This window comes from Mustela nigripes, chromosome 6 (assembly GCF_022355385.1).
Source record: "Mustela nigripes isolate SB6536 chromosome 6, MUSNIG.SB6536, whole genome shotgun sequence".
In the NCBI taxonomy this organism is placed as follows: Eukaryota; Metazoa; Chordata; class Mammalia; order Carnivora; family Mustelidae; genus Mustela; species Mustela nigripes.
Window position 1 is genome coordinate 73,976,113 of NC_081562.1, and position 124,008 is coordinate 74,100,120.

General features: G+C 36.8%; 1 protein-coding gene across 1 annotated transcript; it reads right to left on the reverse strand.

Annotated features, from left to right (window-relative positions):
• Nucleotides 1-35,691: 35,691 nt before the first annotated feature.
• On the reverse strand, nucleotides 35,692-98,788 carry SYT10 (synaptotagmin 10). Its single transcript, XM_059404800.1, has 7 exons — nucleotides 98,389-98,788; nucleotides 78,838-79,195; nucleotides 64,556-65,123; nucleotides 44,736-44,856; nucleotides 41,304-41,475; nucleotides 38,503-38,632; nucleotides 35,692-35,763 (listed from the first exon to the last, which is right to left on the reverse strand). The coding sequence occupies exons 1-7, from the start codon at nucleotides 98,537-98,539 to the stop codon at nucleotides 35,692-35,694; spliced, it is 1,572 nt and encodes a 523-aa protein (XP_059260783.1). The 5' UTR covers nucleotides 98,540-98,788.
• Between the last annotated feature and the right edge of the window lie 25,220 nt (nucleotides 98,789-124,008).

The window sequence follows — 124,008 nt, forward strand, 5'->3', positions numbered from 1 at the left end:
AGAGAAGGATTGGGAATAGATCAATAAAATCTGAATTCTGGATTACTTGTGATTTCTGTCAAATAAATAAATAAAATCTTTAAAAAAAAAAATTGACCCTTGATTTGTTTGGCCATTCTATTAAGATAACAGTTTGACATCATTGTAATGATCAAAGTTGGAGAGGATCAGGACTGAAATCTAACCATTCATTGTGTGTCATCCAGTTTCCTAAGGGTCAGGTAAGGCCCAGCATGGAACACTCTCTGCAGCTGATTGGCCTAAAACTAAGAGTAATGGCGAATTTTGGTGTTTGAGCAGGTTAGGGTATCTGCAGTTTTTTGGGAAGCCCTGATAATTACAATTTAAAGGAAGCTCTTTTTAATAGCATGACATAAATTCTATGGGTAGAGCCCAACTCTGTCTTTGAAAGGGAACTTTTCTCCTATTAAAGTTAGACCTCACCCTTTGCTCATAGATGTGGCAAACAGAATTTTACATCCAAACTGAGACACCTGAAGAGTAAAGGGAGCACTGTTCATAAAGACACAGGGATTGCAATCATAAGCCAGTACTGTCTCAGGGAATCTATGGTTCCACACCAAGAGAAATTCTTATCTCTTACTTGGTTCTGTTATCATATGACTTAGATGAGGAGAAGGTGGAGGATGATTGTTGAGAGCAAAACCCCTGCATCCGCCAGGAGGTCGCAACGTGTAAAGAAGAGATAGAGAGATGGATATGATGTAACTCACTTGATCTTTATTGGGACGAGGTCCGCACCACTATCATGGCCCGGTCACGGTCCACTGACGTTGTCACGGAGAAGGAGACGTCACCTCACAATCTAGACAGAGGTCACCGCAGAAGTTGAGACTGAGAACCAGCGAGTGGTCCGCAACAAAACTGTCGGGATGTCGGTAGCACCGGTGATGATGTCCTCCCGACAGGGAACTCGCTTCACCTCAGTCCAACCCGATGCCTCTTTATATACTGTGCGAAGTCTCCTTCATAAACATGTTACATCACTTATTTTTCTTATGCTTACACACCAAAAACATACACACGTCGTAAACATGTTTTGGTCTACGATATTTTGCACGAATTAAAAATATTTACAACTTGTTACTCCGCGCTAATCTTATCACTACACGCATATGGTCTAGGCTTACTTGCTATGTGGTTAGTTTGCAATTTGTTCCTGTTTTTCATTTAGTAGGGGTTTGCACTTACTATATATTATTTATTTATTTATTCATTTATTTATTACACTTTATTTATTAAAGGTTCGTACTCACTACAATGATGATGATGATTTTGCTAGTTTTCTAGTCTGGAGTGTAGACTGGATATCAGATTGGGAGTTTCTCAGGAAAATAAACTATATTTCATTTTGAAGAAATAGCAAAATAGTCTGTTTTATTTATTCCATATACATCTATTGGGACTAATGGAGAAATATAATTGTAAGTCTATTTCCTTTTCACTTCTTCTTCTTCTTTTTTTTTTTTTTTTAAGATTTTGTTTATCTGAAAAAGAGAGTTCACCCTTGTGTGCACGAGGTGGGGTGTGGGGGGCAGGGGGGATGGGCAGAGGGAGAAGGAGAAGCATACTCTCTGCTGAGCAGAGTGCCCATGGAGGGACACAATCCCAGGACCCCAGGATTGTGACCTGAGCCAAAGGCAGAGGGTTAACTGACTGAGCCACTCAGGTGCCCCTCCTTTTCACTCCTCCTCAACCTCCTTCTCCCCTGTGTTCTAGGTTTTTGAGGAGGAAAAATGCCTTGTAGCTGTTGTGCCCAAATATCAAGCCCCCCCCCCCCAAAGACGACCACCAGATCAAAGCCAAACAGCAAGGGTCCGTTTATTACGAGTTCGAACCTGGACCTCCGCGCACTTGTTGCCGGTGACGCTAAGAGGTCCTGAGCTCAGGATCACAGCACTTTTTATACTGTATTTTGGGGAGGCAGGGACTTAGCATACATCATAGTATCTCGTAACAAATCACTACATACCGCGGGAAAATCAAACAGCAACTGTATAATATGACTGGTGCGCTACAGAGCGGGGGAAAAAACTGAGAATAGATTATTGGTTAGATCAAAGGGCTGTCATTCTTTAAACTGCTTAGTTGGCGCTGCTAGGGTACGTGCCCCCTCAGGATTGGCTGGGGTCTCCCTGTCAAGCCGTGGGGAGCCAGATGGTTATTATCTCCCATACCCAAAGCTGGGTGGGGGGGTCCGGGGGCAGTCATTTCGTCATGTCCAATTCTGGGTGGGGGTTTCTCTGGTGCCAGATGACTGTTATCTCTCGGCCCAGAGCTGGGTGGGGGTCTAGGAGCGGCCACTCTGCTAGGTTGGATTCTGGGCGGGGGTTGTGTGGTTACAGAGGGCCTCCAGAAGGTTTACTGGTAATTTTCCATCTCCTCATGGGTTAGCAAGTGATGGTACAGAAGCAGAAATAGCGGTTATAGTTATAATTTAGGCATCTCCTAGCTTGGTCAGCTGTAAGTCTCTGGCATTCTTAACCTAAAACTGCTGGGGGTTAGGAGTAGGTGCTGGAAGAAACTGAGAGGGTCTGATAATCACTGATAATGGAACTGGCAGAAAGAAAGTCAGAGAAGAGCTTGGCCAAACAGGGAAAGAACAAGCAGGAAGAAAGTCAGGGACTTTGTTAGATTTTCAAATAGGAATTGATAAGGGAAGAGAGGGCAAGCTGAGGACAAAAGCTGAAGCTGACACCCCACACCCTTCCCCTCCTTCCCTGCCCCCTTGGGATATATGTGACATTCCTCATGCACTCCTGGCTGCCCTAAAGCTAAGGGAAGGAAAAACAAATAAACTTAGCTCACAATCCTGCAAGACTGGAGTCTCCTTCAGTTTACAAATACCTTAGCCATCTAAGAATAAAGCATTTCTCTCACTAACCTAGCTTCCAGATGGAAATGTAGATACAATTAAATGTCATTATAATCTGCAGTCCATTGACAGATACTTGAAGTAGACAGAGTGTAATGTTCCTCCAGGAAGTTCCCAACTATCTTCATGTTAATACCTTGCCAGAGGGAAAAACACACTTAACCGGACAATGGCAAATCCTGAGGTATCTTGTGAGTCTTCTTTAACATATGAAATCTTTTTGTGAACTCACGGTTTCCTTAACTCCCCCAAGCCTATCATATATAATCAGCCACCCTTCACAACCTCTGCCCACAGGTCCTGTCCTTGTGCTTTAACAAATCACCGTTTTGCACCAAAAAATGTCTCAAGAATTCTTTCTTGGTCGTCAGTCCCGGACTCCACCCTGCTGAACACCACCTATATTCCAAAACCACGTCAGGAGTGACTCAAGGGATGTGAGTGACTGCTATTTAAAGTAAAATTTAGGGGGAGTTTGGGAAGTTTTGCTCTCTAATGTGTCAAGTAATTCCGATACGTTTTCTAGTGAACTGCAACAAAGGCCTGCAGTATCCTCAGTGTTCCGTGGAGCTGGGCTTCTGTATCTCGCCTCGTTTAATGTGTGCTGTAACTGTTAAGCTCATATCAAGTAGCAGGCGCTATTTGGAGAGGTAATGTGAGTAAGGCATGTGTAACAGATGATGCTGTTTAGTGAATGAACAATGAATGCATGAATAAATGACCACATGTGGAAGACAAGAATGTTTTTCTCCTCTGAGCAATTTAAGGGCGAGTTGCATCCACCATGGCCCTTTATTCCACAGTATTTTAAAGTCTATTCTGTTAAAATAGAAAACCACAGTATTTTACTTACACTCTAATTGTGTGTGTTTTTAGAAAGGGTGTGGGGAGATTCAGAATCAGGCTGTTGCTATTGTTTTCCTGAGCACTGTTTGTTAATTATGTCTGTTCTCACACTGATAGGGCCCCTGATGATTACTGCAAAACTGTACACCGAGCACATGGTTGTGAGCTCCCTCCTTACTGCTCCCACGGTCCCATCCTTACGTTCATCATATTCTTTCTTTCAGATGTGCTACTTGCAAGAGAGGACGGTGAAGATAGTTTGCAAAACAGAGAATCGCATCAACAGTAACAATGGTTCCCTTCCAGTCTCAAGTCCTTCCAGCAGACATACAGTCTCATGTAGCTGTTCACATCAAGTGATTACCATTTGTTATGCTCCAATAATGGGTCCGTGATTAAAGGAGCGAGACTGATACAAAGTGAAGGTCAAGCAAAGCTTTCTTTCGCACCAAGCATCAAGAATCTAACTGAATGTTCAGGGACGCACCTCTTACAAGAGAGGGCGACCCTTCTCTGTTTCACAGACTAGCTTTTAAGGGCAAAGGCCATGTGGTTGGGCCTGGCCACGCACAGGTGGCCAATGAGATTGCAACACACACAGGAAACTCCACAGTGATGCTAGGTGACCAATTGAGTTACAATTTACCCTAGTAGACATTTGACCTAGCCTCTTACACCTTGACTGGGATTGGCGCCCAAAAGGCCCCCAAAGGGCAGGGCCCATACTCCTTGGTAACCAGGGAGACAGTATGCATCCCCCCAATGATCCGGATGGCTCTGCCTGGCCTGACCCACCTTTGTATCTGGGCTACCTTTATATCTGGGCTTTGTTACCTAAAGCTGGTGGACTTGTCTCCAAGTAAATCCCCTGGGGGAAGGGGAGCAGGGATAGTTTCTAAATAGGTCCTTATACATTGTGTTCACTTCCTCACACGAGCCACTTCCTCTGCTTTTCAGTTTCAGTATTCTGCTTTTCAGTTTCACAGGTTAAATCATCGAGTCAATGGGAATTGTCTTTTCACTTCCTTCTTCTCCTACATGGGTCATTAGGATCTTGTATGAGTTCTATCCCCCCTACATTTCTCATGAATTAATTTCAATCATATTCTTTATGTTGTGATTATGATGAAGTTCTAGAAGATATGTGATGTTCGGCGGGGTGAGGTCTGGAGAGCCGGTGACCAAGAAAGAATTTGTGAGACATCTTTGGTGCAGAATGGTGTTTTATTAAAGGACAGGGACAGGACCCATGGTTAGAAAGAGCTGCTGCCCCTGGTTGTGAGGGGTGGCAGGTTATGTACTGTGGGGGGTGGAGGAAGTAAGGAAAAGGGAGGTTTCAGTAGAACTTTCATATGCTAAAGAGGACCTACAAGATACTGGATACCAGAGGCCTTACCATTGCCAAGGTCATTTTGCCCTCTAGCAAGGTATTAACATTAAGATGGGTGGGAGATTCCTAAAGAATGTCACATATGTCCCACCCAGGAGTGGGGTTAGGGGGAGGTTGCAAGGTATCAGCTTTTTCTTTGTCCTCAGCCAGCCTTCTGTTCCCTCATCAATTATATTATGTTACATTATGGTTTTATTTATTTTTACTTTCCAGATCTTTTTGCTTACTCCCCTCACTTTTTCATTTCAGTTCTAATTTTGACTCTCTCTCATTCTTTTTAATTTTCTTTTTTTTTTTTTTTAAGATTTTTGTAAGGACCTATTTAACCAGAGGCCTCCATTCCATTGTTTAACCCTTAAACTGTCCCTGCTCCCCTTGCCCCAGGGGATTTACTTAAAAACAAGTCCGGGAAACCAGCTCCAGGTAACAAAGCCCAGACACAAGGGTGGGTCAGGCCAGGTGGAGACATCCGATCAGAAGGAGGTTGCATACTGTTTCCCTAGCTACCAAGGAGTATGGGCCCCGCCCTTTGGGAGCGTTTTGGCGCCAATTCTAACCAAGGTGTGATAGGCTGGTTCAAATGTCTACTAGGGTAAATTGTAATTCGATTGGTCACCTAGCATTACTATGCAGCTTTCTCTGTGTGTTACAGTTTCATTGGCCACCTGTGTGTGGCCAGGCCCAACCGCATGGCCTTTGCCCTTAAAAGCTAGTCTGTGAAACAGAGAAGAGTTGCCCTCTCTGTAAGAGGCATGGCCTTGGCCGGTCAGTTAGATTCTTGATGCTTGGTGTGAAATAAAGCTTTACTTGACCTTTGCTTTATATCAGTCTCACTCCTTTAATCACGGACCCATTTTGGGGGGGCATAACAATTTTATTTATTTATTTGACAGAGATCACAAGTAGGCAGAAAGGCAGGCAGAGAGAGAGGAAGAAGCAGGCTCCATGTGGAGCAGAGAGCCGAATGCGGGGCTCAATCCCAGGACCCTGGGATCAATGACTTGAGCCGAAGGCAGAGGCTTTAACCCACTGAGCCACCCGGGCGCCCCTAATTTTCCTTTTTTATGCTTACTGCAGTCTTCAAGAAAAATGCTTTCTATTAATATTCCTGTGTCCACCAATATGTGGTTTTCTGGATCTTCTGAGAAGTTTGTCTAAATTTTAGTAGACTCTGTTGGTGGTGCAGGAAACAGTAGGAAGTCTGGACAGACTAAAATTGGTGTGAGCTTCCAAAGATAACAAAAGGGAGAAATTGCAGACTCATTACTGACAAATCATATGTAAGTGGCAAGACTGCAATTTCTTTTTTCTTTTTTAAAAAATTTGACCCATAGGGATGCCTGGGTGGCTCAATGGGTTAAAGCCCCTGCCTTTGGCTCAGGTCGTGATCCCAGAGTCCTGGGACCGAGCCCCACATCGGGCTCTCTGCTCGGCAGGGAGCCTGCTTCCACCTCTCTCTCTGCCTGCCTCTCTGCCTACTTGGGATCTCTGTCTGTCAAATAAATAAATAAACAATATCTTTAAAAAAAAAAATTTGGCCCATATAGTGATTAAAGTGCTTTTTAATTAGTTACCAGCATTTTACATAGAAATTTTGGCTTCTCTTTAAAATGAAGGTGATTCTCTTTAAAAGATGGGTTTATAAGGCAACACTCTGCTGTAGCTAAGTAGCTCCTGATCTCGTCAGATGGGGTATATGATTTGGAGTTTACAAAGTGCCCACCACATACATTTCAATCAATAATATTTCCTGCCTGATTTCTGTAGGCATTTGAGTTTGTGGCATCCATCTGAAAGACATGGAAGCAGCCTGTTTCAGGCAATGGGGAATGGAGCCATGTCAAGGGGGATAATTGCCCTCAAAGGACACATAGAACCCAGTGTGGCCCTTTCACTTTGTTCCCTGTTGTGTGGTGAACTTCTGCTAAAAAATGACTGACTGATGGACTGAATTTCTCAAGAATCATTGTGATATCTTATATCACAATGATTTTATAATTTTTAATTTTATAAACCTCTGAAAACTCAGCAGTGCTAGTGTGAAATTTGCAATCCTTTTAGCTGTAGAGACTAATGGTTGTGGCAGAGGAGGCAGTTCTCTCACTTAGACATGGTCCACACAAGAGGCCAGGGCCAAAGGTACACTCTGGACTGAGTATTTACTGAACTGGTAGTGCTTCCATATTCTCACTGCTATTGGGGTGGCCATTTCCAAAGAGTGGGGACACTAGAGTAAAGAAGAAACATAGAGGCCATTGTGACTTATCAAAAATATAGATGGCTTCCTGTCATGATCTTGAATAATACCATTCTTTGAATTTTTATTGCGCTTGAGTAATATCTAAACTCCTTATTAGGTGTTCTCCCTGCTCCCTGCCCTCCTTCACTGTCGCTCCAGTATAATCTTGTATTACTCTATCATGTTCGCTTCACTTAACACACACCAGTGGGGCTCCTTCAGGTTTTGGACATTTGTATGAAAGACTTGGAATATTAGAGGCAGCCCATTTCAGATAATTTCAAGGTAATAGTTTGCCCTGAAAGGACATAGAACCCAGATCATGTTCTTCAGGTTCTCCCTGAATATCAGTCTCTTTTTTGCCCAGGAGATTGGCATTTATTGGCTCTGCTTTGTCTTAGCTCACCTCTTGACTTGTTCTTTTCTCATCTTTTAGGTCTCAGCTTAAATGTGCCATCTTCTACAAGGTCTTCTTTGATTATCTTGTTCAAAGTAGGCTCACTCATGTACTCTTCATTATGTTACCTTATTTACTTTTATGTTAGCCTTTCTTACAATCTAGCAGTGTCTTTTTATTTTGTTTATTTATTTATTTTTGTTGCCCATCTCTCTACCTAGGACATGTATATGAACTCTGTGACCACATCAACCTTGTGTGTCCTTTTACTGATACATTCTTAGGAACAAGCAGTGTCTGGCTCAAAGATAATGAATAAATAAGTGTGTATCTATGTTGACTCTCTTTTTTCACTTTGTTATTTCTGCCTCCAGTGTTTAGGACTAAATTATATTACTGAAGCACACTCTATTATTTTCATTATATATGTATTCTAAATGGAGAGTACCAAAGTGTTGAAGAGTGCAATTTACTCTAATTAAGTTATTTATTTAATTTTAATAATAATAATTTATTTAATTTTAATTTTATTTATTTAATTTTCTTTAAATATAAATTATCAGTGAAATATATGCTTATTTCTAAAGTTGTTCTTCCATGGTTCCTTTTGAAAGTGGTGAGTTTGATAACATGAGGGCAAACTTTGTGGAAAATGTTGCGTCAAGGCAATTTAACTGAAACCTATTTATTTGAGAAGTGTGATTACTGATTTACTGAACAATGTGATTATCAAACAGGTTTAATGGACAACAAATTATTTCTCAAAGGACACTTTGAGATTATAATAGCCAGAGAAGTGTATTCACTGGCATTTTATATTCTTTAATTCTCAAATATCAAATTTGTTTTTTAAAAAAACCTAGCCAGTTTGGCTTGCAGAGACTTTAGAAGCTTTTGGAACTCTCATCTTTACATTTCTCTAAGCACTGAATCTGAGATTATTCATCCTTCTCTGTGAGTATACACATACTCCATATTTAAGTGTAGTCAGAGCCAAAGGAAAGAGAAACTTAGAAATTTTTGTCAGCGCATATCCACTCAGTACTGAGTCAGCTGTTGCTGCTTCTAATATAACTTGAGATCCAAATGCAGTGGTGAGATTTGCTGCCCTAAGGTCAGGGAACCTGACATACACAATCAGGCAGGCCCCTTCTTGTCTGTCTTCTCTTTTTAGACCCTTCATCAGTTGCCTTCTCCATCACTGTTCTGGATCTTCATTTTCACTCCAATTTATATTAATCTTCAACTTATTCTATCCCCATTTGGACATGCAGCCAGGTTATAAGAAAGATTGGGTTTCTCCATTGGTCCACTTTCATTGTGCTTCACATGTGTTGAGTCACGGTATCGCACATTGAACTTCTCTTACAAATAACCCCAAATGGAAAAAATACTTGATGTCATTACATTTGTATAATTCACTTTGAACCTCATTTAGAAATAGAGCACTGAAGTCTTCAATGTCCTTATTTTGATTATGATTCTCTTGGTGATTTATACCATAGACATCTCACCTCCTACTGACTTAGCCCTCCTGGTTCGAATTTTCTTAGGTCTTCAGGAATGTCAGTACTGTCCTTATTTATACTCAGAGCACTGTCCAATACAAGTTCCATAGGGGATCTCATCTAAAATCAGACCAAACACCAGTAGTATCTTATTTCAAACTATCTACTTTCACTTCATTACCAGTTACTTTTGATTTCTAGTTTTAGTAAATCTCTATTCCCTATGATAGTGCTGACTCTCAAGCTGAGAGGATTATTTCTGTGATTAAAATTTCATGGTTTCTTATATTTGAATTTTTGCTAGAGAGAACATTGAATATTCTCTGGAGGAAACAAAAATACAGCATAACATTTTCTGTTGTTGCAGAAATTTACCATTACAAATTCAAGAGAATGCCCTTTCATTAGCTCTCTCCAGGAGAAATAGAGTAATGGTAATAAGCTACATAGCAAGAATCCAGTTTGACAATTTATATTTATAATAATAAAATAATATCTCTGATATATACAGAATAAATTTTTTCATCTTGAAGTTCATTTTCAAGACCAAAGGGGGGAAAAATGCAATAATTCAGACAATTAAACAACAATATACTATATGGTGTACTGATTGTGTTAATACAGTCATGTTTCTCAATTTTTAAAAAAAATTTTTTTAGTAAGCCAGAGATTTTTTGTGTAATTAAGAATTTGGGGGGAGTGGTATTTTTAATTGAAGCATAAACTGACCACATCAAATCAAAGCAAAAAACATTTCCTAAATTCTTATTACGTGCATAGTTCTATGTTAAGTACTGTAAAGGAATACATGGCCTTTGTTGCTGCAAATTTTATAATTTTGATGAGGAAACAAGTAGAAACAAGTGGAATAAATGGATTATCAAGTTCTGGTTTTATAGCATAAAGGATGAAAGAGTAAAAAAAATCTACATGTTGGAATTTTAAGAGGACACTAATCGAGGGGTGTGGAGTTTTGATTGCCCTCAAACAGACTGTAGGAATTGAATTCATGGATGGGTAAGGAGGAAAGATGTCGGTTTCTACAAAAGGATGTGTAATTTTCCTGTAGGGCAGTAAAGTTTTGTCTAACCCCCAATTTCATTAAACCAACTCTCCACAATATGTATGGTAATTTTTTATTTTTATTTTTTAGAACTGTAGGATTTCTAGGTTTCTAGCTGTTCACAGAGATGCACAGGCTTGTTGAGGTGGTTTATACCAAGTGAATTAGAACAAATCCAGTGTTGTTCATTTTTGCCACATATTTTTAGAGATAGCTATCACTCTGGAAGTTATTTAGATTTTATTTTAATAACAAGAGGTTAACTGATAAGGTCACTTTGTGATTCAGAATAGAAAGACAAAATGTTCTGAGCCAGATAATAAAATGCAGTTGGATATGTGACTGAGATTGTTCTTAGTTGTTGGAATCTGAAATGTACTTTTATGTTGGAGAAAAACAACAAAATAATTTGGTGGACTATGTCACGGGCAAGAATTAACATGTGATACTGGTGTTATCTGCATAGAGTAGGCATCAGATTTTAAGTCGCTGCAAAGAGGAGGGGAATTTTAGTACTGAGTGGAAATATGAAAAATTCTGTAACTTCAGGACAATTAGGAAAAGTGGTTTCAAGCTATTCAACTTCGAATTTGTTCTCTTTTTACCAAAATTCAGGAGCTATAGATCCTTTTAAATGTTAGCGTGCAAATGCAAAATAAATGGAAAAACAGAAATGAGGAAGTACAGAGAGAATGCTGCTATAGAGAGAAAGAGAAGCAGAAACAGAAAGAAACTAAGTGAGAAAAGGCCAAGGCACAGAGACTAGAGAAGGAAGAGAAATGGGTTTTCAGCTCCCTCCTTTAACCTTATGTTGAAGCCTTAACTTTCAATATGCCTGGAGATTGAGCCTTTAAGGAGGTAATTAAGGTTAAAGTGAGGTCAAAGCATGGGATCCTAATCCAAGAGGACTGTTGTCCTTATAAGGAAGAGACACCAAAATCTCTCCCCCCCCCCTCTCAGTGCATGCACAAAGGCCACATAGGGATACTCTGAGAAAGTGGCCATCCATTTTTGAGCCAGGAAGAGAGAGCTAACCAGAAATTAATGCTGCTGGCGCCTTAAACTTAGACTCCTAGCCTCCAGAACTATGAGAAAATAAATGTTTGTTGTTGAAACCACCCAGTCCACTATATTTTATTATGGCAACCACAGAAGACTAATATACTCGGTATGCCAGTAGAGAAGCAGTGTGCTTGGCAGAACTGGGAGCAGTGTCCATAATGGGAAACAATACCCATGAGAGGCACAAAGGGGAAGAGAGAATGGGGACATACCCTGGAGATCAGCAGTTGCATCTCCTTTTTTGTTCTCTGTATGATACTCAACAGGCGCACCTCGGAGTTTCAATCTGGGACGCAAAGCACAGAAGCAGCTGCAGGTGCCTCCTCTATTATGTTTGTATACTTTTGCTTACGCCTGCTGGATGAGCATAAAATTTGAATACAAAACATTACCATTTGCCTTTCTTCCCAAAACAAAACCCAAACCAAAAACTCTGCATGAACATGCCCACATAATTTGGAATCCCAGGTTACCCGAGTCTTCCTGGTCTGAGTCATGGGGCTAGAAGACACAGAACAAAGTACTAATCTGAGATATGGATAGTACCAGCATTTAGCTGGGGTGGGGCACTAGCAGCACTGGGGACCAGTAGCCAGACTTGCTAACTTCCAAGTGTTGATATACTTAAAAAGTCTCGTTTGTTTTCCTTAATGTGATACCATCATTACATTAGACAGGTCAATGTGACTAAGTTTAGAAGAATTTTAAAATTAGAAACACATTATACATACAAAGTTACCCCAAGGTATATTAAGTTATTAATATAAGTTGAAGTAGAGGAAAGCTCTGTGTCAGTTTGACTAAGTACTCTCTATGCCGCAGTCTTTTTCTGTTACATCCATGTAATCCAGTTGTCCAATGTAATACTTACAAGTTGCTTTTAGGACTTCTTTATGTGGTTACTGGGCAGCGGCTCATGTAGCATACACCCCATGTGTTCTAACATGGGGACTTTGAGGACCCTGCAAAGTACTCATACTGATGTGTCCAAGGTGGGTCTCTACTGGCAAAATTACACCAAAACAAGTTCTATCTGGAGCAAGAGCCACAGCAGCCACTTCTAATCTTTTTGCAATGTCAAAAAAAAATTCTTAAAGATGAAGACTGGGAAACAGGAGAAAAGTGGAACAGGTAAGGTGAAGGCAAGCAGGACTAAGTGGGACAAACAGCCCTATCTATGCATACCCACATCTCTTTTCCTTCAAAAGACAATGGGCCAGTGGTCAACAGAAGCTCAATTTTGTAGAGCCTTCCACATTCAGGGAGGTCTCCACATAGCACTCATAACTATAGAAATGCGCTGAGTCAATATTGGTGTACACCCTAAGCCAAACTAGACAACAGACAGAAAGTTAAAACAAAAATCCAGTCTTCTTCCTATACCCCTTACCTTCTCATATCCAGCAAACAAAGAAACTCTTGTCCTTGAATAGCCAAACCATTTTCTCTGCTATAAGGCGAAATGAGGTGAGCATATTTGTTTTTATCTGAGTTTGAAGTGACACCACACTTAAGTTGGTTCCAATTTTGCTGGCATAATGGATGTGTAATAGGCCATACATCAACTCGGAAGATCTTGAGATGCAACCCCACCCAAAACAATTATAGCGATTTCCCCTAAATTCAATTCAATAACAAATCTAATCTCCACCCCTTCTCTGTCCTGAGACCTTGCCAAGAGATCCAAGTGAGTCAGTGGTAGCTGGAATAATCAGAAGGTGTCCAAGTAGCATTATAGCACAGGCAGACATCACTTTCTGCTGACTGGCACTTAGTTTAGAGGTGACTGTGCTCCCAGGGATGCTCTCTCACTGTTAGTAAGCTTAACCATGGGGAATGGGTGATGGACAGTACTCCCTCTGGTGGAACTGGGTAAAGTCAGCTTTCCCCCAGCTCCCAGGTCCTTGAATAAAATGCTCCCTCAGATTGATCCTTTGCTTTAAAATTCTTTGTTCTGTTCCTCTGATTCACTCATGTTGGGCCTTCTCATCTCGACTCAACTCCTCACTACCCACTTCCCAGTCCACAGAAGCCTGTTCTGTTCTCGTATGGGTTGAAGTGGAAGGAGGTTCTGCCTCAGTTTGACTAACCCTTCTCTATGCTCATTGCAATGTGCAGAGGCTTTTGAAATCACAGCAGCAAAAAACCCAGGGAAGAACTCTTCCCTCCCAGCCCCCCATCATATTTCTCCCCTGAGAAACTGCTCATGGAAAATCTAGCTTCTTTCACAGTGAAAAGCAGAAGAAAGACATGGAAAAAAACTGAGGAGGAAAAAAGAAAAACAACATTGGTAAATATCTAAAATTACTATCCTGCTGTGCTTGTTATGCCACTAGCTGTATACGTGTATGCATATAAACTGCTATAAGCCCCCCCACTTTCTCCTGCCTTGAGAAGGAATTCAGGGAACCAGTGACCAAGGAAGGAGTTGAGAAATGTCACACTTAAAGCATGGAGAAAGAAGTAATATCATTAGATCAGTAATTATCAATAGGAAAGGCACTACTCCCAGGGAGATATTTCTGGGTGTCACAATTCTGTTTCACTTATTGAGAAAGGACCAGAGATGCTAGATGTCCTGCAATGTTCAGGGCAACCTTCCAAAAGAAAAAATTGTCTAACATCATGCATGACTTTTAATTGATCTACATAGAACATCCAGGTAGATGAGAATCTACTCATAATTATCTGAACCTAGCTTACCTCTGTTTTACAAATGTAAAAGCAAAGTATTTTTTGCATAGTGTTGAAATATACTTAATTTTTCAGGCATAGTGCTATTGAGGGAAGATTATACTTTACTCTGGAAATTTGCTAAGAGTTATTAACTATTTGAAAAAATTGTGCCTCCAATGATAGATGCTGCCAGCTAGCTTTAGACCTAAGTCCAAGCATCTAACTACATTACATATTATAGTCATGCTCAAACAATTTCATAGTTAAATATCTGTTGTTTTATTATAAAAAATTTTCCTTCCATGTATTCTTTTATATTATAGTAAGTGTACGCATAGGGCAGATTGGGAGAGATTAGGCACAAACTGTCAGTTGTCTTCTCCGAGGGGAGTCATATGGACAGTGCTTCACTCTTCCAGCAACAATATGTGACATGTATAAAGTATTGCCATCCAGGGAAGTTCACTTCAACCATGTTGCCCAGGGTTTTAATTAGGGGGGCCATCATGTAATTATGGAGTGCCCACATGGCTGTCCTTACTTACTCAGTCTCTGGTTGGTTCCTCCAAGATCACATTGATCTTGAGGCCAAAACTAGTTGGTAAACAAAGGCTCTCTTTTCATGAAGGATATTTCTAGAGTTGAGAGATTACCTTTTAGAACCTGGTCAAGGAACAAACTTTGGAATGAGCAAGGTTTGGACAGCACAGACCTGTTGAATTACTCCTCCATGGCATGTTATGAATTTTATTTCAGAACATGCAAGGAAGTATTACAAAACTTCTGTTTAAAAAAACATTGGATCTGCTAGGGTTTAGAATCACTGTATTGAACATAGAGATTGAGAGACAATAGAATAAAATCTTACACTGTAGATGGAAAGGTAGCTGACTGCCATTTCCACCCGCCTCCCTTTCAGGCTTCTTAAGGTTGCAGAGTGCAATTTTCAAGGTACAAGTCTTTGAGTTAGATTTCCTGAATAAAAAACTGGCTCTACCATTTACAAAATGTGTGGTTCTGAAGAGGCTATTGAAAGGTTCCATGACTCAGTTTCTCATCTGTCAGTAAACTAGTGTTGTAAATGTACCTACCAATAACATAGACAGTTACTGATAAATGGTTCTGAGTAAGCACTCAACATCTGTTAAAATTACAAATGGTAAAGCTTTGCTAAGAGCAGAAATTGGATTACCAAATCCCTTCCAAAGCAAAGAAAGGTTCATGGTCATTTGAAATTTTAGATGTGCCTTTTCAGGTTGGGATTTTGGTGGGGTCTTGCTCTCAGTCTTTTTCCCAATTAATGAAGGGAATACCTGCTATTTGAGATGAGTTTCAAATTCTAGGGAATGAGAAACAATGATAGAGAAATGTCATTTTTCCTCTGAGGGCCTGCTCATCAATTTTGGCTCAAAAGGAGAGCTTAAAGCAAACCTCTTCTTTATTCCCACATTGTTCCAAACTATTCACTAAGGTATTAATGAGACAGATTCAGGGGAGCAGTTTATGTGATAAACATTTGGTTGAAACTTTCTTTTGGTGCTATTTCCATTTAGAGATTCAGGCGGAGTATGGCACCCTCCACACACATGGCACTTAGTGAACAGCCTGAATTCATAAAACTTTTCTTACCCTGAGTGAACAGATCACATTATGTAAAGAGATTTTGAAGTGCTTTAGTCATTGCTTTCATGATATAGATACAATTTATAAAAATATGTGAATGATTCATTTAGCCAAAATGGGTTGCATAAGTTGGCTTTTGTCCAAAACAACTAAGAATAAGAGAATCAGTTAATTGAAGACTGTGTGATACCTCAGCTGAAGATTCTCCGTTTATGGTAGAAGTACAAACCACTTCATTGAAAGCAAGGTGCCATCAAGCTGCAGAAAATAAGAATACATACTTCACATTTGAGAGCTTGCTTTCTAGATCATCCTACCGGGCATGGAAGTGGCCCTTGGGCATGAAGTGACTCATGCTCCTAACCCTCACTTAAAGCTATTCATCTTTCTTCTTTTTGGGAAAGCTTAGCTTTTTCAGAGAATTGAAGTAAAAGTGAGGTCTTGCATAATGCAATTTAATAGAAGAAATGTTCTCTAGGAGCTATCACCCAAAAAGGTCAAGAGAACTTACCCTCCACCTCCTCACAAGACAAGTGGCACTTTTTCCAGACTTCAGCAACCCTGGGAATCAAAGAGCCCAGCACTCTCTGGGGACTGCTGAAGTGAAATCTGCTGTTTGGTATTCCTGCTGTCTTCAGACATTCTAGTCATCCCACCCACACCCCAGTTCACATTTTTCTAATGCTTCTGGGGCTCTTCTCCACTGATCTGATCTCTCATCCCTTTAGACTCACCTAAACCCTCTTACTGTGCCATTTGCTATTCCTTATCTGTGATCAGCAAACTCTTATAAAGCCTCGGTCTTCTACATGTTTGCTTTAACCGAACTTCCTCCTGTAGCATTTCTCAAGCAGCGGGGTCATACCCCACTAATCTCTGGGTTCGATCATATGAAATACTTAGGCTAATACCTTGGTCACCTGCCTGAAATGATGTCCTCTGAACCGTTTGAGATTCTCATTTCCATGTGTGCATTCTGTACCTTTGGCTACCCCAAACTGCTCCAACTTAAAGTCACCAATTCAGACATCCCACTGTAAGGCCACAACTTCTTATACTCCTTGTCAGTTTTTATAACCTTTTGGCTTAGTTAGTTTTTTCCCTGCTTAATTGAGATATAATTGACATGTAACACTGTGTAAATATAAGATGTGCAATATGATGATTTATGTATATGTATATTGTAAAATGTTTACCACAATAAGATTAGTTAACACATCTTCTACCTCATTTAATTATAATTTTGTTGTTGTTATGGTGAGACCATTAAAGTTCTGCTCTTACTATGAATTTCCAGTATACAGTGCAGTATTGTTAGCTATAGTCACCATGCTGCACATTAGACCCCAGGAACTCATTCATCTCAGTTTGTACATTTTGACCAACATCCTCCATCTTCCCAGCCCTCTGCTCCTGGCAGCCACCAATCTACTATCTGTTCTGTGAGTCCACTGTTTTTAGATTCCACATGTAAGTGAGATCATATGGTATTTGTCTTTCTCTGTCTGACTTATTTCATTTAGCATAATGCCCTCGAGGTATATTGTGGTGTAATTGTTTTATTTTTATGCTTCAGCCCTTCAGCATCAACATTAACATCTGTAGCTTTCTCTTGCTTTTCAATAAATTTTTCAGAATTTTCCTCTCTATCCTTAAAGACCTTGCTTCCTTCTTACTATCAGCAAATCTTTGGGACTACTGGACATAGACAGACATTGCAGTCACCTCGAATTCAGTATGTGGAACAATATTTTTGAATCCTCCTCCTCCATAAGAAATGTCCTGCCTTCAGTGTTCTTTATCTTTGTTTCACTCTTGCACACCTCCAAGTTATTCCCTCAATATTAAAAAAATGTAAACCTGAGACTTTATTGTCTATGGGAAATTATTCTATTATTAGAAAGTCTAAGGGCATCTGGGGTGGCTCAGTGGGTTAAGCATCTGCCTTTGGCTCAGGTCATGATCCCAGGTTTCTTCCCTGCTCCACGGGAAGCCTGTTTCTCCCCCTCCCTCTGCCTGCTGCTTCTCCTGGTTGTGCTCTCTCTCTCCCTGTTGAATAAATAAATCTTCAACAACAACAAAAAAAAAAAAAAAAAAAAAAGAACAAGTGATGAGTAGTCATACTAAGTCATGGACTGGCTCCTACCTAGCTTCACCCTGTACTGCTCCTCACTCTGCCAACCTATCTGTTCTACCCATAATCAGCATCTTTCCTTTCTTCTAAAGGGATCAGCGTCTTGGCATGGGCAGTTTTCTCTGTTTTCCACCACACTCACCTTACAACTTCCCATTTTTCATGTCACAGGTAAAGTATCTCTTCCTCCAGTGAAGTTCCCATCAACTAAGCTCTCTAACAGAGTAGTTTAGGACTTCCTGCTCCGCGGTATAAAAATGTTGCATGTCTCAATTAGAATTGTTGATTAATAGGTCATTCCTGCCCTCAAATTAAGCTCCATAATGATAGGGGATAGGTTCTTTTTCTTCACTCATAGCGAATCTCAGTAACATCTATAGAACAAAATGAATGAAAGACTTTATATCAATCTGTTTACTATATTTTATAAACTGTATTTATTATGAGATACAGTGGTATGATTTTCTTTCCTCAGAGAAGACAAATAACTGTAATCTTTCTATTATCTCACTTCCATGACCCCTTTTCTTGGATCACTATTTCCTATCTTTTCAGCTCATCCCCTCAGTTATTCCTATTCTATCAAAATTTTATGCTTATACTCCTGAAGCTGAGCATAGCTGGAGAAAAATGTGCAACTGCATTGACTGCTCCTACTTCAAGTTCAGGGCCAAGAACCTGAAAGTAGACCCTGAATTCTGCTCTGCGATCATAGAACATTTCCCTGGGCTGCTTTCCCTCCATTCATCTGTAAGATTGTCTCACCTCTTCTTCTCCCCGTCTTTGAATACTTCCCCTGTGGCCTTCCCTTTCAGCTGACACCTTTGCTTCCTTCTCTACTGAGAGCCCTAAAGTGTTCAAAGGAGTGTAAGGACCTATTTTATATTTTTATTTTCGCCAGAGGCTTCCATTGAGGTTAAACCATAACTTTGTTGTTTAACCCTTAAACTGTCCCTGCTCCCCTTCCCTCAGGGGACTTAAACACAAGTCCTAGAAACCAGCTTCAGGTGTGGAGGCCAAGAAAAACAAGGCTGTACCCACCAGAGTCTAGCCCTGACAAAAGTACAGCCATCTTGGCAAAGCAAAAGCCCGCACCTTGCACTGTAAGAGTGGGTTAGCATAAGAATGACCATCCTGAAGGCCCGGAAGCCATTTCACTGAGCGTCTCTAACCAGCCCACAGGGCGCACGTAATTTGAGATAAGAGAAAGTAGCTAAAACCTAAGAAACAACTTAATCATATACCACCAGGGCAGTTAGGCGATGGCACCACAGGGACCGGATGTTAAAGAAAAACAAACAGATAACTTGCAGAGATCACAATCCTGCAAGACAGGAGTCTCCCTTGGTTTGCAAATGTCCTGGTGATTTACAACAAAAAGGGCTATCTCTTCAATGGCCCAATTTCCAGAGACAAGTGGCTCAGTTCCTCAAGGCCTAAGGTCTCCCTCCCCACCATAAAACTGAAGGAGGCTGAGGCAGAAAAAAATGTAAATAAAGTTAAATTTCTTCTAAACCTAAATCTCACTTAACCGCCAGGATGGCGCCAGGGTGACGCCGGGGTGGAAAAAGGTTAAACAAAGTTAAACTGTCAAAGTGGGGCGCAAGAGATGTATGTAGCTATGAAAAAGTGCCTTGAAAATGCTATATCAACCCTTGGCTTTGAGTGCTCGGGGTCCTTGTTGGAACCCACTGTGCCGGGCGGATAACTGGACCCCAGCTAGCTGGAAATAAACCTCGCTGTGTGACTTGCATTATCGAGAGTGTTCTCTGTCTAATTGAGGGGTGATCGACTCCGTACCCTAACAGGAGAACTTCCTCCGATTCCAGCACCATATTGACCAACCTACCAACACCAGTAACTGAAAGCTCTGGCAGCAAATGAACTGCCTGTGGCCCTGACTCAAGCCAGTCCTACTGATGAGGGAGCAGGAGGCTGGCTGAAGACAAAGCAAAAGCTGGCGCCTTGCATCCCCCCTCTCCATCCGCTCCCCCTCAGTCATATGTGTGGCATTCCTCAGGCAGCCCTGACTGCCATGAACAATAAGCAAATAGTTAACTTGCAGGGATCACAATCCTGCAAGACAGAAGTCTCCCTTGGCTTACAAATGTCCTAAATCTCACTAACAAAGACGATTGATAGCAGGATTGTGACATCCCACCAAAAAGTCTCCCAACTATTTTGATGTTCATCAAGCCACAAGGGCAAGGCCTCCAGTAGGCCTCTGACATCCTCGGCACCTTGTAGGCCCTCTTTAGCATATGAAAACTCTGTTGAAACCTTCCTTCCCCTCACCTTCCCCCAACCGCAGGGTACATAACCTGCCATCCCTCACAGCCCTGGGCAGCAGCTCTTCCTGCCCACGGGTCCTGTCCCCATGCTTTAGTAAACCACCATTTTTCAAAACCAAAGATGTCTCAAGAATTCTTTCTTGGTCATCGGCTCTGGACCTCAGCCCACCGAACCTCACTTAGGTTCTAGAACTTCATCACTACCATGGGTGCTTCAGACCTCAGCTCCTCTCATATAAAGACATTGCTCCACAGATTCTGCCTCTCTCTCTTGTATCATTATGTTTTCCTTGTTTATACCATTATTCCCAACAGTACACAAGCATGTTATTGCCCCATCTTAAAAAAAAATTTTTAAACTTTTCTCGACCCTACTGTCTCCACCAAATACAGTCCTATTCTTCTGTTCCTCTTTGCAGTTGTCCTGTTCACTGTCTCAAATTCCTCACTACTAATTTCCTCTTAATCCCTTACTCTCCCCCTCCTAGCCAGACTTTGGCTTCATCCTTCCACTGGAACTGTGTGTATTAAGGTCACAAGTCACGGAATCTGTTGGCCAATTCTCAATCCTCATCTTGCTTCATCTTTTTAAAACATTTGACTCAATGGATTATATCCTTCTTAATACAGATTCCTCCCCTGACTTGTAGAAATCTGCACCCTCCTGATTTTCCTCCCCCACCTCAGCTGTACTTTCTTAGTCTGCTTTGCAGCTCCCTCTACAGGATCCATGCCTCAGTGTGGCAATCAGTGCCCAGGGGCTCATTCCCTCTGTGCTTCTATTCACTCCCTTCATGATACCGTGGCTTTAAATTCCAATTATATACAGTTTACTTTTTAAAAATACTTATTTATTTATTTTGAGAGAGAGAGAGAGAGAGAGAGAGCGAGCAGGGGGACGGGAGAGAGGGAGAGGAAGAGAGAGTCTTCAAGCAGACTCCACACTGAGTGAGGAGCCCAAAAAGGAGTCGATCTCATCACCCTGAGATCATGACCTGAGCCGAAACCGAGCGTTGACCGCTTAATGGACTACACTGCCCAAAAGAAATCGAAAATAATACAACTGATTCTGGCACTTCTATCTCACCTTCTCTGTCCTGTGTATGTCCTGCCATTATGCCTGTTTAAGCATACTTGCTTGTTTATGATAACACTGTACAATGTTATCATGTAAGACACATAAAATATCCTAAATCTCAGCTGTGGTCAGGTGAAATTTATTTCCCAATACCTGTGAGGACTTTAAACAATGTGAAAGCCTGTACTAACATTTTCACAACAATTTCTATGCACTCACCTACTAAAACAAAAATGTAAAGGAAATATTATAAAGAAATGTCCATGGGGTTTCTGGGTAGCTCAGTCAGTTAAGCATTTTCCTTAGGCTCAGGTCATGATCCAGGGATCCTGGAATTAAGCCCTGGGTTGTGTACCCTGCTCAGCTGGGAGTCTGCTTCTCCTCTTACCCTTCTCCCTGCTTGAGCTTTCATTTGCTCCCTCTCTCTCTCTCAGATGAATACATTAAAAATCTTTAAAAAGAAGTTTCACCAAATGGTGCCAATATAATGAGAGTCTATATTAAGGTTTAATATAAAGTTGGATGGAGAAAGAGTATCAACCAAATTATCTTTAAAGCAGGAAACTTTAAATCAAGACTTCAAATTTTAAAATTTCTTGGTTTGGATTTTTCCCATCTTTTTATAGGTAGGAGATAGAATTCCCTTGATTACATCATTTGTTTTAACAATAAAAATTTACCCATAGCACCCAGGTGGTACAGATGGTTGAGTATCCCATTCTTAGATTTGGCTTGGGTCATGATCTCAGGGTCATGAGATTGAGCCCCATGTCTGGTTCCTTGCTTTGCATGGAGTCTGGCTTGAGATGTTCTCTCCCTCTCCCTCTGCCCCTCCTGCTTGTGCTCTCTCTCTTTGTTAAATAAATAAATCTTAAAAAAAAATTTACCCATGAAAAATAGCTATTTATGATACAGAATATTCTAATTTAACAACACAATGATGAAGACAACAAAATTGAACAATGAAAAATTTCAGAAAATACAAAAAAATTAAAATATAAAAATATATAACAAAAATTTTCAGAAAATATTTTAAAAAGTATAAAAAAATCAGGAAATTAATGCAAAGGACTGAATGGCAATTTCATGATAAAACTATTGCTGAGATTTACAATAGTCATAATTAAATTACCTAACTCTCATAATAGGTTAAACAACTAGAATGCACAAATAGCTATTATATTTACTTAAACGATTATGCCTATACTTAAGAAGGCTAATTTAGTTCATTGTGGATATGGTTCATAAAAGCAGAATTATTTTTAGTTCATAAGATAATATTCTTAAAAATTATGCAAATTTTAAATAGAATCATAAGGACTGGAATGCTGTATGACATTGGTAGCTAGATTCTTTTGGACTTATTTAGTTGTTTCTGGCAGAAATATTGATGTAAAAATAAATGACAGCTGTCAGTTCATGTAAGATAGCTGGATTAAATGTCAAAATTTGTTTAATAAGAGATTCTTAAATTTTATTGTTATTGAAGAGACAGATGGAAAAACTAAAAGAAGTTATTACAATGAATTAAATAAATCAAAATTAATTTAAATAATATCAGTGCTAATATTTATAGTATCTACATATATTTGAATTTTGGTGGTGATGTAGAAAATCCACCTTTTGGATTGAACAATGGTAAGGCTTTGTAAGGAATAAGAATTCCAAAAGGCTCTGAATTAAAGAAAAAATTATATGACACTATGCATCTGAAATTCAGGCATTTTGTTTCCCAAAATTGGTGTGAAGAAGGCAAAGGTGTAGCACGTAAGAAATGATATTGTTTGTTGAAAACACATTGAATTGTATATCATCATGGGTTATGTGAAACAATGTTTTAAGAATGTAACTTGTCTAATAATTGTAGTGATTTGCTGAAACTGGCTTTTGGATTCACGTTTTCTTTTCTTTTCTTTTTAATATTATTTATTTATTTGTCAGAGAGAGAGAGAGGGGGAGAGAGAGCGAGCAAGCACAGGCGGACAGAATGGCAGGCAGAGGCAGAGGGAGAAGCAGGCTCCCCGCCGAGCAAGGAGCCCGATGTGGGATCAATCCCATGACACCCGGACCACGACCTGAGCCGAAGGCAGCCGCCCAACCAACTGAGCCACCCGGCATCCCCCCATGTTATCTTTTCCTTGAAACTTCTGCATCATATGTTAAGAGCTAGGGCTTTTGCTCTAAGGGTGCCAAAGTAGGAGTTTAGCTTTTCTGCACTTCCTGTTCAAAAGTGGAGCATTGAAGAGAAACTAAACTATGGAGGAGGGTAAAGAGGAATTACATAAAAGCAAAAATCCCAAAACCAAACAAAAAAAGCAAACATCAAAACTGGTATTTCAAAGTTATAAATAATGAAACAAACATTTTTCAATTACACATTTTGTGAGACTAGTTATAAACCATGTTTTATAATAGAAGAGCACTCTTCCCAATCTCTGCTCCATTGCCAGGTTTATATGGTAGTCCTTTGGCCAACACTGCTACTATCCTTACTCTTTCTTTCATTTCTCCATAGTCTATATAAACACCGAGACTGTGGTGACAAATAAAATGAAACAAACTTATTCAAAAGGGAATACGGGTATGGAGGAAATGGGGACAATGGGGGGAATGAACATGGATGTAATTATTGATTCTTGTGGAAGAGAGATTGAAAGAGATTAGTGCCTATTCATTCTTGTGTTTATTATTTTCAGTTATAAAATTAAATTTTTAACTCTGTTTAACAGATTCAACTAAGCATATTGATCCATTAATTGATCCCAGTTTTCTGAACTGGAGATGGGGTTTATAGGATTTAACAGGATAGATGTTAATTGATTAATTTTTTTTAAAGATTTTATTTATTTATTTGACAGACAGAGATCACAAGCAGGCAGAGAGGCAGGCACAGAGAGAGAGGAGGAAGCAGGCTCCCTGCTGAGCAGAGAGCCTGATGCGGGACTCGATACCAGGACAAACCCACTGAGCCACCCAGGCACCCCAATTGATTAATTTTTAAGTGGACCTTAGTTGCACAGAATTTTGTTAATCGTAGTGCTTGGTTTGTAGACAGATTATCTTCACTGGTCTGAGCAAGGTCCTCTTTTATGTTTGTAGTTACGGTGCATATGTGTGTTATTAATCTAAAGAACATCCATGAACTCACAACTTAATCAAGAACTAGACTAATTCCAGTTATTTATGCCTATACAGTTGTTCATCATTTTTCTATTCCTCAAGCTCCCACTTCCGAATAAACTCTACCCTGGATTTTACATCATTCTCTCTCTTTGTAGCTACAGCTTTACTGGGATACAATTCATATACCAAAAAAATGCATCCACTTAAAGCGTATAATTAATTTTTTTTTAGTGTATTCACATACGGGTACAATCATCACTACAATCAATTTTAGAATATTTTCATCATCCCCAAACTAATCCTTCCTATGCTCCTCACCCATCACAGCCCCAGACATCTACTCACCTACCTTCTGTTTCTATGTATTTGTTTATGCTAGCCATTTCACTTAAATGGAATCATCAGGTTGATACTGTCTTTTGTGACTGGCTTCTATCACTTAGCATAATGTTCCAAGGTTCACCATGTTGTAGCATGTACTAGAGTTTCATTCTTACTTATTGCCAAATAATGTTCCACTTTGTGGTTATATTGCATTTTGCTTTTCTCTTCACCAGCTGATGGGCATTTGTGTTGTTTCCTTTTTTTTTTTTGCTCTTTTAAGTTAGTTTGTGGCAAGATTTCATTCCTTTTAATGACGAATATTCCTTTGCATATATGCTTCCATTTTCTTTATTCTTTGATCTGTTGATGGACACTTAGGTTTTTTACATATCTTAGCTATTGTAAATAATGTTGAAATGAACATGGAGGAGGGTGAGTGCTGATACCTTTGCAGGTTAGTGTTTTTTTTTCTCTTTGCATATATTCCTAGAAGTGGAAATGCTGCATCATAAGGTAGTTATATTTCTTTCTTTCTTTTTTTTTTAAGATTTATTTATCTGAGAGAGAAAGTGTGTGCACCCAAGTGCGGAGGTGAGGTGGGGCAGAGAATCTCAAGCAGACTCCCCCCTGAGCAGGGAGACTGATGCAGGGCTCAATCCCATGACCCATGATCACAACCCAAGCTGAAACCAAGAGTCACTCACTCAATCCACTGAGCCACCCAGGAGCCCCTGGTAGTTCTATTTTTAATATTTGAGGAAACTCCAGACTGTTTTCCATAGTAGCTGTCCCAATTTACATTTCCACAAGTGGTGCTGGAGATTTCCCTTTTCTCCACATCCTTGCCAACACTTGTTATTACTTATCTTTTTATAATAGCTGTTCTTACAGTGTGAGGTGTTATCTCATTGTGGTTTTGATTTGCATTTGCATGATGATGGTGATGTTGAGCATCTTTACATCTGTCTGTTGGTTTTTTTAATGTCTTACTGGGAAAAATGTCTGTTCAGTTCCTCTGTCCAATTTTTAATGAGATTATTTGCTTTATTGCTATTGAGTCAGATGAGTTCTTTATATATTTTGGATATTAACCCCTTATCAGATTTATTGACTTGCAAATATTTTCTCTCAATCAGTAGGCTACTTTTCATTTTGTTGATGGTTTTCTTGGCTGTGCAGAAGTTTTTAGTTAGTGTAGCCCCATTTATTTATTTTTGTTTTTGGTAAATGTAATATGATTTATTGGTCTTTTAAAAAATAAACAAATATGTCAGGCATATTTTGTGCCTTAAGAAGCCATTTTATGTCTTTAAAAAATTTATACTCTACAATAGAATTTTGAAAGTTATTGAAATTTAATGCCATTTGAAGTTGTATTTAGTATGTGGACTCCATTTTTCCCTATGAATAACCATTCTTACAAGTGTAATTATTAAATAAATAGTTCCATTGTCCCCACAATCTAGTATGTCCTCTCTGTCACATACCTCCTTTCCATATCTACTTGACATGTTTTTGCTCCATTTGTTTCGCCGATTTGTCTCACTTTGCACTATTGTGACACTGTTTTAATCACTATAGCTTCAGAATGAGCCATGATATTTTTAGAGTAAGTCTCACCTCTTTCTCCTTCTATTTCAGTAATATGGCTGTTCATAGACCTTTACTTTTCTAAACACATTTACGTCAAGTTCTATTAAAATAAAATAAAAAACCTCATTTGGGTTCTGATTAGAGTGGCTTTGAAACTTTGAGTTGCTTTTCAATTTGGCAGGAATTTAAATCTTTCCATTTTTAAGACATTCTGTAATTGCCTTGGGCTATTTCTAAGAAACTACAAAGTCTTAACCAAGTGTGCTTACCCCAAGGTCACAAAGATATCCTGCTTGGTGCTTCAGAAGGTTTAGAGGCTTAAGATTTACAATTAGGTTTGATATGTCTGAAATTAACTCTTATGTAGGATATAAAGTAGGTTTTCAAATTATTATTTTTAAACTAAATTTCTAGTTGTTCCAATACCATTCTTCTCCCCTTTAAGATTCATTTAGGGTTTTTGTGTAAGGATATGGGATGTACAGAGATGCGTTTTCTAGAGGTAGCACTGGGCAGTAGAGAGTAGAGTAGTAGTACTCTGGGCAGTACTACTACTGGCAGTAGTACTGGCAGTACACGGGGCAGTAGTAGAGATTCTATGAGAATCTGGAGATTTTTAAAACAATTAGCGATATTAATAAAACTCAGAAAAGAGATTTTGTGGCTTGAACTAGAATAGTGACAATGGAAAAATAGTTTTAAAATGATATATGATTAGCAGGATTTTATAGGACCTGAGCTTATGTACCATGCTCCTTCTCTTCCCTTCTTTGCCCTTTTGTGTAATGTCAGGATCAATTTGCTATCTACTCCCTTCTTTTTAGTAACTTTGTCTGCTTGTACACCCAGCTTATGGTTCTTGAAAATATTTATCCCATCCATAGACATTAGGCATTAATGATAAGAATAATGTCAGTGGCAAACACCAGAACCTACTATTTGCATAATGGTTTGCACTTTATAAAAATGAAATACACTTTAATTGATAGATCAGGCAGACAAAATTGATATCAATTTATAGATGAGTAAAGTAGAAGTCAATGAAATTTATATATCTTTCATCTTGGTGATTTACCTACAGAGGCAAAAAAACCCCCATAAGTTCTCCTTTGTTTCATAGCATGTTAGGTGTTTTCTACTGAAAAAGCATCAGCTAATAAATCGTGTATGCAGTTTGAGGGTCAAAGACCTAGATCTGAGGCCCAGTCCCATCACCTACTACATGACCTTGAGCTTTCATCTAACCTCTATCAATCACAAACACCATCTCTGTGAAATGGAAGTGATAAAACTCACATGCTTTGTGGTAAGCACCAAGAAACAGCACGTGCAAAAAAAGAAAAAAAGAAAGAGCATACATGAAAAAAATTCTTAAATTGCATAAATATTAGTTTTTGTATTTCATGACATGTAGAGAATAAAAGCCCAGACTTTGGAATTGTTTAACCATTTATTCAAAACTGTGGTCTACCATTAAGTATTATGCATATCTGCTTAATTGATCTGAACTTCAATTTCCCTTTTTAAAAATGGTCATAATACCACTTCACAGGGATTTTGTATAGATTAGGGATACGGTATGTAATGAGCACAGTGCTTGGTGCATAATACTTGAGCTGTATGTTTTAGTAAGATGCCAGTTTAAAACAAAACAAAACAAAACAAAACAAAACAAAACAAAACAAAACAACTGTCCTTTAATTCTTGACCCTAGCCTTCAGTTAGAGCTTCTGGTTGAGGTAACTCTGTAGCTTTTAATACTGCTGCTCTGTTGTTCACTCATTTAAGTTGGTTAGATTTGTGTCATCCTAGAGGCACCATTTACATAGACTACAATGTGATCAGTACCCTAAGGAACTGTGCAGTGTTATGGCCTATTTGTGTTTTCTATTCTCAGTATGATTCTCACATGTTAGTTCCTTTATGTTCTGATTTGACTTCCCATCTCTGACTCAGATGTAGCTTTCCATTTAAGAGAAAATATTCAGTCTTATTTGTTCTGAAATTAAAAAAAAAATTGCTCACGAAAATGCATACCAGCTAACAATTAAATTCACCAAGTGCATTCATAGTGGGAATTGATTCTGTTCACATAATTTATACTCCTATTTGGAACTTTAGATGATTTTTACCATTTGGAGGAAAAGTGGGTTAAAAACCCAGAAACTATCAAGTATCTTATTTGAGGTTACTATTCAGATTTTTGGTTTTATTCTCTGTAGACATTAATGGATATATATTTCTATTATATTGTTTATAAGAGTGGATAGAACCAAAACTGTTCAAATCTTCCACACAAAGGAATTTTAAATAGCTTGTCCCTGAATTGGATGCTTTCAAATTCTGTTGGACACTTTGGTGGTGACAGCCCAAACTGTCAAGATAACAACTCATGCTTTTTAAGAGATGATAACTTCTGATTGCACTTTGCTTTATATTTGTCACATATATTTTTCAATGTATATGTTTCATCATATATTTTATGTAAGTTGGCTATAAGATCATAACCCAATTATTACACCTCTGGTTAGCAGAATGGAGCTATGGCTAAGATGTGATCTTATGAAGAATTTGTATACATTAAAAAAAATGGGATAACAACCTCTAAAAATAAGTAAGGAATAAATGTTTGTAGAAGAATGGGAAAAGTCTTAAACAATGAAATCCAAAATTAATCAGTACATATGAAAAGTGATCAATACCACTAGAAAAAAAGACATAAAAATCAAAACATTGAAGAGATAGCATCTTTGTCGTGTTCAAATTGGCAAAGATTGGAATAATAATAACACTACCAAGTAATGATTAGGATACTTAGAATATTGTTAGTGGAAGTGTAAATTTTAAATCAGTGTGGTTAAAATTATAAACAATTGTTGAGGAGATACTTGGAATTACTATCAAAAAAACCCTTGAAAAGTAGCCATTTAATTGCTTTTTTCAGAAGCAACTTGGGTTTCATTTAGGCACTGCACATTTTCGGGTGTAGAAACTTCAAAATAAGTCCAGACAGGTCAGACCACTACCTCTTTATCCTGCATTGTATCCAGAGGCATACATTTATTTACTTTCTTCTTCTTAGGAGCTGTTCGTTTGTTTGTTTGTTGAAAGTGATGACTCTAGTATAGAGTATGTGCTTTATCAATGATCATGATTTCCTTTGAGTCACATGCCATGTTGACCACCTAAGACTAGTTGCAACACCAATGTTCCTTATGAAAATCTTTTTGAAAATCTGAGGAAAAACAGAAGCAAATGAATAAAATAACTGGTATACTCCAGCTACAGGATCATTTGCTATTTATAGGGACTTTTTTAGATGAAACAAATGTAGCTAATATGTGTAGGTAGTACTTACCTCTTTAACACTTGATTAATAAATGTTTCATTACTCCTCAATGGAGATAATCCAGGACTTTAAATTAATAGCTTTGTGAAAAAATGTATGTATTAAGTGAGATTTTTAAGATACATTCAGTTGCTCCTGATAGTGAATTATTGATAAATGTATCACACCGCTCTCTAATGAGTGGCAAAAACAATGACTACTAGAGTAAAACTTAGCAATGCAGAGATCTCAAAATTAAATCTTAAAAAGTATTTTCTTCAAAGACAAAAATAATTTATAACTGCTTTATTTATTTTTCAAAATACATATGAAACAGTAAAATTATATTTCAAGTGCTTTTCCATTTTCTTTTACAAAAGTTATCATAAACTGTACACTTCATAACAGCTTTGAGGTTTCATTGTTACGTAATTCATCTGAACCTGACAAATATTCCCACACATTCTAAAGAAGACATTGTAAAAATACTGAAATGTATAACATCTTTTAAATGTGGTTGCAAAACATTTGTTCTAAGTAATACAATTATATGCGGTCAAGTTTCACAAATGGCTGGTTACAATGTACAAAAACCTGAAACACGAATTTCAAAAGATTTTAAAATTTCTCCTCTATAATACGGAAGTTAAAGATACTGATTTGAACAATGGCTACATAGTACATCACAAATCAGTTAAAAAGTCACCTTATGAATAATACTGAAGGATACCAAAAAAGATCAAATACGATGGATCTAAATTATTCAATATCATGTATGAATGAAAAATTTTTGTGTTTTCTGGCTATTTAGCATAATTGGCAAATATCTTGAAGTATTTGTTAGTTGAATCATCACATTTACAATGTGAGGCAGCTCTTTTCTATTTTGACCTCTTGATTCTTCATTTTAAAAGGTGTGTTCTATGACTTATGCATATATTTCTGATGAACCCCATCACTTCTCTCATTTGGAAAGGTCAATAGAAAGTCAACGCAAATGACATGAACTTGGGTTGGATTTTTTTTTATAAAAAAACTATAAATGTAAATGTTTTGTATATTAAAGCTGGTTCACCTGCTTCTTTCTTATACAGTGATAGAATTTATGAAGCTATCCATTCTGGAGATTACTGTCTTTTAAATGGAAAGCTTAAAGGGTCTTTTTAAGTAAAAAAAGTAAAACCCACAAAATGATCTATATAGAGTAGATATAAATATTACAAATAGAGTAAGTCATGCAACTTTTATAGAGACCGATTCTGTGGCTAGCTTGACCATAGCCTTAGAGATTATAGTGTTTTTGTTGTTGTTGCTTTTGGTTCATAAACTTTATTCTACAGCAAAATCATCGCCAAACACTCTCTGTATTGATGTTCAGACTGGGAAACAAAACAAAACAAAACAAAAACAGCTTTGAAATAGATAACAAAAACAAAAATCAAATGCATTAACCGTCCAACATTGAGACTTATTTCTCTTGATTTTTCATTCATTTATATATTATACCTCATTACACATTAAATTATTTTTAAGGGAAGAAAAATATGAAATTGAATAATTGAAATCCACCACCCTGTACAGTAAATAAAGATTCTGTGCACAGCAGATGTAAATCACAACAAAATTTCTGAAGAAAATGACCTATTTTTAACCCTTTCATAAGATCAGGCATAGTTTGCTCTTTGGAAAGGGTTCTTATGACCCAGGTGAGCTCAGAAGATATTACTGGAGATGAAAACATTTCCATATAAATACTATCTGTATCTCTAGATCTGTCAACAGCAAGTCATTTCCAGTGTTTGAGTGTAGATAAAAATAGAATTATTCTGATGAATACCTCCTTGTAGGACTATATTTAAGTCATTTCAAGTATAAGGAAGTCTATCTTTTCTCATAAACACCTACTATTGTTTCAGTCACCATTTCTAGTATTCAAAATATTTGCATTCAATAAATCCCTAAACCTTACCTTAATGCTTAATTTAGCTCTGTCTTTTTAAGTTTCTAGAGCATGATATTTTCATGCCATCAAATTCGACCTTTGGTTACCCACTTCCCTGATGAACAGGGTGAAAACAAAAACACCTTTTTACTTTGATGAGAAAACACTTGAACTGAATATTAATTTACTGCCACTGTTCAAATACACATCTTTTTGGTTAACTGTTAATGGTGAATGATAGGTATTACCAATGCATCTTTTATTAAATTACCATTTACTCTAACATAAAATTGAGTAAATATAGTAAAAGTCTTTTAATGAAATAGAAAATTCTTACCTTAAAGAGCATCACTAAGTAATACATTGGAAACAGAATTTTGATTAATCAGCTGTTTCCTATGTAAGATATAAACTCACTATTTTCTTTTAAAGAATGAGTCTTAGTAGGTTCAGATGAATCATATCCTGAGCCATGTCACTGAGGAACTATTAAAATTCTGTGTCATGAGTTTTTTAAAGCAGTATTAGAGGATTTATTTTCCACTAAAAGTTGAAGGTACAAAGGAGATTTCGATTTTGCCTTCATAATCTTTATTTTCATGTGCTTTAAAGTCTGTGTTTATGTAGATTTTCACTTTAAATTATTTTACTTTTCATGCTTTTGCATCATCTCTTACTAGCAGCAATACTTTTAGCCTAAAAGCTATAGAAGTTTAGATCAATTAAAGTATATCAGGACAGCCAGAGCTACTTCAAGAACAAGTTGTGAAGAAAACAGATCTCCACATTTTCTTTAGATTTAGTAGAGGTTGAAAGACTTTAACTCCTTATCAATAATATTTTATTGTTGTTGTTGTTGTTGTTTTGTTTCAGTTATCAAGTAATTAAATTGCCTGGTAATAATCAAAACTAAGGTGGCAAGAAATAATCAGATGGAACTGCATTCCATGAAAATATATCTACTTAGATAACATCAAGTACTATTTTAAAGAGGTATAGAAATGACTATGTGTTCAAAGTTGAGATTTTGTGTACCTTTATTGTTAATAGCTTTTGGCTCTTTTGAGAATTCATTCTGAACTAAGTTATATTCTGTTTTATGAATAGCAAAAGTTGAGAAGGGAATGAAAGTTTGGCTTTTTCATTTTTAAAGCAATTAGTTTTTAAGTTAAAGTCTTATGAGATTGACAGCTCTTTATTGAGTCTGCAAAATTTTAAAATAATAAACATTATAGGAAAATAAACACAGGTGGAAATGATAAATATCACAATCAAATAGATTCAAATTTATTTGCTTTTATCTAAAACCTGAGTCAGTATTGATCAGTAGTGATCTCCCTGCAGTAACTAGAACACACATACATACTCCTCAAAACTGCATAATAAAGTGGATGCTTGGCTTTGCATTCCCATCTCTAGTTCCCCGGCATAGTCCTAAAGATATTTTTTATTGAACTGTGTCTGTATTAATATCGTGAGATTTTACATGTGAAACAAAGTACCAGAAACAGGGCTAGCCTAACAAAGAAAATTAAAACCGTCAAGAAACTTATTATTAAGAAACCACTGTTAAAAAAAAAAAAAAAGCATCCGTTCAAATTTTTCTGAGAAGATTGTACACTCCTCAAACATTAGTGTACTCTTCATTATTCAATTACCTCATTCCCCTGATTACTTAGCAAATCAGGTAAAATACACAAAAAAATAAAAAGCCCAAAAAGAACATTAGTATTGTTACATAATGAATCAACACTTGCTCCCTTTCCCTAGACTTCAGTTTGACCAGTCCCTGAATAGTCCCTGAAATTAGGTGTTCATTATGTGAAATTAAAAACATTCCATCTTCAGTCACACACAGGAGGATAAAATAAGTTTGCATGGATGTGTCTGTGTAGCATGAGGGTGTGTTGTATTGAAAATGGTAGATTCCATGAAATACATGTATATTTACATGAACTGTCCTCTGAAATGAACACACTTTACGGAGGAAGATACACCTCATGCATCAAATGAGATAGTTGTGGTTGTTCTCCTTAATCTCTCTCACAGGGTTAACAAATATTGGGTATGATAAGTTTATTCTAAGCCCTAGAAAACAGTTTTTGGATTTTAATATTAAAAACACATTTGTATTTTAATCCATAATCCCCACAGTAAAGTCTCCTGTTTGGCTGGTTGGTTGTGTTTTTTCATCACAAACATTGGCTTTTTCTCCATAGGAGGCAAAGAAAAGCAAGAGCTTCTAAGAATGCATACAAAGTCCTTAAAATATGTTTTCAGATGAAAATAATTATTATGCTTGGGAAATATAGTTGCTAATTAATAGCAAACTGCAGCGATATCTACTAATAAAACAACTGTCTGCAAAAATGTCATTTTATTAAGAGTATAATTTGTCTTCCCATTTGACAATTTTTATTTCCTAGTAAAACAACGAATTCCAAAATGGAAGTGTCATTTTCCGTCATTCTGTCTATAGCAAATGGTTCTTTTAGGCTTTATAAGGTAAACAGATGTTTCAAACAGGTTCCTTCTATTATTTTCTATCAGCTAATGCTAGCTGGAAATACTTGTTTTTATTAGGATGATACAGATATTCTTGAAAAATTTTATGGAATAGTGTTTGCTTTTAAAATATTAATGTGTAAAATATTTACATGTTAATTAACAGTAATGCAATCATATGACAGATGCCACAAACAAAATTTCACAGCTCTTAAAATTTTTTTAATATTTAGAAATAAGATATTTTACTAAAATCAAAATTTTATAACTGCTGATAAAATTTTCTCATTCTGATGACTATGTTTTTATAATGTAGGGATAATCTTGAAATATGCACTATTATCTAGGGATAATCTTGAAATATGTACTATCCACAGTATATATCTCAAAAAAAAAAAATGGGGTCATTCAATATGGATATCTTCTGATAGGGCCCAGAAGTGAGACAATAAAAAGCGGACCTGATTTAAATGAAAGTCCTGTCATGTAAAAACACTTGCATAGTTTTTACAACTCCTGGCCTGATCCTTGATCCTTTCATAAAAGGACTATGGGTCTGGGCCTTTAGAAATATTTTTATTTTTATTAAATGTGGAAGTTATGTTATTTATGGTATATTTATATAATTTTCTGAAAAATAAGTCATCCCGTCTTTAGGAAATACCCAATACTAGTGACTAGTTTCTGATTGGGTTTTAAAGTCACCATTACTATTTATAATCTAGTTGACAACGAGCACAGGCATTTATTGTACCTTTGGTGTCTGTTAGTATGTTCTATCAGAAATACAGGATCTACGTGATAGTTTCATGTCACAAAATATATATGTCACAGTACTTGAGAACCTTACAAACACTTAAAAAATGAACAGTTTCTGATTCTATTCATTAGGAATACTAATGCTACATAAGTATCAGTTAAATAGTTCAAAAGATGTTTGAACTAATGTAACATTAAGACAGTATAAAATGGTAGCCCAAATGGTTCAACCTCCATTTTCCAGCTACTAAATATTACTTCTTAAATTTAATTCAAAATTGTTCTTTAAATAATAGCATTGTTTATATGTTTTAAAGAATGAGCTTGAGAGACAGTTTTGTGAGTTTAGCAGAGCCAAACCTCACTAAGGATGTAATTTGCTGAGAATGAAAGAGTATGTTATCAGATATGTAACATGAATTTGATTGTGCAAGGATTTAATTCTGTGTAAGTGAAGTTCAGAACTTCCATTAAAGTTTATACGGAATTATCTACACAACTAGAGATTAACACTGTTGTAACAAAATCCAAAACCATACATAACATGACATGTGCTACTTGATACAATAGCAGCATAAACTATATTTAATTTAAGTATAGATTTCTTTTAAAAGAGTGTATTTCTTTACTTATGCAAAGAATTGCAACTTATGAAAACACTCTTTGTGCTAATAGGCATATGACATGAAGAATAAAATGCCTTATGCAAATAAGGAGTATTTGTATTCAAGTAAAATTTATCAAGATGTCCAAAGTTAATGAACAGCCAAAAAAAGTAAATGTAAAATCATACGTCAAGTTTGTTCATTATCAAGATATATTTTAAGTGAGGAAATCAAACCTTCCACTCTTTTTCTGATCTGATGAGCATAGGGTCCTTGTTCCTTATTATAATGGTCTTTACTCTGGAGGCATTATGGTGTGGAAGGTGGTTTGGGAGATGGACAGGATCCTTGACTCTCAAAACTGGTTGCTCGGCCAGGTAACTGAAAGACAATAATTTCAAAATGCATAATCTAGTGCAAAAAATAATACAGTGGGTAGTTGCTGCTACCTTTTAATAGTGCATATTCACCTATGAGATGCTAGTCTCTGAAGAGAAGATAGACCGAATTCCCCTTGTCCCCTAGAACCTACCTTCTCGGGCAACATGATGGGGCACAGACATCTCATGGAGATGTAGGCAGAGTATGATACACAATGGCATGCAGAGCAACATGGTACACACAACTATTCATGACTACAGACTCATTTCACATTTATGATAGGCTTTTAGTTCTTACTGTCAAATAAGATGGTTTGTGGTAGTGGGGGTGACTGCTAGGTAAGAGCAAGAAGGCTCAAGGCATAAGAGACTGCATTGTACTTGTTCTAAGGGGAGAGATGATTTTTATAGGGGCAACTAATGAGACCAGAGGAACTGATTCTGGGTAATGGGAGCCATGAGTGTTGAAGAATAATTTCTCATGGTCCTTAAATACTACATGTATTTAAAAAGTTCAATTACAATAGGATAAACTTTTGACTAGGTAGAAGTAACCCAATTTTCTAAATAACGCTTTAGTCTCTGCCCCACCAACTTACCCAGTTTTCAAATAATTGTTCCTTTCTCATTTTAATCCCTTCTCTGGCAATAAAACATATAATTATACACTCACCACTTTCCCAAAATGCAAAATCCAGCCAGTTCTTAGATCTCTAGTCCATATGTTCTGTTTGACCAATGAAAGTAGGTGCAGGAGTTGGAAAAAAAGGAGCTACTTGCTGGAGAAAGTACATTTACATAGTCTTTTAGTCCCATTTGTCCTCTGATACTCAGCTGCTAGAAAAATATCTGGGATCTTCTTCTGATGCCCATATTGTAGCGTGTTCTTCCTGTGTATCCTACAATGACTGAAAAGTGTTCACATGTCCTGAGACACAAACACATGCCTATTCCAGAGCTTCCCTTCACCAAATAAATGCATAGCTGCTTATGAAACTGTCATAAGTAATTATAATATACCTTGTACCAGCCCTGTCTTTTCATTAATGAAACATTCTTGCTCACATTGTTTCTTTTCTCCTGACATAATTCCTGTGAAGTCAGTAGGGGCATGCTTTTCTATTTTCATTAAATATGGAGAAAAGCAGTTGTAGACAGAACAAGTGATCTGCTCAGGATTAGACAGCCAGAGGAGTAAGAATTAGATCCCACATCACTTTTCAGTGTGGTTCTCTGCCCAGCAAACTTTACACTCTAGTCTAGAATCTTAGAATTAATATATGCTTTTCCAACTTTAAATGAAAGTAAGTTAAGAAGCAGGAAAAGGATAGTGATTGTATAATGAGAAGTAGCATATACTTTATACTTTAGACAATACACACTGTTGACATGAAACCCCGCTTCCCAAGATTTGCTGAATACACTTGTTTGTACTTCTGATGCACTCTAGGGGAATGTGCTGCGTGAATGTGAATTTATGTTTGTGTTTACATTAAATGAAGTGTGATAAAGATTCGGGACATTAATATCTATGAGCAGATCTCTTATCCATAGAACAGCTTGCCTCTGTTGCCTGAGCATGCAGTGTTCATACAGTGTTCATCAAAATCTCCCTGGGTAACACAGCCAAGGTCACTTTTGCGACTAAGCGGAAGAGAACCTGGGCCCACTGACATTTAGTTAATTACACTGTGCTGCCTCTCCCATTTAAGCCATTGCTTAATGCCAGAACAAGAAGCAGAACATGAACAGATAGTAGTGTATTCTTCACTTCCTATGTGGCTATCATAGCTATGCTTTTAACTGAATTGCAGGAATCTCATCATCTACTGCACATCCTTTCGTCAACCTGCATTACCTCTCAGTCAGGTCACATAAAAGACTTACTTTGTGATGCCTCAAGAGTCTCCAGCAGTCATCTTTGGGAAAGGAAGTCATTCCATCTAGCAACACTTGGTGTATCAAGTAGACTGACAACTAACTTAAAGGTTAAAAATCCTGACAAACTGGTATTGATACTTCTGATTCATACAACTATTAATAGTAGTTGTAATCAGAGGTAAATTATGTCAAACGCTGTGCTAAGCACTTAAAATTTGGTATTTTATTTAGTTTTACTCTTTGAGTTTGCTACTGTTACACACCAACAGCAGAAGTGTAGAGAGGTTAAGGAGCTTGCCCAAAGTTCTCCAATATGTAGTCACACAGCAAGAGCCATGGTTTGAACTCAGGTAATCTGATGTCTCAATATTTTAAAAATCTGTGAACACTTTTACTTACTGCCTTGAGTATTGGGAGATATACCTGTCCCTTTCCATAGAGGAGTCATATTAGAAAATAATACTTCTATTTAGGGATTCTAGGGGAGTTTAGGTGAGGTGGCTGTTTTCACAAACGAGAAGCAACAAAATTCAGTTTCCAGGTGGTAAAAGATTTACTTGATTGCTCTATCAATCACTGATAGAAGTTTCCAGGCTATGTAAAGAAAATGACAGACTTGCAGTTTTTATGAGCTTATTGTCCAAAGGAATATCAAACCGAGAAAATTTAGTAGTTTCTAAAATCCTACAAGGCACACAGAACTTTGAATATTGGATGAAAGATTATATGGGATGGAAGTAAGAGCAAGGTATAAAAAAAATAGGTGAATATATAAAATGACAGATGCATGGTAGCAGATAAATAATGCTTAAGCTGAAGAGATAAAAAAGAGAGTAGATGCCAGGGAACCACAGCATACCTCCAGCAAGGGGTGCCAGTGTGTTATTGGTTTTCGATGATAGGCCAGCATTTCATTCCAGTGGTCTCGCCCAAGACCTTCAGCATCCAGTCCTGTTCTACACACTCCTATGACTTCATTGTGACCTACCCTACGATTTGGAGAATATCACACTTTCATTCCAACATTCAAAAATAAACGGAGTTTTGCATATCTTAGCAGCATTTTAAACACACGATTTAAACACCAGATTTTATGATAGGTTCTAAATGATTCTGCAGATTAAACTACTTTAGGTCAAATCAAAAATCTTAAGTAAAAGCAAGCAACAGCAGCAGCACAATTCTGTGTTTTATAAAGACAACAGTGGCTTCTGTTTCTAAAAACAGCAACAACAACAACAACAACAAAAACAAACAAAACCAAAACCAAAAATCTCAAGGAAACAAAATTTCCTACACAGGATTGGCACTCAAATATGGATTTGTAAAAGGAGCACACACAAACCATTTTGGTTCTCTGTAACTTGAGCACATTTTACAATAAAATAGAATGACAAATACCGGCTGTGTCTTACCTATATTGTTGAATTTCCTTTTTAGAAGCAGTACTATGAACTTGAAGTGCTATAAATCAGATCTTGTTTTTTTCCACAAGGCTTCATGTTTTATAACGATGCTTTGATTTCTTACCAAGAGCTCAGTACCCACATTCTTGCATAAATGATCATATTTAATTGATTCTACATGGTAGGTCAGCATGTGTCACTGCTTGTACGACAATTAAACAGGGCAGGGCTATCTTCTGCACTATGAATTTGATTTACTACTGCAGAGTACCGGAGCATAGTGCACAACATTCCTATTTTCTATTCCTGTTTTCACAGCAACAAGTCAAAATAACAGTGATACTTAATATTTTTGAGAGCTTATTATGAGCTAAACACTTATAAGTAATGTATATGTTCTGAGTCACTTAATTCTGACACTATGATCGTGAGTATCATTATCATCATCTCATTTTATGGAAAAAGAAACTAAATACCCAGAAGTTAAGGGACCCGGTAGTACACAGTAAGAGGTAGAGGCAGGTTCTGAATCCAGACAGTTGACTCAAGTGTGCACATGCTAAGTTGCTTCTCAAGAGTAGAACGTAATTTAAAGATATTCCCATGGGGTTCTTTTTTTAAAATTTTATTTTTATTTTTATTATTTATTTATTTTTAATTTTTTTATAAACATACAATGTATTTTTAGCCCCAGGGGTGCAGGTCTGTGAATCGCCAGGTTTACACACTTCACAGCACTCACCACAGCACACCCCCCCCAACATCCATAATAAAGGGTTCTTTTGACAGACATCTCTAAGGAGACTTTTGAGATGATCTTAGGACATTTTTTTATTTTCTTCCTCTCATTGATGTAGATTTAATTGTTTACTATCATGTTTCTTCCATATGAAGTTTCCCAAACAAGCATATTTTTAGGAATAATTTTTTAATATTTCTCTTCAATATATTGTCACGATCTATTTCCCTAAAATTGTCCGCATGACTAATACTTTGTTTTATCTACCTGCAATCACTGTGAAAAGCAACAGGAATAATTTTTTGGAAAGTAGAACAGAGGTTTCTGATGAAAACACTGCGACAATTTTTGGGTTTTTTGACTAATTGAAGACTTTTCTCTCTCTAAATGGTGACAGCTTTTTTTCCCCCCTAAAGTGTGAAATAAACTAATTGCAAATAGATGGTATAAATCATTTAACTTTTTAGAGCTTCATTTTCTAACTCCGAGCCAGAGGATAGCATATTAATTACTCTAGCTTATAGGGTCCTGTTACTACTATTTTCATGATACTATAAAATGGAGCACTCCTTTTGAGTACATTAGAACAAAATAAACATAGCAGGACACCGTATATATGCTAATTTTATAGGTTAAACATGTAGTATTCCTTTCCAAAAGGTTTATAAATATGAAAAGCAAAACAATACGAAGAAGTATATAGCAAGGGCCAAATAAGAGATATGAACCTTTAGTGGGACATGAGTTCAGAGGAAGAAGAGGTTGGGATGCTGAGAAAGACACAGAAGGGGTGACTTGAGCAGGGTTGTGAAGACTGGGTGGAATGAGATACACAGAGCAGGATAACATTTCAGACAAAGCAAGTGTGTGAGAGCAAAGCTGGAGCTGAAGCGGGAAGAAAGAGCAGAGCTGCACTTGGGAGTTTGTAATTTATTTTGTGAAAGAATTGACTTAAAAACTGAGCTGAAAGAATAACGTACAAAGCACATTTTAAGATTGATGTGAAGGCATCAAGGCTGTGTCCCTATGGCCATTATTCACCTTCCACTCTTAATACTCACTGTTAATGGCTCTGTATTAGGCTAATGTTTTACAAATGGGAAAAGTGAATCCCAGGGAGATTACAAAACTTGCCCTTTCACACAGCCAGTTAATGATAGAGCTAGGATAAGAATTAGGATATGCATATTCCAGCCTAGTTGGGAAAACAGACTCCATTGATTGTAATTTCTGTTGTTACTGTAAAGAGGCGTCGTAATTGTGCTTTCTGTAATGGATTCCGTAGGACTTCCGCACCACTCTTTCCCCAGCCCCAGGTGTCCTGTCCTTCAACTTAAGAATGGCTTCTTATGGAAAAGAAAAAAAGAAATAGTATAACATGGGAAAAATAAATTTTGAATGAATAATTTTTTCCTCTTCCATTTCAAATTGAAACTGTTGGAGCAGTAAATAACCTGGAAAGTTGAATTTGCTCTGCATATGCCTCTTCAGTGAGTGAGAAATACGTGTACGTACCTATCGTAATCCATGACTGCGATGGAGAGGCTGACCTGGTCTACATTCTCTGGAGGGATATCAAAAATAATGGCCTCATTGTACACAGGGTTTAGAGTATTTTTCTTTGTAGTTGTTTTCCTCTTTTTTAGTCTTCGACCCTCACACATCAGAGACACTTTGACATAAGGATCTAAGGATGGTAAGGTAATTTCATTAACACAAAGGTAGTAGTACAAAGTATAAATAAAACTGTAGTTAACTGTTACTAAATAAGAAAAATGACATGTTAAGCCTTTAGTATTATCAGTTTTAAATTGAAATGACTTATTTAGAGGCAATAGACTAACACTTTCTTTTCAGTGTAAGAATTTATCTTGAATGAGCCAAAAAATCATTAACTTTATCTGTTTTTAATACAACAGAGAAAACCTACTAATCTATCAAGAGCCAGTCCAGAACTATAATATGTCTTCTAGCCACAGCTATTTGAGGACACATTTTGTTAAAAGTGATTTCTAGGGCACCTGAGTGGCTCAGTCATTAACCATCTGCATTCGGCTCAGGTCATGATTCCAGGGTTCTGGGATCTAGCCTGGCATGAGCTACCATTCAGTGGGAAGCCTGCTTCTCCCTCCCCGACTCCCCCTGCTTGTGCTCCCTCTCTTTATGTCTCTCTCTGTCAAATAAATAAATAAAGTCTTAAAAAAAGAATAAGTGATTTCTAGGGAATATAATCCTAACAAGTAAGTATAATTGCCTTAATTATAAATTAAAAATTCATAATTATAAAATATAATTTTGTAATTATAAATTATAATATACAATTATAAATTATAATTGTAAAAGTTAATTTCCTTCAAAATGATTTAGGATAAGACTACTAAAATTTGTGAAAGAGTAACATTGTATCTAGTCGTGTGTGTGTGTGTGTGTGTGTGTGTGTGTAAGCACAATGAGTAGAAATTAGAATTTTCCTCAGTTGTGGGAAAGGTACTAAAATAAGTTTCATTTTAGTGTCATAGTGTTGGTATTTGATAAGGGGCTCAGGCAGAAGAAATAAGTGATCACTACAAATACATTAAATACATTGTGTTTAATTGTATACAATAGTATACAATAAAAAAGGTGATATTTAGTTTAAAGATGTTCTCAAGGAAGGTTCTTGAGATGAATTGTCTAAATGATGCCGACTTAAAAGGGAAAAAAATAGTGGGGGTATATGTTTATGGGCCAAAGGGGTCAGATAAATGTTAACAAGTTCTGCCCCTAGTTGACTGATCTCTGTTTTTACTTCTCCCACCTTGAGTAGGAAAACTGTTACAGTATTACAGAAAATTATGCAGTATGATATGAAAGTTAAAAAAAAGTTAAAAGCCTTACTTGTGTACCTTTTTACAAGAAGGAGGCATGGCTTTGAGAAGGGGTGTTGGCATTGGAGTGAGATTGCTAGTTGGTTAATCAGTATCTGCTCTACGTTTCTTTCTTTTCCCCCCTTTATTCTGATGGCCCTCCAACAGTAGCACCACCACACCTTTCTCCCTCTTTTCACCAATGTCATAGTAAATCTCATTCCCTTGGAATAAGCCCAAATCATGACAGTATAAATTTACTTGAATTTATGCCTTTTAGGCACTAGAATAATGTATCTGTATATTTCATAAGCATTTTCATCAAGAAGTAAAAATATATTTTCTGCCTAGAAATAGGATATGTAAAGGAAGACAAAGTAAAATGGGAATGTTCAATGGCTGTTTGCCATTTACTTCTCAATTTTTTAATAATAGGAAATATGTTCCAAGGAAGAAACCCACTTCTGTGATACTCTTTTCTGTACGAGGCCCCAGGCCTAGATCTCTCATTAACAGTGGGAATAAGGCGTGCTTTATCCTCTGCCACCCCCACCATGACACTTCTCCACTAGTGACAAGGATAATTTACTGGTTCCTGAGTTGATTCACAAACCTCTTGTAAACCTCTTGTAAGAATTAATGAGCTGGTGTTCTCAGAGCATGCACTCCTCCGATGAAGACTTCATATAAACAAAAAGTAATCTTGCACTAATTACAGCTTGATGCTGTCTGCATGTCTCAAAATTTGATCTCTTTTGATATATGGTGGAAAGAGTAGGATAAACAATAATTTGCAGGGGACACTGTTTAAATTCTTCAACATTTACTGACCCAAGACTTTTTCACCAAAATAAATGTGGAATTCACTTTCTTCCTACCTTTCACTATCAATGATGTATTGCAAATTTTTAAAAAATGAAAAATTATTCACAGAATAGTTCAAAACTGAAGATAATTGAGAACAACCTATAATGAGAAGACTCCCTCCCCTCTGTTCCCATACCTCTCTCTCCACCCCTTAGTTTTCCTGTGTAACTCTGGTATTTCTTTTTGCAAATACGTTGTTAAATTTTTGCAAATCTATGTTGTTAAACATAAATATATACTGTAACACACCCCATTCTTACACAGAAAGGCACAATACCCATATTTATATTTGCACCTCACTTTTTAAAAATTTACTTAGTATATTGGGAGCTCTTTCTACACTAGAACTTAGAGTTCCCTCAAGCTCTTTGTAATGCAAGTTTAGTTTATTTCTTTGTTCTGAAGAACCACAGTTACAGATTCCTTCCCCATGTCTTCCTTTCCTGTATCTCCATTACCATTTCTTATTTGTTTAATTCGACAAATGCTTACTGACCTCCTTCCTCTATCCTGATCATTTTTTCTTCTACAGAGCTGTGCCAGAGTTCACATATGAAGCTAATACATAACCCTCCAGTTATGGACTGTAGTGATATAAAGGAAAGGGTAAAGCAGCATGATGAGGCTTTACCTTTTTATCAAAATTAGCACAGAAAGAGAAATTTCCTACAAGAACATCTTTAAGAAACTTCAACATTCCTTTACTTTATAATTTCTTTCAGTCCTTACACTTGCCCAAATTTTTATTTTGAAAGATGGTAAGAATGCAAATGCAAATGATGGTCTTGGAAACTTGTTATTTCTCTGCAGATCAGGTAAGGGAGATAAAGTCAGTCTAAATGTGTTTTCATACTTGTAGGGTAATGCAAGCTTGAGGTCAAGAATCTTCTTTTATAAGCAACTGACTAGTTAGAAGTAGGGCAGTGATTGGTAAATTATGAATTTTTGAGAACTAAATCAGTAGAGAAAGAAATAAAAATAAAAAACCAAATTTCATAGTCAATCTATTTGATAACATCTTCTAAAAATTTTTGTAATGATAATGTAAATACAAGAGGTGATTTGGAGTACTTTGTTTGACAATCTCTTTTTCCACTTATACAAGTGGAAAAATCTCTATAATAATCCTCTATAGACAACTGAACTTAATAATTCAATAACCATGCATAATTTTGGATACATGAAATATTTTCATTTGGAATGTACTTGACCCACTAGCCAACTGTGTACATACCTGATGAGCCAGTGATATCCATAGCCTTCAGATTTCTGCACTTGATGACAGTCAATGTCATACGTCCAGCAGTTGGCAAGTAACAAAGGGAGAACATAATTTCACCCAGATCTATACTTTCCTAGAATGGCAATTGGTAATGTTATCAATTTCAAACACCAGATACTGAAAACAAGATACAATTGAAGAGGTTAAGGGAAAAATCACTTCAACAGGATATGTGAATGTCATTCTAAATTGTTTTATTAAGGATGCAGATAATAACTGCAAGAAAGCTGTTCTAAACAGAGTAAGAAAATTGAGTATATTCCACCTGCTCATTTGACATCTCCACTTGTGTTTTTAATAGGAATCTCAAACTTAATATAGTCAAAACCAGACTGCTGATTCCACTCATTCCCATTCATCTTCTGGAACCAATTCTTCTGTCCAATACCCAGCGAAGGATGTCATCATTCACCCAGAGGCTGGAGCCAGAGCCCCGCAGTCGCGTTTACTCTTCTCTTTCCTCACCCCTACACTTCTAACCCACATTTTGTCTACTCTGTCTGCAAAATAGATCCCAAATCAGTGAAGTCCTTTTCAGCTCTATTAATACCATTCAAGCCAGTATCGCTTCCTCTCAGGATTACATTATGAGTCTCTAAAACTGATCTATCTCAGAAGCAGATCGGGTGCTCAGTAAGTACTAGATAAATGAAAAAAAAAAAATTAATTAAGGAAAGCAGTTATTATTTTTTAAGAACTTTAGAAAAAAATGTTTTAAAACAAAGATATATACAACTGGGTTTCTTCTGGGCTGTTGGATTGCTGCAAACCCAAAATAGTGAGCAAGATCCAACAGGAGAGGCTTGAGAAAAAAAACAGAAAGAGTACAACCTCCTACTGAGGATTAATTTTTTTTTTTTTTTTTTTTAACAGCAAGCAATTCCTGAGTATTATTTGCTAGGTGTGCTGGTAGGAGCCACACATACCAAGATAGATGTGGCATGATTCTGTCCTTAAAAATCCCAGTCAAGAAGGAAAAGAGTAGGCTATAAAAGGCTAATTAAATAAGCCTGGATCCTATTTCATCTGATGATTCTCTTCCCTTTTCTCTTTCTGTCTCTTTCCCAGTGTTTCTTTAGGCTGCGTCAGTGGAGTTTTCTCTGAAGTTTTCTATCTGGCAGCCACCACCCCTCCCTTTCTCTCACTATATTTCTCCTTCCAGGAACTATCAATAAAAGTAGGCATACTTTGTCACCAGCTGGTGAAAAAAATAAAGGGATCCCTTTATGAGTGTAGAGAGCAGGTATCAAGTTCTACCAAGAAACGGTGGGGATGGCTATGGAGACACTAGGGAGGAAATAAGGGGCATGACCTCAGAGACGAAATGCTTAGCGTCCAAGAGGGAATGTACCACATACAGACAAAAGTACATAGAGACATGCAAAGGGATTAGTAAGTAAAACACATTTTTATGTGTGTGATTGATATGGTTTTGCTTTTATACATGAAACGATCTGTGGAACTAATTTTTCTACTTCTCCAGATACATCACATGTTTACTGGTTGAAACTAAGAAAGTTTACCATAGTTGGTCCCATCTCTCAAAGGTCCTTTCTATCCAGCTGCAGCATAATTTTGACTATCTGTTGTTAACAAGTATTGGTAAACATAAAGAAGTTAAACTGAGGAGCTGACCAAAGCACTAGCCTAAGTAAATTGAAAGCAAAGAGCATGATTAAAGAACATTCCCAGGCATCTCTGTATGTATGACAGGATAGCTGGCTTTTTGCCTATTCTGGTAGTCAGAATTCTCCTTAAGTATGTGAACTCCATGAGGTCAGGAGCTTTAATGAAACTGGAATGAACTGGGTGGTAAAGATTAATGTGTATTCTGTGTGCATAATAACTGCATATATACTTCATTAGACTTGATTTTTTTCCTTTAGGAGTGTGAATGTGAAAGAACTGAAATTGCATATTCTGAAAAGGGCAGAATGCTCTCTAAGGTAAATACCAGTATCCTATAACTTCTTAAATCTGGAAGCAATCTAAGAGATGATTATGAGACATGAGCTTAATGAAGGTAAATGGCTGTATAACCTTTAAAAAGGTCCTATAACAAATGTAACAGCGGAACTCCAGATTCTGGCTACGGTTCTGTTAGCTAGTGTGTACTAACTCTTGGTAACCCCACTGAGTCTGTCCCTGTGTTGATGGCACTGCACCAAGAAGTGGGTTGAGTTTTAATTGCCACCTCTTATCTGCCCGAGATCACCACTGATACACAGTCCCAACAGTCTGAACCCCTTCCTGCACAGCAAAGAAACAGCAAATAAGTTAAAATGGTTCCGCACAAAGTTATATGATGAAATTCTATTAAATAAGGAAACTACCTCATTTCTTACTCATTTACTATTTACTTATTCATGTACCCATTTTCTATTATTTTAGACAAAACTCTAACAAGAATGTTTACTTGGTGTATCAGTCTCCAGCAGGTCAAAACTCACAAGTGGAATGTAGAAATGGGGAAACTAACCAGTAGTCTGTCTGGCAGCAATAAATGATAGCTGGGAAGACTCTACTCATACAAGAAAAAAGCAAACGTTTGAAAAAGGATAACCATCTGGAATCCTTTTGTATCACGGGGAACTGATACTAATAATATCTCACTGACTTAAAAACATCATTTTACTATAGGCTTCAACAGTAATTAATATTCAAAATTATAGCTTTTGAGTTATTAAGCTTAGAAAAAATATTCTATATGTTCTGCTTAAGAAAGTAGATAAGTATACACTATTTTTTGGAATTATTTTTATCCAAAATCCTTGAAATGCTTGAATTGGTCTTTCTGGGTTTTAGTTTCTTAAAATGAGAAAGGCTTTGTGTTTCTGAAGTTTAATTATGGATGACCTCATTTATTTCAATTCTACATAAACATGAACTTCCCATATTAACCTTGGAAAAAACATTGTATCTTTGGGCAAATAATCACTTGAAACCTGCTTTAAGTCTAGCATATAGTGTTCTATAAAATTTCTTTCAAGTATGAAGACTGTTCTCATACACACTGATCTATTTGGTGGAATATTTGCAGAGACAGGCTTCTGAAAAAGTTAACACTGAGGCCGGGTCAGGGACTGTATATTTGAATTTTTCACCCTGGTTCCACAGACATAGAGCTGTGTAGAGAAAGATCATTTTCTAATACTTGGCAATAGTTAACCTCATAAATCTCGTCAAAGTTATAAAGATTTTTCCATGTACCATCTCTCCAAGATAAAAATAAAAGTCATTGGAAAGATAAGTTGATATATAGGTAGTTGCATTGCACGTTCTATTTCAGGACTGAGCTAGTAGTAAGATTGAATTATAGCAACTGAGTACAGAGCTGGAGAGGAGGCAGACTGAAGGCTTGATAACTATAGCGTGTTCTAACCAAGGGAAGAACTCCTGGAGGGCATTAAACATCACATTAGGATTTGAGAGCCAAAAGACGTGGGACTGGCAGAGAAGAAGAGGAATAATATTGAATGTGAGTACTATGATTAATATTTACAAATACAAGTGGCAGTTTATGTTGAGAAATAAGGAGTTTGGTGACATGTGGGAAGAGTTAAAGCTCTATGTAGTTTATTCGGTGACTCCTATGGGTAATAGGGATCTAAAGGTATTGGTAATATAAAAGAGTGGGAGCTTGGCAGAATGAAAAGGGCATGTAGGTTCCCAGATCAGAAAAGCCAGAGTTAAAATCTTACATCTCCCATGTATTAGTTGGTAATGAAAATGATATTTGGAAACCATTTCTTTGTTCTGAGTAAGCTAGATTAGGATGAAAAAAGGAGGGGCTGGGGTGCCTAGGTGACACATTTGGTTGAGCATTGGACACTTGGTTTCAGCTCAGTTTGTGATCTCAGTGTCCTTAGATCTCAGAGTCAGGTTCTGCACTCAGCATGGAGTCTACTTACGACTCTCTCTTCCTCTACCCTCCCCCAACTCTTTCCCTCTCTCAAATAAATGAATAAATCTCTCTAAAAAAAGGGGGGGGAGGGGCCATTAAACAGGTATGTGAAGGTGTTGGCTGAAGAAATGTTTGAATTCAGAGATATATTAGAAAGTAAGAATCATTAAGACTTAAACCTTTAAACAAGCAATTTGTTACCATGGTGACAGCAGTCATCACATCCACTTAGCACCCTAAATGCTGCCTGCCTTCCACATTTCCTGGTTGGTAAGAAAACGGATAGTTTTCCTCACACTGTTAAACAAATGAGCATCTTCATTAAATTACTAGTCTTTCATTTGCCTGCTCACAAAACGAAGCTACAGTGCAATGCAGACCCAGAGTGGGTCTACTGCATTCACACTACTAGAAAGTATCTATTTCTCTCTGACTCACATCACCCCTCCACCTGAGAAAATCATGTAATTTAACCTTGGACAATCCACTTAACCTCACTTGACCTCAGTTTCTTTGGTATAGCATGAGGGTGTCCAAAGAGATGAACTAATTTATTTTCCAGCTCTAAAATTTTGTAATTTTAAGTACTGGTAAAAATGAGTACTAAATAGTATATATAGTTCAAGCATGTTCAGGAATATATGGATAGGCTCTTTTAACCCTTGCTTGCTATAGACCAAGCAGAGCCTCATTAGAAAGACCAAGGTCCAACCATGACCAGAAGGCAAAGAGAGACCAATGACGTAGGATAATTTAAATGGCAACACACTGCTTTATTCTAAATGACCCCTCCTTGGAGTGCCTGGATGGCTCAGTTGGTTCAGTGTTTCTGCCTTCTACTCAGGTCATGATCTTGGGGTCCTGGGATTGAGCCCCACATCAAGCTCCCTGCTCAATGGGGAGTCTGCTTCTCCCTTTCCCTCTGACCCTCCATCCCGCTCAAGCTCTCTCTTTCTCTCATCTAAAATTTAAAAAAATAATAATAAATGACCCCTCCTCAGGAATACGTAGATCAACCCCGATTTTTATTGCAAACAGGATGAGATCCATTTTCATGGTTATAGCAATTACCTGGAAGGGTTGCATTTAAATTATAAAGGGATGATATACAAAGCTAATATAAGTATGAATCCAGTCGGACACAGTAGATGTTGAACAAAAGTTGTATTTCTTTTCTTGTTTACTACAATTTTTCTAGGGTCAGTGACTGGTATAAGTTTGATGCTCAATAAAAAAAAATGTGCCGAATGAATAAATCATAAAAGCATCAGGCCAGGTCATGACTTCAGTGGCAGCAGGATATCTACTGTTTGAAGGACTGAAGGCTACTCACTAACCAGAGAACAAGGGAGCAAGGACACTGTTTATGGGTGTTGTGGGCTCTGAGTGGAGGCCCTTGGAACTGTGCAAGGGCAAGTCTATGTATGGCAGACCTGGGAGTATAATGGTTGTAATAGTTTTGAGCCACCTAAAGATACACTATAGGTTTGGGGATCTTAAGTAAGAGGATACTTATCTTTTGGTTTTTACTGAACTTTATTTCTTCATAGATCCCAGTATTCTAGTGTGGTCTTGAATTTTTTTTTTGCTGTAATTATATGGTGTATTGAAATTTCAGAATCAGATGTATCCTTAAGGTGTAAAAATTGCATTTTTCCTTGCACATCTTGGCATTTACACCAAACAAGCAGTCTGGTGTCTCTGGGAGGCAAAGAAGGAATACTGGTAGAATACAATTAGGAAATGTAATTAACATTAAAATCTTCTCAAGTTTCTAGCCCACTTTCTTCCTTTTCTTTCAAAGAACCACAATTTTCACACAATACTTCCTTCCTGCCCTTCCTCCTTCTTCTAGTGATTGTGATTAAACCAGATTTCACTATGTTCAATGAGAGTGGGGGAAAGAATGGGCAAAGGAGGCTTCCCCACTCTGGGAACCACACAACACCTATTTCGACTCCTGGACTTTCACATACATTTTCATTATTGATTCTTTCCTACCATCTCCACTTGAAAACAGAGAAGATTGCTCACTAGGTGTCCTTTTTAGCAGGACCTGCTTGTATTTCTGCAGGAAAGAAAGAATACACTTTTCAGTAAGTGTATAATATTAAGCATTGTGCTTGGCCATGGAACAAAGTCCAGGGGAAACTTTGCTGAAGTCAGGCAGAAAGGGGACAGAGAACATAGTAGTGTTGGAGACGGGATGATTACAACCCCCCACTGAGCAGTAAGAGATCAATAGCCACAACCCAGAGCTACCATCGCCAGTGATGCTATTTAATAGTGCCGTGTTTCTGCTCAGTGGGAAAACCATTTTCCATTCCCAATCCCGGTGGGAAATAACTCTGCCTGCCAGATGACTTAGCTTTTATCATATCAACACAGCCTCAGACCCAGCCACTAGGAGGGACAAAATGCTGAAGCCACAGAGAAGAGATGAGGCCTTGGAATAGTCTTTCACGGACTTACCAAATCAAGTTTCCTAACTATTGGTGCAATGAGCAGCCTGAACCAGAGGAGATAGCCCAGTGTAGACACTGGGATAAGAGCAGTCTGGGCATAAGAAGATGATACAAATTTAATAAGAACTCTTTCCTCTGTAATGCCGATTAAGAGACACCTTAAACTTCTTGGTGAGAGGAACTGGAGACTGATTCTCAAATCTTAATCACTGCTTGTAGATAGTGGCATAGAAACTTGCACAGTACACTATGCAGCTCTCCTTGGAGTATTTGAAGCTTTTAAATAACCTTCGTAAAATTCCTCATTAGAAATATCCCTTTCAGTACGGATGTACATAGACACTTGGACTGGATGAGCCTGGCTTCACCATTTTAGAATCTACCTTAAATTATTTTATACAGTTTTATCCCTGCTGTGTACTGACTCGTTATGATTTCCAACCCATGTTCTCAGGCACCTGGGTGGTTCAGTTGGTTAAGTGACTGCCTTCAGCTCAGGTCATGATCCTGGAATCCCAAGACCTAGTCCTGCATCAGACTCCCTGGTGAGCAAGCAGTCGTCTTCTCCCTCTGACCCTACCCCTTTCATGCTCTCTCTCTCACTCATTCTCACTCTCTCTCTAATCAATAAATAAAACCTTAAAAACAAACAAACAAACAAACAAACATGTTTTGAAAGCTTGCTTTGGACAATATATTTTGTGGTTTGGACTTGTTTTTTGAAATTTTTGAAATTTTTTGAAATTTTTGTGCAGTTAGATATTAAAACGTTCTTACCAAATTCTTACACATGAATAGAAAATCATTACATTATTGATATCAGAGTAATGGCAGGGTGTCCATCAAGTGATGAACCTTAAAACTTTAAAAGCCAAAATTTGACCCGTAACTTGAGAGTGTTTGGTTTGGGCAAGTTTACTCTTTGTTGATCTAAATAGCTGTCTGTAGATTTTGAAACACCTACCCCTGCCATGGTCAGGCTACTCTTGGCAGTGCTGTGGAACTGTGCAGCAGTCTCAAGACAAGAAGGGACACGTGCTCCTGCCTTGGCAAATCTATTCACCCCAGGCAGCGAGGCAAGCAGTGTCCCTTGAGTAAATAACCTCATGAGCAGCCCATCTCGTCTGCAGTACTGGTGCGGTCCCCTGCTAGCTACACTCCCAGCTCCTACCAGGCCAGCAGGTGACACCCACATTTCAGTTGGAAAGACCAACTCTACTGAGAACAAAATTGTTAAAAGGAATACCTCAACTAAATGTGGACTTTATTTCATTCATTTCCTCTTGGCCTGAAACAATAGTGTAATTAATCTATTATTGGCTTGGTATCTCTTTATTGGCATACTAAAAGACATTATCCTGTATGCTGTTTGTTTGTGGAATATGATTATACATTATAATTCCTAGAGTGAACCCATGTTAAACAAATTACTGGCAAAGACAATCTAGTCTTTGAGCATGATTTGCCATGAACCAAACAACCTCTGCTCCTCAGTGTCTATCCTCCATATAGTAGTCAGAGATCTTATCGATGCGAAGTGACACCGTGGCTCACTTCTGATCAAAAGCCACCAATGGTCTCACAAGTCACTCAGAGTAAAACTAAAAGCTCTTTCTATGGCACATAGCATTTCATTCATTGGACACACTACATATTCCCTTCAACATTACCTGACTTGCTTTTCTAGAAAGTAGGCCTTATGCACTGGGGACAGATTCTGCTCTAAGACATCCAGAAGAGTGCCTGGTAAACAGGAGAACTAAATGGAGTTAGTTGAATTGATGGGTTTAAGATCCCTATTCTGTAGGCAGAGCAGAGAACTAGCCTCTGTTACAGAATCTTCTTTTTAAAAAAGATTTATTGATTTACTTTGAGAGAGAGAGAGAAAAGGTGTGTGCACGTGTGCAAGTTGGGGTAGGGGCAGAGGGAGAGAATCCTTCAAGCTGACTCCCTGCTGAGTGTGGAGCCCTGTGGGGGCTTGATCTCACAACCCATGAGATCATGACCTGAACCTAAACTAGGAGCTGGACACTCAACTGACTGAGTCACCCAGGTGCCCCTACAAAATGTTCTTTTATCCATTATTTTCTCTGGATCTGGATGGCCAATATATCATACTTGGGACTCTATGCATAATTAGACTGTAGTTAAATGTTTGCAGCCTATATGCTTTGACAAAAACCTGACTGGGCATAATTTTCTGTTTCTGGTTATTGGCTCTCTTGTAGACTGGTATTCAATAAGTACCTGTAGTTGTAAAACATCCCTTTACTTACCATGGGGGGTCAGATTGTACATAGAGCACTTAAAAATTTAAAAGCACTCCAAAGACATGAATAAAATTGATATTCAGTCAGTAATATCTCTGGTTTAGTGAATTAAATTTATAGAAAGACTGAATGAAATATAAGCCATGGCATAGTCTCTTATAACATTGTCATATTTTATTCAAGTTCAAGATTGAAGAAATGAGTAAAGAAAAAGTGTCTCATTCATTTTAAAAAAAAAATACAAAGGTGATTCATTTAGGAAATTTAATTATTAGGGTAAGAAATTTAAAACACGAAAGACACTGGGATATTAGAAATCAAGTAGATAAAAATGGCTGTATGCAAAAGTATAGCATGTTGGTGATAAATAACACTTGGCAACTTTTATAAGAAGTTGATATTTATTATCTCCTTTTATTTTCAAAATATTCCTGTGGGGCTGATATTATTATAAGCTTTTTTTTTTTTTTTTGTGGATGAGGAAACAAGTTCAGAAATGTGAAGCAAGTTACCCAAAGTTTTGGATCCAGAAGGGAGCAGACCCAGGTTTCTAGTGAAACTAGACTCATTTCATTCAGTTCCTGTAGATTTCTACTTCCCTCTGAGACTTTCCCCAGCAGAAACAGTGTTTCAGATTTTACTAGTCAGGACAAGAAACTTTAAATTGTTTTCATGGTCTTAGATTTCAAAGCTAGTAGATGAAGTGCTATGTTTCTTTGAAAAAATTCTTTAGAAACTAGAAAATCAGTGACTTAATTTATAGGAAATTTTAATGCAGTCTATTAGAAAGAAGGAGGAGAATATTTTGAATGTTCACATTTAAAAGTCAACTGCATATTCCCTTAACTATATAAGAGCATGTTAATAATAAACTAACTAAGTGCAAGAAAGGGACAACTTTAACTCATGGTACTTTTAGAACTATACTGAACTCCTAAAATTTGCAACAGATGTTGCTAGCATGTTCTGGAGCTGAAGAGCTTCTCCTTATCTGCTGCAAGTTCCAAATATTAAAATACAGTGGGACACAAATGATAAAATTCAATTATACCCCAAATACAGATTTTTCACTGATTATGTCTGAGAGGAAAAATTGTCTTGAAATTTCCTGAACATTGATTCCAACTGTTCTTTTAAATAAGGCCAAGAGAGTCATTACTTAATTCTCCATGAATTTTGATAGAAGTTGTTAACAAGGTAGATTTGATAGTATTATATACTTTAAAGGCCTTAACTCATATTTTTGTCATAAGTATATTAAAACTTCCTTTAATTCAAATTATGTAAGTATTTTGAGATTTCAATCCTGTAAGCTGAAAATTGAATTTCCATGTTAAAAAAATTCAATTCTTTTTATTTCCTATTAGTATATTTCAAACAGATTAACACTCCAATATAATTCAAGACAAGGAACACTGAACTAAGAGTTAAAGATTTAAAATCTAGTTCTGGATCTTCTGTTAATCAGCTGGGTGAGCATAAGTGATTTTTTTTTTTTAAACATTCCAAGACTTCATTTTCTAAACTATAAAATTAAAGGACAACATTTGAACAGTCTAGCAATTCTAAAACAATATGACCACATGATCTGGACATGAGTGTTCTTGAAACCCTACTCCAAACATACTCTAGAATTTTAAAATTAATATGAAAAGACTTCTGACCTATTACAATTCTCATGCATTTTACTCTGAGAAAAAGATCACAGGCCAATATTTAAATGTATTGATTTTATCTGTATATAATTCTCCCAACTTAGGTATTTTATTAGAAACCTAAAAGCAACAAACTGGAGAGGTAAGGAATTCAAGAAGCATTTATACCTTTAATGGAGATGAAACAGTGTAATAGAAGAGCGATGGACAGAAATAAAAATCTGCTTTTTAAATTTATTATGCTAACTAATGGTCATAAAGATCACCACTCTTACGTAAAGGTTTAATTATTCAGTACATTTTACTTAAAAACCAGGGACATGCATAGTTTTATGAAAGTTTCTATTTTGAATTTTTTTAAAAAAGAAATTGGGCACATAAGCATGTTTGAAACCTATAATATTAACAAAGACTTTTCCAGATGACTCGAAATAAATGATCTAATATTCCTGTCTAAAATCTTGGTTTTTAAGAGGTGGAAATTCCGACTTTTTCAATTGTGATGAAATGTGAAATTCCATTTTAAGGAGTTCCTTTGAAATTCTCTGTGTATAAAGATTAGAGGATTTTAGCCATTTTCTCACTTTGTGTGGCTGAAGGCTTTGTCTTACAATCAAGCTTTTAAAGGACTAAAGGTAGTGAACACACACAATATATCAGACACATGGCAAAGTCCAAGAAGGTTATAGGAAATTCAGTTATTTGCAATCAGGAATTTTTTGTTGTTCTTATTTTCCCCTTCAGGTTGTCGAGATCCAGGAGGAAAGAGATGGCACAAACAAGCTAGACTAATTCCAGAAGGCTTAATGAAGGGACTATCTAGAGATGTGAGCAGAGGTAGGGAAGCCTCAAAAGAGGGTACAGCATTGGACACGGGTACCAGGGGAGGTTGTGATGACCCCTAGGTCTGAAAGGACAAGGGGAGGGGGACAGCTACCTGGACTCAGAAGGAAAAAGTGGTGAAAAGAAAAGGCTGCTTTGAGAGGAACTGTGCCCTCCGGTGAAGGACATTGTGAGCCTGAGACTATCTCTCAGAGAAAGATGAGAGAGAATCCTTATCCAAATGACATTCTCCTCCTGCCCTAACATCCTTTGACAGAATCCGGAGAACAGTGTCTGCGGACATAACTGAGGTACCAGACAGCAAGGAGGGTGGAAGAGAGTGAACCTGAAGGTCCGGACACACGGAGCGTACCTAGCATTTTAGCTCCCGAAGTTTGATCGGATGCACTTAATAAGCACATGGAGAGGTTGGTAAAGGAACAAAGAGGAAGAGTGCCTGGTGTAAAAGGAAGAGTCGGGTTAGGTTACAGATGAGGGGAGTACAGTGTGACATTATGAGTATATACTTCATAAAAAAATTATATACTCACTGAATCACAGTATACAGTAACTAATAAGGTTTAAATAAACTCTTGCACAAAACTTTCCACACTACATAGAAAAACATACCACCTAAAACTATCTCCTACCGTAATAATAGGACATACCATTTTTTTTTTTTTTAACACCGAGGTCTTTATTCCTGTTTAATACGTAAGCCACATCAACAACAACCGAAACCATATCCTTATGATAGCATTCTGTAATACTTCTTGGCAGCTAACATACAGTAAGCATTGATGAATGCCTGGCTCTCCTTAGCATTTATCTTTATTTACTCTATTCAACAAACTATGGGTTTGCCTTCTCATAATCCCTGTTTTACAGACAAGGTAATTAAGGTTCAGAGAGATTTTCTAACTTGCTCAAAGCCATAGAGAGAAGTGACACAGCAGGGAGGCAAAGCTTGTTAGTTTGTCCCAGAGCCTTAAGTTCTCAGTGATTAGGCTGCAGGGCTGCCCAGGGTAGCCAGATGGGGAGAGGGTGAGCAGGGATGAGGGAGGCAAAGGGGAAGCAGGGAGAGGGAGAGACCCCAGGGTGATAGAGAAGTTAGAGGGCAGTATATATATAATCTTTACAAGTCAAGCAAGGTAGGAATTTAAATTGGAAATTATGTGGATGCAATGAATTTAGGAAAAAAAAACGTCCTTTTTGAATAACCCCAAATATTATGACTAAAATATGGTCAGGTATCAATTTTTGACTATTTTTCAGTGACTCAGAAAACCTTACTGTGCTTACCCAACAATTCTCTAAAAAGTGTGGCTTCAGTGTTGAATTAAGACTAAAACAATTTAAGTTTTAGATATGCATTAACTTTTTTTGTTTGTTTTTGTGAAACATAATGCTGTAACCAGTATTACAGGAATCTACTACTTAACCTGATAATAAAGGGCTAATTTAATTGCTGTGGGCTATTTTAAAATGAATTTGCCATCAATCTTTCATGTGAAATACAAAGGCAGTCAAAACACATGGAACACTGAAGCCCTGTTCTCTAAATGTACATAGATGAGATTTGACTTTCAAAATAATATAAAAAACTATGGTGATTTATTAAATACCAAATATTCATGAGACAAAGTTCCTTATTTTTTTCCTTTTCCTCCTTTTGCCCTTCCCTCCACTCCCTTCCCCTCTGGCAACTACTAGTGGTTTAGTTGTTGGTTTAGTTGTTAGTTGTTTGTTTGTTTTGTGGAGACAAAGTCGCTTAACAGTTTGCTTGAGTTGATCAGGAGCTGAAGCCAAGGGAAAAAACCACACTTTGAGAAGCTGCATAATCTTTGGATAGTTTATGACAGTCTCTATTATTTTGAACTTAATTTTAATTTGATTTTATATTGCTACATAGGTACATGCTATAAATTCTTGCAAAATGACTAAAAGACCTTATAGGTAGGTCATAGAATTTATTTGCATCATTTGAGTTAATAGTCAGTTAATGGTGGTCCATTATTAGCAGATGTGGTATCTTTGACACTCCAGAATCAGGTTTAGTGCAGAGATGAAAGAGAAAATTAGGAATACCTAACAAGGAGCAGATATGGGTTCATTGTCCCCCAATCTGCAGGCCTATGACCGTAATATTTCTTGCTGCAACCCAAAGATTGAGCTAGATGGCCGCTGACCAAAAAGTTTACTCTCTACTGCCTTGACTTCCACCACACTTTTTTCTTTAGAATGAAGTTGGAATTTTGCCACCCCTTAAAATGTTATTGGATAACAAATTATTCCAGAGTTAACAAATTTTAAAAGAGAATTGATAGCTAAATGCAAAAGAACAAAACAAAGTAAAAAATAGTATTATTTTGATCCTGGAATAGATCCAGGATGCTCATTGGAAAAATTAAAAATATATCAAGAGAAAAAAGAAAACAAATTAAAAAAAATTTTTTTTAACATTCAAAGCTACTTTGGTACTGTGTATTAAAATACATTACTTCAAATTCATTCTCAGCTAGTACATTCAGGACTCTGATTGGTACAATGAACACAATAGTTTCTTTGTATTTGGCATGTCAAGGTCTACTCTTTCAAACTTGACAGATCCTTAGTTAAAAGATAATAGATTCAAGTACTTTATAGCTGTAAACCAGGTCAGTGTGGTTATGTGCATATACTCTCTTTTCCTGTGAGAATTCCTAAGTGTCTAGAACGTCACTGGTGCTGAAAAAAATGTTCATTGATTAGATGAGTGAATAAATATGTAAAATAGAGGTAGTTTTATTCAAAACCAGAAAAGCTTTTCTTTAACTACCTATACTTTCAGTGGCTTCTTGAGTGTGCATGAGATCACTACATTTAAATATTCAAAATACATCAGTCTTTATAATGAGTGACTTCTTGAAAAAAGTTAATTAAAAATTTGAAAAATATACTTACATAGCTTAAAAATTAATGTATATAAAGCAATATGTTGCAAATTATTCCTTTTCTACATTCATCTAGTTTCTATCATTTTTGCCAATAGTAACTAACTGTTAGTTTCTTGTGTGTCCTTGAATAGGCTTTACTAATATATATAAACATATAAATATATATTTCTTTCTTATTGTCAAAATAGTGGCATAGGGTACATACTGTTCTTCAAAGCGATTTTCCCTATGTTGGGAGTTATTTCTATACTAGTGCAAGCAGTGACTGGCTTGTCACATTTCTGGTATATGGTGGGATGATCCTTAAAGTAAAAATTAATTTTTTGCAAAGAATAAAGACATATCTTTTCATTTCCTTATTCCTTAACCTTCCTTTTTACTCCCAATCTTAAATTTTAAAAACCTTACTAGGGATGCCTGGATGGCTCAGTTGGTTAAGTGGCTGCCTTTGGCTCAGATGATTATCACAGTGGCATGGGATCAAGTCCCACATTGGGTTCCTTGCTCGGCAGGGATCCTGCTTCTCCCTCTGCCTCTGCCTGCCACTCTGCACGTACTCGCTAACGCTCTCTCTCCCTCTCTCTCTCTGACAAATAAATAAGTAAAATCCCTAAAAAACAAAAATAAAAAAAACCTTGCTAATTCCTGATAAAAATATTAATCCTTCTTGTATAGAAATAATTAGTAATGAAATTATAAATACAAAACGTGTGACTTTGTTTTAACCTGATAGGATTTCTGACAATAAAATATTCCTGCTTTATTTTGCATATGAATTTATGCCACACACTGAATAAATTTTTAATTTTTTGTAACAGAAAGTAGTGTTAACAAATAGAGCTAATTTATATATTTGTAAACAACATGGTACAAGATTGCACTGTTTTTTCCCTCTGGTAGTGGTAGATTTATACTTATATACATTCTTACACTTGACCATCCATAAAAATTTGCTACATTAATTTTTTCAACAAGTATTACTGATTAGTTAGTAAGTGCTCATATACACTGTAAAGGATACAAGAGAGACACAAGATGATTTCTGTCTTTCAGCTAAGAGGCAAGGGGATGACAGAAGACATCTACTTGGAAAACGTTTAAATACATGTCACAGATGGCACTTCCATTGCAAATGTTAGATTCTTTCCATTTCCATTGCTACCAGCCTCAGCCAGTCTTTATTTCATCTTACCTAAACTGCCATGTTAGACTCCTTCCTGGCCCCTTATTTTTCAGAAGCTTCTATTCGTACCCAATGTACATATGATGACACAGAAAGTAACAGCTCTAATAGTTTATACTCTTTTTATAAAAACAAAATAAATATAAACCTTAATAGCAATAAAGGGCTTACTGATTATATGTAGTTTAAATAGAACATTCTACTTTTGGTTCCCTTTAGTTCCTTCTTCATCTCATATTCCTGAACTCACAGCCTACTGTTTTCCCCCTGAACATGTTCTAGAACTCGCTTTCTTTTTCCTCATGCGTTTTTTCTTCAAGAAACATCTCCTTTTTTCAGAATTCTGTCATCCTCATATGGTGATCTTTTATAATATATTCATATTAGACATAATCTGTATGAGAGAGAGATTGAGAGCAAATGTGTGTGTGTGTGTGTGTGTGTGTGTGTGTGTGAACAAGACCACATTTGTGGAGATTAAGAGGAAGATATTATATAGTGTTATTTATATATTAGCATATACTTCTTTTTTTTTTTTTTTAAAGATTTTATTTATTTATCAGAGGGAGAGAGGGGGAGAGAGCAAGCACAGGCAGACAGAATGGCAGGCAGAGGGAGAAGCAGGCTCCCTGCGGAGCAAGGAGCCCGATGTGGGACTCGATCCCAGGATGCTGGGATCATGACCTGAGCCGAAGGCAGCTGCTTAACCAACTGAGCCACCCAGGCGTCCCTAGCATATACTTCTTTACTTGTTTCTTCTATCAGGCTAAAGTTCTTGACCAAAACTTGTATTTTACTAGTCTTTATTTCCACTTTAGAAAGTATAAGCTTTGTATGTACAAAGTTCTCAGTAAGTACTTACATAGTCAAATTGAAGTTATTTGAATCCAGTGATGCAGAAAAAAAAAAAATCAATTTCATTTAATGAACTGGCCTAGGAAGATTTTTTTGAATAAGGCCTTGAACACGACTTTGGATACATAGGGGAAAAAAATTGTGACAGAGATTCTATATTAGAAATTTGTTGGAATGAGACAAGATAATTAAAAACAATAATCACAAAAAAGCAGCAACTCTGATTTCCATAGAGTTCTATTTTTAATAATTATATCATTGGCCTGAAGAAGTACAAAGAAGTCCGTGGCATTTATGTCAAAATGATAGTAAAGTAGGACTTAATGATACTAATGAGATTCATTAAACATTAAAGATATATTGACTATTTCAAGTTGATGACCAAATTTTTTGACTAAATTTTAGAATTTTTGAGTTGGAGGTTTGCAGTATATAAAGGTCCTCCTTTAAAAAACTTGCATATGATTACTTCAAATAAGAACTTTATAAGAATGGCTTAAAATCTATGTTTAACTAGTTATTTATGTGTATTTGTCATTAGTGTCTCCTGATATAAAAAGAACTAATACTTTAATTCAAATATGTTTTGTCTGTTACATAAATTCTTTTAAACCTATATTCACATAGCTGGATCACCTTTACAGGTTTCTGTAAAACTTGGATAAGTGAAGGTGTATGGCTTTTTATTTTTTAATTTCTTTTTATTTCTTTCCTTTCTTTCTCCCTCTCTGTAGCAAACTGTATTTCTGTATGAAATTATTTAAAGTTAAAATGTGTAAGTAAAGATAGTTTCTTAGGCAAACTTCAACCTATATTATTTTACTTTATTAATCTGAAATATAAAATTGTTTAATGAGTTTTCAAAAGCTGAAGCGAAGATTTCCTTAAACATAACACTATCCTTAAAGATGATACTAGTGTATATTGTGAGCTTTGGTTTCATAGTCAAAAAATTAAGGTTTCATTATTATCTTCCTAACAGAAAAGTCATAAACAGTATCTAGAACAGTGGCTCAATGTTCCAGTTACAGAGAAATATCATTTGGCTAGAATGATTTAATAATATATTTTATTATCTACCTACTGCTTTTTGCAACCAGAATATTGAAATGAAAATGTCTATGGATGTTGTACTTAGAATAAAGACACCGCAGAGATAAACACATCCTAATTTCTAGAATCTGTGACTATGTTACCTACAAAGCAAAAGGGACTTTGCAGATGTGATTAAGATTACTATGAACTTTGAGATGGGGAAGTTATCCTAAATTTCCAACATAGGCCCAAGAATGTGTTTCAAAACAATTTTTTTGCATCCCTATTACTTAGAACATACCAAACCCATAGTAGGCACTTAGCAAATATTTGTTGGATGAATAAAAGAAGTAATAATACAAGATTGGGGAATTAAGAGAGAAATACCTAACAATAAATAATTATCTGTATTTGTAGAATTCCAGAAGTGTCATCCTTTTTAAAACATAAAAATCACCCCTATTTTTTCCCTGTAGAAAAATAAGTAATAAGGTGAAAAACACCGTGAAATCAAAACAGCTCCAATGTACCTTTGAAATATGATCCAGTTTGAAAATTTCTTCGTTCCCTATAAATGTTGGAAACCATGGAATAAAAACCTAACAATTGAAAATGTTATGATGATGCAGTGCAACAAATTGGAAGTATAAAATTTTAAGTTACCTTATCCGTATAATAATTATAGTGAAAATATAATAATCCCCCAATACTGATTTTAATTAGTAAAACACTGATGGGGGAAAAATTAAAAAGGAATTACTTTGAATTAAAATATAATTTTCTTATTTTTAAAATAATCCCTTATCTCTATTAAAAACTGCTACATTTTGGGCGCTTGGGTGGTTCAGTTGGTTGGGCCACTTCCTTTGGCTCAGGTCAGGATCCTGGAGCCCCTGGATCAAGTCCGGCATCCGGCTCCCAGCTCTTCGGGAAGTCAGCTTCTCCCTCTGATCTTCTCCCCTCTCATGCTCTCTCTCAAATATATAAATAAAATCTTAAAAAAAAAAAAACCTGCTACATTTTAAGATTATACATTTTGCTAAAATTTGGACAAAAGATGGCAAATACATAAAGACAATCTGGTGGTAAAAAATTAAATGATGGGCAGGGTGGACCAGAGGGGGAGATGAACCATGAGAGATTATGGACTCCGGGAATCAAGCTGAGGGTTTTAGAGGGGAGGAGGGTGGGGGGATGGGTATGAAGGAGGGCACATGTTGTAATCAACATTGGGTGTTACGAATCATGGAATACTACATCAAAAGCTAATGAGGTGCTGTATGGTGACTAACATAATAATTTAAAAAATTTAAAAAATTAAATGACTCCATTGAAAAATCGAGAAATCAGGGATGCCTGGGTGGCTCAATTGGCTGTGTCCCCCTCTTGATTTCTGCTCAGGTCATGATCTCAGGGTCATGTGAGCAGGGTCATGAGAGCAAGCCCCGTGTTGGTCTCTGTGCTGAGTATGGAGCCTGTTTAAGTTTCTCTTTCTCCCTCTCCCTTTGCCCCCGACCCCAAGTTCATGACCTGCCTCTCTCTTAAAAACAAAACAAAACAAAAACAAATACAAACAATTCTGCAATCTAACCTAAGCAACCAGTTTTCTAGTTCCAATTCCATAATTCTGTCCTAGACAGATAATCTCAAATAAAGATTTATGGAACAAAGAACACAATAATTTTTAGCATAACGAATTTATGCCTAGGTAAATAGATCATACATTTAAACATCATGCACTAAAATAAATGTAGCATGAAAGAAAACCAGTGTGGGAATATTTTTTTATTTTTTAAAATATTTTATTTATTTATTTGATAGAGATCACAAACAGGCAGAGAGGCAGGCAGAGAGAGAGGGAAGAAGCAGGCTCCCTGCTGAGCAGAGAGCCCAATGCGGGGCTTGATCGCAGGACCGTGGGATCATGACCTGAGCCGAAGGCAGAGGCTTTAACCCACTGAGCCACCTAGATGCTCCCCAGTGTGGGAATTTTTAAACTTAGTTTGATCTCAATAATTTTAAAAATGTATAGAAAAAATTTAGAAAACAATATGCCATAATTATATACATAATGAGTAGCACTATAGAGTATTTTAATTTTGTATGGTTCTTTACTGTTTTCCCCATTTTCATTACTAAAGTTATTATTTTATATTCAGAGAAAGCATTTTATAATGTAAATGAAAAATCCTAATATAAACAGTCACTTATGATCATTCAACATTTCAAATTCTGTAATCATATCTAGTGCATGAAAGCCTCTGTAGGAATGGGCTGTTTTAAATTCAAACAAGGGCTTTTCAAAACAGCATCAAAATATTTTTAGGTTTGATCTGAGGAACAAAATTTTCTTAAATAATGAAAGTCAGTATTAACTATGAGAAGACAAGTTACAAATAAACATTTTTAAAGAAAAAACAACTACTATTTTTGGTAACATAAAGAGCTATATTTTATTTACGTAATTACCAATATTGTGTTAGGTATCTAAATTATTTTATGTATGTAATCAAAGCCTACCTTTGCAGGTTCTTAGAATATAAATTCTACAATTTGTAAACTTACTCCAAGAAGCTGGGTGATAATTAGTTTTATGTACCACTGCAGGTCAAATAAAAACCAATATACTGGGGGAATTATTACTTACCGTAGTAGCGCAATGAATATCTTTCCACACTGTGGCTTCCCTGGAGAGATCAGAGACTTCAAACAAATTATCAAGAATCACTTCCCCAATCATGTCATGTCTAGAAAATCTGTCAAAATCATACACACTGAAATGTAGTTTTCGGTTGCTTAGTTGATCATATGCTACGGGAAACTGAAACGTTTCATCAAATAGAGGATTTAAAGTCTTTCTGTGCACACGGGTCTGAAATTTCTTTTTCCTATCTGGAAGAAGATACATCTTCACATAAGGGTCAGAAGTGCCTGTGAAGTCTTTAGCAGGGAGATCTAAGGCTTTGATAATTTTAACAACTAGAAGTTCGTTTTCATAGTCATACTGGAGGGTAAAGTTAAGTTTCCCACAAGTTTTGATATCTTCTTGCCTGTTGCCCTCAGAGTCAACTGATTTCTGTTTGTAGAGCTCTGGTTTTATCCTCCCAATGCTGGTTGTTGTTTCTCCTCTTTGTAAAACGGGTTCTGTGCCCATGCTAAAATCAACACTGGAAACCTGCATTTGCCTTGGTAGGTGTCTCCTGAAGGAATTGTGGCTGTACATACACATACATACACACACACAAAATAATTCAGGAAGATCATTTTGATGACAACATTATATGGTAGCATGTAAACTTTCTCCCATCCCCAGGATAATGAAAGCAAGGCATTTGTATCAATGGACAGCCAGCCCCCCCACCTGACACACAGACAGAGAGACAGACACGCAGACACACACACACACACACAATCAAAGGGCTACTTTTGAAAAATCAGAAATGCAATATTTAAAGGAAAAGTCTTCTAAAATGATAAACCTGAAACACTCAAATGTACATTTTCTTTGAGCTTTGGGAATTTTGTACTCTTAACCACAAGCATATAATTATATACTATTGTAAAAAAACAGGATTACCAACAAAGTTTAGTAATCCACAAAATACCACGAATCATCAATCATCTGGTTATATCTAAGTGTAAGTCTTATGTAGACAAATCATTCACATGCCTGGTTTCTTTATATCTGCATACTTGTGTCTCATGAATCTCATGTTTACAGACTATCCCACTCCAATAAAAAATATAAGTCCACCTATTCTTATACTGTGTTAATTATTTCTAATAGTTAAGATAACTAAATAAGTATTTACTTGTAAAAAGAATATTTAGTGGTGACAGCCAAAATTACTACATTTTTTTTTTCAACATTGAGTGTGCTTCAGAAATCCTGAGGATTAAAAAATGTAGAATGTTAGAATTCGGGGCCAACATAATAGGGTGTTTTAGAATTCAAACTGACTTTCCTATTATCACTGTTACTATTCATCTAGTCAACATTTCCAGGACACCAGCTAACCAGTATCTTTTTTTTTTTTTTTAAGATTTTATTTATTTATTTGACAGACAGAGATCACAAGCAGGCAGAGAGGCAGGCAGAGAGAGAGAGAGAGGAAGGGAAGCAGGCTCCCTGCTGAGCAGAGACTGATGTGGGGCTTGATCCCAGGGATCATGACCTGAGCAGAAGGCAGAGGCTTTAACCCATTGAGCCACCCAGGCGCCCCTAACCAGGGTCTCTTAAATGTGATTGTACTAAGATTTGCTTCTCTTCTACTACTCTGTGATTTCCGGCAGGAAACTAATCAACTTATGTAACTACTCAATGCTTAGTCCCAGGTCTTTTGTTCTTATTTTCCTTAGTCTCTTTATCAGGCTAATTGTTTCCTGGACTATAACGGTCATCTTAAATCTGAAGGTCTCCTGCCTTTATCTCAGATATAGAAGCTTCTAGTTCCATATTTCTATATCTTTAAAAGAGACTTTCTAAATGCTTATCCTAATTTTGCTCCAAACTCAAGCAAAATCATTATTATCTGCCTTTTACTCCCAAACTGGTACTCCCTTCCACAGTCTTAGAAAATAGCTCTAACATTTTTATCAGTCACTTAGGCTTAGAAGCCTGGTTTATGGTTTGAATCTCCTTTCCTTTATTCATGCAATTTACTCAGTTTTCTAAATCTTGTTGATGTTTGCTTTGAAACATCCCATATACTTGTCCATTCTGTTTCATTTCCATTGCTACTCAGTCCAGAGCCTCATCACCTTATACTTGGCTTTTTATACTAGCCTTTGGCTGATTTTCCTTCTTTAGCTCTCTCTTACACTTAACATCTATCTATCTATTACTTCTAAATCCTGTACCCTCTTCTGTTGTTTATTATATCAGATCTACATTATTTTTTACAGCAAGTGCTAAGTAATATTGAGGACACTGCTTATCTAATACTTGACTCATTGATATACACGACTGATTTAAGAGGGATAAAAAACTAGCGACAACCAGAGTTAAGATACCTAGCCAAGATACCATTTGAGAAGTAGTTCGAGGAGCTGAGGAGGTTGAACCTAGCAAGGATAGGAATCTGGCTTCTAATATCTAAAGGACTGTCATGGAAGAATTAATAAGAATCAGCAGAATTACAGGGAAAGGTAGATTTCAGCTTACTATAGTGGAACATTTAAAATATCTAGAGCTGTCCAAAATGCTGAAGTAATGAGCCTCCACAGACCCCAAGTATAGAAACAAAGGTCAGATGTTGAAGGAAAATGTTTCTGCCTCAAGTGAGATGAGGCTAGACTTCTCAGTGTTTAACACTTAATTTTTATAATTCTCTATCATTCTGTGATTTTTTAATAATTTATTCAAGATATCATTTTATATATTAATAAAATACAATTTTATTATGTAAACTATATATTATGTAAAATCATAATTATAACCTGAGGTGTTCCAAATTCATCCTCTTACATTGAATTAGCTTATATTCTATTAGTGGGACTGAAATACTAAACAACTTTTTTTTTTGTATGTGGCACTTTCCATATTTCCTTTTTATGTTGTTGTTTCAAGTATTTATTTATATTCTAGTTAGCTAACATGCAGAGCAATATTGGTTTCAGAAGAATTTAGTTATTCAACACTTACATATAATCCCTAGTGCTCATCACAAGTGTCCACCTCAATGCCTGTCACCCATTTAGCACATCTGCCCACACACCTCCCCTCCAGCAACCCTCAGTTTGTTCTCTATAGTCTTTCATGCTTTGCCTCCAACTCTTTTTTCCCTTCCTTTCCCTAAGTTTATCTGTTTTGTTTCTTAAATTCCACTTATGAGTGAAATCATATGGTATTTGTCCTTTCTCTGAGTGACTTATTTCTCTCAACATAATACACTGTAGATCTGTCCACATCATTGCAAATGACAGTTCATTCTTTTTCATGGCTGAGTAATATTCCTGTGTGTGTAGGTGTGTGTGTGTGTGTGTGTTTTGTGTGGGTGTACCACATCTTTTTACCCATTCATCAGTTGATCCTTTGGGCTCTTTCCATAATTTGGCTATTGTTGATAATGCTGCTATAAATACCCCTTTGAATCAATATTTTTGTATTCTTTGGATAAATAGTAGTGTAATTGTTGGGTCATAGGAGAGTTCTATTTTTAACTTTTTGAGGAACTTCCACACTGTTTTCCAGAGTGGCTGCACCAGCTTGCATTCCACCGACACTGTAAGAGGGTTCCCCTTTCTCCGCATCCTCGCCAACATCTGTTGTTCATTTTAGCCATTCTGATATCTCACCATAGTTTAGATTCATAGGTCTCTAGTGATGAGTGATGTTGAGCATCTTTTCATGTGTCTGTTAGCCATCTGTATGTCTTCTTTGGAAAAATGACTATTCATATCTTTTGCCCATTTCTGAACTGGATTATTATTATAATTATTATTATTTTGGATGTTGCATTTGATAGACTCTTTATAGATTTTGGATACTAATCCCTTATCAGATATGTCATTTGCAAATATTTCCTCCCACTCTGAAGGCTGGTTTTAATTTTGTTGATTTTTTTTCCTTTGCTGTGCAGAATCTTGATCTCGATGAAGTCTCAGTAGTCCATTTTTGCCTTTGTTTCTCTTGCCTCCAGAGATGTATCTACAAGAATTTGCTATGACTCATGTCAAAGGGGTTGCTGCCTGTGTTTTAATCTAGGATTTTGATGGTTTCTTGTTTCACATTTAGGTCTTTCATCCATTTTGAATTTATTTTTGTGTGTGGTATAAGAGTGGTCTAGTTTCATTCTTTCGCATGTTGCTGTCCCATTTTCCCAGCAACATTTGTGGAAGAGACCATCTTTTTTCAATCAGCTATTTTTTTCTGCTTTGTCAAAGATTAGTTGACCATATAGTTGTGGGTCCATTTCTGGGTTTCTTTTCTGTTACACTCATCTATGTGTCTCTTTTTGTGCCAGTACTGCCTTGATCACTACAGCTTTGTAATATGGCTTGAAGATTGAAATTGTGATGTCTCCAGCTTTGCTTTTCTTTTTCAAGATTGCTTTGGCTGTTTGGAGTCTTTTGTGGTTTCTGTATGAATTTTAGGACTGTTTGTTCTAGCTCTGTGGAAAATGCTGGTGGTATTTTGTTAGGGATTGCATTAGATGTGTAGATTGCTTTGGGTAGTATAGACATTTTAACAATATTTATTAAATATGAGCATGGAATATTTTTCCATTTCTTTGTGTCTTCCTTAATTTCTTCCATAAGTGTTCTGTAGTTTTCAGAGTACAGATCCATTACCTTTTGGTTAGGTTTATTCCTGGGGTCTTATGGTTCTTGGTACAATTGTAAATGGGATTGAATCCTTGATTTTTCTTTCTACTGCTTCATTATTGGTATGCAGAAATGCAACAGATTTTTGTACACTGATTTTGTATCCTGTGACTTTAGAATTCATAAATCAGATTTAGCAATTTTTTGGTGGAGGCTTTTGGGTTTTCTACATAAAGTATCACGTCATCTGCAAATAGTGGAAGTTTGACTTCTTCCCTGCTGATTTGAATGCCTTTTCTTTTTGTTGTCTGATCGCTGAGGCTGGGACACTAAACAACTACTTAAATACTATAGAAATGGTACAGCTAATCCCATTCTAATTCTTGATACTTTTTTAGCCCTAATATGATAATGGAATACCATTTATTTCTTTAAGCCTATATATCTATCTTTGATATACAGGATTAGGGGCTTAAATTAGGGACAGGCAACTATTAGAGAATATTTAGGAAAAGTAAGAAGAATTTTAAAAGGAATACAAGTTCACACCAACCACAGCAAAAATCTCACTCCCTTCACTTGCCAGGTGCTTGACGCTGGGCAGCACCTCTCAGGGCTTCGGTCTGAAAAATGGTTGTAATGCTGTTACCTGCGCCATAATGTGTGGTGCAAATTATGTGAAATGATGCATGCCAAACATTCAGCCCTTTGCCTGGCACGTAGTAAATACTCAACAAATATTAGCCATTAATGACAATAAAAATGTTGATGTAAATTTTAAAAAATAATAAAGGAATACAAGTAGTATATGTTCTGAATTATGAAAGGGGTCTTATATAACTTAGTTCTATATTCAGTGTACTTAAGAGATTAGGAATATTTTGTTAAATAATTTAATATTTCTGCCCAAATCACATTCACTAATATAATGATTTTTTTAAAAAGATTTTATTTATTTATTTGACAGAAAAAGAGTGAGAGTGAGCAAGCACAAGCAGAGGGAGCAGCAGGGAGAGGGAGAGGGAGAAGCAGGCTCCCCGCTGAGCAGGGACCCTGACACGGGACTCCATCCCAGGACCCCGGGTTCATGACAAGAGTCCAAGGCAGACACTTAACCAACGGAGCCACCCAGGTGCCCCTATAATGATTTTTAAAGAAAACTTTTATAAACAAAGCCCCCCAAATGTAAATTCCTTATATTTTATAGATTGATTCCACTCACACTCATTTATACTTTTCAATATCCTAAAATTTTAACCTTCCATTCTCTCCCTAAAAATCAGTAAATTCTTTCTTATGTCTCTGAATATAATTGTACAGCTGTAAAGCCCCTCCAGCAGGAATCAAAGAGTAGTAATGTTTTTGTTCCAGTCAGCTAGTGTCCTAATTATAGAGTAAATAGTGCATATTCTAAGTCATCGTTTAGCTAGTCAGTTAAGAGAAGCTGTAATTATTACAATGCTAAACTAGTGCCATGACAAAACAGACTCTTTCTTCTTGCTCCCCCCCCCCCCCACCCCACCAGCCCCTTTTCTTCTTCTTTTCTGGAATGACATGATAAATGGCTAGTCTCACACAAATATACAACCGAAGTATAGGCCACTTGACTATTACTGATCTCATTCGTACCCTTCAGACCTAGAAGGGCAACACCCAGGCACTTCCCCAGGTAGGGAAGGAAAAACTTTCCCTGCCTTACCTGGAATATCTGACAGTAGCTAGAGTCAAAATTACTTGATGCCATAGGAATAACATGCATTAACATGGTGATTTTCAAATGCTTATTACCAATAGACCCCTTCCTTTAAACAGAATCAGAAGCCAGAAGCTGAATATGTAAAGACAGAGTTGGTCTGGTTGTCGTGTAGGTAGAGTCCTGGGATCTCACTGGAAACCAAGCCAGCTTTTCTCTACTAACCAGAAGAAGCTGCTTAAAGATCACAATGCTGACATGCGTGGGGGAAAATGCTGACCTGGAATCAGACAGTTTGCTTCCAGCTTCCCTAAGTGAGAGCAACTTCGGGCAAGTCACTTAACTTGTTGGAGTTTTACTCTCATTTATAAAACAGTCCTTTCAGTGTGAAGACTGAATGAGATATTAGATATGATGACTTTGAAAACTATAACTTCTCATATTCTGTAACAGCTATTATCACTAGAATTCAGGACACAAGGACCTGAAGTATGAATGCCATAATGAATTCTCTGATTCCGACAATCGCAAGCCTAGGGCTGCTGTTTGGGGCTGCCCAAGTGGCAGAAAGTCATTCCTGAGCGAGCACATCCTGGGTCACAGCCCTGGGTAACACTGGCCCTCCAATTCATTCACTTCTTAGAACCTAGCATTTCTCTTTTCCTGAAATGGGAAACCTTTATCCTATTACACTTAGCTGCAGTGTCTTTTTTTAAAAATGATTTTATTTATTTATTTGACAGAGAGAGGGCATAAGTAGGCAGGGCGGCAAGCAGAGGGAGAGGGAGAAGCAGGCTCCTGGCTGAGCAGAGAGCCCTGACAAGGACCCTGGGATCAAAACTGGAGCCAAAGGCAGATGCTTAACAACTGAGCCACCCAGGCACCCCTTAATTGCAGTGTCTTTACCACTTGTTAAGTTTACCTTAGATATTGCTTGAGAATTCAGAGAGGAAAAGCAAAAATATATTTAGCAGCATTTTACTGATTTATTCAATATGTTTAGAAGGAATTAATCTCTCCTTGTTTTTGTTACTACTGAACTTTTTATCAAAAACTGTCAGCATATATTAAACGTTACAGCTGTATTTCACAGTTAAGAAGGCTTGAACTGTAAGACTAAATCAAGTTTGCAGTAAACTAAGTTTTCATCTTTGTTTCCTGTTTTCTTATATTCAATTTGAAACAAGAACAGGAGTGACTCATTCAACACACAAAAATCTCAGAAACCCCCCCCACACACAAAAAAACAAATATATATATTGCCAAGCCTAACCAAGGCAAGGTACTGCATATATGAAGACAGACTAAGCTATATAATATGTCACAATGAATTTTTAAAAATAAAAACTGGACATCAGCAAAATCTTCCATATCCTTAATCTCTTCTTTGAATATGCTTCTCACCTGATTGTTCAGTAGAAACACAGCTTTTTTCTAAGGACACGGTTCCCTCTTTGCCTCTCTCATGTGGTGGCTGATACGTTCCCCACAGTCCTTGTTCCGCTGGCTGGAGGTCGGGCAGTCATGCATTTGTCTTCTTTCCCATTGTCACTTTGACCCCATTCTCCCTTTATCCACTTCTACCAGCCCTGAAGCTCAAGTCAGCCAGTCGCATCCCCATTATTACTTGTTAGCCATCCATTGATTAATAAATCACTCCCTTTAAAGTCTTCATTATTTTCATTTCTTGGTTCACGAACACTCTGACAAATTTTTGTTCTGATTTCTAGCAATGCACATGTTTCTTTCTACCTTGTGGCCTCTAGGTTCTTTGAACTCCCCTCCTGCTATGATGCCTTTTACTTCCTGAAATTACTACCATGTACATAGATTTTGTCATAATTAGCTACAAACTGTCCACAACCCCAATGTCATGCATCTCTCTCTCTGATCGATGCCTCTTATCTTTCTAGCTCAGACCCCCTTAAGCCCCCCAGACAACCTTTCCAAATTACCAGAACCTCCAATCTTTGACTATACCTCAATTTCATAATCCCTACTTCCCTGATATCATTTCCCTCTCATTATCCAGTTTTAATTCCATGGCTAGTCATTAAAGTCACTCCCAGGGACACATCTCCAATTCCCTGTTGCTCTCTACCTTCTTAGTTGCAGGACAAAAAAATAACTGCAGCTCCGGTTGAATTCACGCTTCCATCATCTCTACACTGGCACATGTGCAAGTGAATGCAAATGGAGAAAAACATAAAACAACTCTCTCTGCTCCGCTTTAAATTCATGACCACATTTCTCATGTAAGCCCTAATGTAACATAGCAATCTCTTCTCCCTCTCAATCTCCTAGATTTGCAAGAAGACTATTTCACGTTCTCACCTTTCTACAAACTTTCATCACCCTTCTTCCTCATGCTAAGTCTCAGTTAAAACCCAGCTTTCCAATTCGCTCAGAAAAATTGAAGCAAAGAACAGAAACCTTCCACAGACAACATCTTATCAACCCTCTTAGCAGTATCTGTAACCCATATATTTTGCCTTAAAGACAATTCCTCCACTTATATACTAACGCCCATTTTCTCTCATGTCACCTTCAAGAATATTCCCTCTGGTTCTTGCATTATTAATCCTCCCTCTCAGTGGGGTCGCTTCTATCTGCATAAAAGACACTGTTGTTTCTCCTATCTTTAAGAAAACCTCATACCACTTCCTCTCTCTGTACTACTATGTTTCTCTGACACATTTGTAGCAAAACTCCTTGAAAGAGTTGAGGTCAGTCTGTTCACTGTTTAATTTGTTTCCTTCTATTCTATTTATACATATTCTAATTAGCTTTTCACATGCTCAACCCCGCCAAAACCAGTCTTGAAAATTTGAACAATGTCTTCCCCACATTGCTAAACTTACTCGGCAATTCATAGTCTTCATCCCAGCCAGATTTACCAGAGTCACTTAACAAACAGTTCATCTCTCCTGGTGGTTGACATACACTCTTCAGTTGGCCTCTGGGTTATACCTTCCTGGCTTTTCTCCTAATCTACTAGTGTCTACTTCTCAGTCTACTATGCTGTTCCTGATGTCTGCAAACAGTATATTGAAATGAGTTGTTTTCAAATTGGTCTTCCATTTCTCAGCCCTTTTCCTAGATGGTGCTCTTTATAATGGCAGAGACTACGTATTATTCATCTTTTCATGAATTTCATACTAACATATACTGGGATTCAGGAAATGTTTGCTGGAATTTGTATTAGAATAATTTACCCTAGGGGTACCTGAGTGGTGCTGTCTATTAAACATCAGACTTTAGGATTTGGTTCAGGTCATGATCTTAGGGTCCTGAGATCAAGCCCCTCATCAGGGCTCAGCACTGAGCATGAAACCTGCTTTAGATTTTCTCTCCCTCTGCCCTTTCCACTCATGCTCTCTCACTTTCTAAAATAAATGAATAAATCTTTTAAAAAAACCATTTACTGGGCACCTTGGTGGCTCAGTCTGTTAAGCGTCTGCCTTTGCCTCAGGCCATGATCTCAGGGCCCTGGGACCCAGCCCCCATGTTAGGCTCCTGCCTTACCCAGGAGCCTGTTTCTCCCTCTCCTGCTGCCCCTCCCCTGTGCGTCTCTCTCTCTTTCAAATAAATAAAATCTTTTAAAAAAATCATTTACCCAAATACTCCTGTGACTAATGAAATCAAACATCCCAAGAATGATTTATATTATAAAGGAGGGCCCAATCAATTTATAATTAGTGTTTGTAAAGAGGAGATGATATTTATCAGTGCCAGAAAACTCCCATGTTTGATTTTATTTTATAAGGATTTTTCTCTGACCTTGGTACAAACAGTCATCCCATTTCAGAAAAAAAGTTGGAGTATTTATTGAATACATGTTTCATGAAAAGGCTTATTTAACCAGCTCAAGCACCTGCACAGTATGTTTCATAAAATTTCAATTCAAAGAGCTAGATCTGAGGTCCTCACAGTTTTCGGTAAGTGTTGCTTCTTGATATCCTAGCTAGGTGCTATCTTTGAAACTCTCCATTTGTGTCACATCTTGCTTTCCATTCCTTATAGTGTCCTGGAATGGATAATTGTAATTTTTGCTATCTTTTCAGAGGAATTTAATTTAAAAAAATCTCTTAGACCTATATAATCCAGTTCTATGTATTTTTACATAATTCTTTCATTTCTCTTATGTGATGATTTTAAAAATTATTCTCCAAGCAATCATAGCTTATTGTAAATCCATGAGCACATATAAGTCAATGATTTCTTCTCATGAATGCTTTCTTGCTTTTGTTCATGTTCAGTTGGCTCTGCCATTAGGTTTCCCAATTACTTTTCACTTAGACACTTAGACTCCTCTCTAGCAGTGGCTAACCTACATAACTCCTCATCCTCAGCAATTTATTTTGCCACTTATTATTCACCTCTGCTGGGCATCATTAATAGAATGCATGGAAAATTGGTCCTCATACTCATCCTAGGAGTATACCATCATTAACCTCTTTCTAAAATGAGCAGTTTATCTCACAACCTGATGCTGTTATTAAAGGAGCAAAGTGAAGTGGAGAGATGACCAATCAATCAAAAGTGTCACTTGATGCTTCTTAGGTACCTACACAGTGATAGAAATTAGGAATGCATGAAAGTAGGCTACACAGCCTTGTTCTCTGAGAAGGTAGCATTGAGTTTGGCAAGTAGCTACAGCTTAATATTAGGACAATCAATAATTGCTAGATTGTAGCAACTCTCCTTTAAGTAATAAAGGATAATAGCTTATAACTGGCCAGAGAAAGTAGACTCTCAGATACATTTTCCTTAAACATCTTATAGTAGATAAAAAACAGGTCACCATTCCAGACATGGGAAGCAATACAAGCAAAAACACAGAGGCAGAGAGGTAAGGTCTACAGGAGGACAGTCAAAAGACCAAGCATTCCTTTCGTGGGCAGTCATAAAATATCCATTTGGATAGATAGATGAGGTTGTCAAATTCATTAATTTATTTTTTTTAAACTAAAAAATGTAGCCTGAGTTCCTTCAGTATTTTATCTAGGTGTCAAGAACAATACCGAAGTGAACTTGGCAGATTTTCTGCCTAAGAAAGCAACACAGAGCTGTATGTGTACGGGAATATGGAATTAAAATGCTTGCATGGTAGCTTGGTATCATCCAATTTTAATAGTTTGAATGGCAGGCCTTGCAGAGGTTTAGGCTATGCTTGTAATGATTTGAAGAGTCACGGTGCTTTTTATAAGGGGTCTTAGATTCTTCCTTTACAACTGCCCTCAGGCTTTTGTCTTTTGGTTGTTTGCTTTTTCCTGATTTTTATCATGCTTTAACTATTACATAAGTTCCTAAATAGATGTCATTTTATTTAGTCTGTCCTTTAAGCTATTGCCAAATTAATTTTTCTAAAACACAGCTCTTTATACAAGGGACTCTTCTGTGCCAAATATTTTTTGACAGGACAGAACTTGAACATTGTGGCCATGATTTCAAGGCCTCTTATACTTTGATTCTAGCTGACTTTCTCTTCTTCCTTTGTTCCTCCACTGAACTCCATTTTCTGATCAAGGTATTTTTACCTGCTGTTTTTATGGTAACGTTTCCTATTCTGTGTCTTTTCACATAAAATGTTTCCATCTGGGATGCACACCTTTTCCCAGTAGCCATTCATGTGAATTCCTGGATTCCTTAATGGCCTTTCTCTCAGCCTCATGCTGGAAATAATCTTCCTGTTCTCAGAATTCCACATTCTTCATCACAGTTTGTACTTGTAATTCCTTATATTGAAGTTGGTCTTTCAAGTCTTGTCTTTGCATTATGTTGTAAATTTTTTTCCAGCTCCCTTGGATTTACAGAGTAGACGGAGTATGCATAATATTTGGTGATACTCATTACTAAATATCTACTGAATAAGACTACAGGATGAATGAACAGTCAGTCAATCAAGATACAGGCTAGAAGAATGTTAGTAATAAAGAAATAACACGGATGCCTCCTGGCTGGTTGCTTGGTCTCTGGCAGGCTGACGGGACCAAATGTACAGGCATTTGAAAAGGAAGATGAGAATCTGGAAAATTTGCCCGTTTCCAGCAATGCTGTTAAGTTCTGGACCAATCACAATGTCATGAAATTATAGAGACAAATAAAGCTTGAAAGGCTAAGAAGTTTGGCATCTACTGTCTGAGCCAAGTCAAAGGGAGTCCCAACAGCAGACTGGGGCTGGCATAGCCTAATAAGGTAATGATATCAAGCATTAAATTAATTGTGTGTATGTGTGTGTGCATGTATGTGGTCTGATTTTGCTACATTTTAGTGAGAAGTTAGGATCTGAGCAGAATAATTTGATCTATGATAATGTACATTTGATCACTGTGTCCAAGTGGGCTGCCTAATGCACTCAGCAATTTCCTCCTCCTTCTATATGAGGTCATTTCTGGTATGATGAAGTAATTAATGTAGCTGAGGGGTTTGGAGAACTACACACAATCAAGTTTTCTGCAAGCAATTCATCTCAATGCCAAAGAGATTAAAATCATGACTCTGATCATTCACAATAACCACTTACAATTTTAGATTTCTGAGAATAATGAGCAGGAAGATACCCTTATTTTTCAATCTCCAAACCATCTGTCCACAGCAGACTTTGTGACCAACATCTTTGAGTTCAGAAAACTATATCCCCTTGGCTTTCACACTTAAACTGTGAAACCATCAATCTGGATAAATTTGAATTCTAACTTTGGCCAGCCGCATGACTTCAGGCAAATTTTTAAATCTCTCTGGGTTTGAGTTAATTCACAAGTAATGGGAATGATTAATAGTACTTACCTCATGCAAGTTGGCCAAGGATTAGCAGGAAGGCTGCCTGGCATAGAGGCTAAATTGCAAGTGCTCAAAATAATTCTTTCCTTCTTCCGTTCTTACCCATTCATATAAACAAGAAAATTCAAAGAGGCAGATGAAATGATATCAAAGTTCTAGTAAAACTTTGAATTTGTCTTCTACTTTTTCTCTTAGAAAATATGAGATATGTATAATTCAATCTTTATGTTTTGTTTTTGTTTTTGTTTTTTTTTTAGGACCAAGAGAGAAAGTGTCCTTGTGTCGGGTGCACTTATCAGTTAAAAGAGCTGAATAATTCTAAATGCTAAGCTCACTGATATTCATAGCTGCTGCTAATATTTAAAAAAAATGTTTTGTAAATTAATTGAACATTTTTACCCTAAATTTTTTGAGTTTCTTTAAAGCTTTATCCTCACACACACAAAATTTTTTTTACATTAGTGTAATTTGAAATACACTATAGCAAATTATTTTCATTCAAGAGATCTTCTGCTGATTCTACCAAGCAGAGTTAAAATGTATCTCCACAAAGAGGCCTCCCTTTTCCCTTATTTTCTGTACGCTCCTCAGTATGCTCACGATATTCACCAAAAGCCTGGCGGAGCGTCTCACACTCTGCCCAGTATGAATTTGGTCTGTGTGGATTCAAATAACATTTTCCTGTGGTTCCATGTTGACAATGTAGTTGCTGAACAACTGTAGACTACACGTTAGTGTCTGTTACTCAATTTTGATTGTGAAGTTCTCAATGATTTCATGACAGACTTTGCAAATGGCTGTTTTCATGGTATTTATTGGTCAATTTAAACTAAATTGAAAGACTGCAAGTAGAATCTATTGAGCCATGATATTTCAAGGGAAAGAGTTCATAAATAATAATCTGTAGTTATATGATTTTACTGAGACTTCAGAATCTACTAAACTTCCTTGGTACTGCTCCCTGTTTGGCTCCTTTGTCTTGAGTTTCTTTGATCCTTACTCTGTCCTTTTCCTCTTTATTCAGTTATCTGTTTCCTGTGTCCTTCTCATTTCTCCTGTTTGTCTTTTCTTTTCTCCTTTCCCACCTCAGTTTTCTTTTCTATTATGAAATCACACACATACACACACACACACACACACACACACACACACACACGCCCAGTTTTATGTATTTGATCTTTCCTTACCGGGATGAAGACGTAGGCTCAGTAGTTTGTCTTTGCACACGTGCATGTTTAATTAAATGTTCTTTTAAAGCAGTTTGGACTTCTGCTGGGATATCAGGGGAAGTGTGGCTGATTTTTATAGCAGGTTCAATAACTTTTAGAGCTGGCTTTTCGTTATCTTTAACTTCTTTTTTCTCTTCAGTTTCAAAAACTTCAGTAGGAGCACTTGAAATGCTCTGTGGAAGGGTACTGATGTTGGAAGTCACCGGTTTGCTCTTCCAGCAAGGCCAGCACAGCTTCCAGAAGACAAAAAGTGAAACAACCAACAAGGCCAGGCCACAGAAGCTGACAACCACCGCTAACAAGCTGACTGAAATATCTGGAAAAAATTACAATGTAAAGAAATGTTAATTCATTGAGAGTGTAGATAAAAGAGCAGCAATGGTGAGATAATTTACCTACGATTATTACTAATAGCTTTCTGACTGAGAATTACGAAATTTACTTTTAATTTATCTTTGTAGGGAGGAAAGATTAATAACTGTGCCTGAAAATTCTCAAAGGAAATATATGAAAACTTCAAACTGTACACAGAAAAAGCACATCACTTCCAGGAACACTACAAGGGGTTCAAGAGTTTGCGAAGGTGGCAGTTTATAATCTGTCTTGAAGTTACAAAGCTTAAGAAATTTGGAGAGGGGCACCTGGGTGTCTCAGTGGGATAAGTCTCTGCCTTCGGCTCTGGTCAATGTCTCAGGGTCCTGGGATCGAGCCCTGCAACCGGCTCTCTACTCAGCAGGGAGCCTGCTTCCCCCTCTCTCTCTGCCTGACTTTCTGCCTACTTGTACTCTCTCGCTCTCTATCAAATAAATAAATAAAATCTTTAAAAAAACCGAAAGAAACTTGGAGAATGCACACAGCAGGAAAGGCTTCTGTTTGCTTCATCTTTTATCTAAAGATATAAACTTTTCACTCTTGAAGCAGAGAATAATGTCAAATATTTGCATAAACCACTTTCTATAGTCTAAATGAGGATAACATGTTACTAACAGAGAGTGGGTATAGTAATAGCATATTTTTAAATTCCCCAGGTCCGTTCTGATAACCTTGTATGTTCCTTCTTTTTAGAGTTCCAAATTAAGGATGTGTTACCTAAGTATCTCTAAAATAAACTTACTTTAAAATATTTACAAATTTAATACATGATAATTATGTAAAGTAATTTAAAGAAATATAGTAAAAAAAAAATGTTAGTAAGATTGACTCAATAAATGAATGGGAGAGAAGGAACAAATCTCCTGTGCAGAATTTCAAACAATTTATGTAGATACTTTGCTCTCAAGGAGGTGGAGCCCAGCTCTCAACTCCTTAAGTGTGGACTGCACATAGTGACTTCCTTCCGAAAAGGAGAGCATGGAAAAAGTAAGGGTACCTCACTGGGGTGATCGAGATGAACATCGACAATGATGAATCATGTTGCTAGTATGCACCCCTGATAAGTGATGAAAATGGCACTCTAATTCTGTTGTCTTCTTCCCCAAATCCATAACCCGAAGTCTAAACATTAGAAATATATAAGACAAATTCTGGAAGAAGGGCATTCTATAAAGTATCTGATGAGTACTCTTCAAAACTGCCAAGGTTCCCAGATAAAAACATGGCCAAAAGGAGGCATGACAACTAAATAAAAGATGGTATCCTAGACAGACTCCTTGAATAGAAAAAGGATTATTAGGTAAAAACTAAGGAAATAGGACTCAAGTATAGACTTTAATTAACAATGTATCAATACTGGTTCATTAATTACACAATGTCCCATATTAATGTTAAATGTTAATAATAGGAGAAACTGGGTGTCGGGTACATGGGACCTTTGTACTATTTCCCCCAATTTTTATGTAAATCTAAAACTGCTCTAAAACGTAAAGTCTTTTTTTAAAAAAGAGTTAATGATTTTCCATTACCCACTTCCATTTTCAACTTCCTAAGATAACCAATGTTAGCAACTTGGTATAATAGCACTCTTCAGAATCAAGCAAAGTTCCTGTAAAGGGAGATTTTTCTAGATGTAAATAACCTTGTAATTTTCTTTTACAACTTTGCTTAGCCTCATTTTTGTAAAATATGAATCCAATATCTTTTATTTGTTCAAAAGAAAAAGTTAGGAATATGTTAGCGGCTGAACTCTTCTCTGTTCCTTTATCTCTTCCACTTTCTTACGTTGAAGTCCTCATATCCTAGGGCCTCAGAATGTGACTGCATTTGGAAACAGAACCTTTAGATTAGTAACTGAGGCAAAATGTGGTCCCGTGAATAGGCCCTATTCCAGGGACTGGTGTCCTTATAAGAAGAGGAGATGAGGACAAAGATACTCAGGGAGAAAGACGACGTGAAGACACGGAGAAGGTGGCTGCGTACAGGCCAAAGGGGACAGCCCTCAGATAAAAAATCAACCCTCCTGACACCTTGATCTTGGACTTCTGGTTTCCACAACCGTGAAGAAAGAAGTTCTGTTAAGCCACCAGTCTTGGTATTTTGTTATGAAAGACCTAGCAAACTAATAAAGAACAAATCTAATTTCCGTTAACCACTACTGCAAATTCAGGATTTCCCACTCCTCTCTAGAAGCAACCTTTGATCCCAGTTTCGTGTGTTTTGGTGTTTATCTGTCCAGCCCAAGCACTAAGGTATTTCTTAAAAAAAAACCTCACAAAAACATATAATTGTTTAATATACTTTTTAAAAAACACAAAGAGCTTGCTACATATTTCTCCAATTTTTTGTTTAAGTTCAATGATCCTTGAAGTTTAACCTCATCTCACATGTATTCCATAATACTTCCTCATGACAGCTATTTAGATTATGTCCAGTGTTTTGCTGGTACAACAGTTACTTACAATGAGCATCCTTGCACCTTACTTCTTGTGTGTATTTTTGAATATTTTTCTAAGGTCAATATCTAAAAATAGAATTGCAAAGTCATAGGTTATGCACGTATTTGATGTTACTAGATATTTCCAAAAGAACCCCAGAGTAACTATAACAAAAACATTTTATGAGTTTACCAGTTCCTACAGTCTCAAAAAAATGCTGATGTACTTTAATTCTCACTAATATGATCGGGAAATGATAGCTTGCTTTAATTTACATTTTCCTGATTAGGAAGATAAAATGGTTGTGCTTAAACTCTTAATTTGTAGCTAATGGAAACCTATTCAGAAATTGAAATAATTCCAAGTTTTTAATGCTACTTAATTATAAGAATAAAAATTAATTTGACAAGCTATTATACATAGATATTAACATTTTACCTCATTTTTCTAGTTGCTTATTAAAGCAACCATTGAATATCTTTCCCATTTATATTCCATTGATGAGGAATGTGTGATCATACTTTACATTTTGTAGTTTACCTTATTTTTACTTTTTAATTGTTCATTAGTCCCAGGGCTTGCGGAAAAAAAGAAAAAATATATAAAGTGTACTTCCTGATGATCAACTATGGCTTTAAATGGAGGAGTAAACACTATAATTATGGATTCATGATCTTTATGTATATTTGGCTCCATTAATATTATATTTTTATGGATATTTTAACTGCTCAATCTGCTCATTTCTACCCAGTTGAAGCCAAAAGCCAAGAAATAAGGAAACTGTGGGACAATGTGGGGTAGGGTAAAGATGCAAGTAGTTTTCAGTTCACAACTGAAAATGCCTCCCTTCTTACTTATGGGTATTAGAGAACTTATGCTCTACCCACAACAATTTGATGGCATCCGTTTATGCCACTGTTCCTAAGGGATGGGCTTTGGCATTCACAAGGTTCCTAGGAAAAAGTGCTGTGAAAATCTCTGACCTTAATTCCATTTTCCCTACTGATGACAATTTTCTTTCTAAAATCAGTATCTGGGGGTGCCTGAGTGGCTCAGAGGGTTGAGCCTCTGCCTTCGGTTCAGGTCATGGTCTCAGGGTCCTGGGATGAAGCCCCACATTGGGCTCTCTGCTCAGCAGGGAGCCTGCTTCCCCCTCTCTCTCTCTGCCTGCCTCTCTCTCAGCCTGCTTGTGATCTCTCTCTCTGTGTCAAATAAATAAATAAAATCTTTAAAAAATAAAAAAATAAAATCAGTATCTGGTTCTACCTTTTAGGGGACCATAAACTATTTCATCCACACTAGTTACTTGTGCAAGTGAAAAGCTGTGCTACCAGTCATGCCAGGACAGCAGGAAGAAACCAATCCTGTCCTGGCATCTGAGACATATGGTTGCCTTACCTGTCTTGGCCTAATATCCTTCCAGGTCACTTTTTAACCATCTGGGACAAATCCAAACTTTGTAAGGCATTCCATAGCATCTCTGGGATTTGGCCACTTGGTATTGATCAGCTTTATTCTTTTGCCACCTTCCCACCTAATCCCCTTCCCCTGACCACATATTATTGTCTTAGGATTTTCTTCAGGCTGTTTCATGTAGCTCCATGTAACTGCATTTTCTTCTCCTCTTTGGCTGCCTGGAAAATTTGTATTCAACAATCAGATCCAATAGTTCCTCTTTCTTGACCCTCTCTGCCTCTTCCATTCCTAAGAGCTTTGAAAGGACACCCACCACTCTAACACTGCTATTATAATAACTTGATTGTCTTTTAATTCTTTACCCCATCTCTGGGACATGATGTTTTTCAAAAATTGTTATTTTCTTTTGGACATTAGAAAGGCAACATGGTACACATCATCTGGGATAACATCCAGTAACCAAACACATCAATATATCTATAATGAAATGTATGAATTAGTCACACTGAGTGGGATCACTGATGATTATAAGTAGCGTAATGCCAATTCAGGTAAGGTGTTGATGCCAAAGTAATACAATTTACAGAATACTTTTTTGGTTTTCAGCATTTTGAGGTATCATAATTGTGGATAAGACATTATGAATCTGTACTTACTGTGTTTTTCCAGATGTTCCTGTCCTAAATATACTCTCATTCCTTGATCTTCAGAGAAGAAACCTAATGTACTCTCTGTTTTAGTGTCTGGTATTTATTACATGGTCAAAAGTGTTTATGGAGTTACTGCATACATATTTTGGGAGTTATCTGACAAGGAACTCAAATATCTGTGCATTTCAAGGTGGCTGGATGAAAAAAATTGAGTGATTTGGAGGGAATATGCAGAAATCCTTGTACTAGGAAGATAGTACAATATAGCCTATACTACAGTTTACAATATAGTTTATAGATCTGGGTTCAAATGTCAACTCCACCACTGTGACTTTGGGCAGGTTGGTTAGTTAGGTTTTAAGAGGCTCAGAAAAAAAAGGGGTGTTTATAATTATTTCATAGGGTGTTGTCAGGTTTAAGTAAATGTATATAAAATAGTTAGCATTGTCATTTGCATAGGAAGTACAGTGATGGGTTGCTATCAATTATTTACTTTTCTTTAAACAAGAGTACTGAGGGAAAAAGAGGCATAGTTATAGATGGGGTGTGGATTGAATGGTGATTCACAAATTAGTAAGAAGAGTAGAGACTCATCTAATGATATCTGGTACTGAAAGGAGTGAATTTGTTTAAAATGAACACCATCATTTCTAAGTAAATGCTAATGTTTCAGGAAGCTAAGAAATAACATCCCATTTTTCTACCCATATGTGCTCAGAACAACTAAGAGACAGACACAGTGTTCAAACAGGTAGCAAATAAATACTAGCAGCTATCAGCTTAGGTGTGGCAGAAAGTGGACTCACTAATATACTACCTTGAATTTAATTACACTTGTCCATATAGTCACGAGCGTGGCTGGACTACCACAGGTATTCCCCATGAGGACTGGACCTTGTAAAATTTACTACATGGAGAAGTAGGGAATATTTGTTTCCTGAGGATATGAAGCTTACACCTCGGAGAAGGGAGAAATAGGGAGAAATGGCATTTCTCAGAGATGGGGGTTGGCCAAGATTCCAGGATTATTCCTATCTTATAGCTCCTTTCACCCAAAAACAGAGCAAAGGGGAAAAGGTATTTATTCTCAACAGTAAAAAGTGAGAAAAGTTGGGATAATTCCAATTTTATCCTGAAAAAATAAAACTAAAGTTATAAAAGTAAGCTTATTGTATTTTATATATTTTTACATTGCCTGCTATTATAGTTGTAAGTAATTAAATTATAAGTATTAAAGACCCAAATCAACTGTTTAATCCTTAGGTCTTTATGATTTTTTTTTTCAACAAAATGTGTTTAGCAAAATAAAAAAAAAATCTGAATTTAAAAATATTAATGGAGTATCTGGAAGAATTTATAAAGTCATCAAAAAATTTTAAATGATATTTTTATGATTAGAAGTCAATAATTAACCACGGCATGAAAAACGTTATGAGTCTAGACTGAGTTCAAAGAAAATCAGTAACTTCAGTCTTGACCTTCAGTCAGGATACTGAAAAGGTCAGATACACATTTCAGAAGTAACACTCTGGCTAGGGAGAAGATCAGAGTGGAAGTGAGACTAGAAGAGGCAAAACTAGCTAACAGATTATGAAGTCATCCGCAGAGGGATTACGGTGGTTGCTGGAATGGGGAAAAGAGCAGATTCAGGAAATCACTGGAAGTTTAAAACTCTAGTTAAGGAGTGTGAAGACTGAAGGACAAGAATGTGAGTTAGTGGGAGACAAATAGGATGACAAAGTCAGAAAGACCATGACTTTGAGCTTTGGTCATACTGAGTTTGAAGTACTTGTGGTCAGGCAAGTAGAAATTTTGAGGAAGCTATTGGTCATGGATGACTGCAACTAAAGATAAAATTAAGGGACTTTTTAAAATAGTGGAATGTGGATCCATGTAAGAAGACAGAAATTCCGTAGAAAACTGAGTACATCAATATTTAAAGAAAAATAACTTAAAGGAACAAAGAGCCTATGTGCATAGGAGATTAAAAAATAATAGAGAAGTATAGGGGGAAAATCAGTTCAATGTGTTCTCACATTGTTTGGAGAAAAATATTTTAAGAAGTGATTAACCATATAAAAAAGTTAAAGTAAGTTCAATTAGAATAAGTAACTACTAACATTAACAAATAGGTCTTTGGTGAATTCAATGTAGTTAGTGAAGCAGAGGCTGTATAACCAGTTTAATATGGTTAAATAAATGATAGGGATGATGAAGTGGATTCTTTAAGAGGAGATAATTCCTTCAGGAAACTGGATGAAGGAAAGGAGGTGAGAGAAAGCAGTAACTAGAATAGCACGTGGAGTTGATGAAGGTGTTTTATCAGGATGTGCAGTACTCAAGCATGTTCTAAAAATGAGGGGAAAGAATCACACAAGAGTACACAGAAAGTTAAGCAAAATGCATAATTACTGATGAAGTCCCAAAGCAGGAGACAACGGAGGGATGGGGTCTGAGGTGACAGTGCAAGGACTGCCTCATTTTTCCCTTTGCAAGAAAAAGTAGGTGGTTCTGGAATCTGGATGGGGTGTGAGGTGACAGTGCAAGGACTGCCTCATTTTTCCCTTTGAAAGAAAAAGTAGGTGGTTCTGGACCTAAGTTTATAGGTCTTTGGGCAGAAAGTCAAGTGAATTCCTAACAAGTAGTATCTTCTCTCCAAAGTAGAAGTTAGGGTCAACTGCCGGTTATTTAGTGATATTGGGGGGAATTGTTTGGAATATTTGAACACACTGGGAAAGTTTTAAAATAAGAATTGTAGAGAACAGGAGAAACTCGAATAGGGAAACAGGATTTCTGTTCAGAATTGAGGGTTCTTTCAAAATGAGAGGCTAATAGAATGATGCTAGCCTGCCAGGTTTTAAAAATCCCCTGACTATTCAGTTGTTCTGGTGTAGGGATAAAGAAGATAAATTTATCCATGAATGAGGTTCCTCTTCGCCGTAGTGCAGGAAGATCCAATATAGTTCAAAGGAAAAAAATGACTGAGATGACGAAATGATGCAACATTAAGTATGGTGCCATATTTATTGGCAGAGAATTCAGAGAAGTAGAAAGGTGAATGGGCTGGAGTTTCCAAATGAGAAAAGGTGAAAGCATAGGAACTTTTGGTTGGGGACTGGGGAGGTAAAATAGAGAAAAGGTAGAGAAAAGATCACAGGGATCAACACTGGGAGGCCGGAGTGATGAATGTAAACGGGTTGCCTTCGGGGCAGAGCCTCTGAAGTTATTCCTTGCAATTGCAAACTTGATGAGTAGGATCTACCTCAAATTTACAATGTCTCTGGATAGTTAAAAAGAATCCATTATATGACGTTCATCGTATTATATCTTGGTAAGCCTAAGAGTTAATGAATTTTACAGATATTAGACTAGGTACCAAGATAATCAGGTTTAAAATTGCTCAAACTCTGGTTTGATTACATATATATGCATAACCACTGCTTTACCACTATCTATTTACTTATCTTTCTGACTGGATATCTCTGACTCACTTTAGCTATAGAGATCTTACTCTCTTATTGTGTCTTAATATCTCAAAATAAAGTGACCCACTTCTAAAAAACTAAAACAACTCTCATCAGAAAACAGAATAAGCCAAAAAATGTGATTCTTCAGAAACTTAGTAAAGCCGAACTTTGCTATAGTCTTTATAACCAGACCATAGCATTTGAATTCTCTGAGGCCGGTAAAATATGTTAGATCTAATTGCCTACTAACTATGCAGTCAGAAAAGATCACACAGAAAAGCACAGACCAGTCGGCATGCTCTCAATTTCCATCACCACTGCCTTAATTGATAATCTTCTTATCTGTTTCTGTATCATTTAAAAAAATTTTAAAATTCTAGTTCTTTGGTTTTCAAAATGTACAGATATATGATTTCTTATAATTAATAAAAAAATTATAATTTAGGGGTCCCTGAGTGGCTCAGTGGGTTAAGTTTCTGCCTTCAGCTCAGGTCATGATCTCAGGGTCCTAGGATTGAGTCCTGCTTCGGGCTTTCTGCTCATCAGGGAGCCTGCTCTCTGCCTACTTGTGATCTGTCAAATAAATAAAATCTTTTTTAAAAAGTTATAAATTTGGGTAAAAATTACAGTAGCAATTTTGAATGGGTGTTTACAGCAGTGCTCTTCCTGATCATTAAAATGTTGTTTGAAGAAAAAAAAAAAGTTATAAATTTAGTTCATTGGTGTTCTAAGCCTTTTCTTTCTTTGGTTGCTTCCCATTACTGCTAGAACACAGACCACATTTATGGCATCATTCCATAGAGAGGGGAAATAAAACTCAAATTTGCAACTCTTATTCAAAAAAAGTTTAGGAGGGGCGCCTGGGTGGCTCAGTGGGTTAAAGCCTCTGCCCTCGGCTTGGGTCACGATCCCAGGGTCCTGGTATCGAGCCCCGTGGCAGGCTCTCGGCTCGGCAAGGAGCCTGCTTCCTCCTCTTTCTATGCCTGCTTCTCTACCTACTTGTGATCTCTGTCAAATAAATGAATAAAATCTTAAAAAAAAAGTTGAGGAAATGCGGGTCTAGGATAAAAATTTGGAACTATCTTTAAAGTTAACCTATTTATCCTCTTCATAATGGTATTACAGTTGACCCTTAAATAAAGAGGAAATTGGGGCACTACCCCAAGTTGAAAATCTCCATATAACTTTTGACTCCCTAAAAGTTTAACTTTATTTATATTTCATTTTTAATTTTTTAAACAGATTTTATTTATTTATATGCAAGAGACAGAACACAAGTGGGGAGAGGGGCAGATGGAGAGACATTAGCAGACTCCCTGCTGAGTGTGGAGCCCTACATGCGGCTCAATCCTAGGATCCTGAGATCATGATCTGAGCTGAGATCAAAATCAGACGCCTAACTGACTGAGCCACCCAAGTGTCCCCAAAACTTAACTATTAATAGCCTACTGCTGACCAGAAGCCTTGCCAATAACATAACCACTTGGTTAATACATATTTGTGTATGTATTAAATACTATCTTTTTATAATAAAGTAATCTAGAGAAAATACAGTGTTATTGAGTAAATCATAAAAAGAAAATACATTTAGAGTACTTACTGTACTATTAAAAAAATCCACATAAGGTGGATCTGCACAGTTGAATCCTATGTTGTTCAAGAATCAGCTCTAGTGTTATAACAGGGCATAATTCTGATTTCTGTAACAAGGGGCCGAATTAACAATGACTTACACAAGGGAGAAGTTTATTTCTCAGTGTAATTAACTGTGTGATTAACTGTCCCAGCATAAGCAGGCCAAGGCATACACATCAGCTTCAAGGTGTCTAGAATCCTTGTTTCTTCAATTTGTTTTGCTATTCAAAGGTTTTTGCCTTCTCCTTAAAGTTCAAGAAGGCAAGTTAACCATGTCCATGTTCCAGGCAGTTGAGTGGCAGAATAACAAAGGAAAGGGAAGGTGAGAGTATGTACTTTTATTTTAAGGCCACAGCCTGGAAGTAGTACATATCATTGCTGCTAACCTGCTGATGGTGAGATTGACTGACTGATTGATTTTTAAAGATTTTATTTATCTATTTGTCAGAGAAAGAGAGAGAGCAAGCAGAGGAAGTGGCAGGCAGAGGGAGAAGCAGGCTCCCGGCTGAGCAAGGAGCCTGATGCAGGGCTCCATCCCAGGACCCCGGGATCATGACCGGAGTTGAAAGCAGACATTTAACTGACTGAGGCACCCAGGCACCCCATGATGGTTGGATTTAGTCACGTGGTTGCACCAAACCAAAAAGAAAGCTCAGTAAAGTTGTCATCTTTAAATTTAAAAAATTTTAAATTTATTTTAATGCTGTCACATACCTAACTAAAAATAAAGGATTCTGATACTATGAAATGAAAGAGTAAAATGAATACTAGGAAACAACTAGCAGTCTCTCTCTTTTTTTTTTTTTTTTAAGATTTTTTATTTATTTACTTGACAGAGACAAAGAGATCACAAGTAGTCAGAGAGGCAGGCAGAGAGAGGGGAGGAAACAGGCTCCCTGTTGAGCAGAGAACCCGATGCGGGGCTCGATCCCAGGACCCTGAGATCATGACCTGAGCCAAAGGCAGAGGCTTTAATCCACTGAGCCACCCAGGTGCCCCTAGCAGTCTCTTTTTCATCTATCAATCCAAAATATAATCAACATATCATCCTTGCAACAGTGTTTCTTTAATTTCCACTTAACTGTATTGACTTTTGCATTTTTCTTGAATTTCAGTAAACATAGACAACTTTATGTTAATACTATACTTAATTGGTTGTAAAATGCACATTTTAAAAGATTTTCATTTTCTGAAATTAGAATATATCTTACTATCAATGGCTTGTTACAATCACTAATAGCCAGGAAGTAAGTGTGTCATAATTTATTCTGAGTATGTGCTAAAGCAAAAGCATTAACATTAACGTTGGAAGTCACAGAAAGTGAAGTCTTAGTGGCTTGAAAGAAAACAGTAGAGAAAACATGAAGCCTAGCCCTAACCTTACAAGCTAAACTTTTACTGGGGATGGAGGGAGAAGGCAGTGAGTCAAGTGAGTTTGCCAACATTGCACACAACTGTACGGGTAGCTTAGAGCACAACGCCAATGGCCTTTGTATCTTTTATGAATTCTTTTAAGGCATTCTTGATGGCATAGATCCCAATAATGAGTGCAAACAAAGGTATCACCAATTCTGAATCAAAAACCCATTCAGAAGAACCACGTTCAATTTTATTTTATTTTTTTTTTTAAAGATTTTATTTATTTATTTGACACAGAGTGAGAGAGATCACAAGTAGGCAGAGAGGCAGGAAGAGAGAGAGAGAGAGAGAAGCAGGCTCCTTGCCGAGCAGAGAGCCTGATATGGGGCTCAAACCCAGGACCCTAGGATCATGACCTGAGTCGAAGGCAGAGACTTTAACCCATTGAGCCACCCAAGCGCCCCGAACCACACTCAGTTTTAATTTAAAATTATTTAAACCCATTTATATGTTTTCCTTTTTATGTTTGTGCAACAGTGATATAACTTTAAAAATTTATGAGGAAGTGGAGATGCAACATGGGAGGTTAAGGGGGTAGGAGAAGAATAAATGAAACAAGATGGGATTGGGAAGGAGACTAACCTTAAGTGACCCTTAATCTCACAAAACAAACTGAGGGTTGCTGCGGGGGAAGGGGGGTTGAGAGAAGGGGGGTGGGATTATGGACATTGGGGAGGGTATGTGCTATAGTGAGTGCTGTGAAGTGTGTAAACCTGGTGATTCACAAACCTGTACCCCTGGGGATAAAAATAATGTTATCTGTTTATAAAAAATAAATAAATAAATAAATGAATCCTAAGTATGAAGCAAAAATTCTGTGTGATAAGAAGGCATTAAGCCACAATTTAACAACATTCTTTTTCCTTTTTGGTATCATTTAAATACTGGTGTCTCTTATCAATCTCTTAGATTCAATCAAATACGGTATCAAATATGGTACTAAATATAGTATAAAAGTATCCAAATGTATAAAAATTCTTTACATATGTTCATAATTGAGTAATTTATAAACTATGACTATCTTCTACATTTACAATAACTTGAACTATACATGAGTACATTTTAATGTCTGGCAAAGTGGCTTTCACAAAAGTGTTCAATAAATATTTGTTGAATAAAAGCATAATGCTAACACTATCTCTTGGATAGAGTAGTGACTCATACTGTAACATATTAGAAATGATAATATGCTTCTCGATAGTTTTATCAATCATTCCTATAAATATGACTACTGAAATAGAACTAAAGGAATAATAAAGACTATACACAGTAGTCCTCATTGTTTAAAATAATTCTGCAGGATGAACAAATTGACATTTACAAGGTTTCTTCAATTGACTGTAATGTTGTCTCAATTCAATAACAGAATGTTAAAGAGAAGATCCTAACATACCTCAGAATCCACCTGGATTAAAAAAAAAGTTAATACCAGTCCCCCACCTCCATCATTCTACCCTTCTAGCTCTGAGGCATCACAGCACAATTTCATGATTATATAGTCATGTGATGTGTGTGTGTATATACACACACACACGGAGTTTTACTTTCTCATAGTCTTACCTAAGCCTTGTTAATGTCAGCTCTTACAGTTTCAGTAGTCAATTAGAATATTTAACATTATAAGGAAAAAGAAAATGAGTTTATTATATAATAACAAGAAACCATCTCTTGGGGTGCCTGGATGGCTCAGTTGGTTAGGCATCTGCCTTCAGCTCAGTCATGATCCCAGGATCAAGCCCTGCTCAGCCGGAAACCTGCTTCTCCCCTGCCTGCTGTGGCCCCTGCTTGTGTGCTCTCTCTCTCTCTGACAATTAAATAAATAAAATCTTAAAAAAAAAAGAAAAAAAAGAAGCCATCTCTTCAGTTAGGGATTCTGTTTCTAAACTTGGCCAGTGTTGGATATTCTACCAACAGAAAATATTGGTATTGTACAAATTAGAAACAAGCAAAATAATTTACTGAACTTTACTAATAACACTTCTATTAGGGGGTCTAGTTTTCTTTGACATCATAGCACCGTTAATAGTGATATATATAGATGGTTGATAACTTACATTAAATACCCAAAATATGGCAGGAAAATAAAGCAAAATTTTTAATGTATTATTTTTTTCTAATTACAAAGTAATAAAAAGAATTTAACTGACAATTTCACATTTGTTTTCATTACAGGCTTATTTATGGACATACAAAAGGAGCTATATTTGTAATTACATGAGCTGAAAGTTGTGCATTTTGGACACACTAAAATCTTTTACTGCTCAAATAAATTAGTTATATTTAGCTAAGAATTCATGAATAAACACTCTTGTACACTTAATTGCAAATGCATTCATGTACTCAAGCAAGGAAAATGAAGAATGTGGTGTCTTATACTTGTATGACAATACATCTAACAAAAAGAAATCTGGAGATTTGGGTCATAATTACACACTGAGAAATCTTATTAATACTGGCACCTGGGTGGCTCAGTTAAGCATCTGACTCTTGATTTCGACTCTATTTAGGCTCATCCCATGATTTCAGGGTTTTGAGATGGAGCCCAGCATCAGGCTCTGTGCTCAGCGGGGAGTCTGCCCTTCTCTCTCTCCTTTTCCCTCTGCCCCTTGCCCTGTTCATGCATGCTGGGGCTCTAAAATAAATAAATAAATCTTTAAAAAAATTACCTTCCAATGTGGCACTAATTATAGCCAATGGTATTATAATAGAAAAGAGCCACCCTTACAAGTATTTGTTCCAGTGCTGTATAGCACCAAGAATGTGTCTCCCAGGAAATCCTCCTATTTCTACTTTTTGGTGAAACTAGGATAGGATCTAAGGAGTCCTGGGTTCTTATCCTAGTTGCATCATTAAATAGCTGTGATTTGAGGGGACGTTGCTAACTTTTCCTGCCTTTGTTTTTGCCACTGCAAAACGATGATTTCTAATTCTAAGTGGTATGACTAATAGGCATTTGAATAATGATATTATTTTTTCCCATGCTATTTTCTACTTCAGCAAACAGGCTTTCTTTACTGTTATAAATTGATATTTAAAATGGATATTCCCATTTTTCTAGAACTTCAGTAAAGTCAATAGTTTTATTATGCAACACTTAACAAAAATTTAGCCACTGGATCTTAGCCTTTCCTGAACACACTCTAGGGAAACTCAGTGGACATCCATATGGGGTTCAGTTGCCTTTTCATTAGTATCTTGCCCATGTTCTAGGTTTTAAATGCCCCAAATGCTTTATTTTCTGCCATTTTCATAAACTACATTTTTTTTAAAGATTTTATTTATTTATTTGACAGAGAGAGATCACAGGTAGGTAGAGAGACTGGCAGAGAGAGAGAGAGAGAGAGGGAGTGGGAAGCAGGCTCCCTGCTGAGCAGAGAGCCCGATGTGGGACTCGATCCCAGGACCCTGAGATCATGACCTGAGCCGAAGGCAGCGGCTTAACCCACTGAGCCACCCAGGCGCCCCTAAACTACATATTTTGCATGCCTATCTACCTGGATCCTGCATTGGACACTGGAGACATGAAGACACAAGTATATATAATATAGTTTCAGAGGAATTTGGAAATGATTAACTAGCACCCATCATTTTACAAATAAAGAAACTGGTTTCTTGAGGATAAATTTATTTATTCATTTATTCTTTCTTTCATTTCTTCAACAAATATTTGTTGAGACCCTAGTAGGAGCCACAGACTTTTCTAGGTACTAAGGATAAGACAGTAAAGAAACCACTGCTCTCAAAGGCTTATATTCTACTGACTTAATGTACATATCAGAAAGCACACAATTACATTTGCAAAATATAGATAATTTTAATTGTCATTAGAGATTCCAATAAACCTTTGTGATAATGTTTATCTTCTACCAGCATTTTGTAAAAATGAAATCTTTTAAGTGAATGCAAGTGCCTTCCATTTGTTTTTTGCACAAAACAAAGTAACAATGATGGTTAGCTTTTAAAGAAAAGAGACTTGAATGAAATGGGCAGCTCTAGACCTTGTATATAAAATTATTCTTGTAAGAACCATATTTCAGAGATTTACAGCTCATATAAAAAGAAAATATAGATCTTAATTTGTTTCAAGGAAAAAAAAAGATTAAAACAAAAAAAGGTCCAGTCAGTATTGCCAAAATATTGATATCTCAGAATTAACAAAAATAGATGTTTGCTGAGACTGGCTTGGCCTTTGAAGGTAGTTGTTCATTTCCCTTTGGAGCAAATGAGACCAGGCACAATATGTACTGATGATCATGTAAAAAAGAATAGAAATAGAAGGTGGCCGTTTTTCACTGGAATGACTGTGGAAGAAGGAAAAAAATCCTCTCACACATCCTTCTTCTTATTGGCCTATCTGAATTCATTATGGTTCAATTACTCTTTCCCAGGCCTATTATTCTTAAGGAAAAATTTCCTCTATATTTCTAAATTGTAACTCTTTATACAACCATTAGAATGTACAAAACTCAGTGGTGTAGTGATATAAGAATTATGAATTGAGTAGTCCTCTGCTTTGTGTCTGTAGAGAAAACCTTTGAAACATCCTTATTCATTTTAAGTCTTTATCATAGACTTAAAATGCTTTAATCCCAGAGGACAATCATGATATACTTTCAAAATTTTATTTAGCCATCTCTTTTATTAGTCAAGTAACTTTAAGGAAATTCTTTGATAGACCTCCTTATCCCTACATCTAAGAAATTGAGGAACACATGTATGAATTTAGAAAAAATTGTTTAAACTTTTTTTTAGAATTTTTAGTCCCAAATTAAAAGTAAAAAATGCAAAATTAAAATAATGATGAATTAAATGTTTATTTAAAATAGGTCTATACAATTAGGATGTGACTGTGTGCTTCACTGGGTTTGATTATTTATGATTTATGAGGTCTGCCTTTTAAGCAACATAGTTTCTTAAAACCCATAAATGTTTGGATATGGAGTAGCAGTTAAAGACTGACCAGCAATGAACCCAAATGCAGTTCAAAAACTATTATGTATCTTAGTTATAGTATATCTGAAAAATAACATTTTGGTGGCTATATTGTTTTGTATTTTCCCTAAGCATTCTAGTATTAAATCATGTTGTACATGGAGATGAACTTAGTGGGTGACATGTCCATGGGGAGAGGAGAGTATCAGTGGTAAAAAGAGGGCAAAAATTTGATTTTCTATAAACTGCACATGATGAACTTTCTAGTGAAGGGTAATGTTGGTATCAATAATGTCTCTAACAAACTATTCCAAGAAAGTAAACTAACTAGTGTTGGCAGATTCATTCTACATTTTCATAAATTTTATGAAAACATGGCATTGGTCTACTTGATTGGTAGATCCTTAATGCCAGTAACATTGCAGCTGCTTCTGCTACTGCTGTTATACTAAAAAGGATGTTTTTATTGGCATCTGAAAAACCAGTAGGAGAATATCTTATTTATATACCTGATTTATTAGTTCTTTAATGTAGAAAGGCTTTAATTGGGATTACTGGAATTTCTCTCCTACTCCTATGTGAAGGAATCTAAAAATACACTCAATCTGGAAGCTTGCAATTGTCACTGCAACCTTTGAATAACTGACACCACATGGGCAGTGCTGATTAACATGCAAAGTAAATAACCACTGTACCATTCAATGTCGATGTCCTCCTACCAATAATGTGTTTCCCATTAAACAAACAGTGAATAGAAGGATCACCTAGAAGAAGCGTTTTTATTTAGGGACTTATAATAAAGGGCACATGTTCATAAATTATAAGAAAATGAACAATGCGAAGCTGAGTGGCTAATTAATACAAAGATTCAGTAAATAATAGCTGAATCCACTTCACCATTATCGATTGGTGTTGGGAGTTTATTTGAGGGTTATTCTATTTCTGATTGTTGCATAGATCTACAAACAGAATATGTAAAGTAATCTTAGACATCTTTATATCTAATATACAACCTAATAGAATGTCTTCTTTAGTGGTAGCCACTCAAAATATATTCATATATTAAATCAAATACCCCATTTTCTCACTGAACAGGAGAAAAATATCCATGTAATTGTTTTAGGCTAGTTTTCCACCACTTTTTTCTATTCAAGCATCCAAAAAGTCCAAAAGGAATGAGGACTATAACTACTTCTTGTATTGCTTAGAACAAGCCCAAACCCTTTCTGCAATTCGTATACTGTTATACCTTAAGTTTATATGGTTGTGTACTTAGAAAGATTTATAAGCTAGTAATTGGTTTCCAACCTTCACAAATTGCCCTCATTACCAGACACTCTGAGACCCAGGAAACTACTACTTGGTGTGTGATCACAAACAGTTGGATCACAGCATCAACTGTTAAATGACCAAATTATAGGTCTTTAAGTTTAAATACTCCAATTTCTTCCACTACCCCCTCCTCTGAGTCTTATCTTTAGCATGTATATTGCTAAAGACAGTTCAGAAGACTTTATCCAATAGCACCACAGAGGACTTCTAAGGTCATACTATTTTGAGGGTTTATCTCATGCTTAGCAACCAAACGCAGGACGCACATATACACAGTATTCACCAGTCCCTTCCACTAATAGTTTTTTCATGCATTCACAGTATTCACCAGTCCCTTCCACTAATAGTTTTTTCATACATTCCTAGGAATTGACACCCACTGAACAAGAGATAAAGACTTGTGTTTGTATATTTGCAAAATGTCTAAGTTTCCAGCATGTGGACAGCACCAATTATATGTATCATTCTGCTCGGGGTCCAAGTAGCAAAGTCTCTGCAGACAGAAAGAAGCTTCCTTTGGTTTCTGGGGCCATGACCAGGAAATTTGAAAACCCCAAATATACTCCGTTTATGAAATGGTATGTAAATAAACCACATCTATCCACCCCCGCCCCCAAACACACCCCATTTCCTTTCCCTTTTCTTCAGCGGCGGTGCTGGGCAGGAGAGAATCGCTAACAGTGTCTGTAGTCGAGCGGTCCAGCTCTTACTTGTTGCCCTGGCTACCCTCAACCCATGAAGCCCCGCCGGGAGAGAACAATGACAGGAGAGCAAAGAGAGGGAAACAAGACCCACATTAGGAATGGCAATCTTCCAGCCGGATGCCCAGAATCCCGAAACCAGTGTGTGTTTGTCTCCCAAAGCAACAAGTGACCCTCGCAAGGGACTCTTCAAACCACGCGGCCCATAACTCTGGAGTCCCTCTCGTTCGTGTGAACAGCACAACAGGCTGCACAAACCAAACATTGCGCAGGTGGTTAAAACCCTACCCAAGCGTGACCAAACAGTAGTTCTGATACGGTTCCCCCCACGCCCGGAGAAAAACCTGTCGCCTGAGGCTACTTTCCACCTGCAGATTTCTGACGGTCGATGCACCCCATTTTTTTTTTTCAAGTTTCCTGAACGGAGAGGGAGAATGCCCGTGTGTTTGGGTGTGTGTGAGGGCATGTGTGCGGGAAGGATTTATAAATTATTTTGTCCTTCCGCTTTATCTGTGACCAGAGCCTTAATTGCCGCCTGAAAAAAAAAAAAAATGGGATCAATAAACCCTGCTGTTTTGCCAACGTTCAAGAAGCCCTACAAAATCATACTTAATAAAGGGACTTGGGACACTGTCAAAAGCTCGACAGGTTGCAGCCCCTAGTTGCCCCCCCTGGGAGCCTTTCCGCTCGCGGAATGCAAGGCAGCCCGATTGGCAAGGCGGTTCTTCACTTCCAAGCTGGGATTCTGGGATCCGGCCCCTTACCCAAGCTCAACCCGCGACCCGCGAGATGAGAGAGCGCAGCGCTAGTCCCGCGGGCAGCGCTGGGTAAGCGGGCTGGGCACAGCCGCCCGCGCTCGCCTCGCCACCCCGGAAGGGAGCCCGCAGGCGTGGGAGAGCGGCGGAGTGGAGGGGCGGGAGCCGGGGAGCAAGTAGGGACGGCGCGGCGGGCAACGAGCGGACTAGGGAAGTGGAAGAAGCCGGGCAGGTGGAGACCAGGACGCCAAACCCGAACAGCCCACGCTCCAAGTCTCCAGGAGCTGCGCGCAAGAAGGAGCAAGGTACGAAAGGCGCGGCGTCCCACAGACCTGGTGCCGCGCGGGGTCCCGGCTGGGCGCGCGGAAGCGAGAGGAGCCCTCCCCGGTTACCTGTGCTGCTTCCGCCCTGGCTGCCCCTGTCCCGGGGAAAGATGCCCGAGCACTTCTCCCACTCCACCTGGCCCGCGAAGCACAGCTCGGTGACGATGTGCAGCGCCTTCTGGCACAGGCTGCTCACTCCGTCCTCCTTGTGGAAACTCATTGTTTGGCCTCTTACTCCCCACTCAGCCGTCCCTTTCCCCTTCCCGTTACCTCTAGGCTGGCCCCTCGGGCGCCCTAAGCCATCGCCCGCCCGCGGGGAAATGAGCGGGAGAGTGCGCTGCTCAGAGGCGGCAACTCTTAGGAGCCGCAAGTTAGCCCCATGGCAGGAGTGGAGGGCGCCGGGGAAGGCGGAGAGGCTGGGGCTGGAACGCGCGCGAGGCTTGCGGCGGCGAGGTTTGCGCCAGTTCTCCCGCCGTGCCAGCCAGTCGAGGCGAGCAGGAGAGAGAGACCCGGCATGGAGTGCGGGGGGGCGAGGCGGGGGGAGACGTAAAAAAGCCTAAGCCCCGGGCTCGCTAGAACGCCCCCCTCCTCTTCCAAGCGTGTTTGTGTTCTGGCCGGTGCCTGGCAGCGGCGCGTCCAATCGCAGCCCGGCGCGGGCCTGGACGACCCGTGGCGGTACCCGCAGCGCCCCCTCCCCGCCGAGCTGGGGATGGAGCTGGCCCCGGAGGACGGGCGGCCCCGCGCCGGTGCTCGGGTCCCTGGTTAGGCTTCGGGTACTGGATGCAGCGGGGCGGGGATGAGAGAAATCTCCGTTTTCTCCGTACTTTTCCCAGCCTCGGTCCGCCCCCACCCGATCCTCAGTCCTCTACCTGTCCAACTTTGCTACACATGGGTGCTGCTCTCTCTCTGGTTTCTCGGGTTTTACTTATCTGAAAAGTCATTTCAAGTCATTTCAACTGAATAAGTTAAATTACAAAAATGAACAGATGAATAATCAAGCCAGACGTGTATACAGAAAGAAAGATGTGCCTGGAAAGCATGTTTAAAGTGATTTCTAATGATGATGGTCTTAGAGACAAAACTTAATCCGAGAGTTCTTTTTATTGCTATCACTGAAATTCACAGTAAGATAAATTCCTATTTAGCCAATTCAGTTTTTCTTTATGCAGAAATTCTTTAGTCAGATTTTAATTTGTTGCCTTTGATTTTTTTCTTTCTTTAAACTCTGTTAGGTATTGCGCAAAACGAAATGTTGCTTGTATTAATATTCACTGTAGACTGATCCGTAATGGGCAATTGAGAATGCACAACTTGTCATCTTTATCACTTTTGCACGTAAAGACTGAATATAATAAGACATGAGTGTTAAAGGGGAAGGGAATGAAGTTCAAATCTGTCAGTCTCTCTCTCTCTCTCTCTCTCTCACACACACACACACACACACACACCCTGTGTTTAACCTTGGAATTGCTTTCACGTCCTTCTTTCAATCTGTAAAAGGAAGGGCGGGAACTCTCCTGTTCTTATAATTCTCTGATGCAAATGGGTGAAAAGCACTCATGGAGCTACAACTACAAAATAATGTTAGTGTGTGCCACAAGGTTACAGTAAATGGATTTATATTGTTCTTAAATTGTTTTGAGACACATTTTGATACCCTCTTATAACCTAAAGATTTATTTAAACTTCATTAGGTGGGGGTCTTTATTTTTGAAGTGGAATATCAGGACTTTGTTAGTGTATTTACACTAGTAGAGTAAGTAATCTTATTTTAAACTGCTAGGCAGTTTATGATAAATTATTTCCTGTGTAAGGACACTATGGTAAATTTACTATAAATACTAGGCATAGCATCCAAGTAGCTAAGCATTCATTAGTTGAATCATTTTGACCTGATTCATAGGACAATTGGTATAGCCAGGACTATTTTTATCATGAATCAAGACAAACTAAACTCTGTAGGCTTTGTTTTTTGTTTTTATGCATATTGATTTGAATGGTTTTTAGATAAGATTGACTATCTTGAAATAATTTCACTGTCAAAAAATATTAAATATCTACTGTATCTTTGAAACAAAGTAACACACTTTAATAGGACCCTTTCTAATTGTCCTTGCCTTCTAGTCCTCCACAGTCTAGATAGATCCATGTAAGACAACCTGAAATGCAATGCTGTCCTTTCATATTTACTGTATGAGCAAACAGTTGTGTGGGAGTCCAAATGAGTAATTTATCTCTATACTACTTGCAGACTCTTAACTGCTTAAGTGGAGTAATGCAGGTCTCTCTCATGACCCTCTTATGTTTGATTTTGGTGTTCAATATTATTAGGTAAATGAATTCTGAATAAAACTTTCCTGGTATTTGTTTATGCTGTTTCTGGCCTGTTGCTACTCTCACCTGTGTTTCCACAACAAGCAGAGTTAATTTCACTTGTATATTCATTTTTCTCAATTTGTCTGAAATATTTTTGCTTTCATTTAAAATTAATATCCCAAGGGTTTTTTTTTTTCCACCCTTCTTCGTTAGACCATCTCATACAGCTCATTAACAGGTGAATCAAACCAGTTTTTTTCTTGTCACTTATTAACAGCTCTGGTAAGAGGTGTGGGAAATGTAAAAACTGCATTCAAGGTCACGATTTTCAATGCCGAAGGATAATATGACAAGAATTTCAATTTACAATCTTTAAGAAATGTTTATGAACTATTTCAACTAACAAGAGCCTACCCATCAAATAACCCAAGCAATAAAGATTTGCATTTATTTCCCCACCCACACTTGAAGGAGTTGCTGAAATAGTAAAGGAGGGGAGAGCAGGTTAGACTGATTTTACTAAGCACCAATTGCTATACTAAGTGATAAATGAAGCATTGGTAGTCAAAATATTCAGGTAGGTCGCTGACACAGCTTTCTTCTGAATGATCTCTGTATTAAGTAGAGGAGGGATTGGTATGGAATTGAAGAGCCCAGGAGTACTCATTGCCATCCCTATAAGCTAAGCCAGCCTCTTGAGAGGTAATTTTAGATGGTTAACACTGTGATTTCCCTGATTTTTCAATCCTCTCTCAATTCTTTTTTTTCCCCCCTTTCCATGGCTCTTTCAAAATCTGGAGGGGAGGGAGTCACTTCTTAGGTAGAGATCTCTCTAAGGTAAGGGGAATTTGGGAATCATTCAAATATTACTTGACCCCCATATCAAGCAATGAGAAGATGGGTAAATGAGGAAATTTCAGAATGGCTAAGCTCAGTCTGAATGAAGATCAGAGACAAGGATTAAATTGTAATTTACTTAAACCTTCCCGCCTTGCTTTTCTGTATTCTGCTGCTCAGATTCATATAAGCCCAGTTCTAATTGCCTGTACATACTTGGGCCTGATCCTGGAGACTTAATTTGGAGAGTGGCATCAACACTCACTCCCAGCTGGTAAGATGACCAGACTTCTGGTTTGCATGGATGGGTATTGCTACTGAGAAGTCCATTTCTAATCCAGCTCCAGATCCTTTGGTCAGCCTGATTCATCACTCTGAAGGTTTGGTGTCTTCTCTCTTTCCAGCGTGTTCATTTTATTCATTCATCCCGATGGATACTCAGTGAGCACTTACAACGGACTCGGTTTTGAATCCTTTGATTTTGAGAAATGCTAATGATTTATTCCTTCAATAATTCTCTGCCTTCTGTTTTTCTGGAACTCCTTTATGTTGAATTTTTGACTGCCAGGATGGAATCGCTAATTTTCCTTTCTCTTCTACTTTCCATCTCTATTACCCCGTCCTTGTGCTCTAAGTTTTGGGAGATTTCCTTGGCTTTCTTTTCTGAGCCTTCTATCAAATCACTACAGTTTCAGCTATTAGAGTTCAAAGAAATACATACTTTTTTTGTTTACTAATTGTTTGGGTTACTTATTTTTTGGAGACGGTCTGTGCTTATTTATCTGACCATATTAATTATGTATTTTTAACTACTCCCCACCCCACTTCTACATTGTATCTTTTTACTCTGAATAAGTTGGTTTTGTTTTGTTGTTGTTCTTCTTCTTGTAAAAGTTTCTCAGGTGTTTGCTCCTCTAAATAATGAAGCATAAATATTCACCCTGAAGATATGGAGTTGAAGTCCCAAGTATATTAATCAGGCTTATAACCAGGGGCTGCACTGCAATGTGACTCAGAGTATTTTGAATTGGAGTGCCCCCAAATATGAAGAAAGACTATCTAATCTTTTGTTAGGCATATGGGGCAATAACTCAAGTCTCCCTGCTTTTATTTTCTGATCTGTAGCCGCTCATGGTTCTGGCCTCTTATAATTCTGGTGCCTTAAGTCTGGAACTTTTCTAGTTTGATATCTTCAGGGGAAAATTATTTTACTTGCAAGTTTGGGGAAAGGTCACCACCTGACCAAAGGAGTTGTATGGATGGAGACTTGAGGCTCTAGACACATTCAGAGTGACACTCCTTGCGTTTTCAGCCTTTCCCTCTACTGCCATCCTCTGTGGAGTCAGTATGAGGTACCTCCATTTCCGAGTTTTTCTGAGACTCTGGCCTCCTTGCTTCTGGTTTGGAAGTCTCAGCTCTCTCTGCTCAGTCAGGACTCCTTCACCACGTCCATCTTGTAAAACATTTGACAGCTTTTGTCCTTACATCATCTCCTGTGTCTTTTCCTTTTCTTCTGTCCTTTCGAGTTGTTAGCTTTATATTGCTCTATTGTCATCTCAGGGTCTTTTCAGGACAGGCAGGAACACACATACATTTTTCAATCCATCATGTTTAACTGTTTAAAAAGGCAGTTCTGATTTATGTCACTTCCAGTGCTTTCCCTTTGTGCTTTTGCTACATCTAATACCTTGAATGTGGCCTGCAGAACCCAAGGGGCTCTGGCCTCTGCCTAGTTTCTTTGTCCTTTTCTGAATTCTTTGACTTGTGCTCTCTTTTCATTCTCTATTTCTCCTTTATGGCACATAATGTAATTTACATTAATTATTATGATATAAACCAGTAGGTAGAGAACCTTTCCTCCCTCATCACTGCTTGTTCCCTGAGCCTTCACTGTGCTAGCTCTAACCATCACTTGATAATATTTACTGAATAAATAAATTAATGTACATCTTTTGTTAATCCCCTTTCCCTCTAGTTATCAGAAATAAAAGCCTTTATTTACTTGTTTAAGAAACTGATAAACTTTTCTATTCTCGGGAAGTTGAGAGAAGAGGGATGAGAAGGAAGAGTGAGTGATGGTAGTAGAATATGACCTTTGAGAAGGAAGAAGATGGTTATTTATATCTTCGGAACCGACACTAACTTTTGAATACCTGCTTTGTACCAAGTCTGTTATGTATATTCAATATGTGAATAGTTTCATGATAGTTTCTGTTTGATGTGTAAGCTGTATAAAACTAAATACTCTGTAAGCTAATTATTACAGTAACTCTTATATTAACTCATATAGAACCGTGATAGGCATAGTACTAACCTTTGTAGATATATTGACTTAATTAATTCTTTTCTTTTTTCTTTTTAGAATGGGGTAGAGGAGCAGAGGGAGAGGGAGAGAGAGAATCTTAAGTAGGCTCCATGCCCAGAGAGGAGCTGAATGTGGGGTTTGATCTCATGACCCCAAGAGCATGACCTGAGCTGAAATGAAGAGTCAGATCCTTAGCCGACTTGAGCCACCCAGGTGCCCCTATACTTACTTAATTCTTACAACAAGCTTGTAAGATAGGGCCAATGTTCTCATTTTACAGATAGGGAAACTGAGTCACAGAAAGGTTAAGGAATGTTTCTTAAACAACGTAGTGATTGGTAGTAGAGCCCGGATTCAGACTAAGTATTAAGGTTGCAGAATTTAGGTCTTAACTATTGTAGTATGCTGCTTCTTATCTATCCTTATAATATGCTTATAGGATGGGCAGGATGAAATTAAAGGGTTATTCAGCCAGACAGCTATAATTGGTAAAAATGTATAATGATAAAATTGTGACCTTTATCTACTTCACATTAGCAGTCAGTCCCTGCCCCAGTGGTTATGCCATTTAAGAACTTAGAATGCATTTTTGTCATATTCTTCTCTTTTCTCATATAATTAAGGACATGTGTATGCATAGATGTTCTGTCATTGTTTATCTTCCAGAAAGGTGCAGTTTTTGCCCAACTATAATGACAATGTCTCTAGTCTACCTGAGTAGCTTTAACTAAGTATTTTAAATGACTATAAATTACTCAATGTGATGATGATATAATTTGTTTAACTATTTACTCACTGATAGGAATTCACATTACTTTTAGTTATTTACCACTGTGGATCTCTTTATAGAGTAGTAGTATATGTTGTAGTGTATAGTGCATGTTGCAGTAAACCTCCTTGTAATATTTACTTACACACTAAGAATTTTATTTATTTCATCTAGATTCCCAAGGAATAGAATTCTGATATATGAAATCACATTTAGAATCATATTTCTACCAGGAATATACACAGTATGATTTTTTTTTTTTACCTCTTGCTTAACAAAAATAGATGTTACAAATTCTTGCTACTATTTTGTGTGAAATTTTTTCAGATTTCTCTAAAAGACGTGAATTAAATGGTCATATTTATACATATTTGTAAATTTTTATCTATATAATAATTTTGTATCTCTATATAAATGGAGTTAAAATTAAAGTTTAAACATTTATTTTCAATTAAAAAAACAAGAATCTGGGGATAATCGTTACTTATCTTTTAAATTAGTAACTTCAAACCACAACATGTGTCAAAATCACCTGGAAGGCTTGCTAAACCACAAACTGTTGGGCGCCACTCCCAGAGTTTCTGATTCAGTTGGTCTAAGGTGGGGGTCTGAGGATTTGCATTTCCAAGTTCCTAGGTGACAATGCTGCTTGTCCAGAGATAACACATTGAAAATAATTGTTCTGTGGTGCCTCTTTACACTCAAGAAGTAGGGGCGCCTGGGTGGCTCAGTCAGTTAAAGGTTAAGCATCTGTCTTGGGCTCAAGACATGATCCAGGGATCCTGGAATTGAGCCCCACAGGAGGCACGAGTTTCCCTGCTCAGCAGGGAACCTGATTCTACCTCTCCTTCTGCTGTTCCCCCTTCTTGTTATCTCTCTTTATCTCTCTCTTATGCTCATTTTAAAAAAAGAATCTTTAAAAACAATCAAAATAAAGTCAAGTAGTATTCCTAAGACTTTACACCAGAAGTAAGTTCGCCAATAATCATACCCGGTCAGTTCAAAATAATAAAAGATTGAAGGTGTTGATTAAATTGACTAGGAAACCTTAGTTTTGGTTTGAATCACTTGCCAACTGTGTTATACATAGCTTACTCAAACTTTTTATAACTTAGTTTTTCTTTTATAAACTTTAGAATAATACTGTGTTCTACTTTCTATCAAAGGACTGCCCTAAGGCTCAATAGAGGCAACAAATGTGAAAATGCTGGGGGAAAAAAAAGCTACCAAATACTATGCAAATGTGTTATCATCATCATTCTTTGGATTAGGATTACTTGATATGTAAACCATACAAGTTACAATTTATCACACCTTGTCAAGGCTTTTCTCAAACTGACATCTCATTCATAAATAAACAATGGAGTACTGCAGAGGTCTTAAAACCTAACAGTCATGTTTCTCAAGAGATAAGTTATATATTACCTGACAAGCGCACCTTCCCTAACATTTGTCTTTAGACAGTGCTCTCCTCCACTTGCCACTCATCAAGGAGGTCCCAGTCATTCCACATCATATTAGAATATTCTATTCTCTCTGTAGCTATAGCCCCTCTCTGAAATTATCTTGTTTATGTGTTCATAATGTATCTTCCCCATACTAAAGTCCACACTCCATGAGAGCTAGAGCTCTCTCAGTTTTTTCACTCACTACCTCCCCAGAACTGAGAAGAATGATGGCCACAGTAGCAGTGAAACAATGTAGCTTTTTAGAGACCAAATGCAACTGTACCACAGTTGGTAAGTAGGTCTTATCTGGGACTGACAAGTTTGAAATAGTCACTTAGAATGAGCTGTGCCAATTCTTAAGCATCAGAAACTTGAAACTGGTTATTTTGGAAAGTTCCAGAGGAAGGATATAGGGATCAAATGTTTTGTAAATCACCATGATTACAATTTATGCATTCATTGAACAAATACTCATGTAATTTCTATATGATAAAATGAACAGTTTATAAGTTTTTAGCAACTTTTTAATTTCAAGACATATTCTTGGAAGAAAGCTTGCCTAGGAAAAATGCAATTCTAGTTTGGTACGCTAGAACCAATTCTCGTAATATCAGGTATACTTTTCCCAGCAGAAGAAGTGATAAAGTTGTTGTGTCTACTCTTGGCAGCAGAAGTAGGTTAAATGGTGAAAATTCTAGGAAGATAACTTTGAGTGAATGTTAGAAATAATTTTCTGATTATGATTATTGCTCTCATAATATTTCATTTTTAATTTGTGGAATAAATTTTCTGCAGATGCATTTGTAGGGGTTCCTGGGTGGCTCAGTGGGTTAAGCCTCTGCCTTCTGCTCAGGTCATAATCTTGGAGTCCTGGGATTGAGCCCCGCATTGGGCTCTCTGCTCAACAGGGAGCCTGCTTCCCCCTCTCTCTCTGCCTACCTCTCTGCCTACTTGTGATATCTCTCTTGCTCTCTATCAAATAAATAAAATCTTAAAAAAAAAGAAAAGAAAAGAAGAGAAGAAGAAGAAGCAGCATTTGTAGCATTCTTGGCTCCAAACAGTAAAGAGTTAGTGCTAGAATATAGAATGTGGTTATAAAATAAGGAGCATAATGTTTTTCTGAATAGTTGTTTTTATAGGATTATCACTAATTATCAGCATGTTACATTTACTCAATATTTTGGGATTTCTTCTTTTTGGACTGACTTCAGAATCAATTCACTTGCTCTCAAGAATACCAGAGAACTTCAGGATAATACCATTTTTTAAAACCTAAATTGTAGTAGTGTAATTTGATTGAACGTTTTGTTTATCAGTGTTGAATACTGGCTGCTTAATGTCACCTTAAAAAATTAGATCCAATATTCTTCCATGGTAAAAGCATTGAACAAACTAGGACCTTTTAAAAGAGGACTTACTCAAGCTGATTAAAAAACAAAAACAAAAACATGGGGTGCCTGGGTGCCTCTGTTGGTCGTTAAGCATATGTTTTTGTCTCAGGTCATGATCACAGTGTGCTGGGGTGGAGCCCTACATCGGGGCTCCCCACTCAGCGGGAAACCAGTCTCTCCCTCTCCCTCTCCCACTCCCCTGCTTGTGTTCCCTCTCTCACTGTGTCTCTCTCTGTCAAATAAATAAAAATTTTAAAACAAAAACAAAAACAAAACATGACCCCGGCTAACACCATACTTAACAGTGCAAGACTGACAGCTTTCCTCTAAGATCAGGAAAAAGTAAGGATGTCCACTCTTGCCATTTCTATCCAAGATTGGTTCTAGCCTGGGAAATTAGATGAGAAAAGGAAATAAAAGCCATCCAGATTGAAAAGAGAGAAATAAAACTCTATTTACAGAGGACATGATCTTCTGTATAGGAAATCCTAAGGAATCTGTATCAAAACTATCACAGCTAATAAGTGAGTTCTGCAAGGTTACAAGATATAAGACCAATATTTTAGAAGACTGTGTTACTATACACTAGCAACGAATGCTCCAAAATGAAATTAAAGACAGTTTCATTTATAATAGTATCAAAACAATAAAATATGTAAGAATGAAGTTAACATAAGAAGCTCAGAACTTGAACCTTAAAAACTGAAAAACATTGCTGGGAGAACCTAAAGAAGACTTTAATAAATGAAAAGTATTCTGTGTATGAGTCAATAAATTGATGCACAGCTGTTTTTTTTTTTTTTTTTGCAAAAATTGATGGAATGATCTTAAAATTCATATGGAAATCTAACACACTCAGAATTACCAAAGCAATCTTGAAAAGGATGAAAATTGAGGGGATTCACACTTCCCATTTTCAAACCTACTGAAAACTCTATAGCAATTCAGACAATGAGGTACTTGTATTGATAAATGGAATAGAATTGAGAACCCCAATGGGGAAAGAATAATCTTGTAAACAAATTGGCTCTGGGACAACTGGTATCTACAAATGAAAGGATGAAGTTAGACCTTTTTTACACATCATACACAATAATTAACTCATAGTGCATCACAGGACTAAATGTAGAGCTACCATTATAAACCTTTTAGAAGAAAACATAGGAGTATATTTTTATGACCTTAGGTTAGACAATGATTTCTTAGATATGACACCAAAAGCTCAATCAACAACAAGAAAAAACAAATTGAACTTAATGAGAATTAAAACTTGTGCTTCAAAGGAAATTATCAAGCTAGTGAAAAGGCAACCTATGTGTTTGGAGAAAATATTGCAAAACATAGATAATAAGGGATTTTTATCTAGAAAATATAATGAACTCTTTTTTTATTATGATAAATTAGCCAGCATATAGTACATCATTAGTTTTTGATATAGTGTTCAATGATTCATTAGTTACGTATAACACCCAGTACTCATCAACAGATGAATGGATAAAGAAGATGTGGTTCATATATACAATGGAATATTACTCAGCCATCAGAAAGGATGAATATGGATAGAACTGGAGGGGATTATGCTAAGTGAAATAAGTCAAGCAGAGAAAGACAATTATCATCTGGTTTTACTCACATGTGGAATATAAGGAATAATGTAGAGGGAAAACTAAATGGGAAGAAATCAGAGAGGGAGCCAAACCATGAGAAAAGGGACTCTGGGAAACTGGGTGATGGGAATATAATGAACTTTTATAGGTCAATAATAAAAAGATAGACATAGTATTTGGGTAGATATTCCTCCAAAGAAAGTATTCAAATCATCAATAAGCTTATGAAAAGATGCTCAACATCATTAACCACTAGAAAAACAGAAATTAAAACCACATCAAAGTAAGTAAGATAATTATTACTGAAAAGACAAACATGTCTTTGGAGAGAATGGACTAATTAGAACTCTACTACATTTCTGGTAGGAATATAATTGGTGTAGCCACTTCGGAAAACAGTATGGAACTTCCTATCAGGTATCTACTATTTAGTATTCACTACTTAGTCTCTACTCAAAAAAATTGGAAACATGTTTATATAAAAACATGTACACTGCTATTCAAGCAGCATTATTTCTAATAACTAGAAAATATTAATGTCCATTAATTGATAAATGTGGAATATCTATATGATGGCATTTTACTTGGCAATTAAAAGTAATGCATTATTGATGAACCCTAAAAAGATTGTTTTAAGAAGCTAGTCACAAAAGAGGACATATTATGTGATAATCATTCATATGAAAATCTAGAATATAAAATACATAGAGACAGAAAGTAAATTAGTGATTTCTAGGATCTGGGTGAGTAGAGAGAACTAGATAATGGAGAGTGGCTGCTAATAGAGATGGGGTTTCTCCATTTTCATTTGAAAGTGTTCCCAGATTATATAGTGATAGTATTTGCACAACCCTATGAATATACTATGACCTACTGAGTTATATACTTTAAAGTGTCACTATTCTGATATGGGAAGTAGATCTCACCAAAGCTGTTGTATTTTGTAAAATGCTGATGTTACCATGGAGCTTATTTAATTTTGAATGCCTTAAATATTTACAATTAATTATAAAATGAAAATTACTTTTAGAGAATTTTGAATTATAACAATTAAGGCCATAACATACAGGACAAAAATATACTGAAAAACACCATAAAAATTGAGAAAAATAATAAATTTTAAAAAGAAAAGAAAAGAAAAGAAGGCACCTGGGTGGCTCAGTCAGTTGAGCATCTGCCTTCAGCACAGGTCATGATCCCAGGATCCTGGGATCGAGACCCACATTGGGCTCCCTGCTCAACAGGGAATTTGGTTCTCCCTCTCCCACTTCCCCTGCTTATGTGCGCTCTCTCCCTCTCTGTCAAATAAATAAAAAAAATTTTTTTTGAGAAAAATGTGTGTGGCATACATGCAATAAAAAGGCTAAGGACAATAATAATAGTATCTTAATAATAAAACATCTCTTACAAATCAATTAAAACAAAAGCTCAATTTTTATGAAGTAAGAAACATGAATTTAAGAACCTGTAATGTGACAAATTAACATGTAAAAATAACTTTATTAATAGTCAAATAACTACAAAGTTTATCAATATGAAAATCTTTTTTTAAAAATGATAAGATTCTGTGTAGGCCAGACTTAGGATGAAACCTGGTAAATGTATACACTGCTGGTAAAACAAATTGATACTGTATTTCTCTAAATTATTTAATAGCATTTAACAGTTTTATGTACTATACTTAGAAATTCCCTAACAGTATATCCTAAGGAAGCTATTATAAATGGGTTCATTGATTTAGCCACAAAAATATTTATTGAAAAATTATAATATTAGAACACATTATATTGTAACTATCTGCATTTCCAAAATGGATTTATGACATCACTTGTGTCTATCCATAAAATTGAACACTGTTCAGCTGTTCAATAAAAAATAATCAGATTGTGGAGAAGTAGGTACAAGCTTATTGATTTATAAATAGTAAGAAATAGTAATGAAAAAAATAACAAAATGCTCACAGTGGTTATATCAGGTATTGGGCTTGGCTTGGTGGCTGTGATGGCTTCCAACCTCTTCCCAGAGGCTTTCCTATACTGTAGAGACTAGAAAATTAGAAATTCCATTTCTAAACTCCATTACAGCTCGGTTCTGTAGCTGATTAATGTCCATGAACACCATGTCATTGTAGGAGATTTCCAAGTTGCAGGTGAAGCAGAAGTTACTACTCTTGCCATTTTCTAAACAGGGTTGGAGAAGCTTTTGATTTTTTTGTTGCAGCATCATCAGGGTCCCCACTTGTAATATGATTGCTAAGAAGCAATGGTTAAGTTTTCTAAGAATGATAAATACTTGTGTCTTTGTTTGGAAATCTTTTCTACCAAGAAAGAATGGCTGGTACATCACTATCACCCTAATGTCTTGGGACATCCATGGAACATCCATTTTGCTGTTGTGTAGTACAGCAGGTACAGAAGAGATTGTCGAACTTGTGCCTAGTTCCGGCTGTGAGGTTATGATTTCGCATCCTAACTTCTAATCTTGAAGAATCAGTAGTTAACTGTGGTACGGCAGTAGGATTCATTTCTGAAAGCACAACCTAGAGTTTTTATCTTTACCCTTTGCAATAATTCTGTAAGCCACTTAATTGTAAAATTTCTTTTGGTTTACACTGGCAAAAAGGATTCGGTTCTCTACAGTTGGTGTCTGAACATGGATACAGTTGGGTTATTTTTATTTTCAATCTTGATCTTGTATGTATTATATACATTTGCAACAACTACATATTGCTATTATAATATAGAAATTTATATAATAATTGTTTAGAATAAATCTGAAGTTTACAAAGGGGCTTCTTTTTTTAATAATTTTTTATTTTTTTATTAACATATAATGTATTATTAGCCCCACGGGTACAGGTCTGTGAATTGCTAGATTTACACACTTCACAGCACTCACTATAGCACATACCTTCCCCAATATCCATAACCCTCCACCATCTCCCTACTCCCTTACCCCGGCAACCCTCAGTTTGTTTTGTGAGATTAAGAGACTCTTATGGTTTGTCTCCCTCCCGATCCCATGTTGTTTCATTTATTCTTTTCCGACGCCTCAAACCCCCCACATTGCATCTCCACTTCCTCATATTATGGAGATTGTGATAATTGTCTTTCTTTGATTGACTTATTTCGCTAAGCATAATACCCTCTAGTTCCATCCATGTCATTGCAAATGGCAAGATTTAATTTCTTTTGGTGGCTGCATTATATATATATATATATATATATATATATATATATATATATACCACATCTTCTTTATCCATTCATCTGTAGTTTGGCTATTGTGGACATTGTTGCTATAAACATTCGGGTGCATGTGCCCCTTTGGATCACTATGTTTGTATCTTTAGGGTAAATGCCCAGTAGTGTAATTGCTGGGTCATAGGGTAGCTCTATTTTCAACTTTTTGAGGAACCTCCATGCTGTTTTCCAGAGTGGCTGTACCAGTTTGCATTCCCACCAACAGTGTAGGAGGGTTCCCCTTTCTCCGCATCCTTGCCAGCATCTGTCATTTCCTGACTTGTTAATTTTAGCCATTATGACTGGTGCGAGGTGGTATCTCATTGTGATTTTGATTTGTATTTCCCTGATGCCGAGTGATGTGGAGCATTTTTTCATGTTACTTTTGGCCATCTGGATGTCTTCTTTGCAGAAATATCTGTTCATGTCCTCTGCCCATTTCTTGATTGGGTTATTTTTTATTTTTTATTTTTTTTAAAGATTTTATTTATTTATTTGACAGAGAGAGATCACAGTAGGCAGAGAGGCAGGCAGAGAGAGGGGAAGGGAAGGAAGCAGGCCCCTGCTGAGCAGAGAGCCCAATGTGGGACTTGATCCCCCGACCCTGAGATCATGACCTGAGCCGAAGGCAGCGGCTTAACCCACTGAGCCACCCAGGTGCCCTGGTTATTTGTTTTTTAGGTGTTGAGTTTGATAAGTTCTTTATAGATTTTGGATACTAGCCATTTATCTGATATGTCATTTGGGAATATCGTCTCCCATTCTGTCAGTTGTCTTTTGGTTTTGTTAACTGTTTCCTTTGCTGTGCAAAAGCTTTTGATCTTGAGGTCCCAATAGTTCTTTTTTTGCTCTTGCTTCCCTTGCCTTTGGTGATGTTCCTAGGAAGAAGTTGCTGCAGCGGAGGTCGAAGAGGTTGCTGCCTGTTTTCTCCTCAAGGATTTTGGTGGCTTCCTTTCTCACATTGAGGTCCTTCATCCCTTTTGAGTCTATTTTCATGTGTGGTGTAAAGAAATGTTCCAATTTCATTTTTCTGCATGTGGCTGTCCAATTTTCCCAACACCCTTTGTTGAAGAGACTGTCTTCTTTCCATTGGACATTCTTTCCTGCTTTGTCAAAGATTAGTTGACCATAGAGTTGAGGGTCTATTTCTGGGCTCTCTATTCTGTTCCATTGATAAATATGTCTGTTTTTGTGCCGGTGCCATACTGTCTTGATGATGACAGCTTTGTAATAGAACTTTGAAGTCCAGAATTGTGATGCCACCAACTTTGGCTTTCTTTTTCCACATTCCTCTGACTATTCGAGGTCTTTTCTGGTTCCATATAAATTTTAGGATTATTTGTTCCATTTCTTTGAAAAAAATAGACGGGATTTTGATAGGGATTGAATTAAATGTCTAGATTGCTTTAGGTAGCATAGACATTTTCACAATATTTGTTCTTCAAATCCATGAACATGGAACATTTTCCCATTTCTTTGTGTATTCCTCAATTTTTTTCATGAGTACTTTATAGTTTTCTGAGTATAGATTCTTTGCCTCTTACAAAGGGGCTTCTTTTAAAATTATAGCTTTTGGAAGAAGTATTATAGTTTGGTAGTTAAGAGTTGGGCTTTGGAGATGTCATAAGCTTAAATCTCAGCTTCCTTCTTTAGTATTCTTAAGCAAGCATTTCTAAAACCTCAGAATTGTTTTCTATAAATTGAGGATTAGAACAGTTTATTTATGGTATGAAGATTAAATGAGATAATGTATGTAAAGCTGAGATCCCAGTGCTGAATATTTTATAGGAATTCAATAAATGGTGGCCTTGCAGACTCTCTTAAACTTTCATACAGCTCACATTTCTCTATCTTGGTCATAAGAATATCCATGCATATCTTTCCTAAATACTTTGCTTTGAACTACATTTCATTATATTCATTACACTACCCCAAAATAAATTTAGATGTGTCCTAATCTCATGAAAGTATTAAATGAAAATTATTTCTCCATGTGAGTTTGTATTTTACACTTGATGTTACTTAAGAAAACAAATTCTACTTTAAATGATTTTAGTATTCTTTCAGCACAGTGATTGTTTCAAATTGAAATAAGTGCCAGCCTGTTTTTCAAAACAGGGCAACACATCAATGTCTGATAATTAAGGGGTCTATGCTTTAGGGATCCACATGCATAGCTCTTAGTAGAGTTAAGAGTAAATGAGGCACACAATGAATTTGCTAGGAATTTAAAATAAGAATATGCTTTTGATTTGTTTTTAACTCAAGTATCCAGATACACAGGGTAAATATTACCCTTGAATATTAAATATTTACACATGAATATTATATGATTACAGATGTATCTTTTGAAACTGTCAACAAACTCAAATACTTCATCTAGTAAAGCTTACGGTTTCTGCTGATGTAATTGCATTCACCTTATTCTCTGGCAACGTGAAGTTGCCAGTGGAAAATAATGAATTATTGTAGCCAGTACATAAACAAATAGAAAACCACCTTTCATGGGGTTCAAATTTATCACTTTGGTTTTATTGGCATATACACTAACCAACTGAGCCGATTTGCTGTGCTCCTGAGTTGTAAGAAAGTATTTAAATTCCCTTCTGCTTTAACTAATGACAGTGAGATTAGGAATGCCTCCTTACAACTTCTTCTTTTACATAAGTGCTTAGCAATAATTTTTTATAGTGAGAACTTGTTAATAAGAAGGAAAACTCTGTTTATCTATCTATCTATCTATGCATTCAATACATATAGGTATTGAGATGCCTAAATTATAACCATAACCACTATTTCTGCTTCTGTACCTTTGCTTGCTAACCCATGAGGAGATGGAAAATTACCAGCAAACTTTCTATAGGCACTCTGTAACCACACAACCCCCACCCAGAATCTAACCTAGCAGAGTGGCTGCTCCTAGACCCCCACCCAGCTCTGGGCCGAGAGATAACAGTCATCTGGCGCCAGAGAAACCCCCACCCAGAATTGGATGTGACAAAATGACTGCTCCCGGACCCCTCACCCAGCTCTGGGTGCAAGAGATAATAACCATCTGGCACTCCGCGGCTTGACAGGGAGACCCTGGCCAATCCTGAGGTGACACATATCCTAGCGGTGCCAACCAAGCAGTTTGAAGAACGACAGCCCTTTGATCTAACCGATAATCTGTTCCCAGCCTTTTCCCGCTCTGTAGCGCACCAGTCATATTATACAGTTGTTATTTGATTTTCCCGCGGTATGTAGTGATTTGTTACGAGATACTATGATGTATGCTAAGTCCCTGCCTCCCCAAAAATAGAGTATAAAAAGTGCTGTGATCCTGAGCTCGGGACTTCTTAGCGTCACCGGCAATGAGTGCGTGGAGGTCCGGGTTCGAACTCATAATAAAGGACCCTTGCTGTTTGGCTTTGACTCTGGACTCTGGTTGTTGTCTTTGGGGGGTATTGGAATTTGGGCACAACAGTATGAGACATACTGACAATCTTCTATGTGCTGGAGATCTAGAAGTGAACCAAATAAGTAAGGGATGAAAATAGTGCAGCCATTTTGGAAAACAGTTTGGAAGTTCCTCAACATGTTTAATATATGGTTCCCAATATGACCAGAAATTCCACTCCTAGGAATGTACCCCAAAGAATTGAAAACATGTTCACACACACGAAAATTGTACATTATGTTCATAGTATCATTATTCTTAATAGTTAAAAAGTGATAACATCTATCAACTCATGAATGGATAGATAAATATGGTATATCCTTATACTGGTATACAGTGGGCAATAAAAATGAATGAAATATTGATATGTAACACAACATGGATGAACCTGTAATATTGTGCTAAGTGCAAGAAACCCATCACAAAAACCACATATTGTATGATTTTTAGGAAATGTTCAGAGTACACAAATCCATAGCCATAGAAAGTAGATTACCAGCTCTTAGAGTCTTTATAAGAGACAAAAATGAGGGAATGGGAAATGATTTCTAATGAATAGGGGGTTTCTTTTTGGGGAATAAAAATGTTCTAAAATTATATAGTGATATTTGTACAAATATGTGATAATGCTAAAAAACACTGAATTATACATCTTTAAAAGGGTGAATATTATGGTGTATGAATTATATCTCATAAAGCTGTTATATTTAAAAAAATAAAAAATTAATTGTGAATCCTCCTTATGCCAGGTAATATCTGAGAATCTAGGGATACTGCAGATGTCAAAAATTATAAATCTGCATTCACAGAGTTAATCATTTTTAATCTATGCTATTGAAATTGCAAGACCATGCTCTATATTTGAACAAACTTTAACTAAAGGAAATAATTATTGGATATTATGGTCAGAGTACGATTATATAGAAGGGATAGGATTCTTCTTCCTACAGTATTCTGTAAGGAATTGTAGCATTAGAGAAAGTGTCACTAAAGAGATGGAACAAACTCTTACATTTAGGATGGATCAACACATCTCAGGAGCTTATAGAAACATATACTATGATTTTACATCAGAATTTCTTGGAAGATAGCCATGGCCTATAAAAAATTTTAGGAAGTAACAGAAATTAATATCACTCTGTGCCTGTCCTCATATTGAAATATCAATATCATGATATTGTCACATGTTTTAAATTTTGGAATAAAGTAAACAACTAATAGTGATTTTTAGAAAAATGTAACTGTGAAAATGAAGATGTACATATTAATTATACATTAGATGTAACATAAATGATGATTTTAATGGAATGATAATTATATGTAACAAATTATGTGATATTACATTATAAGGAAGACATGGGTCACATGAATACATCCAAGTTGATTAATCATTTACTCAGGAGTTGCTATTGTCATTTCCAAGCATAGTGGTCTGCTGTGGTTGGTTTTCATATCAACATGACTAGGCTGTAGTACTCATTTTTTAAGTTAAAAAATTTTTTTTTAGATAGCTTTTAATTTAATTAAATTCATACTTGCTTGCCCCCACAGCTGTGTAAGCTAATTCTTTGAAACAAATCCTTTTTTCTTAAAAAAGATTTATCTCTATCTATCTACTATCTATCCATCTATCTATTATTTATCTATCTTCTTACTGGTACTATTTCTCTGTTAGAATCTTCACTAATACAGATTTTGGTACTAGGAGTGGTTCTAGAAAAAGAATTTTATGGTGAATTTTTTTTAAAGATTTTATTTATTTATTTGACAGAGAGAGATCACAAGTAGATGGAGAGAGAGGCAGGCAGAGAGAGAGAGAGAAGCAGGCTCCCTGCTGAGCAGAGAGTCCAATGCAGGACTCAATCCCAGGACCCTGAGATCATGACCTGAGCCAGAGGCAGTGGTTTAACCCACTGAGCCACCCAGGCGCCCTATGGTGAAATTTTAAAATTGGTTCTGATTGTTCTGGAATTGATTCTCTCTAATCTCATTAGGTTTAAAGGCATTAATGATTCTATCTTGAATGGTGAAGAAAACACTGGAAACCCATGGCATGATGTGACTATAGAGAAATGCAAAATATTGCCATTGGATACTCTGTATACTTAACCCAGCTAGGACATACCGGGGCTAGAATATAAATGTAGTTTAGTCAGACTGTAAAATCTTTGAAGTTTCCATTGCATGAACAAAAGTTCAGTCTTCTAAGAGTGATAGATACTTGTAGCCTTTCCTTAGAAATCTGATTTTGGGTGAGAAAGCCTGACTCACAGTCACACTCTACTAAGCAAGAATGGCTCTTACTTCACTATCAGCCTAATGTCCTTTCAGATTTTCTACAATTAAGGTCACCTTTTTATACCTAGAGTGGCTATACTCAAGAATCTTGTTAACAGAGTCAAAACTCAATTTTTCTATCACATTTATAATCTTACTTATTAATAGATGAAACAAAATTCTTGGTGCTTGTAATGACATTGTACCAAAAGGCCATAGCAGACCATGAAAAAGGACATAGCAGACATTTTTGCTTCCATGTTAGACATTATAGGAAATGAATTAAATACACATCAGGTTTTATTTGACTTTCTAGGCAAAAACTGAGGTTCAGGCAAACCTGGTAGTTTACATTGAGTAGTTACTGAATTTTAGGTTTTGCATTCACTCTTCTGTAGGACTGTAAAATATCTCCCAGTTTCTATTTTTTATTTAATCATTAAATAAAATTTAAGTAACCCATAAAATAAATTTATTTAAATTCATGGATCTATTAACATTACACAGTCTCAAAGAATAGAGATTAGGGGCACTTGGGTGGCTCAGTCGTTTAAGCATCTGACTCTTGGTTTTGGCTCAAGTCCTGATCTTTCAGTTGTGAGATGGATCCTCAAGTCAGGCTCCATCTTAATCTCCATGCCCAGTGTGAAGTGTGCTTCACATTCTCTCTCCCCTGCCATTCCCTGGCTCTCACATGCCTATGCAAATGTGTGCACCCTCTATCTCTCAAATAAATAAGTAAATAAAATCTTAAAAAAGAGCAGAATTTAGAATTTTGCCAATAAAATGGGCACAGATAAATAAAATAAAAATATTAAATGTATATATATAATATTAAATGTATATATATATTCATTAAATGTGTATATATATATATATATATATTCATTAAACATCTACACAAATAAGTTAGCAATTTGCACCTCTTAATAGTCATCAGAGTTGCTTGCAGGGCTTCCTAAAATACTCATGCCTGGATTGCACCAAACACTTATGAATTGCACCAAACACTTATGAGTAAGATTCCCAGAAGGGGAGATTCCAGAAACCTGCATTTTTACAAAGTGCCACAGGTGGCTTTGATTCATGGCCAGTGTTGAAAAATACAGAGGTCAGAAAAGAGAAACTTTAAAATTTGCAAGTTAATTGACTCAATTGTTTTTTTTTTACCCTGCTCCCTCTTTATAAGCTCAATTTCCCACCGTACACACACATCCCTGTTCATCTTTAGATTTACTGTGGCACCACTTTAATTTTGGAATTTCTATTTAACTCCACCCTCCTGGCTTGATAGGAATTTTTTTTTTTTTAAATTCTGGCTTCTTGTAACTCCCTGACATATATCAGTTCTGGTTTGGTGAATATTTTATTTTATTTTATTAATTCATTTGAGGGAGAGAGAGAGAACAAGCAAGGGGAATAGCAGAGGGGGAGAAAGAAGCAGACTCCCTTTTAGCAGGAAGCTTGATGCAGGTCTTGATCCCAGAAACCTGGGATCATGACCTGAGCCATAGGCAGATCTTAACCAACTGAGCCACCCAGGTGCCCCCCAAGTTTGGGTTTTTATCGAGTTTTTATTCATATATAATATAATATATATATAATAGATAATTAATTAATAATTATCAAACTCAAGGAAACAATCTAGATACTAACCCATTTGTGTGTGTGTGTGTGGTATATATATAATATATATATAAATATATAATAGATATATTATATTATATTATATTATAGATAATTAATTATCTGTTTTGTATATTATATTATATATTAATATATATTTTATATATATATATATATATACACACACACACACAAATGGGTTAGTATCTTGATTGTTTCCTTGAGTTTGTTTGTTTGCTTCCTTCCTTGGAGGAAAGAAACAAACAGCATTTTGAGAACAAATACAAATGACTTACTTTCCATTAGCTGAATTCTGTAAGAGCTTTGATAAATCAGTTGGGCAGAGCCACTAAATTGAAGAAGCATACCCATTCTGAATGTTCCCATTTTAATTATGTATAGAATTTTTTTGCATTGTCTTTTTATTTTGTTGTCTACAATAAAATTCAAGTGGGTAATATGTCTCCTGTCTCTTAACCCCCCCTTTTATTTCTTATAATGTGAATGTTGGTAAATAAAATTTCTTTGCTATATATGGGCAATTTTCTGGTTAATATTTGAATAACAGTGTGAACAAAAATGGAATTAAGATTTAAAAAATCTTTTTATTATAAAATAAGTTGTCTTTCTGAGCTTATTTCTCATTTGAATTGAAATGAAATATAGAGGGAAAAATTATCGGGTATGCTAGTTTTTGCAGTGTGACATTATTATTATATGGGAGGTTCTTGTTTCTGGGGTGCTAGCATGATTCTTTAGGGGAGAATTGAGATTTTTATAATCATAGATTCCCCCCCCCCTTTTAAGACATTTTGTCTTGGTCATACCAGGTAAAAACTTACAGTCATCATTATATTAAAAGAATAGAAAATAGTAAATGCTTGTAAAATGTTCTTCTGATTTTATATAATTGTAGTTTTTATAAATTTTATGTAATACAGTTTCTTGAAATCTGATAAAATGTATTTAAGTACATGGAATAAGATCCCTTTAAAAGACAACTGCTTAAAAAATTTTACTACTTTTAAATTCTACTGAAAAGATCTCTAGAAAACATAATGGGTGTTCTTAATAGGATAAGCATGGAAAAATAACTTGATTTATAGGTTTCAAAGATTTAGCAGTGTGTCAATCATCTAGGTCATATATAAAGAATATGTTCATAATTAAGTTATTAATTCAAGTAGGATAGTTCTTTCCATTTGTAATTCAATATTCTGTCAATAATTGGTCACTTTTTGGTATAAAACATTTAAAAAATATACGTTAAGAGTGATGATATGGAAAATAGAGTAGGGAACTCACTCTACAGAAATTATTAAGCTGACAAAAACAGAATAACCTTTTTAGAACTCTAGAATCTTATGAAACATTTGTAACAACCAAGGAAGTACTTAATGAAGGAAAAGGCTGCTAAGTTTCAGCATTTAAAGAAATGTTTGCCAGGTCACTGACTAAATCTTAAGGTAATGGAACAGAGAATGAGTGACTATATACAATAAGGAAAACAAATTTTGCTAAAATAGCTTGGAGAAGTCATTAAATGAATGGATAAGTGCAGCCCTCAACAAGCAACAACAGCAAAACTTGGGGAGAGGGAGAGGAGAAGAGGCTGATTTTTTATTTCCACAGTATAATATTCAAAATATCAACTTCTCAGCAAAACAAACAAACAAATGCAAAAAAAAAAAAAAAAAAACCCCAAAACCAAAAAACCAAACATACAAAGAAATGGGAAAGTATGGCCCACTACCCCCCCAAAAGGACAGAAACTATAACTGAAAAAGCCTTGACATTGGATTTAATACACAACATTTTAAATCAACTGTCTTAATTTTCTCAAAGAGCTGAAAGAAGCCATTGAAATAATTAAAAGAAACCAGGAGACTGGTATCTCATGAAATAGAGAATATCAGTAAGGACTTGCAGATTGTAAAAAAGAAATCAGATAGAAGTTTTGGAGCTGAAAAAGAATATAATATCTGAAATAAAAGATTCACTAGAGTGATAAAAACAGTGTATTTGACTAGGAAGAAGAAAGAATCAATAAACCAAAGAGACAGCAATTCAAATTATCCACTCTGAGGAATAGATAGAAAATGACTTAAAATGAACAGGGCCTAAGAAATCTTTTGGGCACTATCAAGTGGACTAGCATAGCATTATGGGAGCCCCAGAAGAAAAAACAGTTAAAGAGAAAAGCAATGTATAAAGAATAATGGCTAAAAAAATTTCACAATTTTGATGAAAGAAGTGAATCTACAAATACAAAAAGTTTGTCGAACTTCAGTAGCATGAACTCAAAGATTAACACTGCGGCACTTAATAAAACTGAAAAACCAAAGATGAAAAATCTTGAAAGTAGCAAGGGAGAAATGAGTCATTATCAACCATTGATCCTGAATAAGATTAATAACTGAATTACCATAAGAAATCATACAGGCCAGCAGAGAGTGGATGACATATTTAAATTGTTGAAAGAAAGAAAAAAAAGCTGTTAACCAAGAAGTTTATATCTGAGCCAACTATCTTTCAAAAATGAAAGAGAAATTAAGATATTAATAGTAAATAAAAGCTGTAGACTCGCACTATCAGAAATGTTAAAGGGAGCCCTTTATGGTGAAATGAAAGGTGTAGAAAGTGACTTGAAGGTGTACACAGAAATAAAGTTCTCTAATAAAGGTTACCACAGAGGTAAATATAAAGTAGGTATTATTGTATTCTTGGTTTGTAACACCTCTTTCTTTTCATATGTGATTTGAAAAACAAATGCATAAAACAATTATTTTAAATCTTTAGCAGAGACAAACAATGTACAAAGATGTAATTTTTAAAAAATATTTTATTTATTTGACAGACAGAGAGCACAGTAGGCAGAGAGACAGGCAGTGAGAGAGAGAGGAGGTAGCAGGCTCCCTGTCGAGCAAAGAGCCTGATGCAAGTCTTGATACCACGACTTTGGGATCATGACCTCAGCTGAAGGCAGAGGCTTTAACCCACTGAGCCACCCAGGTGCCCCAAAGATGTAATTTTTGACAATAATAACATAAAGGAGCCATGGAACTATATAGAAGCAGAGTTTGTGCATGCTATTGAAGTCAAGTTGGTATCAATTCACAATAAACTATTCTTTTTTTTTTTTTTTTTTGCCTTGTGGTTCTGTTTTTATTTCTTTTTTTTTTTTTTAAAGATTTTATTTATTTATTTGACAGAGAGAGATCACAAGTAGGCAGAGAGAGAGGAGGAAGCAGGCTCCCTGCTGAGCAGAGAGCCCGATGTGGGACTCGATCCCAGGACCCTGAGATCATGACCTGAGCCGAAGGCAGCGGCTTAACCCACTGAGCCACCCAGGCGCCCCCCTTTATTTCTTTTTTTAAATTTTCTTTTTTTTCCCAGTGTAACAGTATTCATTGTTTTTGCACCACACCCAGTGCTCCATGCAATCCGTTCCCTCTCTAATACCCACCACCTGGTTCCCCCAACCTCCCACCCCCACCCCACCCAATAAACTATTCTAAATTTATGTTTCTAATTGTAATCCCTAGGGAAATTATTAAGAAAATTACTCAAAGTATACAGAGAAAACATGAGGAGGAAGTCAAAATGATATACTGGAAATAACAAACAAAAAATAAAGTAGTATTAGAGAAATTGAAGAACAATAAATGTTAAGACATACAGAAAACAATTTCAAAATAGGGAATTCCTTACTTTTCACTAATTACTTTAAATGTAAAGGGATTAAATTCACCAATTCAAGACATAGATTGGCACAACAGATTTAAAAACCCAAAACATGTCCCAGGAAACTCACTTTAGATCCAGAGACACAAATAGGTTCAAAGTGAAGTGATGGAAAAGAGATGCAAATAGAAACAAGAGAGCTAATGTAGCTATTATAGAATGAGAAAAGGAGACTTTAAGTCAAAATTAATCAAGAAACAATAAAAATTATAAACATATACCAAACAACAGAGCCTTGAAATGTATTAAGGAAACACTGACAGAATTGAAAGGAGAAATAAACAGCTGTAAAATAATCATTGGAGACTTAAACACCCCACTTTCATTAATGGATAGAACATTTAGGGGTGCCTGGGTGGCTCAGTGGGTTAAGCTGCTGCCTTCGGCTCAAGTCATGATCTCAGGGTCCTGGGATCAAGTCCTGCATTGGGCTCTCTGCTCAGCGGGGAGCCTGCTTCCCTCTCTCTCTCTCTGCCTGCCTCTCCATCTACTTGTGATTTCTCTCTGTCAAATAAATAAATAAAATCTTTACAAAAAAAAAGAACATTTACCTGAGACCTTTCTTGTTTCTTGAGAAAGGCTTGTACCGCTATATATTTTCCTCTCAGGACTGCCTTTGTTGTGTCCCACAGATTTTGAACCGTTGTATTTTCATTATCATTTGTTTGCATGATTTTTTTCAATTCTT

What these genes read in the sequence shown, in the direction of transcription:
- SYT10 (XM_059404800.1), bottom strand. Translation starts at nt 98,539, where the DNA reads ATGAGTTTCCACAAGGAGGACGGAGTGAGCAGCCTGTGCCAGAAGGCG. An exon ending in CCAGGGCGGAAGCAGCACAG is followed by an intron (nt 79,196 to 98,388) that starts GTAACCGGGGAG and finishes AATTTTTTCCAG; the next exon opens with ATATTTCAGTCAGCTTGTTA. An exon ending in ATATTCATTGCGCTACTACG is followed by an intron (nt 44,857 to 64,555) that starts GTAAGTAATAAT and finishes TTGCCATTCTAG; the next exon opens with GAAAGTATAGATCTGGGTGA.